The 144,179-nt window shown below is 38.4% G+C and overlaps 1 protein-coding gene and 1 long non-coding RNA gene across 2 annotated transcripts; both read left to right on the top strand.

Moving 5' to 3' along the window:
- The first annotated feature begins 29,854 nt into the window (after positions 1 to 29,854).
- On the top strand, positions 29,855 to 32,949 carry LOC134578514 (uncharacterized). Its single transcript, XR_010086107.1, has 3 exons — positions 29,855 to 29,956; positions 30,605 to 30,694; positions 32,884 to 32,949. It is a non-coding gene; the product is annotated as an uncharacterized LOC134578514 (long non-coding RNA).
- A 435-nt stretch (positions 32,950 to 33,384) lies between these two features.
- Positions 33,385 to 96,199, top strand: LOC134578526 (mucin-5AC-like). The gene is made up of 41 exons (XM_063437509.1): positions 33,385 to 33,442; positions 33,972 to 34,025; positions 34,751 to 34,804; positions 39,088 to 39,150; positions 40,273 to 40,534; positions 41,298 to 41,412; positions 42,834 to 42,924; positions 43,004 to 43,110; positions 45,752 to 45,968; positions 46,175 to 46,300; positions 46,432 to 46,549; positions 47,683 to 47,821; positions 48,102 to 48,212; positions 48,301 to 48,370; positions 49,281 to 49,418; positions 51,876 to 52,040; positions 53,327 to 53,421; positions 53,594 to 53,720; positions 53,927 to 54,182; positions 54,694 to 54,746; positions 55,667 to 55,767; positions 56,625 to 56,776; positions 56,912 to 57,050; positions 57,458 to 57,565; positions 57,681 to 57,860; positions 59,813 to 60,052; positions 63,232 to 63,388; positions 65,566 to 65,694; positions 67,774 to 67,927; positions 68,849 to 68,886; positions 70,296 to 70,508; positions 72,732 to 85,232; positions 89,432 to 89,662; positions 90,432 to 90,530; positions 90,866 to 90,906; positions 91,713 to 91,841; positions 93,072 to 93,170; positions 93,400 to 93,528; positions 93,669 to 93,723; positions 94,654 to 94,789; positions 95,539 to 96,199. The coding sequence occupies exons 1-41, from the start codon at positions 33,385 to 33,387 to the stop codon at positions 95,861 to 95,863; spliced, it is 17,775 nt and encodes a 5,924-aa protein (XP_063293579.1). The 3' UTR covers positions 95,864 to 96,199.
- The last annotated feature ends 47,980 nt before the right edge of the window (positions 96,200 to 144,179 follow it).

The following is a 144,179-nucleotide window of genomic DNA, read 5'->3' as shown; positions in this document are numbered from 1 at the left end:
TTATTTTTGGTGCTCAGATAGATACACAGATGCTTGCCTTGCCACAACAGCAAAAGCAAACGCAAGCACTGTAATGTGACAGGAGAATAGCATTTGAGGATCAGTACAATTTTGTGAAAATAGCCATGAACATGACATCTTAACTAACAATACGCACATTTTTATATACATTTATCAAGGGTTTAGCCCCAGAAGAAGAGGAGAGACAATGCATGTCAGCATAATTATTATTAGAAACTAACATTCATCTTCTAGGTCGAGTTTTGACAGTATACGTGAGGCCAACAGCGAGTGCTTGGATGGCGAGTATTATATACTGGGTGTCTGTGAATGAACAAACTAAGTATCATGTAGGCAGTAGTAATGTATGAATCTGTAGCTTAGTGAATTATGAAAATACAATATAAGAATAAGGCATGAGTAGTCAAGGCAGTAAAATGAAGGTTAACATGGGGGTGCCCTTGGCTCCCCGAGAAAGTAAGTACTCCTGACCAAGGGGGTGTTGGAAGGGTGTGGTTGCACACCTTGTGTAGGTGTGCCTAGTGTGTATGTGAAACTGGACTCAGACTGCACCTATCTGGACCAGGCAATAGGTGGTAAAAACAACAATAGAATAATGGTGGTATATTTCAGTGACAGAAAAAACAAAAACATAAAATTTGAGATTCATTGTGGTATGCATTCAATTGTGTGGCAGTTTCGCCCTTTTCGATGTCAGTCAGGTAGCTGGTGGGGTCTCCGGTGGAACTCTTGGCACAAATGAAATAGCTGATGCTAGATCCCATACTTTGGCAGAGAGTGGAGTAGAGCTGGCAGGTGTGGGGTCAACAAGACCAAGAGTGAAGAGTAGTGTAGGTGCCTCAGTGACAGAAGAGTGCTTGTGGACAGTTCCATTGTGGGTGATGATGTTGGTTTTCCCCATCTGTAGGCCACCCCTCCAGAGCGTAGGCTAAAAGTGAGCGTGTTTAATTATTTTCCCCACTGAAGTGTGGCCTTGGTAGAAAGACAATTGTGATTACTTAAATAACAAGGGGGTCTTACCCCTCATATCTCCAGTAATTGGAACAGGAGACGTGGTTATTGTAGGGAGGCAATACAGCCCAGCATGGGTGATTTTTTTTGTCCAGAGCTGGTGGTAAAAGAGAAGTAATGAGTGTCTGTATGTAGTCAGTAATTCCTCCATAGTGATCGCGGGGGGAGGGGGAGTACACCGCTGATTTTAAGGTGGTTGTGGCGGTACCTGTCCTCCTGTGCGACCATTTGCAGTGTCATAGTCTGCTGGGTGGCTTGGAGTCAGAGTATTGTTTCTTTCATATTGGACATTTTACAGTGGATTTTCCATATATACTCTTCAGTGGGGTGCTGGGGTAGCTGGCCTGTCCGCAGCCACCATTTTGGGTTGTACTTGCCTCTGAAGTAGAGTCCTGTTGGTCAGCTGTAGTAACGGGCTGTGGTCGCTGGGTTTGGCCCCCCATTGTTGATATGAGACTGGAGAGGATCGTAGTGAGGGTATTTGGAGCATCATTGACTCTGTTTCTGCCCATCCTGCCAAAAAGCTCCTCAAGGTCAGGGGGTGCCGGTAGGTAGTAGGTCCCAGTCCTGCGTTTCAACTTAGCCGGCTTTGGGGTATATAAAAAAGGCATCTATCGATGCAGTGGGAAGTCGTCAACTGTGCCCAATGTTTTTAGGACTGGATAGTGCAGGTGAGTAGCGGGATTTCCTCTCGGATATTGGGAGAAACCAGGGATGCCCTCCAGTCCATCTCACTGTCCGGCGTGGACCCCAGGAATATACATCTCTTTATCCTGTAACTGGACACCTCCATCTTGGCTCATTGTCAGTTATTGTTATAAGTTCATAAGCTGTCAGCATTGAGAAAGCACACAGGGAACATGAGAAAAGAAACTCGGTTTCAATTTCTCCTTTTTTTTTAATTAAATAGTTTAATTATTTATTTAAGAGACCAGACATCTGAATTAATTAAAGACCATGTACAAGTAGAACTTGACTTAATTTTAACACAATTTTTGGATTGAACACAGGGAGCCAATGAACTTCTCATTGTTTGGACAAGACTGATATTGCAAAAACAGAGTGGGAGCATACAGTTTGACTCCATACTGTGGGATAACACATTGGAACTGTATTGGGTGTATTTTAACATGCTGTAGTGGTTATGCTGTTTAGAGTGCCCCTTTAGCAGTGGGGTTTGTTACTGAACCTGACTGTGGCTAGACATCTGCAATGATTGTATATTAATGCTTGCTGTGTACTGAAGTCATGTGCTATTAAAATATTAGTTGCCGCTTGAAAGCTATAAGATTGAAAAAATATTTATATAATTAGAATTTCATTATTTATTTATTTTAATTTATTTTCATTATTATTATTTTATGTTATGTTATGTTATGTTATTCTTCTTCACATTTAGTGCATCATAATAATGCATTATGAGCTAATATGACTGGTGTTTCTTAGTACAGAAAGTCTAGTGTGCCAATGTTTTATCATAACAATCACACATTTTCTATAGTAATATATAGAAACATCTTCTGATATTCAAACAAAAATAATAAACTGAAAAGTGGATAAATTAGCATACCACTGGTAAAGATGAAAAAAATGAATCATCATGTATAATTAATAGTAACTTTATTAACAATAACAAATACCCAACAAGCAGAACTTAAGTTAACAAAAAATATTACTTGAATACTAAGGTTTATTACCAGATCTTAGAATGAATGGATGTGACACTAATAATATAGAACAGTACAGAACAAGCCAAGGTCAGGAAGATCTTAAATAGTAAGAAAAAACAGAATCTAGGGATGCCGAATGAAGATTAGTCAAGGTACAATATGGGTCAAAATACAATAGAATTAATCAATACTACCTGCTCTCCGATAACCACAAGGGAAACCATGACAGGGCACTGAGAAAATATTCAAGTGAGCTTAAATAGCTCTAAGAGGGATTTATTCTTGACTGCCATGTGTCATGCGTAACGTCGGCATGATGACGCATACATGTTTATGTCAAGAATCAGAGCAGAGACATTGGAGCCATAAGAGGGGACATGACACTAACAACTTGAAATGCAAAATGCAAAAGAAAAACCACAAACGTTGACATAAACTGGTGGAAAATATGACACATTACGGCACAATATACACCATGTGAGATACCTGGAAGCATCACAAATGGTAGGCCATTTCACAAATGGCAAGCCTTTGCTGGGTAAATTGAACAGTTAAACTGCTACAATGTGTTTAAGATATAGGCCAAACAAATACATCTATATGAATTCTTACTGTAAATACTGAAATGATAAGGTCTCTAATAGTGATGTACCGAACTGTCCGCCGGCGAACAGTTCCCGGCGAAATTAGCGTGTTCGCGTTCGCCGCGGCGGGCGGACACATGCGCAGTTCGATCCGCCCCCTATTCGTCATCATTGGGCAAACTTTGACCCTGTGCCTCTCGGTCAGCAGACACATTCCAGCCAATCAGCAGCACTCCCTCCCTTCCACACCCTCCAACCTCCCTCCCAGCATCCATTTTCGATTCATTCGGAAGATGCATGCTTAGTGAGAGGAGGTAAAGTTTAGCTGCTGCTGATTAGATAGGGAAATTGATAGCTAGGCTAGGGTATTCAGTGTCCACTACAATCCTGAAGGACTCATCTGATCACTGCTGTAAGGACAGCACCCCAAAAAGCCCTTTTTAGGGCTATAACATCAGGCTGCTTTTTTTTTTTTCCCTGTGTAATGTAATTGCAGGTGCCTGCCTGCCAGCTTCTGTGTGAGGTTCACATTGGATACTGTGCCTATTTGCCCAGTGCCACCACTCATATCTGTTTTAACAATAGGTTAAGCTTTACATTTAAAATAAATATTTTTTTTTCACTGTAATAGAAGAGCGGTTGCCTGCCTGCCAGCTTCTGTGTGAGGTTGGATGCCTTGCCCATTTGCACAGTCAGTGCCACCACTCATATCTGTTTTAACAATTGGTTAAGCTTTAGATTTAAAATAAATATTTTTTTTTTCACTGTAATAGAAGAGCAGTGGCCTGCCTGCCAGCTTCTGTGTGAGGTTGGATGCCTTGCCCATTTGCACAGTCAGTGCCACCACTCATATCTGTTTTAACAATTGGTTAAGCTTTAGATTTAAAATAAATAATTTGTTTTCACTGTAATAGAAGAGCAGTTCCCTGCCTGCCAGCTTCTGTGTGAGGTTGGATGCCTTGCCCATTTGCACAGTCAGTGCCACCACTCATATCTGTTTTAACAATTGGTTAAGCTTTAGATTTTAAATAAATCATTTTTTTCACTGTAATAGAAGAACAGTTGCCTGCCTGCCAGCTTCTGTGTGAGGTTGGATGCCTTGCCCATTTGCACAGTCAGTCCCACCACTCATATCTGTTTTAACAATTGGTTAAGCTTTAGATTTTAAATAAATCATTTTTTTCACCGTAATAGAAGAGCAGTTGCCTGCCTGCCAGCTTCTGTGTGAGGTTGGATGCCTTGCCCATTTGCACAGTCAGTGCCACCACTCATATCTGTTTTAACAATTGGTTAAGCTTTAGATTTTAAATAAATAATTTTTTTCACTGTAATAGAAGAGCAGTTGCCTGCCTGCCAGCTTCTGTGTGAGGTTCACATTGGATACTGTGCCCACTAGCCCAGTGCCACCACTCATATCTGTTTTAACAATTGGTTAAGCTTTAGATTTAAAATAAATAATTTTTTTTTCACTGTAATAGAAGAGCAGTTGCCTGCCTGCCAGCTTCTGTGTCAGGTTGGATGCCTTGCCCATTTGCACAGTCAGTGCCACCACTCATATCTGTTTTAACAATAGCTTAAGCTTTAGATTTTAAAGAATTTTTTTTTTTCACCGTAATAGAAGATCAGTTAGTTGTCTGCAAGCGTCTGGGTGTCAGGCCTACTTCAGCGTGTGCTCTGCAGACCTGTGCCAGCGTGCTTTGACAGTTGCCAATCATATCTGGTGTCTCTTTAGCGTGCTTTTACAAAGAAAAAAGGTTTCCAGTGTAAGCTAATAGCAGACAGTCAGTGTCCTTCAAGCGGCTCTGTCAGGCCTTCCTTCAGCGTGTGCCCTGCACAACCCTGCCAGCGTGCTTTGACAGTTGCCACTCATATCTTGTGTCTCTATAGCGTGCTTTTACAACCAAAATTTAGTTTCCACTGTAATAGAAGAGCAGTTGCCTGCCTGCCTGCCAGCTTCTGTGTGAGGTTCACATTGGATACAGTGCCCACTAGCCCAGTGCCACCACTCATATCTGTTTTAACAATTGGTTAAGCTTTAGATTTAAAATAAATATTTTTTTTTCACTGTAATAGAAGAGCAGTTAGTTGTCTGCAAGCGTCTGTGTTTCAGGCCTACTTCAGCGTGTGCTCTGCAGACCTGTGCCAGCGTGCTTTGACAGTTGCCACTCATATCTTGTGTCTCTATAGCGTGCTTTTACAACCAAAATTTTGTTTCCACTGTAATAGAAGAGCAGTTGCCTGCCTGCCAGCTTCTGTGTGAGGTTCACATTGGATACTGTGCCCACTAGCCCAGTGCCACCACTCATATCTGTTTTAACAATTGGTTAAGCTTTAGATTTAAAATAAATATTTTTTTCACTGTAATAGAAGAGCAGTTAGTTGTCTGCAAGCGTCTGTGTTTCAGGCCTACTTCAGTGTGTGCTCTGCAGACCTGTGCCAGCGTGCTTTGACAGTTGCCACTCATATCTTGTGTCTCTATAGCGTGCTTTTACAACCAAAATTTTCTTTCCACTGTAATAGAAGAGCAGTTGCCTGCCTGCCAGCTTCTGTGTGAGGTTCACATTGGATACTGTGCCTACTTGCCCAGTGCCACCACTCATATCTGTTTTAACAATTGGTTAAGCTTTACATTTAAAATAAATAATTTGTTTTCACTGTAATAGAAGAGCAGTTGCCTGCCTGCCAGCTTCTGTGTCAGGTTGGATGCCTTGCCCATTTGCACAGTCAGTGCCACCACTCATATCTGTTTTAACAATAGCTTAAGCTTTAGATTTTAAAGAAATCATTTTTTTTCACTGTAATAGAAGATCAGTTAGTTGTCTGCAAGCAAGCATCTGGGTGTCAGGCCTACTTCAGCGTGTGCTCTGTAGACCTGTTCCAGCGTGCTTTGACAGTTGCCAATCATATTTGGTGTCTCTATAGCGTGCTTTTAAAACCAAAATTTGTTTTTCACTGTTATAGATTGAATAGCAGTTACTTGTCTTCAAGCGGGTGTCTCAGGCCTACAGTGTGTGCTCTGCAGAACTGTTCCAGTGCACATTGCCAATCATATCTGGTGTCTCTATAGCGTGCTTTTAAAACCAAAATTTGTTTTTCACTGTTATAGATTGAATAGCAGTTACTTGTCTTCAAGCGGGTGTCTCAGGCCTACAGTGTGTGCTCTGCAGAACTGTTCCAGTGCACATTGCCAATCATATCTGGTGTCTCTATAGCGTGCTTTTAAAACCAAAATTTATTTTTCACTGTTATAGATTGAATAGCAGTTACTTGTCTTCAAGCGGGTGTCTCAGGCCTACAGTGTGTGCTCTGCAGAACTGTTACAGTTCACATTGCCAATCATATCTGGTCTCACAGTAGCTTGCACGCATAGTACCACTAATCCCCAAAAAAATGACAGGCAGAGGCAGGCCACCCCGCAGGGTCCGTCGTGGTCGTGGTGCTGTGATTCCCTTTTGTCCTAGAATAATGCCCAGTTTTCAGAAGCCACGTACCCTGAACTTGAAAAGTTCTGAGGACTTAGTTGACTGGCTAACACAGGACACCCAATCTTGTACAGCCTCCGCTCGGAACCTTGACGCACCATCCTCCTCCAGCTTAGCTTCAGGCACCTCTCAAGATAGCACTCACCCGCCTGCCGCCACCACCAAAACTAGCACCACAGCCACTTTACTTGGTATGTCAGAGGAGTTATTCACACACCCGTTTGAAGAAATGAGTGATGCGCAACCATTATTGCTAGAGGATGTAGATAACAGGGATATGTCTCAGGCAGGCAGCATTAAACACATGGAGGTACGGTGTGATGATGATGATGTTATACCCGCTGCTGCTTCCTTTTCTGAGTTGTCAGATACAAGCGAATCGGTTGATGATGACGATGCGTCCATGGATGTCACGTGGGTGCCCGCTCGGCAAGACGAAGAACAGGGCGAAAGTTCAGATGGGGAGACAGAGAGGAGGAGGAGGAGACGAGTTGGAAGCAGGGGGGGTCGTCGCAAGGAGCTAGTGGCACAGTCAGACAGCATGCATCGGCACCCGGGGTCAGCCCGACAGCACGCCAATCAACGCATGCTGTGTCCACCACCAGAATGCCGTCATTGCAGAGCTCAGCAGTGTGGCTTTTTTTTTGTGTGTCTGCCTCGGACAACAGCGATGCCATTTGCAACCTGTGCCAAAGGAAACTGAGTCGTGGGAGGTCCAACACCCACCTAGGTACAACTGCTTTGCGTAGGCACATGATCTCACATCACAAACGCCTATGGGATCAACACATGAGTACAAGCAGCACGCCTACTTTAAGCCGCCATCCTCCTCCTGGTCCAGCATCTTCAGCCACGTCAACCGCTGCTGTCCTTCTTGCCCCCTCTCAACCATCCGCCACTCCGTCTCCCGCATTGAGCAGTTCCCGCTCATCTGCCCACAGTCATGTGTCTGTCAAGGACATGTTTGAGCGTAAGAAGCCAATGTCACCAAGTCACCCCCTTGCCCAGCGTCTGACAGCTGGCTTGTCCGAACTATTAGCCCGCCAGCTTTTACCATACAATCTGGTTGAGTGTGAGGCGTTCAAAAAATTTGTAGCTATTGGGACACCGCAGTGGAAGGTACCCGGACGGAATTTCCTTTCACAAAAGGCAATCCCCAACTTGTACTCGATTGTGCAAAAGGAAGTCATGGCATGTCTGGCACACAGTGTTGGGGCAAGGGTCCATCTGACCACTGATACCTGGTCTGCAAAGCATGGTCAGGGCAGGTATATCACCTACACTGCTCATTGGGTAAACCTGCTGACGGCTGACAAGCAAGGAATGCGTGGCATTGCAGAGGAGTTGTTGACACCGCCACGAATTGCAGGCAGTCCTGCTGCCACCTCCTCTACTCCTCCTACTCCATCCTCTTCCATAACCTCCTCGGCTGAGTCCTCTTGTGCCGCTGCTTCTTGCTCCACATCAACGGCATCCCCCCAGCTCCCCAGGTACTATTCCACATCCCGGATACGGCAGTGTCACGCCGTCTTGGGTTTGACTTGCTTGAAAGCAGAGAGTCACACCGGACAAGCACTCCTGTCCGCCCTGAACGCACAGGTGGAAAAGTGGCTGACTCCGCAGCAACTGGATATCGGCAAAGTGGTGTGTGACAACGGAAAAATTTGATAGCGGCATTGAAGTTGGGCAAGTTGACACATGTGCCGTGCATGGCACATGTGTGTAATCTGATCGTACAACGCTTTGTGCATAAGTACACAGGCTTACAGGATGTCCTGAAGCAGGCCAGGAAGGTGTGTGGCCATTTCAGGCGTTCCTACACGGCCATGGCTCACTTTGCCGATATCCAGCGGCGAAACAACATGCCAGTGAGGCGCTTGATTTGCGACAGCCCTACACGTTGGAATTCAACACTCCTAATGTTCGACCGCCTGCTCCAACAAGAAAAAGCTGTTAATGAATAATTGTATGACTGAGGTGCTAGGACAGCCTCTGGGGAGCTGGGAATTTTTTTGCCACGTTACTGGACGCTCATGCGCAATGCCTGTAGGCTCATGCGTCCTTTTGAGGAGGTGACAAACCTAGTCAGTCGCAACGAAGGCACCATCAGCGACATCATACCATTTGTTTTCTTCATGGAGCGTGCCCTGCGAAGAGTGCTGGATCAGGCTGTAGATGAGCGTGAAAAGGAAGAGGAAGAGTTGTGGTCACCATCACCACCAGAAACAGCCTTATCAGCATCGCTTGCTGGACCTGCGGCAACGCTGGAAGAGGATTGTGAGGAAGAGGAGTCAGAGGAGGATTGTAGCTTTGAGGAGGAGGAGGAGGAGCAAGACCAAACACAACAGGCATCCCAGGGTGCTCGTTGTCACCTATCTGGTACCCGTGGTGTTGTACGTGGCTGGGGGGAAGAACATACCTTCAATGACATCAGTGAGGAGGAGGAACGGGAAATGAGTAGCTCGGCATCCAACCTTGTGCAAATGGGGTCTTTCATGCTGTCCTGCCTGTTGAGGGACCCTCGTATAAAAAGGCTGAAGGAGAACGACCTGTACTGGGTGTCCACGCTACTAGACCCCCGGTATAAGCAGAAAGTGGCGGAAATGTTACCGAATTACAACAAGTCGGAAAGGATGCAGCATTTGCAAAATAAATTAAAAAGTATGCTTTACACAGCGTATAAGGGTGATGTCACAGCACAACGGGAATCTAACAGGGGGAGAGGTGGAAGTCATCCTCCTCCTCCTCCTCCCACGACCACGCCGGCAAGGACAGGACACTTTAAAGACGTGTTGTTGATGGAGGACATGCGTGTTACATTCCACTAAAAAAGGCCTGATGAGATGAGCTGCCTTGGGCTAAAAATGGTCCACACGCTGCTGTATTTCAGCTCTGAATGACGTTTGACTTGGTTGACTTATCCGCCACCAACTAGGGTTCAAGCCGCCATGTTTTAGGGCACTTTCTGCCTGTGAAACAAACATCAATTTTTCTGGCCGCTGCTACAGCAGCGGCTGCAACAATACCAAATTTTTCAGGCATGTGTACATGCCTAATTTTTAGGCCCACTGGTGCAGCACTGTGGCTTCAAAAACCAAACCAAAAATTAAAATCCTCCAAGATGGCACCAATATACCAGTGGTCTAAGCATCTTCCCACCTTGGCCTAAAAAGGGGAGGTGATTCAACAATTAAAAATCTCTGCCATTTACACATCCACTGATAGGAGACGCGGAAGGTATTAAACTGATATGAACAATACTCCACTCCTATCAGTAGGTCCGTCCCATTGTGATTTATGCCCCCCACCCACCGCGCAGGGATGGGGGCCGGGGGGGAGGAAAGTAGGCCCCCCATTGTGATTTATGCCCCCCACCCACCGCGCAGGGGTGGGGGCCGAGGGGGGAGGACAGTAGGTCACCCCATTGTGATTTATGGCCCCCACCCACCGCGCAGGGGTTGGGGAGGACAGTAGCTCCCCCCAGTGTGTATCAGGGGCTTTGAGGACAGGTGTCAATCCATACCTGCCAAGTGACCCTATGTAGGGGGAACAGTCTCTATTCTGCTCTGTGTCAGTGTGTATCATGGTCTCTGTGGACGGTGAACAGTCTCTATTCTGCTCTGTGTCAGTGTGTATCATGTTCTCTGTGGACAGGGAACAGTCTCTATTCTGCTCTGTGTCAGTGTGTATCAGGGGTTTTGAGGACAGGTGTCAATCCATATCTGCCAAGTGACCCTATGTAGGAGGAACAGTCCCTATTCTGCTCTGTGTCAGTGTGTATCAGGGATCATTAGGATAGGTGTCAATCCATATCTGCCAAGTGACCCTATGTAGGGGGAACAGTCTCTATTCTGCTCTGTGTCAGTGTGTATCAGGGGTTTTGTCATGCCTTAAGTCTGGTATCCTCTTACTTCCGGGTTCCACAGAGCTTAGCCACACCCCCTTATGACACGGTCTCCTTACTTAATGCGACCGCACCAGCTGATAGACGCTGGATTATTGAACTACGTACCGCACTCACGAACCGGCTACAAACTTCTCTGTGAAAGCCATCTGTTACCGGACCGGACTGGAAGACTACACACGTCCCCTGCACCTCTCCTCATCCTCGACTAAAGCCTGAACTCTCTACACACATATCATTGGATATAACCGCCTCTGAGGAGAACTAGGGAACCTGTTTTCTCTTTACCGGAAGCTAAGTAACATTAAACCTCTGTGATAAGAGTTACATATCTAAAGCCTTTATTTCCTGTTACCAAAGTCTTATTTTCAATCAACCCAGCTACAGCTATCTTCAACCTAACCACTATTCAAGTTAGCTGCACCTGTCTTGCTTCAGAACAAACTATTGTAATTGCTTATCACCTAACTTGTTAACTCAACAAACAGACTCTAAAGGATTCAGAACCTGCTAATTGCAACCGTTTATTATTTAAAGCTACAGTGCCTGTAATTCTGGACTTAAGAAACCGTTTATTATTTAAAGCTACAGTGCCTGTAATTCTGGACTTAAGAAACCGTTTATTATTTAAAGCTACAGTGCCTGTAATTCTGGACTTAAAGTCACAATATCTTATAATTGTCCTAATAAATATTCAAGCTCTAAGAAATCTGCAGTTGTGTTCCTTCATAACAAATGTTAAACGTGACAGAATAATCCAGCCTTTGTAATGGATCCAGCAGATTTCGATTCTACGATAACTATGCTGAATCAACGAGTCGATACACTAGCCCAAGGTGTGCAAGACCTTCAAGTTACTAATGAAAGAATTCTCACTTATGTCAAAGACTTACAGACACATCCTCCTCATACTGTTCTGCACTCACTTAGCGATCCTGCTGTATGTAACCCTGAAAAATTCTATGGTGATCGTTCCAAATATAAGGAGTTTTTTTATTCCTGCAAATTATTGATTGCTTTAAAACCTAGATCTTATCCCACAGAAAGATCTAAGGTTTTTTCAGTTATCTCATTTCTGAGAGGTGAACCTATGTCCTGGGCCCATTCCTTTTTGGACAATGATGACCCCATCTTAGATTCACTGGAGGAATTCCTTAAAGCCATGTCTCTTCTCTATGAAGATCCATACAAACAAAATACTGCTGAATTAACAATTAGAATCTTGCTACAAAACCATAGACCCGTTGAAGATTATATTGCTGAATTTAAAAGATGGGCAGTAGAAACGCAATGGAATGACATCGCATTGCGCAACCAGTTTCGAATCGGCTTATCTGAAGCTGTAAAAGATGAACTATCCAGAATAGAACTCCCTACTACTTTGAATGCTCTGATTCATCTATCGATCAGCATTGACAGAAGGCTTAGAGAAAGAAAGGCCGAAAAGGCTCTCTCAACTTCAACTGGGAAAAAATCATTTCATCCTCCAAAGCCTCCTGACAACTCATCCATACCAATTGAACCTATGGAAATAGGGGTAATAAGAAGTCCCCTCACTCCTGAAGAGAAAAATCGAAGACGTATATTAAACCTCTGCATGTATTGTGCCTCTCAAGTTCATTTAGTCTCTGATTGTCCTTTATTGAAACGGATAAAAGGCAGTAGGCAGACTCATGCCTCTTCCATCCTAAGTGTACTTCCCTCTACAGCAAATACTCAAATGTCCCCTATCATTCCTGTATTACAGTGGGACAATAAAAGAATTATGACCAAGGCTGTTATCGATTCCGGTGCAAATGGAGTATTCATCGACTCAGCCTTTGTAACAAAGAATAAAATTCCTTGTGTTCGTAAAATAACTTCTGTGCCTGTTAGAGTGATTGACGGGTCCCTCATTTCATCGGGACCAATACTTCATGAATCCATCCCTCTAAAAGTAACCATCAATCATACTCATACTGAAAATCTTATATTTGATGTTATCTCATCACCATTTTTTCCTATTATATTAGGGATCAACTGGTTAAGGAACCACAACCCTCAAATCTCATGGTTTCCCTTTTCTCTTGCCTTTAATTCCGATTATTGCAAGAAAACATGCTTGCAACATATTCCAATTCTTCAGTCTACTAAAGAACCAGCTAAAACCTCGTGTTGTTCTGACACCGAACTGGAGTTTCCTCCTCCTACAGTCGTTGGGACTTTATCTTCCCTTCTCGACAACATAAAAGGACTCAGTAAAGATACTCTTAATCTTCCTAAATCAGTTAAACTATCGAAGAAAGACGGTCTCTACTATTTCAAAGACCGAATTTATGTACCTCCCGCTTTCAGAACTAAAATACTCGAAATTATTCATGATTCTCCTCTGGCAGGTCATCCAGGTATAAAAAAGACCCTTGAATTGTCTGAAAGATACTATTGGTGGCCTCACCAAGACAAAACCATTGAATCTTATGTTAAATGTTGTTCTACCTGCCAAAGATCCAAACATGAACATCATCACCCATTCGGTCAATTATTGAATCTACCGATTCCTGAAAGGCCTTGGCAATCCATTTCTATGGACTTCTTGGTGGAACTACCCCCTTCTCAACATCATACCACCATTTTAGTGGTAGTGGACCGCTTCACGAAAATGTCTCATTATATTCCTTTAAAGAAGTTACTCTCATCCTCTGAACTCTCAAAAATATTCCTCGACAATATAGTGAAACTTCATGGACTGCCAGACGAAATCATTTCAGACCGAGGAACTCAGTTTATCTCCAAATTTTGGAACGCATTATGTGCTTCTCTTCATATCCAACGTAAACTGTCATCCGCATATCATCCTCAAACTGATGGACAAACTGAAAGAGTCAACCAATGCTTAGAGCAATATCTACGATGTTATTGTTCTCACTTACAAGATGATTGGATAACATGGTTACCCATGGCAGAAATTGCATACAACAACTCTTTTCATACCAGTAGCAAAATGACTCAATTTCTCTCCAATTATGGATTTCATCCCTCCTCATTTCCTGCTCAGACAGTTTCTTCATCTAACCCCTCCGTTTCGAATCAAATCTCTCACATGTCCTCTTTACTCAAGAAATTACATGAAAATCTGGAATTGGCGTCATCCAATCAAAAGAAGTTTTTTGATACAAAAAGACAACCTCCTCCCGCTTATGTAATTGGTGATCTTGTCTGGCTTTCCTCAAAAAACTTCTCCACAATCCGTCCATCAAAGAAGTTAAGTTCCCTTTTTCTTGGTCCTTTTCCAATAATATCGATTATCAACCGTAATGTTGTTAAATTGAAGCTTCCATCTACTTTGAACCTCCATCCTGTTTTCCATGTGTCCTTGCTTAAACCTCATCATCCTGACCCTTTCCATAGAGATGTCACTACTTCTCCTGATCCTGTATTAGTCCAGCGTGAAGAAGAATACGAAATTCAAAAAATTCTGGATTCAAGGATTCATCGTGGCTCTTTACAATACCTCATTAGATGGAAAAGATATGGAATTGATGAAGATACTTGGGAAAACTCCTCTGTCATTAATGCTGACAAATTGATTTCCGCTTTCCACAAACGCTACCCTTCTAAACCATGTTAATAGCACCCAGAGGTTGCTCATTACGGAGAGGGTACTGTCATGCCTTAAGTCTGGTATCCTCGTACTTCCGGGTTCCACGGAGCTTAGCCACACCCCCTTATGACACGGTCTCCTTACTTAATGCGACCGCACCAGCTGATAGACGCTGGATTATTGAACTACGTACCGCACTCACGAACCGGCTACAAACTTCTCTGTGAAAGCCATCTGTTACCGGACCGGACTGGAAGACTACACACGTCCCCTGCACCTCTCCTCATCCTCGACTAAAGCCTGAACTCTCTACACACATATCATTGGATATAACCGCCTCTGAGGAGAACTAGGGAACCTGTTTTCTCTTTACCGGAAGCTAAGTAACATTAAACCTCTGTGATAAGAGTTACATATCTAAAGCCTTTATTTCCTGTTACCAAAGTCTTATTTTCAATCAACCCAGCTACAGCTATCTTTAACCTAACCACTATTCAAGTTAGCTGCACCTGTCTTGCTTCAGAACAAACTATTGTAATTGCTTATCACCTAACTTGTTAACTCAACAAACAGACTCTAAAGGATTCAGAACCTGCTAATTGCAACCGTTTATTATTTAAAGCTACAGTGCCTGTAATTCTGGACTTAAGAAACCGTTTATTATTTAAAGCTACAGTGCCTGTAATTCTGGACTTAAAGTCACAATATCTTATAATTGTCCTAATAAATATTCAAGCTCTAAGAAATCTGCAGTTGTGTTCCTTCATAACAAATGTTAAACGTGACAGGTTTTGAGGACAGGTGTCAATCCATATCTGCCAAGTGACCCTATGTAGGGGGAACAGTCTCTATTCTGCTCTGTGTCAGTGTGTATCAGGGATCATTAGGATAGGTGTCAATCCATATCTGCCAAGTGACCCTATGTAGGGGGAACAGTCCCTATTCTGCTCTGTGTCAGTGTGTATCAGGGGTTTTGAGGACAGGTGTCAATCCATATCTGCCAAGTGACCCTATGTAGGGGGAACAGTCTCTATTCTGCTCTGTGTCAGTGTGTATCAGGGATCATTAGGATAGGTGTCAATCCATATCTGCCAAGTGACCCTATGTAGGGGGAACAGTCCCTATTCTGCTCTGTGTCAGTGTGTATCAGGGGTTTTGAGGACAGGTGTCAATCCATATCTGCCAAGTGACCCTATGTAGGGGGAACAGTCTCTATTCTGCTCTGTGTCAGTGTGTATCAGGGCTGGGCTTTGAGGACAGGTGTCAATGTTAGGTGATTTCTGCGCTTCATGGATTAAAAGCAGACTCTGCATCAACTGTGCAATTTTCCATGGGAGTTTTGCCATGGATCCCCCTCTGGCATGCCACAGTCCAGGTGTTAGTCCCCTTGAAACAACTTTTCCATCACTATTGTGGCCAGAAAGAGTCCCTGTTGTTTTTAAAATTCGCCTGCCCATTGAAGTCAATGGCGGTTCGCGCGGTTCGCCGGTTCGCGAACATTTGCGGAAGTTCGCGTTCGCCGTTCGCGAACCGAAAATTTAACGTTCGCGACAACACTAGTTTCTAATATGGCACTGCAACTTCTTTACATGATAGTGGCAAAGACATACATTGTGGGTACTGTTGTACTCAGAAGACATAGCTGAACATAATTTGGGATTTTGTACAGAAGTAGCTTACATCAATTTTAAGAAATACATGTTATATGTGCTTTTTACAGAGATTTGCAGGAAAATTGACAAAAATATCCTTCGGTAAATTCTCTGTGATGCTTATGTTTGAGTGACAATTTTGTTATTAAAATTAGAAGACAAGCATACCAAATTCTAAAATTGTTACATATTGAAATTATATTTAACTTTTTTTGTATTTTATGACCTTTAATTAGCAAAAATAAACTAAAATCCTATATATATGATGTAATTTGTAAATCAAGACAATTAATATAATTTATTTAAAGGGGGAAAGGCTAGCAAGCCAACCTGACCAGACACCATTTTTGGCAGCTCCTCAAAAAGCTATTAAATGTCATCAAATACCACAATTTATGTGCCCCCCCCCCCCCCCCCCCATCTCCATAAACCCATCAGCCTGCCTCTCCAAACTAGGCCTCATTCATCAATATATGCCTTTCTTTCAAATGCCAATTATTGGTGAAAAGCTACCATACTACATTAGGAGACTGCTGGCGTTTATCTTACCCTGTATGGCTGTAAAAAAAGAGAATACCACCTACCACCCAATGTGCTGCTAAATCATCACCTGATTTCCACTGCATGTCCTCCCATGACAAAAACCAAGTCATGATGGCATTGAGAGAGAAAATAGCCCTTATTCATCCTTATCCTTTTTGCAAGACCTCACGAAGGCCTCTCTCCTCTGGTGCTAAACCCTCGGAACTGTCACTTCTCGAGTGAGAACCACAGGCATGGGGTGCACTTGGAGCCTTGCATGTGACTCATGGCACCACACACATACTTACCTCAGGGATGGAAGCACCTACCTTCCTAGAGGCACTGGGAATGGCAGACCAGAACACAGGCTTGACCACAGGCACCCCCATGGAACCCTGGGACCCAGCTAATACTACTACCTTTATCCCAAGAGCTTGAGGCTTGCAGACCACTAACATCTGACTACGCTGGGTGCCACAATCACCCTTCCAGATTCTTTGGTATATATTCTCAAAGCGACAAAGAGGAATAATAGGAGATATTGCTCCTAGTGTAATACAGTTAAATCCCAGGTAGCTTGCATATACAATGAATGACTGCTCACCTTTGCTAGAGCATAAGGAACCTGGCTAAGGTATAATCACTTTTGTTGTAGGGAAGTGATACTATAAATATAGCAGCAAAGAATCCAGGAGCAAATCCAATATAAATAAGATGAGTAAAATAAATCAGTGTATTACAATGCAACTGCAATGTTGAATCAATTCTTAGATACAGTGTTACTAAAATGTTAAGTTGTTACTTGTTACTATTTTAAGTTGTTACTTGTTACTATTTTGTAAAAATAAAATAAAATAAAATTTCAGTACTGGTGTGGAAAACTCAGGCCTCTAGGTATGTGCAGATATCTGTATGGCATGGATAACTTCAACCTAGGGAATGAAAAAATCCCAAGGTCAGGATATCTTTATACCAAATGTTATACTTTCATATGGTTTTATTAAATGAAAGATGCAATAATCTTATTGGTAAAAATATTGATGATAGTAGATATATTTATATTTCTATATATGTTATATATAAATATTAACTAATGAACAACTGAGGGTATATAAGCACTGTTATACACAGAATACCATACACGTCTCTGAAGAAGTAAGGCAATTCCTTACGAAACGCGTCAGGTGGCAAATAGAACGTTCACACAGAAGCAGTAGACCGAGTTATCAGCACAGGAGCACAACAGCCATTCCGGAGTCCAGGCGTCTGAAGATCAGCATTCGACGAGCAGTGCAGTCCCCCCAAGTGAGGCTGGAGATGGAACGCACTGTGGCACGCAAGCCGTCCTCACCGGCGATCAAAATAGAGACATTGGAGTGAATAGTAATCCACATCCATCCGAGCCTGTGAACAAGGTTTTTCTGTGTGATTTTTACCCGAACGTTTATTGCTGCTATTGTGATTTTATTCTTTAATATATTTTTATCTTTAATAAATATTTTTTCTATGTTATAACCCCAGTTGTTTTGGGCGATAATTCATACTGCTTTGGGCAGCCAGTTTTTTGGACTGGTTTCTGCCACAATATATAATATAATATATATATATATATATAAATATAAATATATCTACTATCATCAATATTTTTACCAATAAGATTATTGCATCTTTCATTTAATAAAACCATATGAAAGTATAACATTTGGTATAAAGATATCCTGACCTTGGGATTTTTTCGTTCCCTAGGTTGAAGTTAACCATGCCATACAGATATCTGCACATACCTAGAGGCCTGAGTTTTCCACACCAGTACTGAAATTTTATTTAATTTTATTTTTACAAAATAGTAACAAGTAACAACTTATAATAGTAACAAGTAACAACTTAACATTTTAGTAACACTGTATCTAAGAATTGATTCAACATTGCAGTTGCATTGTAATACACTGATTTATTTTACTCATCTTATTTATATTGGATTTGCTCCTGTATTCTTTGCTGCTATATTAATAGTATCACTTCCCTCCAGCTAACTATTCTTATAGGTTTGGTGGATCCCTATATTATTCCAGTTTCAGAGCTCCAAATGAAGGTATTTTTCCCTCTTTCATTCCTCTATACTTTCTACGTATAAGGTTTATTTTATAATCACTTTTGTGCCTGTTGAGGTGGCACAATCCTTTTTTATGCAAGCAGACGTTGGGAAGCTCGCAAGACCTTAATAGTAATTTTATGTAATTAAACATTAAAACATATGTAAAATAACAAAGTAATAAAACCAGCAAAGTGCTTCAGTGTCCACAGGCTCTCCCTCTTCCGAGAAGCTTTCAATTACTCACTGGGCTTTATCGATCATGTTGTGCTGCTTCTTCCTCATGGTTTAAAATCCTCCTCCTTTGTTCCTATTGGTTACTGTTCCATCCTTATGTCCTTTCATCCCTATCTTCCTGGGGGCGTGTATATGTGATCATCTGTTCACTATGATTACCTAACTACATAGTCAGAGTGCGTGAGTGATGTGCCTGCTCATGTCATTTCCTTGTCCCATTCCGCCATTTTGGATGAGGGCAAATTCCAGGTTTCTATTTCGGTATCGACATCATGCAAATTTTTGTGTACGTCTTACCGAGTTCTTCCCTAAAAAGGAGGAAGTTAGCCCACTATGGGCAAATCAAATCTGAGTAGTCTCGGCTATATTGCGAGGATGGATATTACATAGGGATTGCAGTCACCCCACCATAGTTGCCATATTTGCGTAAATACAAAAAGAGGGAATACGACAAGAAAAAAAGAGAAAAAGGATTTATATAAGTATACAATCTGTTTGTCCAATTTAATAATATAATACAAGAAGGAATATATAAAAAAATATACATAAAACATTACATATAAAAATCACATTTAAATATATTGCCATACAAATGTTTGGAGAAAATTTGAAATACTAAAAATATATTATAATTTATCATATCTTCCTTCTTATATAAAAATGCATATGATAACACATCAAATTTACAAAAAATGTAAAATTTTGAAATCATTATTCAGGCTAAATGGTAATAATGAATTTAATCTGAATATCCATCTCATTTCTTGTTGGTCTATGTTTTTAATTAGATATTCCCCTCTCCAGTTTGTTTCAACATTTTGGAACCCCATACATTTTAGTTGTTTTAAATTACATTCATGTTTTTGTTAAAAATGGAGTGAGAGGCTGTGTTTCCCAAATCCTTCTTAATATTGCATATGTGTTCTTGTATCCTAACATTCAATTTTATTGTTGTTCTTCCCACATATGCTAAACCACAAGCACAGAAAATTAAATAAATCCCTTTTTTAGTGTGAAAAGTTATTAGTTGATTTATTTTAAAATGTTCTTGTTCATTTTGAGGATGGTTAAAATCCTTTACATGTCTTTTTGTCATACCCGAATTTTTGCAAGCACCACAATGACCGCATCCAAAAAAAAACCCCTTCTGTTCATGGAAGAGGTTCCCAGGTGCTGTATGTGGTTTAATATGATTATGTATGAGACTCATTTTTTAAGTTAGGTAACCCTCTGTACGTGAATACCGGTTGTTCCGGAAGTATTTGATTTAATAAAACATCGTCCTTAAGAAGAGGGCAATATTTTTTTTTAATTCTCCTAAGTTGATGACCCTTTCAGTTGAAATTGCGTGTGAATGCAATCCTGTTTATCTCTATTATATCCTGTTTTTGTTTATATTTTAGTAGATATGTTATATTTTTAATATTGACCTCCTCGAATGCTTTGTTTTAAAGTATATCCTTATAATTTTTCGGTCTAAAAGCATTCTTAATTTTAAGTGCCTGTGTGTTAAAAACTTCATTATCTGAACAGTTTCTTTTTATCCTCAACATTTGGGCTTTAGGGGCATTTAACAGTCACAGAGAGATGTGTCAGCTACTTTCCTCTATGTAGCTGTTTACATCAACTTGTTTAAAGTAAGTTTTAGTGTGTATTGCACCACCCTCAATATAAATCAGTGGTAGTCAACCTTTTTACACCTATCTCCAACTAATGCATCTTTCTTGATGGTAAAATTCCCTTACTGCTCACCAGTGCACTGCTGCAGCAACTCAAACTTTTTAGTGCAAGTGTCTTCAGATACTCTGGTAAATAGCCATGAGAATATTCCTTTTTTTCAGACATGGGTTCTAAATTTGTTGCACAATTTAACAACTACTTTTACTCTTACCACGTTTTGATCTGCACTCCACACAGTGCTTTCCCCCCCTCTTTTCCCTTTTATTACAAACACCAAAAACAACGTTGTATTAGGTGCCAATTATTATTACGTGTCACCATAAAAATAAATTCCCCTTTTTTTCCTTCTACTTTTCCTGCCTTCTTCTTCTTTACCTTCCTTATATTACATCAATTTATCAGGGGTCTCTCTTTCACTGTCTCTTTATCCTCTCCCTCTCCTTCCTTTACTTATTATCTTTCTTTCTTTCTTTCTTTCATTTTATAAGATAACAAAACTTAACTTGCCAAAACATGAGCCACTCTAAACACTGCTTTCTCTCCTCCTTTATTTTATCCCTTTTTTTCGATTTTTCTTCCCTTTTTTTATTTTATTTTTTTGATCTTTCCTTAAAGGGAAACTCCAGTGCCAGGAAAACAATCCGTTTTCCTGGCACTGGAGGGTCCCTCTCCCTCCCGCCCACCAATCCCCAGTTACTGAAGGGGTGAAAACCCCTTCAGTCACTTACCTGAGGCAGCGGCGATGTCCCTTGCTGCTGTCTCCTCCTCTGTGCCGCTCCTCCCTGTTCTTCCGTTGGCTGGTGGGCGAGACTGATCCCGCCCACTGGCCGAGGAGACCTAATGCGCATGCGTGGCAATGCCACGCATGTGCATTAGCGCTCCCCATAGGAAAGCATTGAAAATTAATTTCAATGCTTTCCTATGGGGAAAACGAAAGCATTGAAAACGAATTTCAATGCTTTCCTATGGGGATTTTGAGCGACGCTTGAGGTCCTGTGCTATAGAGCAGGAAGTTCCCTCTAGTGGCTGTCTAGTAGACAGCCACTAGAGGTGGAGTTAACCCTGCAATGTAATTATTGCAGTTTATAAAAACTGCAATAATTACACTTGCAGGGTTAGGAGTAGTGGGAGTTGGCACCCAGACCACTCCAATGAGCAGAAGTGGTCTGGGTGCCTGGAGTGTCTCTTTAATGCTTTTCTTTTATCTTCCTTATGGCAATGTCCAAAAGTAAGGCTGAGCTAGTTAGCCTACTTATTATTATCAGCCAACAACAATTCTCTCCTTCTTCTGCTTAAAACTTTTCTTTCTCCTATTTTACAAGTGCTGTGCTCTGCTTCTGCCCTTTTCCTGCATCAGCTCCCACTACTCCCCTTCCCACGTTTTACACTCGCTGGCGTTGGCACGTTCTCGCGTGCATGCTCACGTTCTATTGTTCACACAAGTTCATGCTTTCATGTGCGTTTTTGCACTCCCGCCTACTCTCTCGATGGAAGGAGGATTCAGCTTAATGTGCCGCAGAATCCGCTACCGCCCACCTAGAATCCTGAAACGTCACTAGTGGGCGGTAGGGACCAGGTTGACGACCCATGATATAAATGTTCAGATCCCAAAAATTTTACTGAGTATACTTTCCAGTTTGATGCCCCAATCATTATCATTTAAATACGGTAAAAAATAAGTAAGGAAAGATTCATTGCCATTCCAGATAAAAAACATGTTGTCTATGTAACCTTTATAGAGCACCCAAGTGTCATAGATGTACTCATGCTCCCATAGGGGCATGAATAAGTTGGCATAACTCGGAGCGAATATGGTGCCCATCTCTGTCCCACAGATCTGTAAATAGAATTCCTCCCCAAACCAGTAGTTATTTGTCAGGTTCCATTGGATACCCTACAATAAAATCTATCTGTACCTCTGGGAATGCATTGAAGAACTCTAGAAAATATTTTACAGCTTTGCATTCTTGTTCATGAGCTATTATCGTGATAGTGAATTGACATCAGCACTTACCAAGTAGTACCCCATATCCCATACTTGGTCTTGTAAATCATTTAGTATACTCAATGTGTCTTTCAGATGACTTGGACATTTTTGTACTATAGACTGTAGGGATCTATCTATTTATTGGGACAATCAACTGGATATAGAGCCGAAGCCAGACACTAAGGGTCTCTCTGGTGGTTTTTCCCTGTTCTTGTGAATTTTAGGTAAAACAGGGATCTTTGGATGCATTACATTTAAGAAAACTTAAATTCTTTATCATTTAAAATACCTAATTTTTTACCTTTATTAATCAGTTTGTTATATAATATTTTAATTTCTCCAGTTGGATCTTTTGTCAATTTGTCAATTTCCTATTATTTATATATTCATGTCTTTCCATTAAGACAATCCCTACCCCTTTATCCGCTGGTTTAATCACTAATGTTTAATCTTTTTTCAAAAGCGAAATCATTTATATGCTGTGCCTTCTCTGCCTCTTAGACCTAGTTCCACAAGCATATTTAATATTTCACTCCTGGAGACACCTGAAAATTTTATATTTTTTTCTGAGTCTTTAACACGTTACCTCCCTCTCAGTTATACCCAGTTTGGAGATGTCTTTTATTATATATTAAAAAAAAACTCTGCAATATTGCTAGGCATCCTCTTGCATAACTATTGAATGTCAAGTAAGTCTGCACTGCACTGCAAAAATAAACTCTGTAACTCTGCACTGCAAAAATAAAGAATTATAAAAACCCAAAAATATATTCAATTACTTTTCTTAAACTGCACTAATATTGTGCACAGGGCTGTCTTTCAGCATGGGCATGGTGGGAAGTTACCTGTGGGTCCCATGAGCATAGGAGTCCCACCATGATGTCCATGGACCAAGGCCAACAGGAGAGGTAATTTCAGCTCCCCTACAGCCCATGTAGAGCCAGCCTTGCTATCTGCCTCTGGCCAGTTGGGGAGATCAGAGAGATCAAAAGCTGGATGTTCCTCCCATGAGCAGGCGGTTTGGAGCATTGCCCTGTGTTACTATGGCAACACCCCGACACAGTGCTATGGGGTGGTGGGGACATAAGGCTTTTATAATTTATTTAAATAAAAAGAATAAGAAAATATAAATGTTTCCCTTATCAAGCTCTCACACACACTGCACCCCTCACACACACTGCACCCCTTACACACACTGCATCCCTTACACACACTGCACAGCTCACAAACACACTGCACCCCTCAGACAGATTGACAGCAGTATGTGTGTGTATTTAGAAGACTGTGTTATTCAGTAGTCTGTGTGTGTGTGTTCAGCAATCTCTGTGTGTGTGTGTATTCAGTAGTCTGTGTGTGCATTTTGTGTGCACCATTTGTATGTGTGCATTCAGCAGTCTGTGTGTATTCAGCAGTCAGTGTATATGTATTCAGCAGTCTTTGTGTGTGTGTGTTCAGCAGTCTGTGTGTATTCAGTAGTCTGTGTATGTCTTCAGTAGTCTGTGTGTATTCAGCCATCTGGGGTTATATATTCAGGAGTCTGTGTGTGTTCAGAAGTATGTGTGTGTTAAGCAGTCTGTGTGTGTGCTTATTCAGCAGTCTGTGTGTCTCTGTGTGTGTATTTAGCAGTCAGTATGTGTGCTCAGCAGTCTGTGTGTGTCTTTAGCAGTCTGTGTGTGTATTCAGCAGTCTGTGTTTATTCAGCGGTCTGTCTGTGTATTCAGCAGTCTGTATGTATTCAACAGTATGTGTGTATTCAGCAGTCTGTGTGTGTGTATTTAGTAGTCTGCGTGTATGTATTCAGCAGTCTGACTGTGTGTATTCAGTAGTCTCCATGTGTATATTTAGCAGTATGTGTGTGTGTATTCAGCAGTCTGTATGTGTGTATTCAGCAGTATGTGTGTACTCAGCAGTCTGTCTATGTGTATTCAGTAGTCTGTAGGTGTGTGTATTCAACAGTCTGTGTGTATGTATTGCATGTTTGTATTGCATTTGTTAAACTTAATTTTATCGATAATTAAAAATTTTATTCCTGTAAGTGGTTGTGTAGGCAGGGCTCCAAAGCACTGCTTTGCCTGGGAGCCTATAATGCTGTTTTGATGACCCTGCTTGCACACATTATTATTGCCAAGATCAATAATACTATCTTGACTTTCCAGACAATATTTTGATTTAATAACAATACAAGACAGTAGGGTGCACCAGGGGGTTAAGGGTGAATAATACTCAATAATACAACTGAAGTAAAACAGATTATACATGCTCAATATGGAAAAAAAAGGGGTAATAGGTACTCACTCCAATATACAGTAAAAGGTGGGCTGCAGGTACCTAATACAAGGATTCCCAACCATGTAACAGAAGGATACACAAAAAAGAAGGAAAGGAACCGCGCCCCAGATAGTGATTAATATATAAAATATACGTCCATAAATATATTAGACAAGTTCTTGTTTATCCTCAGAAATAAAAACAGAGAAAAAATATCATTGTGTAGTATATTTAAAATAGAAAATAAATGGAGTGAATTGAAGTAATTTACACTCACATTTAGTAGAGCTTTCCAGGAGCTCTACCGTAATATAGCTTGGATGGAATTATCCCCGTCTAAGGATCTGTATCTCAGCAGGTGTTTCCAAATTCTCAATAGTAGTGGTGTTTGTAAAAGAAATAAAACAGAGAACTCCAATGGTGCAGTATATACTGATAAGGTGTGTAAAAATACAAATGGTGGTTATGGTACTCATATTTTCTAGAGCAGAAACTTGCTCTAGTATAATCAGCTTGGGTGGTATAATCCCCACCGTTGGATATGATGACCAGGAAGTAAAATATAAAAAGGATAATATAGCTTTAAAATATATAATTTAATAACAAGATATAAAGTAAAAAAGGCTATATATAAAACAAAAGAGTCCCACTTATATCTTGTTATTAAATTATATATTTTAAAGCTATATTATCCTTTTTATATTTTACTTCCTATTTTACCACTCATGGGTTTTTTCAAGTGGTAATATATTTTAAACGTATTGCACTATTGGAATTCTTCTCTTCTCTTTTATGTCCCTGGACCTCAACTATCTGGAACATACCCACCTGGAGATAAAGGCAAACTCTTATATACTTACCTATACCTTTATACGTATTTTTGGACTATTTTGGCTTGTTTGCTTTTATGCATATATGATTTTATATCATTTTATTGAGCATGTATAATCTGTTTTACTTCAGTTGTATTATTGAGTATTATTCACCCCTAAGCCCCTGGCACACCCTACTGTCTTGTATTGTTATTTGTTCTTATTGGGTTTTTAGGAGAGACTTACCCATTTAGGTGTGCTGCCTCCCCTTCCTCCAACTTAGCGCTATTCCACTCTTTTTTTTTGTCTACTTAATATGTTGATTTAAGCTTTGAAGCCATCCAGGATCATATGAAATTGTAGCTTGTGACAAACATTTGACTGATATTCATTCAGTGATGTTCATTCCTGACATTACATTGATGCAATATTATGAATTATATGCTTGTACTGTGTTAATATATTTGCAGATAAAACAGGTTGGATCTTAAAATCACCATAGGCTTTCCCATAAGTCCCTATAACTATTTGAAGATAAGGTCAGCGTAAGTATGTGGTTGCTTTGTTGTCAGGGTGACAATTTCATATTTTCGGCAATTCTGCTTATCTATGTGTATGTTGCCACAATGTATCCTGTGAAACTGGTTACCACCTTTTATTTGTGTCCTGCTTAGTCAATTTGATTTTAATGTTTGACATAATTTGTATTATTTAAAGTATTTTTATCTTTGAATGTAGTTTCTGATGTTGTTGGCCTCATTTTCCTACTTATAATTAGTAGTTGCCACAATTTCCACGGTTCATCCCAATATTCTTTCACTACTATCTGAATAATGAGCTCCTTCTTGCCTTTGCCTAGTAATTTACACTGTAATTAAGCATTACTACAATAAACAATACATTTAAAGTGATTGTTGCGTTACTTGCCCGTAACCCGATGTTGTTCTGTTTGGGCCACACACACCGCATGCCAGAACATTTATGCATTCTGAGCAGTGAAAGAACATCTAAAGAGGCCACTCGTGTCGAATGTTGCAATCATTCATGTGGTCTGAATTATAAAGTTAAGAATGCTACTTGCAGCCCGAAGGGAAATGGGTTTGTCACTTGCGGTTCTAATTGGTACACTAGAGTCCGGCACCCCCAGTTATGTACATTTTGGGGCTATAGACATGAAATAAACCAGTCACAAAACACCATATGGTATTTAAACTTTTCTGGCAATATTTGTTATGCCCTATCATGGTTTCTGTTGCTATTGTATTTCTGATGATATTTGCAGTATGTATTCGTTGTTGCAGTGTTTTAATAACAAACTCTCATATTTCTCCACTAGATTCAGCCTTTTCTTACAGGCAGGTCTTGTTTTGTGGCAAGATAAAGGGGTGATAATTAGGTCATTATATTAGAAAACACATATTTCCAGATTTTCAGTTTAATTTCTTCGCCCTGTTTGATAGCAGGGTAAGTTTTTATTCAGCCTTTTCTTACAGGCAGGTCTTGTTTTGTGGCAAGATAAAGGGGTGATAATTAGGTCATTATATTAGAAAACACATATTTCCAGATTTTCAGTTTAATTTCTTCGCCCTGTTTGATAGCAGGGTAAGTTTTTATTCAGCAGTATCTGAAAATCCAGGGCTTGTTCTAGCCTGGTGTCTCAAACTTGCCTTTGACAATCCACTGGTTATTTATTCTATATTAGATAAGGACATTAACTTCTGTCTTAGCCAAAATATGTTTATAATGTATAAACTATGCCTTTTTAAGGAGGTTCTTCTCTAATCTATTTATTACTTTCCATAGCAAGACAGATGAAAGACAGGTATCTCATTGTTTATAGGAGTTTGTCTTGTATTAGTATAGACATGTTAATATCAATCATGAAGACTTGTTTCTTTTATCAGTTTGTTTATTATGGCCATCAATTCTATCTGGCACGATAGTTCGCTAGGATATTTACTATATTTGAATACCAGGGGGTTGCTAGCTTGCAGTCTCTGGGGTACAATAACTTGTCTGAGCAGATATTATGACAATATCCCATTGATTAATTGTTTTATACACATTTTATTATACAGTGTGCAGAATGTGAAAAAAACTATGATAGATAGCAGAGACCATGTAGAAAATATGAATGTATAAATTGGTATACAATATAAACAAGCAACCTTAGTAAAACTAAAAGAAGATTACAAACAATACAAAAAGAAGATATATATATATATATATATATATACACCAAATCATTGTTTATATTGATTCAAAATTATAATAATTGTTGTACAATAGTTATATTTTATATTTTGGCTATTCGATAAAATAAATGTATTCATAAATATTATAACTGCCAACACTCGGACTAACAATATTTACAAAATAAAATATTTTGATTCTCAACATTACACAAAAATTCAGGTTTGCAGTGAACACATTTCAGGGGGAAAAATCTGTTCAGAATAATATACTCTTGTCACTCATTGAGGTAAGATTGTTCTGTCATTAGCTCCTCATCACCTTCATGAAAAATCTAGCACACAGTAAATCCCCTTCATCTACCAGAACACAAACATCCTGGTTCCATAGCAGAATAGGCTTGGTATTTCAAAGTGACGTCAATACAATCCCACCAAAGCCTCACTGCCACTCAGTATTGACTCAAGGCAGGGTTTCCCTATAAAACGGGTGAGCTAGAACACAGCATCAGCACCTGCTCAGCATCTTTCCTCAGTTCAGGACCTGAACTGTAGGAAACATGGGGCTCTGTAGGGGAATGTGGATACCTACAGCAGGCTTGGTAATAGTTCTGACATGTCTACAAGTGCAAGGTAAGTCCCTGGGGACATTCTCTTATTCAGATTTATAAATAGTCAATATGCCATTTGTCACAAGTAACCATGTAGAATGATTGAATTGTCTCCCAGCAAAATCTTTCCCGTAATGTATGACCAATTCAAACTATCAGTAATATAATATCAATAATGAATTCATTAATATTAATATTATTAATGCTTCCTTTTAACATAAAGACGACATATGCTTGTCTCATTAATCAAATTAATATATATGATATTTCATATACTAATATTTAATATTTTGCATAGCTATATGGATTGTGTTTTTTAATTCATATATCTTTATCTGTATATTTATAGCTTTTGGTCAACAGTAGACCACTGTAGACTTTACCGTGGTCTTAATTTATTGCTTAAACCATGTACATCTGTAAGATAAAGAGTAGAGTAAACTACTGGGGCTGACTGCACATATGTGCATTGTTCACATTGTCCTCATTCCTACTTTCCTGGCTGCTGGTCTGTGTCTATGTATTTTTGAACATTGTATATTCTAGGACAGTGAATAAAGGATAGGGGAGGTGGGCTTTTAGGCTATGTCTACAATGACATTGAGAGAGAAATGTTTAATTTATACTGTTTGTAAATGCATTTACACTTTTTTTTATTTATTTTTTATTTTAATGCAGCTGCAAATAATATTTTGAAACCACTGAAAAATACAAACAAAGTTTCATATGAGAATTCGGCATCAGGTTCAAATGAGAATTCTGCATCAGGTAAAAAATTATTTTACTCAGAAACAGTGAACTGTGAGTTTATTGTGTGCCACTAAAAACTAAATTACAAATAATATCTTATTTATTTATTTATTTATTTGCTTGGTTTAAAAAAACCTGCATGTATGATAGATAGCAGAGACCATGTAGAAAATATGAATGTATAAATTGGCATACAATGTAAACATGCAACCTTAGTAAAAGCAAAAGAAGATTAAAACAATAAAAAAGAAGATATATATATATATATATATATATATATATATATATATATATATATATATATATATATATATATACACCAAATCATTGTTTATTTTGATTCAAAATTATAATATTTGTTGTACAATAGTTATATTTTATATTTGGCTATTCGATAAAATAAATGTATTCATAAATATTATAACTGCCAACACTCGGACTAACAGTATTTACAAAATAAAATATTTTGATTCTCAACATTACACAAAGATTCAGGTTTGCAGTAAAAACATTTCAGGGGGAAAAAAATCTGTTCAGAATAATATACTCTTGTCACTCATTGAGGTAAGATTGTTCTGTCATTAGCTCCTCATCACCTTCATGAAAAATCTAGCACACAGTAAGTCCCCTTCATTTACCAGAACACAAACATCCTGGTTCCATAGCAGAATAGCTTGGTATTTCAAAGTGACGTCAATACAATCCCACCAAAGCCTCACTGCCACTCAGTATTGACTCAAGGCAGGGTTTTCCTATAAAACGGGTGAGCTAGAACACAGCATCAGCACCTGCTCAGCATCTTTCCTCAGTTCAGGAACTGTAGGAAACATGGGGCTCTGTAGGGGAATGTGGATACCTACAGCAGGCTTGGTAATAGTTCTGACATGTCTACAAGTGCAAGGTAAGTCCCTGGGGACATTCTCTTATTCAGATTTATAAATAGTCATTATGCCATTTGTCACAAGTAACAATGTAGAATGATTGAATTGTCTCCCAGCAAAATCTTACCCGTAATGTATGACCAATTCAAACTATCAGTAATATAATATCAATAATGAATTCATTAATATTAATATTATTAATGCTTCCTTTTAACATAAAGACGATATGCTTGTCTCATTAATCAAAATTAATATATATGATATTTCATATACTAATATTTAATATTTCGCATAGCTATATGGATTGTGTTTTTTAATTAATATATCTTTATCTGTATATTTATAGCTTTTGGTCAACAGTAGACCACTGTAGACTTTACCGTGGTCTTAATTTATTGCTTAAACCATGTACATCTGTAAGATAAAGAGTAGAGTAAACTACTGTGGCTGACTGCACATATGTGAATTGTTTACATTGTCCTCATACCTACTTTCCTGGCTGCTGGTCTGTGTCTATGTATTTTTGAACATTGTATATTCTAGGACAGTGAATAAAGGATAGGGGAGGTGGGCTTTTAGGCTATGTCTACAATGACATTGAGAGATAAATGTTTAATTTATACTGTTTGTAAATGCATATACACTTTTTTTTTTTTATTGTCATGCAGCTGCAAATAATATTTTGAAGCCACTGAAAAATACCATTGACGTTTCAAATGAGAATTCGGCATCAGGTTCAAATGAGAATTCGGCATCAGGTAAAAAATAATTTTACTCAGAAACAGTGAACTGTGAGTTTAATTGTGTGCCACTAAAAACAAAATTACACATAATTTCTTATTTATTTATTTGCTTGGTTTAAAAAAGCTGCATGTATAAGCGTTAGCAAGTTCTTTGTCCACAAATGCAGAGCAGAAATAGCTACAACTGATTTTCATGTTTAAGTTCCATGCAGAAGTATCATAGATATTGCTCAGTTCTTAAAATGACCAATGTCAAATACATGGAAATCAGTTATTTGTTGTTTTACACTGTATTCTGAGCAATATGCCTATCTAAACTTTGATGCAGTTGGGATTACTTTGTCTCATGTACTTGCCAATCTGAAGTTTCCATTACGGCTAATGGGAACGAATTATGGGAACAGTCACAAAAGTTTATGGAGACAGGCGTGACAGCTCATGGGAACAGGTATTAGCAAGCACTATGCACAAATATCTAGAACCGTTTTGCACATGTGCAAGCTCATCCATGGAAGATCCAACGGCCTCACAGGACTTAATTTTGTCCTTTCATGTGAGATAACATGCATAATAGTATAATAGTGAGTATGTCTCCAGGAGCCAAAGAAGAATGGAGCCAAGGAAATGTTGGCTTCATTTAAGTATATCTGCTCTGCTCTCAGCCACATCCACACTAATTGGCATGCCACCATGTGTGGTCTTTGTCAATAATGCAAAGATCCTAAATGTATCTTAAAAGATACTAACCTTTCACAGTTATATGCAAAGTCTATATATTACGAAGGGTGACCCCTTCCCCCCCACCTCCGATTTAAAAAAAAATGCCCTACTTCACTAGAAGAAAACTACTTCACCCAGTAGCTAGGGGAGTGTCTTTCCCTATACACTTACTCTGAATGTACATGTCATAAACAGTAATAGACAATACTTAAAATAGAAACACTCATACTTACACTTAGAGTCATAAGCTGCTAATAAAAAGGTGACCGATATAGCCACACCATCTTAAGAAATAAAGGACTAAAAGATGCATATAAAGGTCAACTATTGGTTCTTCATAGTAGAAATGCTAAACCCTTGAGGTACCAATGATTCAAGCATATATTATTTATTTTAAAAAAACATTGTATATGTATATATGAGCACATAGTCACTAGTTCGCCAATCCCATGTATGCGACCCTAGACCTTTTTGATCTATGAAGCACTGGTGTTCGAAAACTCCAGTCTATAGGAATTTAAGTGCGTGACATCAAACTGCCTTATACGTCTACGCATCCTCTGCATGTCGTTTACATGAAGGACTTTATCAAGACTAATAAAGAATTGTAAGGTTTTTAGTGTCTTTTTGTCATAAATATGGACATTTGAAAATGTTAACTCCTCCTGAGATGATTGTGTAGGCGTCAGTCCACAAACCCAGCTCACAGCAATACTCATACTCTTCATATTACCTCTGTCTGTAACATTTTAAAATGTTAACTCCTCCTGAGAATGATTGTATAGGCCTCAATTCACAAACCCAGCTCACAACAATATTCCGACTCTTTTGTTTTTTCTTAGCACTTTCATACTTCTGTCTTTACATGCTTTAATTCATGTATTAAAAATGATAAACTTTAAAATAATTAATGGATAATTAAACTCATAGTTACATAGTTACATAGCTGAAAAGAGACTTGCGTCCATTAAGTTCAGCCTTCCTCACATATGTTTTTGCTGTTGATCCAAGAGAACTGTTGCTGTTCCTGCTAACATCTTGCATCGGGCTACTAGGTGCTGGACTGTCTCAGAGGCCTCTTTACACAGTCTGCAGCTTAGGTCTTGCCTGGTGTGGTAGACTCCAGATTCTATTGATCTGGTGCTGAGTGCCTGCTCCTGTGCTGCTAGGATTAGTGCCTGAGTGCTGTATTTCAGTCCTGCCTTTTCCAACCACTGGTAGGATTTTGTCATGTGAGCCACATCCACTATCTGCCGGTGGTAAACCCCATGGAGAGGTTTGTCTTGCAAATGAACCTCCTCTTTTTCTACATCCTCAATCTTTTGCTCTTTTCTAGGACAACATAATCAGATTTTTGTTGTTGTTGTTGTTGTTCATGCTGGTTGTGAAGTAAAATAGGTTACATGTATCAAGTAAATATGAAAAAAACAATATGTAAACTCCATGTGATGAGTATTTAGTATCCAATTTTTCTGTTCTTGCAGGTGCAAATAATTTCTTGAAGTCACTCAAAAATTCTGTTGAGGATTCAAATGGCAAGCCTGTAGCAGGTATGATTTTCTCAGCAATATTGACAGGGTTATTCAGTAAAGAGTGAATATACAGGAATTCACATATTTACATTACAAATATTAGGCCAGAATAGCCACATTGGAAAAGCAATGTTTTCAGTTTTTGCTATTTTGGTTTGAAATATGTCATTCATTTTTAATTCACTTTGAATTCCCAATAATTTACACTTTAGTAAATAACCATGTGAGTGTGATACTGATAAAAAAAAAAATAATCTCAAATTCTCAAAAAATCAGCTATGTTTTTGGGTTGGCTTCTTTTGCCTAAAATAGAAATTTGACTTTGAATTAATTTAAAATTTTTGGAAATTCATACTTTAATACATAACTCTCAGAAACATTGAGTGTGCAAATGAAATACCATTTACAAGCATAAACAGGACAATACACACTAATTAGCTTTCTAGGATACTTATGCTTGACAAAAATGTGGCTTGTGTTACAAAGGCAATTGCTGTACCTGGTTCTGATTGTATTTTGGGAGTTTAACCGCTCCATTCTGTTGGAATTTGCATCATATTCAATAATTTTAAATAAATTCATAGAAAATTTTAATTTGGGGGCAAAAACAGCTAAACTGGAAAGATTATTAAAAATTACTTTCATGCTCAAAAATTTTACATGTAATGAACGTTCAAATATACAAATGGAATAAGATAAGAAGGGGAAAAAAACATATTTCTCTGGGTAAAATCGCTTCTGGCAATTGCGTTCCAACAAACTTATTCCAAATAGAGATAATACCACACTTGATGATACTACCAGGAAAATCATCATAAACTATTTATTGTATATTTTCTTTTATTCAGCAAAAACAGATACACAAAAACAGTGTGAATCATATGCATGTGTTAGCAAAAGATATAAATATATTTGCTAGGTGAATTCCAATGCTTATATGATAACAATAAAAAATCCTTAGTGTTTCCACCTTTTAATAAGCGCTTTGAAACAATTGTGGTTATTTCGTGTTTTACACATTTTGATTTTTTTTTACATAGGTGCAAAGAATAACTTAAAGTCATCTGAAGATTCAAGTGGGCAAGATAAATCAGGTGAGGAAATGTAACGTTATATGGGGCAAGGCAAGGGAAGGACTTTTGGGTACATAAGCGTAGATGCATTTTGCTCCTCACCTGCAAAAAAATGCAAAAAAAAAACAACAAATTTCTTGATTCAGATTTGTCCTTGTATCAACAAATTGTGAGCTTATTGTGCGCATAGTAATATTTTGTTTTCCCAGAGGCCAAGAAAAAGCAGCTCTGAAATGGAATGAGCTATCAGTAGTTGAAAGTTCCTTCTTGAACAAAATGTAACTTACCTAAACAGCTATTGGGACACCCAGAAACCTTCATAATGACTTACACTTGGTCTCTTTGTTAAATTAGTTTTGTAGGGGTACAAATAATCCCTTAGTAAGTAGAATAAATAATAAAAACAGAATTAGCTTCTATTAAATATGACTAGGCATGACATTTACAAATCTTTCACTATGTACATTAAAGGAACATTCCCGTCTGCATTACAAGTTCAGCTCACTGAAGTTGTTATTTGGACAGAGATTTTGGGGAATCATCATATCTTCAGGGGTTAAACCATTTTATTGAATTACAGTGTAATTCCAAAATTGATCTTCAGGCACTCAACACAGAGAGATACATTATACATTCAATTCAGACTGTTCATCAGACCTTTGAAATAATGCTGAGAAATGTATTGGACAATAGTGGTCTGAAACTACGGTAGTTACATCATGTTTTTATTAAACATTTTTATGCAGGTGCAAAGAAAAACTTAAAGTCATCAAAAGACTCAAGTGGGCAAGATACATCAGGTGAGGAAATATAATATACCATTATAGCGGTTACCCTCCACTGTTTTGGCAACCTCTATCATTTCTTTCTATCTAGCTTACAATTTATTATTAAAAATTACTTTCATGCTCAAAAATGTAAGAAACCTTCAAATATACAAATGGAGTAAGATAAGAAGAAGGTGAAAAAAACCCATATTTTTCTCTGGGTAAAATCGCTTCTGGCAATTGCGTTCCAACAAACTTATTCCAAATAGAGATACTCCCAGGAAAATCATCAGGAATTATTTATTGTATATGTTCTTTTATTCAGCAAAAACAGATACACAACGCAGGTAAAGAAAAAAATGTGGGCACCAAAAAAACAAAACTCTGAAAAATACTGGACGTGTTTCACATCTAATAAACAATGCTTCTTCAGAAGGAAAAAGAAAACAAAACACTGTACTTTAAAAAGCATTAGGAAGAAGAGGGGAACTAGAGTAAATATACTCCCCTCCTTCTATATAACCTTATTGCCCACCACACTTATAGTTGTAGTTGTAGTAGTTCACTACTCTTGAAGTAAACCACATGCTTGATTGAATCTAGCACACAGTAAAAGCCACGAAAGAAAATGTGGACAAAATCTATCCACATTTAAAGAGCCAAAATTATGTGTTAGGATATGAACCTAACTAATCACATTTCTTTGAGCATTCGAGCTAAGGAAATCTCAAGGAACCGTTCTATAAGAAATTATCCCTTTCAGTTACATATGTCAAATGAAAAGTTCTGAAATACATGTGACAAAGGGCTAATGATAACAAATAGCGCAGATGTATTTTGCCCCTCACCTGCAAAAAAAAGGAAAATAAAACCCCCAAACTTCTTGATTCAGATTTGTCCTTGTATAAACAAATTGTTACGATAGACATTAACCATATTATTATTGTATTTTCAAACCTTAACATTTTTTGTTAACCTGATAAAACCATCACTTTAGGCAAATAATTCCAAATCTTTACATATTCTTGTCTTAACAATCCATTCTGCTGTTGTAGGTGGAATTTGATTTTCTTCTAATAATTGAAGTTTATGCCCTTTAGTCATTTGTACTGTTCTGTTAACCCTTTTACTACCAAGCAGTTTGGAAAAAAAAAGCTATAGAATCCGAGTAATTTGGTGTCCTGTGAAGTAATGTTTAAATGTATTTTGTATTTTTAATGTACATAGATATAACATTAAATGAAAAAAAAATAAAAAAAACCTGGTTTAAAAAAAAAAAATGATAAAATACTTTATCATATAATCAAGTTACAGGCAAGGAAACAGTGTTGTAAACAAAAAAATACACATTATATGATTATAATATATGCATCAGACACACATAGCCAGACACATACACACATATACATACTGGCAGACACACACAAACACACACACACACACAGTCAGACACACACACATATACATGCTGACAGACACTCCACATACACTGTTAGCAATACACACACATTTACCCTGCTGGTGTAGTGGTAATAGTGACAGCAGCCATCAGATAGGCAGTACATGCTACTTCACTGCTGCTTTATGATGTGATTTGAAGTTTGATGGACAGGGAAGAGTGTGCTAACTAGTGGCTGCTGACAGAATCTATATAAATCTGTGATGCCCCCTATCATTCTCAGCCACCCTCCAATTACCTGCATCTCCTGGTGGGTGGCTGTCCTTTCATGTGTACAGCAGCTCCCCTACCCCCCGTGAAAACAGGGATAGGATAAAATGAGCTGCTTCCCATTCCCAGCTTTATGAGCCAGACAACAGGCAGCTCTCTCTCTTTGCAATAAACAAATGTATTTTGGAATTATGCAAATCATGAATACATAATTGTTGAGGTGAAGGGGTTGATGAACAGGCTGCCATGGAGCTGACTGTACTAGCCTTGTATGTATTGCTTCAATGCAATCACATCTCCTCCAAGAGTAAAATATATATATATATATATATATATATATATATATAAATAAAAAATGTTCAAAGTCTGGCACTCTACCTTAAAGTTGATTCAAATGCAAAAAAGCCTCGGTGCTGCAGAGCGTAGGTATATATGCAGGACGTAGAAAGAGCACTCCAGAGGTCTTATTCAAAGATATTTATTCGGTGAGAAAATCAATCGACGTTTCGACCCTAAGGTCAGGAGGAAGACCCTAAGGGGTCGAAACGTCGATCGGACAATGTGTACCCTGTTTGGAGAATAAAATACCGATTTTTTTATTTATCAAGACCTGTGAGTGCATCTCTTATTCATCCATATGTATACTACAACGTGGGATAGCACCTAGGCATCTTAACTATTTGTTTTGGAAAGGGTGAGTGCCAAGGTACATACTTTTATATATATATATATATATATATATATATATATATAAATGTATAACTAGATACTGTAATATCGCATGATTTATGTATCTGATGGGGCACAATGTAATTAAAGTAAACATTTTAAACACATATTTATAAATGTGACAGACTGAAAAAAGGAAAAAAGGGTGTGGATATAGAAAAACGTAATAGAAGAGCATAAACCAGTTTTGGTGTTGAAAGAGATGGCATCTGTTAATTTAGTGATGAATGAATAGCACTGGACTGAAAACGTATGTCAAACTTAAAGTAACGCTAGTCTTTTAAAAGTACCTTAGATTAGAATAGTCAGCTGAAAAAAATGGTGAATTGTATATTTTTTCCACCATTTTTTCCTAATATTTCCAATCCCTTTTTTGTGATTCACCTCAGTTTGTTGTTTAGTAAATACATGCCTCCATGCTGCGTAGCTACTATTACTATTTAGAGAGTTGTGCTTGATTTGCCATCTGTAGTTTTAAAAATATGTGTTATCTCTATTTTGTATTTTTGCAGCTGCAAAGTTTAAAGTTGATTTCTTTAAAAGAGAATCAAGTAATGAAATTCAGAAAAACCAAGTTATTCCAAGTGAGAAGTTGAATGTACTCAAATAACGTTGCATGAGTTACGCAAAAAACTACACATTGTTGGAGTACATGAAACCTAGAGGCCAGTCTTTAAAAATATCAATTAAAAAAACTTACTTTTTCTAGAATCCTGCATGGATTCTGAACGTATCACAGTTTTCAGCAACACTCACTTGACAGAGTATACGTTTATTCACTAACACTCTCATTTGGTGATTTAAAATAAAATCACATCCTTAGCTGCGCATGATATGAAATCAATATTATCAAATCAAGATATCAAAATTTAATTCTACAAAAAATATTTTTTAATTGTATAAAATCTAAATATATTCCATGTATTTATGAGACTAATAGGACATGTAAATATAAATAGTTTGCATTAGTTGTTGCTTTGTGTACATCAATTTGCAACCAGCTGAATTCAGGCCAAATTAACTACATTGGAAGAAAAATCAATGTTATTGTTGATTAATTCATGATTTTATTCAACTGACTCGTTTTTATCTAAAGTTCAAGTACAGTACTCATAACTCATTAATAAACGTTAGCTTATAGCTAGCTTATAGTAAGCATATATATGTTACCCTTTACAAGCTGTGTCTGTATACTACCGCACGGTAAAAATGCTAAATGTATGGCCAGTGGAACATGCACTGTATGCATGCACTGTATACCTTCTGCATGCTTGGTACCTAACCTCTGCTGTAATGTAAATAAAAATGTGCTAAGTGTACCTTTAGTACTATATATAAAAATAAAAAAGTAATTTTAACATTTTAGCCTTAGACAATAATGAATTGGTATTATTTCCTAATTCTTTAATACTAAAGAATTTGCTATTTGATGTATAAATTACAAGTGCTAAAGAGTAGTGAATTTTTTTATTAGGTTTTTTTTTCCACATTGATCCATGCCTCCCATACAGAGTTATTCACTAAAGTAGAATGAAGTTTAAATTCAAGGTAAAAAAAAATTCTGATTTGGAAACACTCTTTAAGACAGCAACGCATCCAGTTTGGTTACTTTGGCTTTACATTTTAGATTCACTTTAAATTCTCACCTTAGTGAATAACCCTGTATGGGAGGCATGGATCGATGTGAAAAAAAAAAAAAAACCTAAATGAAGAAAAATATAATTCATTACTTTTTAGCACTTGGCACTGGTTGTAAATTATAAATCAAATAGCAAATTCTTTAGTCTGGAAAAAGTATCTAGATAATAGTATCTAAAAAATAAATGTTTTACAGTATATCACATCAACTATTTAATCTTCCATTTTTAAATTTGTATTAATTAATTTTTAATGATCTTCATTTGCTCTCCTATTACAGATCAGAATTCAAAATCATCAAAGCTGATCTTTATTTCACCAACGACTCCCCCTGTGTTCAGAAGTGAGTGAACTTAGGACACTTTTGACGAGTGCGGTATTTGTTGTTGAATCATGCAATATTAAAACAACAAACGTAGGGAACTAGTCAGTAAATAGCCAACTATTGGACTACAATTGTACTGGATTAAGTGCATATGTATACCAATCCTTATATGACATACAATATCCAGCGCACACACTCACTCACTAAACACCAACTTCAAAGCTCAAAATATGTAATAGTTTTTTTTTTTTTAATTAATTACTTAATTAATTTATTTCAACACCCAACGTGGGCAAAAATAATGAGGATTTAGCTACATTATATGATCACACATTTCATAAGTCTTCCACAACATCATGTTCCTCGGTTTTGGCAGGCCCTATCCTAGCAGCCTAAAGAATAAGTAACCTATCAAGGAGTATCTGCCACTACATTTAAGCCACTTTCAGGGAGTTAAGTATATGTTTTTATCTTTTGTGATATACTACTTTTTACACTAGTTTCAAACAGTGTAGAAGATCAGTAGAATTAAGATATTTTCAGTGCTTTTCTTGAAATTTTCAAAGTGGCACTCCACTATTTGATTACATAAATACATGTAAATGACTGTTTAGTAGATAAACCCCCAATGAAAATTTGCATACATTTAATTATGCTTTTTTTATTTTTATTTGGAGTATATTCAATTACAACTTGCAAAAGCTGCAGATCTCTTGTCTGAAGTCCTTAAATCCTTCTACTTCTAATCCAGCCGAGACATTCTGTGGCTCTCCAATCAGACTTCTGAATTTAACTCATTGAGTAGTTGTTGCATGGCAAGTACTCTGTACAATTTTCTGCCTTTTCAGTTTCGCACCACTGATTTAAACAGCCAGGAAGTATAGGGCCAGTTGTCTGACAGATACGGGTGTAACAAGGTTAATTTATGAAAGTGCTAATTTCTATTCAAATCTGCACTTTTTGTAAAATAAAAAGAATATACACACTTCAAACATAAAGCACTTCGGCAAGAATGTCCCTTAAAGTGGTAATTTAAGCAAAAGTTTCTTTAGTAAAATGAAAAATCATTTCATTGTTTTCATAAAGATGAGTTGCTATTCATCTCAAAATCAAATGTAATAATGGTTTGATAACTTACAGGTCTTTCTTCGGCTCACAATAGCCAAGTCTGCAGTACATGGGGTAATTACCACTTTAAAACCTTTGATGGAGACATATTCTACTATCCCGGAACCTGCAATTACTTGTATGCTTCTAACTGCCATAGTAACTTTGAAGAATTTAACATCCAAATCAGACGTTCTGTTGTGGAGGGCCTTCCCACTATTAGTGGCATCAGTATGAAGATAGATGGTGTATTTATTGAACTGAAAAGTGGAAGTATTACATTCAATGGTGACATGTAAGTTTATTCAACCTATTATAATATTATTAAGATTTATCAATAATAATGAATAACTTAAATAAAGGGACACTATAGGCACCAGACTACTTCAGCTCATTGAAGTGGTCTAGGTGCAATGTCCATGTTGCACTTAGTGCTGCAAAAATGTTTATATTGCAGCTCTAAGTCTGCCTTCAGTGGTTGTCTACCAGAGAACATACAGTGACATATTTTTCCTATGGGGTCATCTAATGCGCTTGCTGCACATGCACATTAGCGCCTGCTTGTTGTGGGACGCTGGAGGGGGCATAGCGTCAACTTAGAGCCGAGGTCCCTCGGCGCTGGGATCAGGTAAGTATATAAAGGTTTCTTAACCCTTTATTTCTCGGGAAGGGTGGGGTGTGAGAGAGGGGGAGGCAGGGGAGCGATAGTACCATGAATACAGCTTTGTATTCCTGGCACTTGAGTATCCTTTTATCAATTTGGGAATTAAGGGTATGTACAATTATGTGATGGGTGAGAGAGATTATAAACAAACCACAATACTATCATTGTCAAATAATACCTACACAACTTTTGGAGGAAAAATGCACTTGATTTTCTATACACAAATTCAATTTACCACTAAATAGAATTAACTAAAAAAAAATCAGCTATGCTTTAAATGCAGGTATTCCTCCAGTTTTTCCTTTGGGTAAAATATTTTACCTATCCTTTCGAAAGATTTATTGATAACATAAAATTGTTTCATTTGATTATACATAAAGAAATATTTTTACAGAGTTGAAATGCCATATGCTTATTCGGGGATCCAGATTGACAGAAGAGGAATGTATATTAGAGTCAATGCTAAATTGGGACTTGAATTCATGTGGAATGAAGATGATGCTGTTCTGGTAATTTTTTTAATTTTACTTTTTTGGCAAAAAGGACTCTTTTGACATTTACTATACCCACTTCAAATCTTAATTTTGTATTTCACTCAACACTCAACAAAGACTGAAATACAAAATTAAGATTTGAAGTGGGAATAGTATATATCATATAAAAAAACGATTCATGAAACTCAAGAAAGCAAAACAAAATAAAACATGGAAAGTCCCAGTTTCAAAAAGTAAACAATGTTCTTTTCCAAACCTAAACACAAAGATAATCCTTACTTGAATTATAATTCACATCTGACAATGTTAACCCATAAGGTGGATATACATTATAAACTCATTTTAACTCTGTCTGTCCAACAATTTTTTCTAATGTCTTGCTATTATTGTGTAACTTTTGTGACTATTTAACTTTAAGGATTTTCTCCTTAAAAGTAAACTGTAAAAGTCTAAACAAGTTATCTGGATTTGATAGAAGTACCTGGCTTACATGCAAATTTTGATTAGCCTTCTTTTTCAAATTTCTGATTTCTGTTATCCACCACTTTCTTTTTCCAATGCTTTACTGTTGTGCTTTTTTTTTTTCTTGATTGCCCCTTTTTCTTTCTCTTTAATTTCCCTTTCTTTTCTCATTCTCTCTGATCGCTTCTGCCTACTTTTTCTTGTCCACGCACTAGATATGACACGTTTAACCCCTTAAGGACACATGACATGTGTGACATGTCATGATTCCCTTTTATTCCAGAAGTTTGGTCCTTAAGGAATTAAGCTGTGGTGAGGCCACATTAAAGACTCCTTGCAGACATCCATATGTCTCATATGTTACAGTATTTGCATTTATGGCAGTGACCAGCCAGCACTTAATTGTGCCTTTTCTTTTCTCACAACAAAAATTGTGTCATTTGAGTGTTGGTTAACCTTGATATTTGGTCAAAATCAACAGGAGGGGAAGCCTGTTGATATTTTGTATTTAGGATGAAAAACTCACAAAATTTAACAATATAACATAGTTCCAACTTTTTAATATATAATATAAAAATAACACAAATTAGTAATCCCCTCAAGCAAAACAATACAAGAATTAAATCCAAGAATTAGATTTTTTTTTTAATTCGAATTACCACAAACACCATTACCAAAACACAACATGCCTGACTGTATATTTTTACTGATTAAACCTCCTGTATAATTTTATCATGCATCACAATGGTTAATGAAACATATATAAATGATTTGACATGTTTTATTGTAGAAAGACTCATCACCAGATATATAAATATATACATTTTATTAGACAGAGCTGGTGGGTTGATTTAATATTTGTACATTTGTTAAACTATCTTAAAATAAATTTGAATTAATCAGTATGTTATAGATACTGTTTCTATAAAAATTAATTCAACATTATCCATTGTATTATTTCTATTTATTTTTAGTTGGAACTGGATACTAAATTTGCCAATCAAACATGTGGTCTTTGTGGAGATTTCAATGGGATTCCAATTTACAATGAATTCATTTCAAACAGTAAGACAGCAATTTAATATATATTTTTTTGAATTTTTATAAGTCATAACTTGCACTCAAGGCACATTCCTTCTTCTAGATGTACAACTCACTGGTATCCAGTATGGAAACTTGCAGAAGTACAATGGTCCAACAGAAACATGCCTAGATCTGACCATGACTGTCAAGGATGGCTGCACAGATCTTGTAAGCAGTAAATTATATTAATAAACTATAGAAAGTCTGTGTCGGGGACAGCTTTATCTCCATTGTCCATTCTCAATGATATAAGTTAGCTCAATGGCCTATCCTCAGTTGTAATATTGTATAATCTTTATATAAATATGTTACAGTTACATAATTAGCATAGTTAGATAGTTGTCTAGGTTGAAAAAGACTAAAATCCATCAAGTTTAACCTTGAAACCCATTATTTTATGCTGTTGATCCAAAAGAAGGCAAAGATAACAACAAAACTAAAACAATTGTAGCCATTTCAAATAATGCCATAAAAATAAAAAATAAACTCCTTCTTTACTTCATGCAATCAAATTCCTCACTGGATCAATAGCCTGTTCCCATACATACTAAGTATACATTGAATATTCTGTTTTGCAAAAAAAATAAAAAGCATCCACGCCTTTTTTTAAATATCTGTAATTTCTGATAGGACAACCTTTGAGGTAGTGAATTCCACATCTTCATTGTTTTTACTGTAAAGAACCCTTTTCTCTGCTGTGAGGGAAAACTCCTTGATTCAAGTCTCAATGGGTGACTTATTTTCTTTTTGATATTCCTGCTAATGAACACGTTAGCACATAGTGGCTTATATATATTTACATAGTGCTATCACTATGAGGCACCTTTTTTCTAAAGAAAACAAATTTAGTTTGTCTAGACCTTCTTCATAACTAAGGTTTTTAATTATCCTTAATAATTTTGAAGCTTGTCTCTGCATTTTGTCTAGTTTTGCAATACCCTTCTTTAAAACTGGTGCACAATATTGCACCACATATTCAAGGTGGGGTCAAACGTTAAAAAATAATACAGAGGCAAAATTATATTTTGGTCTTTAGTAATGATAGCTAGTTTGTTATCTATAATTATTCCCAACATTTAATGTTATCTCTAACTGAAACCTATTTAACGTATACATGGCTTGTGGATTCCTTATTCCAAATTGAATGACTTTGCATTTATCTGTATTGAATCTCATTTGCCACTGAATCTCATTTGCCTAGTTGCTCCCCAATTAATCCCAATCCCTTTCTAAAGAAGTTATATCATGCTCACGGTCATTTAAAATCAGTTAAAATACAAGATTGCTCTGGAATATAAAAAGTGACCTTGTGTAAATGCAAACACACTGCTTGTACTCACCCCTTGAAGCAATGTATAGAATTACATGCTGATGTTATAGTGTTTAGTACCATCTTTGTTGTAGTATAGGGGAAGTTATCATGTTCTAGCTTAAGGGTTATATCTAGTTGACTGCATTAATTTTTGTACTTCTGTAAGAACCAGAAGACCAATGCAAATCCATATATGAATATAGAAATTCCCTTACTTAAATTGTATGGTTAAATTGTATGGTTATTGTTTTATATATATATACTGATCAGTCACAATATTAAAATCCCTACTGTCAGATACATATGCCACACACACAGACTCACACAACACAAAACAGGCACGCAGTTGGACATGTACACACAGTCACATTGTCAGTCACACACAGATAGCCAGAGACTCATATACACTTTTTCAAACAGACACAAAGTCAGACATTCACATTCACACACATTGTTAGATACGCACACATCCAATGTCAAAAAGACACACAGTTGAGATACACATCCAATGTCAAATACACACAACCAGACCTACGCACTCATACACAAAAGATACACATACACATAGATACGCATACACTGTCAAACTGACATACAGCAAGAGATACACACACAGTCAGACACTTACAAGTACAAATCCCCAACCTCCTACACAGTAAAAAAAAACATAATTTTACCCTGCCCCTATACTTTTCTCTCAACAGACAGTCCTAACATGAAGGCCATGAATTGAAGCTTGCTTGGCAGCACAGTGTGAGAGATGGAGGGAGATGGTATAATATGCCACATCCCTGCCCTCTCTACACACTGCATGTGTCTGAAGCTCAACTGCCAGTTAGAGCAGCTCTATGGTAATGCTAGGAGGAAGTGATATCTATGATATCACATCCTCCAGTGCTGCTTCCTGTGTGGAAGCTAAGCAGGCTCTGCAGTCCGGGGAAGAAGAAATATGTATCTGACCAAATGGACTACTAAGTACTACAGAGCTTACTGCATATCCCTGAGTTGGACCGGGCCCCTTACAAGTTTACTGCCTGTACCCCGCTGATGGTTAGCGTGTGTAACAACGAGACAGATATAACAACAAAAAGTGCATATATTGTAATTCTGTTTAAAACACTGACTATTTGTATAAAAACAAAGGACACTCACACTTTGAAAAACATTTATAAACAAAATTTAAAAATTAACATTTAGAATAAAGTTCAAATGACCAATCCAAAGAGACATAGTTGGTACACCTTCGTCTTTATGATGGAATTCTTCGATGTGTGACTTACATGTAGTCATCACGGTTCCATATTGTGGGCTGTACTATATTGTGATATGAGCATATATCTACTCTTAAGGATACAAAGCCAGACCATGTACAGTCTTGTGAGGCCAATAGGTTTTTGACAGCCATTGTGACACAACATGCTCTGCAACAAATTGATTTTTATTTAAATTATTAATCAAGATTTTAATTGTGTGAATTTGATATCAATTCCTTCACAGAGTAGAATATGTGAAGTCACATTGACCAGCTCAGCTTTCTCATCCTGCAACAAGCTTGTAGATCCTATGCAATACATTAACGCCTGTGTGCAAGATCTATGTCGTTGTGCAAAAAATGCAACTGGTTTCTGCCTATGTAACACTTTCACTGAGTATTCCAGACAGTGCGCCCATGCCGGAGGTGTACCTGGAAATTGGAGGACAGACAGCATGTGCCGTAAGTCTCCTTTTTTCACATATTCAGCAATTTAGCTCCTTACTTTTGACTAGAGGCTAACAGATGGCTAAGCAGTGCATGTTCTTCAGCACAGCAATACACTTATTTTATTTTTATTTTTTTAGTTTAATTCTAACTAATTTGAAATGATTACCACCCTATTGCACATCTCATCAATTATATCAGATTCCTTTTTAATATTACAGCATTGAAATGTAACCAGAATCTACAGTACAAGGAATGTGGAAACCCATGTCCAAACACTTGCACCAACCTGGAACACTCATCAGTCTGTGACAGCCACTGTATTGATGGATGCTTTTGTCCAGAAGGTAAAAACTTTGTCTATGAAGGGATAAATAGGAAATGGTTTCAAGCTATGCAGTTGGGAATATTTATGTATTTGGTTCATTGCATTATTTTAACATTTGAATGACATGTTTTAATTCTATTCATGTGATAGGAACCGTTTATGATGACATCAAAAACGTAGGTTGTATTCCAAGGCAGCAGTGCTCCTGTTCCTATAATGGACATGTCTACGCAGCAGGCACTGGGTTTTCTGAGAAATGTCAATCTTGGTAAACTCACTTTTTCTATGCATCTGACATTATGACACAGTTTAAAAAATAATGTTACTTGATAGTTTTCTCTAAAATATGTAAATTAAACCTGTGTCATCTAAAGGAATTAAAGAAACTATCTATCTATCTATCTATCTATCTATCTATCTATCTATCTATCTATCTATCTATCTATCTGCCTGCCTGTCTGTCTGTCTGTCTGTATTCAATCACATTCATTCCTTTTATGACTTTATAATCTTTTATTCATACATTGTTTTTATTTTGCTTTATTTATCATCATGGACGTCACGGACATCATATCAAATGTGAAAGTTAATAAATCATGTCAGGGGTAATCAACAGTACATATCTTTTTTATTAACCACCAAATGCCATGGATATAGGGTGCTAAATGATATATACCTATAACCTCAACAGGTCCACATTAGAATATATAAACAAACACCCTAGCCCACTTAATTTATCATAATAACTCTGTGTTCATACAAAAATAGACATACAACATTTATCCACCAATTTATAAAAAAATATGTAGAAATAGATCAGTTCACTGTATTAATAAATATGTTACATATAGTTATAAATATATTTGAAAATCTACCAGAACAATTACCCACTAGCTCATAAGTGTTACCTTTAGGATTATGCCAAGTTAATCAACAACAACAGCTGTGGTCTCCGCTCTCTTCTCCATTTAACACAAATTTGGGACAATTCCCAGAAGCACCTAGTTGTTCAGAGAACACATATTCAAAAAATATTCTACTCATATTATGTGTTGATCATTGCAGCTACTTTCTTCTAGTTTTTTGTCCCTATAGATATGTTGAGAGTGCCTCTTCTTTTAAGTGTGAAAACCTAAAATTAATTCCAATATTATCTTTCACTATCAACAATCTAAACAATTAAAAATATGAAGAAATGTATAATATATATGTAATGTTAGTCCAATAAAAAAGGTATCATTGCATACTGCAATACTCTGGTACTTTGGCATATATATAATAATAAAATAATAAAAAATAATAATAAAAAAAAAAAATATATATATATATATATTATTTTTTTTTTTTTTAATATATATATTTATAATATATATATATATTATTTGTAATTATACCTTTCAGCACCTGTGCTGATGGCAAGTGGAAATGTGCCGAAGATGCTTGCTTAGGATCCTGCTCTGTTGTGGGAGGCTCTCATATAACCTCTTTTGATGCCACGCAATACACATTTCATGGAGACTGCAGTTATGTCTTGGCCAAGGTAAGCAGATATAAAAATCGTGGTGTTCTTGTACATAGTAAAAAAAAAATGTAATCTAAAACATAGTAACTACATAATTCAGTGAGATAGTTTAATGGAAAGTACCCTTGCACAGTGCTTCAATGTCAAAGTATCAATTCCCGGCAAGGTAAGTTTTGCCTATCAACCTTCCAAGATTGATAAGATGAATAACATTGACCTAAGTAATACAAATTTCTATACCTCAGGATGCATGTGAAACCTACAGCATCATTCATGTTGCTTCATTTCTTTAATTTAGACGTGTAACAGGCCCACCTTTAGTATCCTTGGAGAAATTCTTCAGTGTGGTCTGACTAATACAGAGACTTGCCTAAAAAGTATCACCCTTATTTTAGATGGTGGAAATGAGGTAAGTTTTGTAGCATCAAATATATTTTTGAATTGCTGTTTTGTGTTTGCTCTTTAAATGACAATTTTCTTTTGTGCTCACCCAACAGCTAATTTATATTAAACCTTGTGGAAGTGTTTATGTGAACTCTGTCTTTACACAACTTCCAGTGTCAACAGGTATGCTATTTCTGTTCATACATCTCCTTGGGTCCTTAAGACTTACTTTAAGTAAATACAATACCATTGCCTTTTAGCTTGATATTGCTCATCTGTAACAGAAAAGACAACCAACTTTTCTTCTTATGTAGAATTTTAGTTTATTCCCAAAGGGACACTATGGTCACCAGAACAACTACAGCTTAATGTAGTTGTTCTGGTGACTATAATCATTATATGCAGGCATTTTCATGCAAACACTATCTTTTCAGAGAAAAGGCAGTGTTTACATTGCCCCGAGGGAAACCTCCAAGTGGCCACTCCTCAGATGGCCACTGGAGGTGCATCCTGGCTCAGTGCTGCACAGTAGGCAGAACTGCCTTTCATCATCTCCATGCTGTCCATGGGGACGGTGGATTTTCCTCATAGAGATGCATTGATTCAATGCATCTCTATGAGGAGGTTCTGATTGGCCAAAACGGTGTTTGGCCCCGTCCCCTTGCTGATTTTATCCAATCCAATGCTTTCCCCATGGGAAAACATTCGATTGGCTAAAAATCGGCAATTCTGATTATGTTACCAAAGGGGCAGGCGGAGCCAGCGCCCACGGACCCGAGCAGCACTGGAAATTAAGTGAGTTTTAATTGCTTTTAAGGGGCTAAGGGGGGAGCAAGTCACCTAAATGGTGGGTTTAGCACTATAGGATCAGGAATACATGGTTGTGTTCTTGACCCTATAGTGTTCCTTTAAATGAGGCCTGATGGTATTTGTTACAGTTAATAGATAAGAAATATTTATTTCAATGTGGTTTGGCAGACTAGAAATTGAACAAAAATTGTAACAAATTCAGAATTTGAGAAGTTGAAATTCACTTAAAATAATAATCAACTATGCAAAATAAATACAAAATCATTTTTGTTTTGTTCCACAGCAAGTGTTACAATCTTCAAGCCTTCCACCTTTTTCATAATCGTGCAGACTGCAATCGGAGTCCAGATTCAAGTTCAACTTGTTCCTATGATGCAAGTGTATCTCAATGTTGACCCATCCTATTCAAGTAAACTCTGCGGTAAGACATTTGCAAATAGTTTTTTTTTTCAGGCTAATAAGAAAACACAGGGGTTTCACTAAAATAAGAATTGCCAAGAATTCAAAATAAATTCAAAATGAAATTCAAATTTAGGGCTAAACTAGTCAAACTTAAAATAAAATGCGGTTGAAGATATTCTCTAATTCAGCTATTTTGGCATAAATTTTTAAATTTGCTTTGAATTAGCTTTGAATTTCCACCAATTCATTGAATTGAATGAAAAGAAATGTACAAATCATTGGTGGTAAGAAATGGTTCATATTCTTTATGAACTATATTGTTTTTCCCTTCATTGGTAGATTAGATACCAATTTAATTACTTGGCCACCTTTCAAATGGATACTTTTAATTCCCAGAATAACACTATCGAGTTAGCATACACATCTATACTTTTATCAATAAGGAAAAATTATCATAATATCGGAACACACCCAACAATTTAGAGCACTAAGAAAGCATCTAAAAACGCATTATTCACAGTAGCAACAAAGAAAACCCTGTGAGAAAACATCTAGATTCTCAACAAAATATTTATTACTGCACTCCCCCCAAAAGAACACCTAAAATGATGTACCACTATCAGGTATATGCATTAAAGTGAGAATTCAAAGTGAACGGAAAGTAGATTTCAAATTCAAGGTCAAAATAATCAAATTGGAAAAATTCTCAAAGTCAGCAACTCTTCCAGTTCAGATACTTTGGTCTTACATGTACAAAAATAGAATGAGGCAAAAATGTGATTCTTTGTTGAACTAAATTGCATGTGCCCACCCAGAATCCTTTGCAGTAGTAACAACACTGCAAATGTCTCATTTCTGTGTGAAAAGCAAGTCTTATGGTTTGACTGGTGTGCAAATATTTGTTTAACATTGTATTACATATATATATAAATATAGCTATAATATCTAAACCCCACAGAAAAAAAATGTGATAACATTAAGCTTAACTCATTTCAATTCAAATGCACAAGTATGGACTCTTTAATTTTAGGGGTGTGGGTGGGGGTGGGGATAGGGGCAGGGCTGTTCTAAGAAATTAAGGTGATTTACTAATGACAATGTATAACACTAAAATGCAATTTAGAACATTATTAGACTGATGTGTAACACATTTGTTGTAATTTAAAGACACATTACAGTGAGTATTATTTCTTTGGCGCTTTTTGTATACACTTAGACACACCAAAAATATGGAGCTCTTAAAAAGGGGGGGCACTATAAAAGAAAAGAGGGACAGAGGTATTTAGGCCAAAAATGGGAATTAATTAATTATTAGTAATTAATTAACTACTAACTTGTTTCTCGACAACCAATAATAAAGAGAATCTACATATTCAACTGAAATATACAACTAGTATATATAAAAGTGAGAAAACAGAACAGTACAACAGGCATGTGATAATATTTGTATCCCTAATTAAAAATGTTTATGGAGATTTCACATAGCTTGCTTAATAAACTACAATACGCTTGTAGTTAAAATATGAACATTACAGACAAGCAGTCATCCTTTGTACTGAGGCAAAACTAAACTGAATAACAACTCACCCCGTTAAAGGACCACTATAGGCACCCAGACCACTTCAGCTTAATGAAGTGGTCTGGGTGCCAGGTCCAGCTAGGGTTAACCCATTTTTTTATAAACATAGCAGTTTCAGAGAAACTGCTATGTTTATAAATGGGTTAATCCAGCCCTCAAATCCTCTAGTGGCTGTCTCACTGACAGCCGCTAGAGGCGCTTGCGTGATTCTCACTGTGAAAATCACAGTGAGAGCACGCAAGCATCCATAGGAAAGCATTGATAATGCTTTCCTATGTGACCGGCTGAATGCGCGAGCAGCTCTTGCCGCGCGTGCGCATTCAGCCGAATGGGAGGATCGGAGGAGGATCGGAGGAGGAGAGCTCCCCGCCCGGCGCGGGAGAAAGGTAAGTTTTAACCCCTTTCCTCTCCCCAGAGCCCGGCGGGAGGGGGTCCCTGAGGGTGGGGGCACCCTCAGGGCACTATAGTGCCAGGAAAACGAGTATGTTTTCCCGGCACTATAGTGGCCCTTTAACTGTATTACATTTGTATGGCCAGCAGCCCACAGTGTAAACTTATTGACACGCAGCTATGATATGATTGAGAGCAGAGAGAGACTGAACAGAAACAGATTGTAAGCCTGGGGAGACATGGTTAATATTCAAACTGAGGCTGGTCAGATATGTGTGCTTCAATACACAGAATGGGTTGACAGCATTGTTATGAGAACGCATATTACCTAACTCTCCTTTACCCCTCTGTCTCCATCCATCCATCCATCTATATTCTTGTTTAGTGATATAGTATTGTACACATGCATACTCAATTGAACAGTTATGTTGCTCATGGTTTCAGTTTGCTACAACCTTAAAATAAACTCTTATCAAAGAACATAACACAATATATTTTGTCTAACAGGACTCTGTGGCAACTTCAACAAAATTCAAGCTGATGACTTCACAGTGCTCAGTGGAGTGGTTGAAGGGACAGGATCCTCTTTTGCCAACACATGGAAGACCCAAGCTGACTGCCCTAATGTCAAGAACAGTTTTGAAAACCCATGTTCACTTAGCATTGAAAATGGTATGTCATGCATATTTATTTACATTATTTCATCACAGGAACTAGACACGATGCTTAACTCCTGTAGTATCACAGGCCTCCCAACCATCACAAATTTGGTGGGGCAGTCACGTTTTTTCAGTTCCTGTCCTGTCATCCCAACTTTGTTCCCTGTGTTCTGCTTTTGGGGATACCAGGGAACTATCTCTCTAAAACTATGCAAAGGCCACTAGGACCCTGCAGAGATTGCTGAAACATTGCTCTTTGCATAATCCACCCTTGGTGTTGGGGAGTGTGGTAACATGGTTGGGCAAATCACATGTTAGTGTGATACTCCTTACTTATCTGGTCTTAAAGAGGTTAAAGATCATTAGCGTGCCAGATAATCATCTACTTTACTATACTATCAGGTAGTACACTATCAATATCAGGTACAGATTTTATATTGATTATGACAGCAGATTAGACACCATCAGTGCTAACGTGATTCTGCAATTTATGTGCAATATGTATTATGTACTGGCATGCCTTTAGCAACACTCTGAAAATGCTGGGTGACTGACCAGTATGCTAGCTTTGCACACAAAGCATTAAGCTGTTACACTTTACATGCACTTAATGCCTCAAATTAGTAACACGCCATACAGTTGTTTGTTTGGATGAAGATGGTTTGGCACTGTTAATTGCGATTTTGGTGTGTAGTTTCTAGACTCTTTTTATAACTCCAATCTTTCAACAGATTTTCTAAATTGGTTGCCTGTTAACTGTTTTGGTGATTTATTACCTTGTAATCATTGCTAATAATTAATGCACTATAAAGAAAATTATAAGAATGTGAGAAAAAAAATATGTACATAATTTAAATGCACATATGGAATAGAAAATATAGTTATTCTTTGTAAAAAACATTAAGGGTACAAAGAAGAGGTTGTAAGAAAAAATGTGTATTGACTTGTAGGTGTGGTACATCCCAGTTAGCAAATCAAGTAGTTTATCTTTCATGCAAAGAATATTGAGGTGCAATGTGAATTTAGAATGATTGCATTTAACTTCAGATAATGTCTTTAACCCCTTAAGGACCAAACTTCTGGAATAAAAGGGAATCATGACATGTCACACATTTGAATGTAATATATGTGTTATGCAATATATATAATGCACTACAAGAGAATGGCTTAACTCATGCCTGGAGTGTCACTTTATGTAGAAAGTCAGCTTGTAGGATAGAGAAGGTAATTGATATGTTTCTTTGTAGAACTTGTTTTGACCAGATTGTGCTCTAAATCATGTTTAACTGTTTTACATAGAGCAATATGCAGAACACTGGTGCGCTCTGATCACAGACCCTAATGGACCATTCGCAGCCTGTCATCTGAAAGTGAATCCAACCACTTATCAATCAGTAAGTAATGTCATTTTAAATAGTTATTTTCAAATACAGATGCCCAGAATTATTAAATCACAACTCCTCATTGTTATTTAGCATGGATTTGAAATTTGAATCTGTGCGGTATACTAAATCATTTCGATAAGACCTTTCTAAGTTGTTTTATAAAGTGTTTTGATTCTTACAGAACTGTATGTTTGACACATGCAATTGTGAAAACACAGAGGACTGCATGTGTGCTGCACTTTCGTCATACGCCCATGCATGCTCTTCAGCAGGAATTGTTCTCAAGGGATGGAGAAAAAATATCTGCAGTAAGTACGAAAGCTAATGATTTCACTAATATAGTGACAAGCATAGATTTCTACGGTGGTTTAATATGCATGTAGCCCAGCTTTAAAGTATGTGTAATATCTGTAGACCGCTTAATAAAACTTGCTAATATAGCAGAGCACCAAGTAGAATATAATAATGTATTCTCTATATTCTCTTGCAATGTAAAATGTTCTTTAATCTTCAGATACCTATACCTCCACCTGCCCCAAAACTTTGATGTACAGCTATCATGTTAGAACATGTCAGTCCACCTGCCGTTCCCTCAGTGAACATGACATCACTTGCGACATCTCATTTGTACCTGTTGATGGCTGCATATGTCAGAATGGAACCTATCTAGATGACTCCGGCGTATGTGTTCTCCCTACTTCCTGTCCCTGTTATTACAAGGGCACGGCAGTACCTCCAGGGGAAGTGGTCCATGACAATGGGGCTTTGTGGTATGTATGTTTTATTCTACGTACAGATTACAGGAAATAAAACAAACCCCACTAGAACAAAATTAACTGTAATTAACTGAAGTCCAATGTATTTATAAAAAAATATTGATAATTTACTTATCTTATTATTTAACTCCCTGAATCCAGTACAATATTTTTTTTTTCAATTTTACAGGGTAAGTTAGAAAACTGTGACTTATCTCAGATTCAAAGTGAATTTAAAATGCTATGCCAAAATAACCAAACTGAAAACATTGGTAATTTGAGGGTTTATTTTCCAGTTTGGCTACGGAGACCTCAAGTTTGAAATTAACTTTGAATACCTGACACTTCACACAATAACTCTCTGTGTAACTTTACATCATAATGTAATTTATTTTAATATATGACTGTGCTCTATTGTTTTCCAATAGCTAAATAGTATATAAAATAAATATCCATACCTTTTTATTATATATAAACATTTTATTGCAAAACCTCTTACTATTTAACTTTTTTTTCTGCATTACAGCACTTGTACCAAAGGAAAACTGGACTGTATGGGAGAAAAACCTCAAGTTACCTGTAAGATAATATGTTCTTCATTATTTATTCATTTATTTATTTATATATTTTACTAAATCTGCCCTCCTTTAGCTCTCTTATATTTTGTGATATTACATCCTATCTTATTCTGATCTGAGGCAGGGGACACCTTCAGGGTTATTCAGTAAAGTGAGAATTTTTGGGAATTCAAAGTGAATCTCAAGTTTAAGGTCAAAAAAGCTGAATTGGGAAAATTCTCCATGTCCACTATGTTTCCAGTTAATTTACGTTGACCTTATATTTGAAATTCACTTTCAATTAATTTTAAATTCCCAACAATTCTCACTTTAGTAAATAACCCTGATGGTTTTATATTGCACTCTGACCTTTTCTCGCTCTCACTATTTGGTCTAGCTTTGAGATGTCATGGGTGTTGCAAGTTGTTTAACCCCTTAAGGACACATGACATGTGTGACATGTCATGATTCCCTTTTATTCCAGAAGTTTGGTCCTTAAGGGGTTAAAGAATATTTATCTACATTTATGTTACAGCATGTACTGAATGGCCAAATCAGTCCTCATCTTGATTCTTTTAACATTTAGAGAGTAGAAGATTACTTTGGATAGCAAGCTGAAATCCTAAATCCAAAAGATCCTGTAGTGAATATTATGCCATTCTTGAACACTGCTATCGACAATGCTTCATAAATAGGCAACTTAAAGGGATGCAATGGGTGCAGTCCTCTCACTTTATGCAATTTGCCCGGATGCATAGCCTTTTTGGATTTATGTAAAAAAATTATTTAGCTTTTTATTTTGAAAAATATCATTATAACCAAGTTGCTTTCACTTCTGAAATGATATTCTAATATTTTCTACAACTTACAAAATCCTTGCAGATGTATATGTTTGTAAATATGGTATTGTTCTTTAATAAATGCTTGAAACATATTTTTCAGCATGTAGCGCCCCCATGTTCTATTTTGATTGCACCAACAAAACTGCTGGCACGAAGGGATCTGAATGCCAGAAGAGCTGTCAAACCCTGGATATGAATTGTGTAAGTAATCTGAAAACATCCAAATTCCTTTTTATCAACTTCTTATGGATCAGCCTGCTATCGACAATGCTTCATAAATAGGCAACTTAAAGGGATGCAATGTGTGCAGTCCTCTCACTTTATGCAATTTGCCCGGATCAGGATGTAGCTTTAAAAATGTTCATCCCATTTTATTCAATGTGAGGGCAGAGCATATCCCATTAACCATTTACCAGCAGGGATTATGTAATGTTATGATGTATGTTAACACTAGCAGTTTCATTCATAAAGAGTAAAAAACTAAAACGAGCACCCAAGCTAATAGAAACAGAGGGACATGTCAATGGCAATGGCCCGATATAAAATGCAACAGAGGAGCTACGTACAGGATATGGTGACACGCATGGCATGCACTGCATAATGGACGCACACATACTATTACTTAGTTAGGAGTATAATGTGTTTGTGTGATCATTTAGGCTTATTACTGAAGTGACTTTTCGAATAGAAAGGTGAAAGTTAAAGGGTTCCTCCATGCCCAATAACCCATACAAGAGGCATCAGTTTTTTTCTGTTGGCAATGTCCTATATTTTGATATTTTTAGGCGGGAGTAGTGCTCGGCCGACCCTAGACAAAACGTTAAAAAAACAGTTTGACTAGTTACAATGGCAGGCGTTTCTGGCATCATAATAAATTCAGTGAGCTGTAGTGGTTACAGTGCTTGGAGTTTTATTGTAAACCTTACATATTGTGTTTTTATTTAATGTTCATGGAGGTAACTCACCTTCTGAGGTCACAAGATGGCCTGGAATATGTGAAGACATGTTGTTGTTGGTTTTGTAGGTGTAATATTTTCTTTATGTATTCCCCTATGCAGTACAGTACACAGTGTGTGTCCGGCTGCATGTGTCCTGCAGGATATATCACTGATGGAAAAGGAGGCTGTGTCACGGAGGATCAATGCCCATGTCTACACAACAATGAAGTCTACCTGCCAGGTGCCAAGATCAATATGAAATGCAATACTTGGTGAGTTCCCCATACATCTAAAACAAGACTTTAGACATTGATGAATTATTGAAGTACAACTTCACTTGCTTACTTGATATGTGCCAGTTCTCGATGCTGAATGTGGAATTTTCTAAATGATTTTGTTTGTCACAGTGTATGTCGGAAAAGAAATTGGGACTGCACCACTGAATCATGCATGTCAACATGCTCTGTGTACGGAGATGGACACTATGTTACCTTTGACAGCAAGAGATACAGTTTCAATGGAGACTGTGAATACACATTGGCTCAAGTAAATTAATTTTTCTAATTTTGGCATATAAGGCATGTTAAGAGAACAATAAACATAATAATGGTTATATTTCAGAGTTAAACTTTATTCATTATTTGTTAATAATCAAAAATGTTAGTGTACAGAAGACAGGCCTATACATTGTATGGTGATTATGTAGCAGCAGTAATTGTACTTATGAAATTGGACTTACTGGGTAATTTAAAAAGAGTAATTCTGGGACATTAGCAGTAGCATGGTGCTTGTTTCTAATCACATTGCTCCGCGTATAGAAGAGTGTCTGATTGAACTCACTTGATCTTTACAAATAAAATCTGTAGCATTGGGTTCTGCAATTGTGGATAATTATTTTTATATCATTGTCTGGTACACTGAAAGTTAAATAACATCATCATTTTTCTTCACAGGATTACTGTGGTGATAGTGCTGGAGGTTCATTCCGCATCATCACAGAAAATATCCCTTGTGGTACTACAGGAACTACATGCTCTAAATCCATCAAAGTCTATCTTGGAGTAAGTTCCGTATGTGAACAAATTACATAGAAAGGAAATGGTTCGTAACAGCTAAAACTGAAAATTAGATGTCTAATGCTATATATTTTTTTGTGTTTATTCATTACATTTGCAGAACACTGAACTGATACTTGCTGAGGATAATTTGCAAGTTGTACAAAGAAATGCTGGTCAAAATGTTCCATACAAAGTGCACCAAATGGGAATATATATGGTGATTGAAGCAGTGAATGGGTTGGTTTTGACGTGGGATCAGAAAACTAGCATATATATTAAGCTGGAGTCCAATTTCAAGGTAAGTTCATCCAGCCTGTGTATATAATTTAACAAGTAACAATTTATGGGTCTGCTCAAATCTTGAGCTCAAGATTTCCTTATATATGGTTTGGGTGATGATTTACGTGCAATAAAACATCTGACTTCGGTGGCGCAGACATATTAACTGTATGTAATGATTACTCAAGGCACCCATTTCAAAGTAAAAATGTGCTTTGAACAAGGGCAGAGGCTAGATGGGGACACTGGGGATTATACAGAATAATCTTGTGTAGCTGCAGTACCTGATTATAGGCATATCTAGGTTTGAGTTTAATGATGCTTTGGCCATTCCATTTAAGAAATATTTTTCAAATCTTTATAGGGAACTCTATAGCATACATGCTTAGTGTTGAATTAGTGATATCAGTCATATATAATGAGTGTATCTGTCATAATTCAAAAGTAGGCAGTGCTATTACAAGTGTATATTATTGAATAGAATGTACAGTTTATCCCGTAACATCCATATTAGAAGGAAGTAAATGATGCTGCTTCAACCTCCAAAGAGTTTTTAATTTGCTTACAAACTGATATACTTAAGGAGAAAAAAATGAAAAGTGGGGCAGATATAAAATTTAACTTTTCAAATCTGTATGATGGAAACTGTAAGTTGAAACGGAAATTCAAAGTAGAAATATTCTCTTCATAAGATAATTCATTAGCTGTATTAGCATAACTAACACATACAATGTAAATACAGCTCACAGAGTGGTATACATTGGTCAAGACTAAGGTGAAGCAATAAAATTTAACCCCTTAAGGACCAAACTTCTGGAATAAAAGGGAATCATGGCATGTCACACATGTCATGTGTCCTTAAGGGGTTAAAGCACACAAAATAAAAAAAGAAACCATTAGCAGTAACTACAAGTACTTGCCTAGACCGTGCTGCCAAAAAGATAATAAATAAAAATATTCTATAAAAACAAAATTGAAATGATGTATGTGGTGTAATTGGCTTTTCTGGGATTCACTTTACATTACTTAGAAAATATATACACGTGTTTACTAGAAGGTATTGTAACTCAAACATCAAAGGACAAATACACCAACTATTGAAAATATTTTTATAAAACACTTATAATAAACGTAAATATTACAATGTCTATAAAACAACAAAATAATAGCAGGATAATAAATGTCCAAAATAGCCTTTTAGGCCTAACTATCTGTTGCTGTTTTTAACCCCTTAAGGACCAAGCTTCTGGAATAAAAGGGAATCATGACATGTCACACATGCCATGTGTCCTTAAGGGGTTAAAGAAGAAAAGACCTTCAACAATCCTTAGTAAACAATGTAATAAATGGACGTGCCACAGGCAGGCTCCTATATTAAAATATATTTATTAAAACATTATAGATTCAAAATTCGATTTTTTTTTTGCCTAAAGAGGTTATTTTATCTGATTTTGAAGAGATTTTTTTTCACTAAAGCAAGAATTTAAAGTGAATTTAAAGTTTATGGCCAAAGAATTACAGGAGCATTTTTCCATTTCCGCAACTGTTAAATTTTAAATTCAATTTGTATTCTCTCTTTTGTGAATGGCCCAGCATGCATTTTTTTAGGAACACAGAATATTCAAGGATATAGTATTTATTATGCAAAGAAGACTTATACATTAGTTGAGCAGCAGGCAACAGGCAAGGCTCTTAAGCAGTCCCTACATTTTTTGAACAACTTCAAAATGCCCAAAAATTGTGAAAGTGGCACATTAAGAGTCTTAGTTTTTAGCAAACCTCCTGATAACGGTTTCAGATTAACCATAGGGTGGGGTTGGATAGCATGGAGAGATGTGTCACCCTTATTCAGTTTACCCCAAAACTACTTCAATAAGCTTATAATAAAAATATTGTTAAGAACACATTATTATTTTGACCTTTGATTAACATTGTTTTGGTGATTTAATGAGTTACATCTTTTTTTAATAGGGTAAAGTATGTGGGCTTTGCGGTAACTATGATGGCAATTCAGTCAACGATTTTACCACCAGAAGTTTCTCAGTGGTTGGAGATGTTATTGAATTTGGCAACAGCTGGAAACTTTCCCCGAGCTGCTTAGATTCTGTGGCAATTGGAGATCCTTGCTCTTCCAATTTATACAGAAAAGCATGGTCACAGAGACAGTGTAGTGTTATTACCAGTGAAACCTTCGCAGCATGTCATCCTCTGGTGAGTATTGTACAAGTCCTGTATTGAAGTTGTAAATAACAAAAAATATATGCAAACATATGATTGATATTTATAAACCATACTGACTTCAACAAAGCTATTAGAATTTTTAAATGGTGATAAATGACTTCTTAATTTCTTGTCCATGACCTAATTTGGGATTATTATTTTCAATGCATTCCTTTTTATTGGGGTTCGTCATGTGCTGCAAGGTAGTCAAATTACTTCTTCCCTGGGCAAAATGTTATCTAACAAGGGATATTAAAGGTGGATTAATTTAAATCAGGCTTTATACATGCAGATAATACTAAGCTTTGTGTATAATCCGAAACATTCTATATAACCAACTTCCATGTACAGAAAAACCTGTTAAGATGTCAATCTTTAAGCAGCATATTCAAATCCAATTCATTCTCGAATTGGCAGTTTGTTCCAGCAAATGTATGACTTTTCTAAAAAAAACATATACATATTAACCTGTTAACACCGTTAGGGCGTTCTATGCCGTCCCCATTATAATGGGCTTTAAAGCCGGCTTTGAGCACCAGAAGCTAGGTGGTACTCACCTCCACCATGATCAGCTTCTGGAGGACTGCCTGGAGGGGGGGCCATGTGATCGCTCTGAAAGAGGTCAGCATAGCTGGCTGAGGATTTGCCAGCAAGGGGACTGCCCCCCCACCCCCCCACCCGCTGGTGAAATAAGATTTAAAATATGTTAATACAGCAGTCAGGGAAAAAAATAAAATTATATATATATATATATATATATATATATATATATATATGATTTTCATATACAATCCATAATAAGTGTTTTTATATTGATAGTTGTATATACACCATATATGTGTATATATTTAAATTCTATGTGTATATTTATGTAGTCTTTTAATATAATTAAGTCATTTTATTAATTATAATTTGAGGGACCAGCCTGACAACCCAGGGAGTAAGTCCAGAGAATTTAATTTGCACGTCCTATGTTTATTTCTGTAAGTTTCCAAAACACCATAAAACCTGGACATGGGGGTACTATTGTACTTGGGAGACTTCGCTAAACACAAATATCAGTGTTTTAAAACCATAAAACGTATCACGATGATGATATCACCAGGAAAAGTGCAGTTTTTGTGTAAAAAATAAAAAAATATGAATGCCAGCGTCTGTGACTAAGTGGCTAGTAAAAAAAAAAATGGACATACCCCATTTTAAATACCCTGGGTTGTCTACTTTTTCAAATTTGATGCCACAGTGGGTTTCATTTTCATTTCTGGGCTGCCATACTGTCTCAAAGGCAACAAAGCCAACCTGGCAAATTTCAATTTGCAAAAGCCGAAATTGGCAAATCGTATATTTGACCCTGTAACTTTCCAAAACACCATAAACCCTGTACATGAGTGGTACTGTTGTACTCATGAGATATTACTCTACACAAATATGAATGTTTTAGAGCAGTAAAATGTATAATACTGATGATATCATTGGTGGAAGGGCAGTTTATTTGGGAAAAATGCAAAAATGTAAAGATATAAACGCTAACTTTGGCCAGTATTTGTGACTAAATTTTTACTAAAAAAGACTGGACATACCCCATTTTGAATACCCTGGGTTATCTACTTTTACAAATGGTATGTCAAAAATTTTCATTCCTGGGCTACCATACGGTCTCAAATGCAACATAGGCCCAGCAAACCAATCTGGCAAATTTCAATGGAAAAGTGGAAAGCCCTATATTTGACCCCTGTAAGTTTCTAAAAACTTCTAAAACCTGTACATGGGGGGTACTGTGGTACTTATGAGACATTGCTGAATACAAATATGTGTATTTTATTACAGTAAAATCTAACAGTATTATGACATTCACAGTTACAATGTCATGCATAACACATTTTCTTAATTTCTCACAATTTTTTTTATTTTATTCACATTCAATTATGTTTCATATATAAATATGTGATATAAAATAAAAGCCCAGTTTCTCCTGAACAAAATGATAAATAATAAGTGTAGGTGCACTTATATGAAAGAGCTGAATTATGGTTGAACAGACAAATAGCACAAATTCCAGGTTTTGTTTACGTTTTGTTTTATTGACAATCTTTATTTACAGTTTTATTTTTTACACAGAAAAGATAGATATACAGTAGAGTGAAGCATTGCAAGAGTAGATCAGATCAAGATACATGGGTTGTGTAGGCATAGACAAACGATCAACATTAGGCAACTAGATCTTTATAGATGAAAATATTAGGAGATATTAGGCAGCCATATCAAGTAGGCGGCATGCACCATTGATGTCGGGGGAGACAAGTCCAGTGTGTCCACTTTTGTATATACGTCGCCCAGACCAATTATGCCTCTCTTACTCTTCAGTTAACCTGGAGGCCATTTCTGGCTATTGTTGTAAGAGTTGCCTTGTTCCCACCTCAGAGTACTAGCCTGAGTATAAAGTTAGGGACAGGGATTGGCGGGAGAGTAGGGGAGAGGGGAGGCAACAGAGGGGAAATATATGAAGAGGAAGATGAAATAGGGAAGAGAGAGATAAAAAAAGGGGAGGTGAAGATGGTGGCAGCCGACCCGAGACCCCCAGACCCAGTACGGTCAGAAAGAGCGCCCTCCGCACCCTCACCAGGCACGAAGAAGCATAATGTAATGTAACCCGCCCACCTGTCTCGCCAGTGGGCTTGAAGTTAGTTCCATCTCAGTCGTTCCACCAAAGTGCCGCAATGGTTTAGGTTTTCTAAGTCGGTCGTCGGAACAGGTAGTCAATCCACAGAGTCCATCTCTGCAGGCAGTGTTCCATGGTACCATTCAGGGAATGCGTTTTGTTTTGATCACAACTTGTACAATTGGCACCGCCCTTAAGGGGTTAAAGTGGTTGGCTTTGTCTATAATTACCATTAAGACATTTAAAATGTGTTTTACTTGTTAATGTCTCCCTTTCAGTTGTATACATGTATGTATATATTGTACTACACTACTAGACAGGTCTATAAGTTACTTGCCACTGTAAGCATGGAGGGTCCATGGCACATTCACCAAGGGTGAATTTCTACTCACCAGAACTACATTTTTACTTGTCAATGGCTAGTGGAAATGTTCATATATATTATATAATATTCAACTCACTAACAATTATTCCTTCTATGTTAAAAAATGTCCATGTGTTCAACTTCTAGGTCAACCCCATTAATTATTATGATGCTTGTGTTAATGATGCCTGTGCTTGTGACACTGGTGGAGATTGTGAGTGCTTCTGTACAGCTGTAGCAGCATATGCCCAAGCTTGCAGTGAAGCTGGAGCCTGCGTGACTTGGAGAAGTCCAACAATGTGCCGTGAGTAAACTTCAAGAGATCTTATTATAGCCACAATTTAATTTATTTGAATCAACATTAGAATGATTCCAAATGTTCTAATTATTTATCTACAAAAATTCCCTTAGACTTAAATGGTGACTTCTGTTGACAAATCATTTGAAAATATTTCTTCTAACAGATATCAATCTAACTGTAATTCAAGTGAATTAAATCAAGGGCTATTACTTATTTATTTCATAGTAACTTCATTGATAATAATGACTTAATTGCTTAATTGAGTTAAACAAGTTTTTTTCCTGCTATAAATAAAACATGCAAAATAAACACACTAATTTTCCATGATATAGATTTGTAAAGCATCCATTTATTGAATCACTTTTTTTACTTATGATGTTTCTCTCCCACCATCTCCAAAAACAAAATGTCTGCTTATGTTCACAAAAATTAAAATATGGACTTTTCCTTGTGTAGGACAATTAATATTGCAACACAAGGCAAAAGGCAGGTCTTTAATGACATCCACTTTCCTCCTATCAGATGTCACTCATGTTTATACATTTACATTGTACATGCTCAAGAACATCTGTGAGGGACCCTTCCTATGAGGATTATTTGTGCTGTGGTCTTTCAATTTTTGAGATGATTGCAAGATACAGACATAAATAAACTTGTACCAGGATATATCAGCATAGTTAGCAAGAGTGATACTTTACATGTCACATATATGTTTGGTTAATAGAAACATCTCATGTTTACATATTACTTATTTGGGCAATTAACTGGAAGCATAACTACTCTTATTATTAGTGCAATTGGGCCATACAGAATTCTTATGTATTAGCAAATAGAGCGTGACACTGACTAGCAAGCAGACATTTTAATATTTTCTAATAAGTCTAATAAGTCAATGGCAAAAATATCATAAAAATAAAGATAAAATCTTGTAAAATAAAAATTCTTAACACCAAAAATGAACTGTGTGCATAGGAAGTACCCTGGAGGTGGAGTGCTGTTAGTAACCCATTGTCTTAGTGTCACAGGGCTCTCCAGCCAGAAAGCATTAGGCATTCTGAGTTGTCCCAATGCCTGTGCAGAGTACAATTCTTCTATGTAAAGTAACATATCTGCTTCTGGGCCTTCGTGTGTGGAAGCTGTGCCAGTGTCAAATGACCCTAATTGCCCGCTGCCTGAAGAAAGTCTGCCAGCACCATTTTGCCCTGTAACTGCAGACAATGGGAACATTGTAACCATCCACAGCCTCCAGCTCTTCTAGGTCAGAACGTGGCAATGAAGAGTGTGCTGTGATACATTAGGTGATGATTTGGTAGCCAACTTCTGCTAAAAAGAGTTGCACAATCGGTCAAATGCCTTTAGTAAGTCCTACTAGAAACAATCACGTACGTCAACCATTTTGGAACCTTTAGGTAAGTTCAGTACAGTAACAAACATTCTGTAGCTGGCTTTGTGAGTTTCTGAGTTGGTCAGTGTAGGCCGGGATCACCCCCACCAACCTGGGGAGCATGTGGGGAGGGAGGCAACGGAGCCCAGGAAAATGCAGGAACATCACCAAGCAAGGTTTTGTTCTGTAGTTTTAAACATGCACACGAGTATATAAATGACACTGATCAAGGTAGCTTAGAATTTGAACATAGGGAATTTATTGAACCAAAATCGGAGAGCTTACAGTAAGCTCTTCTCCTACCATGGTGCCATCATGCAGTGGACATGACATCTGGGGAGGTTATAATTAAAAAAAAAAAAAAAAAAAACACATTAGAAGACCTTCATTAAAACCTTTAAAATACAAACCATGCTGGTCCTGGTGTTCTTGGACCAAACTGAGTGTAATTGGTATTAGTGTGTGTGGGTTGGATTAAACTTTACTTCTCAACTACGCCCCCATTAATGAAGAACTCCATAGGAATTATCACAACACATCATCTGTTTAATAAGTTCTGCAGCCACAGAATAATAACCAATTAAATCTATCAGCAGATATTGGCAGAAGGTTTTTTTTTTATATATAAAATAGGGATTGCTAACATTTCATCTATTTTTCAAATTAATTGAGATAAGTTATTGTTACAAATATTTAGCATGAGATCTATTGTACATATTAGTGATATTTTACAAGTGAATATAAAAAAAAAAACATATTTTAGAAAATCCTTAAAATTTCACTTTCTTACCCACAGCTGTGTTCTGTGATTACTACAATTCTGAAGGACACTGTGAATGGCACTACAAATCATGTGGAGCACCATGTATGAAGACCTGTAGAAACCGAGCTGGAACCTGCTATCATAAATTATCAGGGTTAGAAGGTATGACTTCCAATACATGAACAATGTTGTCATATAGGTTTCTATTTTGTAAGTTGTATAGCCCACCAATTCTTTGTCATTGAATAATAAGACCTTTTTATCTAATGATTCTGTAGATCTCCTTTTTCCATTACTGCATGATGTTCCATTCATTTAATTATTCTACCTGTGCATAAAGACTTTAGCCACAGCTAATGAAAGAACCTCATCTTATCTTTATAGATGAGATAAATGACTATATTGATTTAATGGCTGCCATAACTAAATCACAAACAATTAGATTAAGATTAAGAAACTGGATTAAGATTAAAGAAGCACGATTTTCTTTGTTCACTTTAGATGCTTATTCTCACATCTATATTTCTTTGTCTTGTGGAACTAGAAGATAAGAGAGTGAGGCCCTAGGCTCCATTTCTTGTGAACTAATTAGTGAAGTAGAGAATCTTAAAAGAGCATGCATTTCTTTGAGACAATTGTCTCATTCAAAAGCTTTAGCTTTAAATAAGACAGTTGCCTCACTCTGCAGGATGAAGAAAAGGACACTGATCTAACCAATTGCATAGAAATGCTGGAAAATTGCATTGGGCATGCCTGACAGAGTCAGGCATGTGCAGGTAGAAGATTGTTTCACCTTGAAACATTTTGACAGGGGAAGAAGAGAGAGAGTCTGATACGTGTGATTCATGACGCATTTTTCTCTCCCTGCTGTGTTAGTCAGTATGGGAGAATGAGAATTTACTGTCATTAGTGGACTGGTCTGGACTGGATTAGTGGGTAAGAGGGTGGGGGAGGCTGTAGAAATTCCCTGAAAGGAGTGCCCAACAATGCAATCTGACCATCTTTATAGCTATATGAAGGCTAGCCCCAGATGAAGGTGCATTATTTTTAGCGCTTTTGTTTGACTTTTGTTTATTTGTAGCCAGCACTATGATTTAAATTAGTTTTATTTTTAGGTGATTATAACGGTATTTATATTACCTAGTATCTAGCTACTCCTGGGACTTTACCTTATTGCTTAGTAGCAATTTTTGTAACTTTTTTGTAGTTTCAAGGGGGCTCATGTTACTTAGGTTTCAACTCAATTGAAGACCTCCTATACTCTAATCACATTGTTACTCTTTATATAGCAATTTAAGGTGACAAGCTTCTCCTTTCCTTTTCTTGCAAGCAATCACATATTATTCATGTGAAGGGCTTTTTTACCCTACCCTGCAATATAGTAGTCTCTCTCTCTCTCTCTCTCTCTCTCTCTCTCGTGATTTAGTAAATAGACCACTTGTCTAAGCCCTAGCTTAATAAAGGAAATATCCATAATTATAGAGGCACAATTCAAGTGGTATTTTTAATGTAGTTTTTCACTAATAGTTGTAACTTGGGTTTTCTGTCCAGCAAATAGTAATTTTATCTACCATGGGAATTTCCAAACTTTAGTTTCTGATTTTATGCATTTAGGGACTGAAGTTATTTTTTTTTCTCTTTCAGTTATAATATATAGAGGGTTATGCCCTAATTTGGAAATTTATCCTAGGAGAGACCTCTTTCTCTTTTTTTCTTTTCATATGTTAAAGACAAAGAATGTCTAGAAATCGATGTCCTGAAAATGTAGGGAATGAACATATTCACTTCTAGGGAATAAGATCTCCTGCTTTTATCCCTTCACCAAAAAGTATATATGGTGCTAATAACTGGTGCTGTTGGTGTAGAAATGACAGGACCCAGGATCTTGTGGATTTCAGGGATGGTCACTAATGCTTCACATAAGATCCGTATTGTTACATAGTGTATTATAAAAGTGTTGTTTTCATGATTTGATATTTCCCAATGCTATGATCACATTTCTATTTTTCTGTTGAAAGAATTCATTAACTTTTTCCGCTTTGTAAGGATAAATATAATGTTTCTCCTTGCAAAGCAAAAAATGTTAATTAATTATTTGACCAACAGAAATGTGATTATTGCATTGAAAAATATCAAATCATGAAAACAACCCTTTTATAACACATATAACGTTACCACTGTATGCTATAAATGTATGATTGCATGAATTATTACTAAACAATGTTTGTTCTCTGTTCACAGGATGTTACCCTAGCTGCCCAGAAGATAGACCTTACTTTGATGAGGAAACTATGAAGTGTGTGCCAGCTTGCAACTGTTATGATAAAAATGGAACAATATATAATATCGGCGATTTCATGCCTAGAGAAGATGAAAAAGAAAATTGCACAACCTGGTAAGACCAGATTCTGCATTTCACATGAGCACTGCACACCAATTTAAACGTTAAAGTGACAGTAATGCCTTATCATAAATAGATCAAATATGTAAAAAGGCACATTGATAGACAGCTGGAAATGTTAATTTAATTATTTTTTTTATAACTCATCTATTTTTTAGAGGTAACTAGTGAAACAGATTCAGGTCACAAAGCAATATTAAAATCTGTTCTTCAGTACTAAATGCTTCAGTTATTTAATAATAATGCCGGGTGATATTTAAAGTTAGCCACAGGGTCTACAATGCACTTTCAGGGTTTCAGGAAGAGATGGCGGAGGCTTGGAATATGTCACAAATAAAATGCCAGTTTTTGTTTTGGCGTTTTACTTTGAAGAATTTTGTACACATTTTTATTAAGGATTAATTTTCTGGATGTTAATAGTAAATTTATATTTGGGCTAGAAGTTATATGACCTTCGAGCCTTTAGGTTAAATAATCAATTTAATGTTTACAGAATGTTAACTTAAACACAGAATGCATTAGAATTAAAACCAAACACACTACATACAGACAGAAGTTGAAAAATAATGTAATTTTTTATAATAAAACCATAATACACAAACATGATTTCATAAAGCATTTAATATACATAGTGGACAACATATATGCTTTATCGGATAATATTTTAATATGATTAATGTCCGCTTATTTTGTATTGTTTCATATATTAGAATAACAATACATATTTTACCAACAGAAGAGTTAACCAGTAATCAGAATAATAATAAAGTACAAAATGCAAATCACAATTTACAACACAGCATAGGGACACTTTATTATTTGGTTGTGATTTTCTTTTTAATGTAGCTGTGAAATAAGATTCTATACAATATACTTAAATACTAAGACCATTTGCCAATTGTCTTTGTTTTTCAGGACATGCACGAAAGAGGGTAAACAATGTACAGACCATGGTAAGAATATGTATAAGCCCTTTCTACCTAAATTCCTGAAAATTGCTTTCTTTCATTTTTAGAGAGCTTCAAATGATCGTAAGTCTGTGCATGTGTGAGATCAGGTTGCTGGCCGTAGACCTTGCAAACAGTGACTTCATTCACAGAATTCACAATATATGCTTAGGAGGAACTATCCCACACAGATGTGCCAAACGATAAGCAACAATTACCAGTAAACGTGCATATTCAGATACCTAACTTGGCTTATTTAATGATTTATTTACCTATGGCAATGTTCAGAGTACACTTGCCACTAGGCCAGGAGTAAGCAACATATAACATTCCAGATGTTGTGGACTACATCCCCCTTGATGCTTTGCCAGCATTTTGGGAGATGTAGTTCACAATATCCAGAGTGCCGAAGGTTGCCTACCCTGATCTTGGCTTACAAATGACACTGCCTAGTGTGGATTATGATATACACAAGTTCAGAGTGAACTTGGTAACATGTCTATTACCAAACTTCCTTACAATGAGAACTTTTTCCTTTCACATTAAAACTGCAATCTTGTGCAATCCTGGCTGAAAAGGTAGCAGGCAACTTCTCTCTTTTGCTGAATTCATTTTTTCCCCCTGCCCATTAGATATAAATGTTAATTATTTATACTTGTTTAGATAAACCACAGGCTCCACTCAAGGAGATCAAATATTGTGTGGTTTATTTTCTGAAATTTATCTATATTAACAATGTAAAAAACAACAACATGTTCTTTAATGATTATATTCCAAATAGAATGATGAACACAGTGTATGACCTCTTTAGAAACCACTTTCCAAAGACAGCAAATTGTAACATTTATGTGGTTATTCACTAAAGTGAGAATTGCCAGGAATTCAAAGTCAATTTCAAAATCTAGGGCAAAAGGCCAATTTAGAAAAAAAATTAAAGTTAATTCTGTTTTCAGTTTGGGTATTTTGGCATTAAATTTGAATTTACTTTGAATTAATTTTGAATTCCTAACAATTCTCACTTTAGTGCATAATCCTGTCAGTCAGGATGATTTGGATCAAAATAATAAAGTTGGGGAAAAAAAGTCCTTCGCCAAACTGTAGATTCTTTAATTCTATTTATTTTTTCCTAAATTTTGTCAGATGTCAAAACACCACTACCCACTATTTAATAACCAAAACTCTGATTAAAAAACCAAGGGTTATTGGGGCATTTTCACGCTTGAAGTAGTAACAGAAAGTTTGAATATGAATGTTATAATAATGATTATGAGACTGAAAAGTAATTGTGTTACTGATATTAGTAGGAGAGTTAAATTTAATTGAAATTATTTTGAATCTCTATTATCTTTTTCATCATATAGACTGATGAGTTTAGGTTTTCAGTAGGCTCACCAACATGTTTTATATTTCTGCAGGATGTATTTATGAAAAGCGAATGTATAAGGACGGAGACATAATTTATAACACAACTGATGGCATTGGAGGTTGTATTATAGCCATATGTGTTAATAGCACAATCAATAGAACTAATAGTGATTGCTATCAAAGTACTACAACTGTGTCAACTACAACATTTGTCTTCTCCACTACCAGCCCTATTACAACAACCAGTTCCCCTGTCATCACAGGTAAGTTATTGTTCTACAATAAAACAGATAAAACAAAGTGCACATGCATGTATACATATATATTTGGCCTATTACATTTAGAGCCGTTCAAAAATCTGAAAGAGTAAAAAAAAAATCTGCAACATCAATTGAAAGTTATGCAAAAGTTGTAGTTGTCTGTAAGAATCTGTTTACATGCATGCACGTGATGGTTGCCATGTACATGACACCATAGCAATACTCCATAGGCATGATAACGATATCATTAAAAAAAGAAAATAATAAGTAACAGACTATAACAGACTATAATTTACAGGATTAAATGGAAATACTGGTGGCCTGGCAATTGTTCTGTACATCCCTTTTCATTACTATTAAAATATCTTATACCAGTATCTTGAAAGTAGGGCCATAGCTTAAAGGATTACAATGAGCCATTTTAGGCTATTAAAAGCTGCTGGAGATAGGGTTACATCTCCGGCAGCAACATGAAATATCTAACTATGTGCAGGATATCATACTGAATTGCACATACCGGGTCCTTGAATAATGATCACTTCAAAAGAGAGAAAAAGTCAGGTTGGCATGAATAAATTCAATTTTCCAGATGTACCTCAATTAGTGCTGCATAACACATGGCAATATAGATATATTTTAATAGCATATTGTTTTAGTTAGCAGGCTGCAGGAATTCAATTCTCTACTAGCTGAGTTAGTCACACTGAGTGTCAGTAGCACTGTCAGGATCGGGACAGGGATCCAACACGCAGAGTACAAACAGGTACAGGGTACGTATACCGGACCTTAGAATGGCCGGACTAACGTAAGTAGTAGTAAAGAATGGTCTAGAGACAAGCCGAGGTCGAGGGAACGAGAGAGCAGGTAAACGAGAGACAAGCCGAGTCAAAGGGTAATAGAGGTAAACGAGGTAGAACAGACAAGCCGGGTCAAAACCAAAGAAACTAACAGAATACAAGAGCACTGAGTGACTAGACAAGCTAGAACCACGACAGGGCAATGAACAAACGTAGAAAGCCCTCTTTTATACCCTGATTCTAAACAGGTAATCACGCCCCCGACGAATCCTCATTCGTGCTTGGGGCTTGATTGACAGATCGGGTTGGGTTGTCGTCATGACGTCGGCTACTGAACGCCGCGTCATAAAAGGAAGTGGATCCCTCGCGGCCGGCGTGTAAACGACCGAGGGAACCGCGAGGAACGAGTGATTCAACCCTTTTGCGAGGAAGAACGTCCAAGTGTCTCACCTCCACAGAGGTAGAGACAGCAGGTACCCTGACAAGCACAAACTGAATTAAATGAACAGGGTGTTACGAAAATATACCCCAACTCACAAGATTCAACTCAACAAAAGACAACACAGAGAAGAGGTACGTCTACCGGACCTTAGAATGGCCGGACTCGACGTATATGAGAGGAGACAGAGCCAGGAACGATCCGAGGTCAAGGGCACAAAGAGACAGCGTAAACTAGGACTAGCCGGGGTCTGGTACACAGTAAACAGCAAGCAAACAGAACAGATAAGGATAAAGAGATAACGTAGTCAGAAACAAAGCCAAGGTCAATATGAAGGAACACAATTGAACACAACAAGCGCTAAAGGGAACTGTAACAGAAACCACGATAGGGCAAGGACTTAAGGGAAAAAGGTGAGTATAAGTACCTTCTAAATTAATGTGATTGGCTCCTGTCATATCCACACCCCCAAAAGGTAAGTGTATGGGGAGTGTGGCATGACAGGGGCCAATGGGAGCCTTTTGCCAATTTAGGCTCCCACTGTTTCTTTAAGAGCGCGCCCGAGACCCGCTTCTCGCGGTCACTGCCCGCCTTCCTGTTGCAGCCGTCGGATGAGCCGCGCGCGGCTCGTGCAGCAGCAGGACAGCGCGCGGCTCGAAGAGAGGACCGCGGCCGGCTCCTGGATAAGGTAAGTAACGCTACACAGGGCCAATAAAAAAATGCAAAATTGTATAAAAATAAAAACTTTTTTTAAAAAAACAAATTAAAATGATTCCAGTGAAATGAATTTTGTTAAAGTCAAATTTTGCCCATCCATCCATACACCCATCCATCATTCGATCCATCTTTTTTACATTTGTATCACTTTCCACTAAACTCTAGATTCTGATAAATCCATGATTTTTTTGTTTGCCTTGCATTACATCAATACATTATGACATATATTAGCATAGATAATGTTTTAATTTTTTAATTTTTCTCTTTTTCCAGTGTGTTCTGTGGATGTTTCTACAGTTTCATGCAATTGGACAGACTGGTATGATGTGACCTATCCAAAGTATGGAAACGACAAAGGAGATTTTGAAACTTTTGAAAATATTAGAAAATTTGGATATAATATATGTGATGCTCCACAAAATATAGAATGCAGAGCAAAGGAATTTCCCGATGAAAAACTAGAAGATTTAAATCAAGATCTAATATGCAACAAGGATGTTGGACTTCTGTGTCTCAATAGCAAGAATTTCCCACTGTGCTACAATTATGAAATAAGGGTTCAATGCTGTGTTGCAAACAATAAATGTCACACAACAGAAACAGAAACTACAGAAAGTATACCAACAGTATCAACAAAAGTGACATCTCCACCATCAACCTATTCTTCTGTTCCAACTTCAGCTTATTCTTCAACTACCTCAACAAAAACAACACCAGTAATATCTACCTCTACCCCATCATTTACCATTTCATCAACTAAAGTAACATTATCATCATCTACACCATCAACAACTTCTACATCATCACCATCTACACCTTCAACCCCTCAGTCTGTTTCAACTTCAACTTCTTATTCAACATCATCATCAACATCATCACTGACAACCTCTAAACCCACATCCACAAAAACAGTGGTCATATCCTCTACACCATCTTCCTCCTCAACAACTTCAACTTCTACTCTTGTTACTACTTCAACAACATGCCCATATACAATGAACTGTCGTTACACAAACTGGATTGATGAAAACAAACCTACAAAAGGCAGATCAGGTGGAGAATATGAAAATCTGCTAACATTAAAATCCAGAGGAGAGCAAGTTTGTTCAGAAAGTGAAATGATGAACTCCATCCAGTGTGATGCAGTAGAGACTTCAGGATCGAGTGGTGAAAGGGCACATTCAAGTGGTGAAAAGGCACATTCAAGCAGTGAGAGAGCACGCTCAAGCAGTGAAGAAGCAAAAGAAGTATACAGTTGTGACCTTCAAAATGGCCTGGTGTGTCTCAATTCAAAACAGAAGGGTTTCTTAAATAATCAGTGTTCAAATTACAGGATCAGGATTTTATGTTGTGCCAAATATTGTGGACCAGCAACAACACCACCCCCAACCAAGTCGACTTACGTAGTATCATCGACAACTTCTACATCAACTAAAGTAACATCTTCATCATCCACACCATCAACAACTTCTACATCAACTAAAGTAACATCCTCATATACACCATCAACTACTTCTACATCAACTAAAGTAACATCATCATCATCTACACCATCAACCCCTCACTCTGTTTCAACATCAACTCCTTCTTCAACTACTTCTTCAACAACAACTTCAACACTAACAACTCCAATCGTTTCATCATCATCATCATCATCATCAATATCATCACTAACAACCTCTAAACCCACTTCCACAACAACAGTGGTCACATCCTCTACACCATCTTCCTCCTCAACAACTTCAACTTCTACTCTTGTTACTACTTCAACAACATGCCCATATACAATGAACTGTCGTTACACAAACTGGATTGATGAAAACAAACCTACAAAAGGCAGATCAGGTGGAGAATATGAAAATCTGCTAACATTAAAATCTAGAGGAAATCAAATTTGTTCAGAAAGTGAAATGATGAACTCCATCCAATGTGATGCAGTAGAGATTTCAGGAACAAGTGGTGAAAGGGCACGTTCAAGCGATGAAAGGTCACGTTCAAGCAATGAAAGGCAACGCTCAAGCAGTGAGAGGGCACACTCAAGCAGTGAAGAAGCAAAACAAGTATACAGTTGTGACCTTCAAAATGGCCTGGTTTGTCTCAATTCAAAACAGAAGGGTTTCTTAAATAATCAGTGTTCAAATTACAGGATCAGGATTTTATGTTGTGCCAAATATTGTGGACCAGCAACAACACCACCCCCAACCAAGTCGACTTACGTAGTATCATCGACAACTTCTACATCAACTAAAGTAACATCTTCATCATCCACACCATCAACAACTTCTACATCAACTAAAGTAACATCCTCATATACACCATCAACTACTTCTACATCAACTAAAGTAACATCATCATCATCTACACCATCAACCCCTCACTCTGTTTCAACATCAACTCCTTCTTCAACTCCTTCTTCAACAACAACTTCAACACTAACAACTCCAATCGTTTCATCATCATCATCATCATCAATATCATCACTAACAACCTCTAAACCCACTTCCACAACAACAGTGGTCACATCCTCTACACCATCTTCCTCCTCAACAACTTCAACTTCTACTCTTGTTACTACTTCAACAACATGCCCATATACAATGAACTGTCGTTACACAAACTGGATTGATGAAAACAAACCTACAAAAGGCAGATCAGGTGGAGAATATGAAAATCTGCTAACATTAAAATCTAGAGGAAATCAAATTTGTTCAGAAAGTGAAATGATGAACTCCATCCAATGTGATGCAGTAGAGATTTCAGGAACAAGTGGTGAAAGGGCACGTTCAAGCGATGAAAGGTCACGTTCAAGCAATGAAAGGCAACGCTCAAGCAGTGAGAGGGCACACTCAAGCAGTGAAGAAGCAAAACAAGTATACAGTTGTGACCTTCAAAATGGCCTGGTTTGTCTCAATTCAAAACAGAAGGGTTTCTTAAATAATCAGTGTTCAAATTACAGGATCAGGATTTTATGTTGTGCCAAATATTGTGGACCAGCAACAACACCACCCCCAACCAAGTCGACTTACGTAGTATCATCGACAACTTCTACATCAACTAAAGTAACATCTTCATCATCCACACCATCAACAACTTCTACATCAACTAAAGTAACATCCTCATATACACCATCAACTACTTCTACATCAACTAAAGTAACATCATCATCATCTACACCATCAACCCCTCACTCTGTTTCAACCTCAACTCCTTCTTCAACTCCTTCTTCAACAACAACTTCAACACTAACAACTCCAATCGTTTCATCATCATCATTAACATCATCACTAACAACCTCTAAACCCACTTCCACAACAACAGTGGTCACATCCTCTACACCATCTTCCTCCTCAACAACGTCAACTTCTACTCTTGTTACTACTTCAACAACATGTCCATATACAATGAACTGTCGTTACACAAACTGGATTGATGAAAACAAACCTACAAAAGGCAGATCAGGTGGAGAATATGAAAATCTGCTAACATTAAAATCTAGAGGAAATCAAATTTGTTCAGAAAGTGAAATGATGAACTCCATCCAATGTGATGCAGTAGAGATTTCAGGAACAAGTGGTGAAAGGGCACGTTCAAGCGATGAAAGGTCACGTTCAAGCAATGAAAGGCAACGCTCAAGCAGTGAGAGGGCACACTCAAGCAGTGAAGAAGCAAAACAAGTATACAGTTGTGACCTTCAAAATGGCCTGGTTTGTCTCAATTCAAAACAGAAGGGTTTCTTAAATAATCAGTGTTCAAATTACAGGATCAGGATTTTATGTTGTGCCAAATATTGTGGACCAGCAACAACACCACCCCCAACCAAGTCGACTTACGTAGTATCATCGACAACTTCTACATCAACTAAAGTAACATCTTCATCATCCACACCATCAACAACTTCTACATCAACTAAAGTAACATCCTCATATACACCATCAACTACTTCTACATCAACTAAAGTAACATCATCATCATCTACACCATCAACCCCTCACTCTGTTTCAACCTCAACTCCTTCTTCAACTCCTTCTTCAACAACAACTTCAACACTAACAACTCCAATCGTTTCATCATCATCATCATCATCATCAATATCATCACTAACAACCTCTAAACCCACTTCCACAACAACAGTGGTCACATCCTCTACACCATCTTCCTCCTCAACAACTTCAACTTCTACTCTTGTTACTACTTCAACAACATGCCCATATACAATGAACTGTCGTTACACAAACTGGATTGATGAAAACAAACCTACAAAAGGCAGATCAGGTGGAGAATATGAAAATCTGCTAACATTAAAATCTAGAGGAAATCAAATTTGTTCAGAAAGTGAAATGATGAACTCCATCCAATGTGATGCAGTAGAGATTTCAGGAACAAGTGGTGAAAGGGCACGTTCAAGCGATGAAAGGTCACGTTCAAGCAATGAAAGGCAACGCTCAAGCAGTGAGAGGGCACACTCAAGCAGTGAAGAAGCAAAACAAGTATACAGTTGTGACCTTCAAAATGGCCTGGTTTGTCTCAATTCAAAACAGAAGGGTTTCTTAAATAATCAGTGTTCAAATTACAGGATCAGGATTTTATGTTGTGCCAAATATTGTGGACCAGCAACAACACCACCCCCAACCAAGTCGACTTACGTAGTATCATCGACAACTTCTACATCAACTAAAGTAACATCTTCATCATCCACACCATCAACAACTTCTACATCAACTAAAGTAACATCCTCATATACACCATCAACTACTTCTACATCAACTAAAGTAACATCATCATCATCTACACCATCAACCCCTCACTCTGTTTCAACATCAACTCCTTCTTCAACTCCTTCTTCAACAACAACTTCAACACTAACAACTCCAATCGTTTCATCATCATCATCATCATCAATATCATCACTAACAACCTCTAAACCCACTTCCACAACAACAGTGGTCACATCCTCTACACCATCTTCCTCCTCAACAACTTCAACTTCTACTCTTGTTACTACTTCAACAACATGCCCATATACAATGAACTGTCGTTACACAAACTGGATTGATGAAAACAAACCTACAAAAGGCAGATCAGGTGGAGAATATGAAAATCTGCTAACATTAAAATCTAGAGGAAATCAAATTTGTTCAGAAAGTGAAATGATGAACTCCATCCAATGTGATGCAGTAGAGATTTCAGGAACAAGTGGTGAAAGGGCACGTTCAAGCGATGAAAGGTCACGTTCAAGCAATGAAAGGCAACGCTCAAGCAGTGAGAGGGCACACTCAAGCAGTGAAGAAGCAAAACAAGTATACAGTTGTGACCTTCAAAATGGCCTGGTTTGTCTCAATTCAAAACAGAAGGGTTTCTTAAATAATCAGTGTTCAAATTACAGGATCAGGATTTTATGTTGTGCCAAATATTGTGGACCAGCAACAACACCACCCCCAACCAAGTCGACTTACGTAGTATCATCGACAACTTCTACATCAACTAAAGTAACATCTTCATCATCCACACCATCAACAACTTCTACATCAACTAAAGTAACATCCTCATATACACCATCAACTACTTCTACATCAACTAAAGTAACATCATCATCATCTACACCATCAACCCCTCACTCTGTTTCAACCTCAACTCCTTCTTCAACTCCTTCTTCAACAACAACTTCAACACTAACAACTCCAATCGTTTCATCATCATCATTAACATCATCACTAACAACCTCTAAACCCACTTCCACAACAACAGTGGTCACATCCTCTACACCATCTTCCTCCTCAACAACGTCAACTTCTACTCTTGTTACTACTTCAACAACATGTCCATATACAATGAACTGTCGTTACACAAACTGGATTGATGAAAACAAACCTACAAAAGGCAGATCAGGTGGAGAATATGAAAATCTGCTAACATTAAAATCTAGAGGAAATCAAATTTGTTCAGAAAGTGAAATGATGAACTCCATCCAATGTGATGCAGTAGAGATTTCAGGAACAAGTGGTGAAAGGGCACGTTCAAGCGATGAAAGGTCACGTTCAAGCAATGAAAGGCAACGCTCAAGCAGTGAGAGGGCACACTCAAGCAGTGAAGAAGCAAAACAAGTATACAGTTGTGACCTTCAAAATGGCCTGGTTTGTCTCAATTCAAAACAGAAGGGTTTCTTAAATAATCAGTGTTCAAATTACAGGATCAGGATTTTATGTTGTGCCAAATATTGTGGACCAGCAACAACACCACCCCCAACCAAGTCGACTTACGTAGTATCATCGACAACTTCTACATCAACTAAAGTAACATCTTCATCATCCACACCATCAACAACTTCTACATCAACTAAAGTAACATCCTCATATACACCATCAACTACTTCTACATCAACTAAAGTAACATCATCATCATCTACACCATCAACCCCTCACTCTGTTTCAACATCAACTCCTTCTTCAACAACAACTTCAACACTAACAACTCCAATCGTTTCATCATCATCATCATCATCAATATCATCACTAACAACCTCTAAACCCACTTCCACAACAACAGTGGTCACATCCTCTACACCATCTTCCTCCTCAACAACTTCAACTTCTACTCTTGTTACTACTTCAACAACATGCCCATATACAATGAACTGTCGTTACACAAACTGGATTGATGAAAACAAACCTACAAAAGGCAGATCAGGTGGAGAATATGAAAATCTGCTAACATTAAAATCTAGAGGAAATCAAATTTGTTCAGAAAGTGAAATGATGAACTCCATCCAATGTGATGCAGTAGAGATTTCAGGAACAAGTGGTGAAAGGGCACGTTCAAGCGATGAAAGGTCACGTTCAAGCAATGAAAGGCAACGCTCAAGCAGTGAGAGGGCACACTCAAGCAGTGAAGAAGCAAAACAAGTATACAGTTGTGACCTTCAAAATGGCCTGGTTTGTCTCAATTCAAAACAGAAGGGTTTCTTAAATAATCAGTGTTCAAATTACAGGATCAGGATTTTATGTTGTGCCAAATATTGTGGACCAGCAACAACACCACCCCCAACCAAGTCGACTTACGTAGTATCATCGACAACTTCTACATCAACTAAAGTAACATCTTCATCATCCACACCATCAACAACTTCTACATCAACTAAAGTAACATCCTCATATACACCATCAACTACTTCTACATCAACTAAAGTAACATCATCATCATCTACACCATCAACCCCTCACTCTGTTTCAACCTCAACTCCTTCTTCAACTCCTTCTTCAACAACAACTTCAACACTAACAACTCCAATCGTTTCATCATCATCATTAACATCATCACTAACAACCTCTAAACCCACTTCCACAACAACAGTGGTCACATCCTCTACACCATCTTCCTCCTCAACAACGTCAACTTCTACTCTTGTTACTACTTCAACAACATGCCCATATACAATGAACTGTCGTTACACAAACTGGATTGATGAAAACAAACCTACAAAAGGCAGATCAGGTGGAGAATATGAAAATCTGCTAACATTAAAATCTAGAGGAAATCAAATTTGTTCAGAAAGTGAAATGATGAACTCCATCCAATGTGATGCAGTAGAGATTTCAGGAACAAGTGGTGAAAGGGCACGTTCAAGCGATGAAAGGTCACGTTCAAGCAATGAAAGGCAACGCTCAAGCAGTGAGAGGGCACACTCAAGCAGTGAAGAAGCAAAACAAGTATACAGTTGTGACCTTCAAAATGGCCTGGTTTGTCTCAATTCAAAACAGAAGGGTTTCTTAAATAATCAGTGTTCAAATTACAGGATCAGGATTTTATGTTGTGCCAAATATTGTGGACCAGCAACAACACCACCCCCAACCAAGTCGACTTACGTAGTATCATCGACAACTTCTACATCAACTAAAGTAACATCTTCATCATCCACACCATCAACAACTTCTACATCAACTAAAGTAACATCCTCATATACACCATCAACTACTTCTACATCAACTAAAGTAACATCATCATCATCTACACCATCAACCCCTCACTCTGTTTCAACATCAACTCCTTCTTCAACAACAACTTCAACACTAACAACTCCAATCGTTTCATCATCATCATCATCATCAATATCATCACTAACAACCTCTAAACCCACTTCCACAACAACAGTGGTCACATCCTCTACACCATCTTCCTCCTCAACAACTTCAACTTCTACTCTTGTTACTACTTCAACAACATGCCCATATACAATGAACTGTCGTTACACAAACTGGATTGATGAAAACAAACCTACAAAAGGCAGATCAGGTGGAGAATATGAAAATCTGCTAACATTAAAATCTAGAGGAAATCAAATTTGTTCAGAAAGTGAAATGATGAACTCCATCCAATGTGATGCAGTAGAGATTTCAGGAACAAGTGGTGAAAAGGCACGTTCAAGCGATGAAAGGTCACGTTCAAGCAATGAAAGGCAACGCTCAAGCAGTGAGAGGGCACACTCAAGCAGTGAAGAAGCAAAACAAGTATACAGTTGTGACCTTCAAAATGGCCTGGTTTGTCTCAATTCAAAACAGAAGGGTTTCTTAAATAATCAGTGTTCAAATTACAGGATCAGGATTTTATGTTGTGCCAAATATTGTGGACCAGCAACAACACCACCCCCAACCAAGTCGACTTACGTAGTATCATCGACAACTTCTACATCAACTAAAGTAACATCTTCATCATCCACACCATCAACAACTTCTACATCAACTAAAGTAACATCCTCATATACACCATCAACTACTTCTACATCAACTAAAGTAACATCATCATCATCTACACCATCAACCCCTCACTCTGTTTCAACATCAACTCCTTCTTCAACTCCTTCTTCAACAACAACTTCAACACTAACAACTCCAATCGTTTCATCATCATCATCATCATCAATATCATCACTAACAACCTCTAAACCCACTTCCACAACAACAGTGGTCACATCCTCTACACCATCTTCCTCCTCAACAACTTCAACTTCTACTCTTGTTACTACTTCAACAACATGCCCATATACAATGAACTGTCGTTACACAAACTGGATTGATGAAAACAAACCTACAAAAGGCAGATCAGGTGGAGAATATGAAAATCTGCTAACATTAAAATCTAGAGGAAATCAAATTTGTTCAGAAAGGGAAATGATGAACTCCATCCAATGTGATGCAGTAGAGATTTCAGGAACAAGTGGTGAAAGGGCACGTTCAAGCGATGAAAGGTCACGTTCAAGCAATGAAAGGCAACGCTCAAGCAGTGAGAGGGCACACTCAAGCAGTGAAGAAGCAAAACAAGTATACAGTTGTGACCTTCAAAATGGCCTGGTTTGTCTCAATTCAAAACAGAAGGGTTTCTTAAATAATCAGTGTTCAAATTACAGGATCAGGATTTTATGTTGTGCCAAATATTGTGGACCAGCAACAACACCACCCCCAACCAAGTCGACTTACGTAGTATCATCGACAACTTCTACATCAACTAAAGTAACATCTTCATCATCCACACCATCAACAACTTCTACATCAACTAAAGTAACATCCTCATATACACCATCAACTACTTCTACATCAACTAAAGTAACATCATCATCATCTACACCATCAACCCCTCACTCTGTTTCAACATCAACTCCTTCTTCAACTCCTTCTTCAACAACAACTTCAACACTAACAACTCCAATCGTTTCATCATCATCATTAACATCATCACTAACAACCTCTAAACCCACTTCCACAACAACAGTGGTCACATCCTCTACACCATCTTCCTCCTCAACAACGTCAACTTCTACTCTTGTTACTACTTCAACAACATGTCCATATACAATGAACTGTCGTTACACAAACTGGATTGATGAAAACAAACCTACAAAAGGCAGATCAGGTGGAGAATATGAAAATCTGCTAACATTAAAATCTAGAGGAAATCAAATTTGTTCAGAAAGTGAAATGATGAACTCCATCCAATGTGATGCAGTAGAGATTTCAGGAACAAGTGGTGAAAGGGCACGTTCAAGCGATGAAAGGTCACGTTCAAGCAATGAAAGGCAACGCTCAAGCAGTGAGAGGGCACACTCAAGCAGTGAAGAAGCAAAACAAGTATACAGTTGTGACCTTCAAAATGGCCTAGTTTGTCTCAATTCAAAACAGAAGGGTTTCTTAAATAATCAGTGTTCAAATTACAGGATCAGGATTTTATGTTGTGCCAAATATTGTGGACCAGCAACAACACCACCCCCAACCAAGTCGACTTACGTAGTATCATCGACAACTTCTACATCAACTAAAGTAACATCTTCATCATCCACACCATCAACTACTTCTACATCAACTAAAGTATCATCATCATCATCTACACCATCAACCCCTCACTCTGTTTCAACATCAACTCCTTATTCAACTCCTTCTTCAACAACAACTTCAACAATAACAACTCCAATCATTTCAACATCATCATCAACATCTTCACTAACAACCTCTAAACCCACTTCCACGACAACAGTGGTCACATCCTCTACACCATCTTCCTCTTCAACAACTTCAACATCTACTCTTGTTACTACTCTTGCTACATCATCATCATATACACCATCGACTACTTCTACATCAACTGAAGTAACATCATCATTATCTACACCATCAACCCCTCACTCTGTTTCAACCTCAACTCCTTCTTCAACTCCTTCTTCAACAACAACTTCAACACTAACAACTCCATTCGTTTCATCATCATCATTAACATCATCACTAACAACCTCTAAACCCACTTCCACAACAACAGTGGTCACATCCTCTACACCATCTTCCTCCTCAACAACGTCAACTTCTACTCTTGTTACTACTTCAACAACATGTCCATATACAATGAACTGTCGTTACACAAACTGGATTGATGAAAACAAACCTACAAAAGGCAGATCAGGTGGAGAATATGAAAATCTGCTAACATTAAAATCTAGAGGAAATCAAATTTGTTCAGAAAGTGAAATGATGAACTCCATCCAATGTGATGCAGTAGAGATTTCAGGAACAAGTGGTGAAAGGGCACGTTCAAGCGATGAAAGGTCACGTTCAAGCAATGAAAGGCAACGCTCAAGCAGTGAGAGGGCACACTCAAGCAGTGAAGAAGCAAAACAAGTATACAGTTGTGACCTTCAAAATGGCCTAGTTTGTCTCAATTCAAAACAGAAGGGTTTCTTAAATAATCAGTGTTCAAATTACAGGATCAGGATTTTATGTTGTGCCAAATATTGTGGACCAGCAACAACACCACCCCCAACCAAGTCGACTTACGTAGTATCATCGACAACTTCTACATCAACTAAAGTAACATCTTCATCATCCACACCATCAACTACTTCTACATCAACTAAAGTAACATCATCATCATCTACACCATCAACCCCTCACTCTGTTTCAACATCAACTCCTTCTTCAACTCCTTCTTCAACAACAACTTCAACACTAACAACTCCAATCGTTTCATCATCATCATTAACATCATCACTAACAACCTCTAAACCCACTTCCACGACAACAGTGGTCACATCCTCTACACCATCTTCCTCTTCAACAACTTCAACATCTACTCTTGTTACTACTCTTGCTACATCATCATCATATACACCATCGACTACTTCTACATCAACTGAAGTAACATCATCATTATCTACACCATCAACCCCTCACTCTGTTTCAACCTCAACTCCTTCTTCAACTCCTTCTTCAACAACAACTTCAACACTAACAACTCCAATCGTTTCATCATCATCATTAACATCATCACTAACAACCTCTAAACCCACTTCCACAACAACAGTGGTCACATCCTCTACACCATCTTCCTCCTCAACAACTTCAACTTCTACTCTTGTTACTACTTCAACAACATGCCCATATACAATGAACTGTCGTTACACAAACTGGATTGATGAAAACAAACCTACAAAAGGCAGATCAGGTGGAGAATATGAAAATCTGCTAACATTAAAATCTAGAGGAAATCAAATTTGTTCAGAAAGTGAAATGATGAACTCCATCCAATGTGATGCAGTAGAGATTTCAGGAACAAGTGGTGAAAGGGCACGTTCAAGCGATGAAAGGTCACGTTCAAGCAATGAAAGGCAACGCTCAAGCAGTGAGAGGGCACACTCAAGCAGTGAAGAAGCAAAACAAGTATACAGTTGTGACCTTCAAAATGGCCTGGTTTGTCTCAATTCAAAACAGAAGGGTTTCTTAAATAATCAGTGTTCAAATTACAGGATCAGGATTGAATGCTGTACCAAATTTTGTGGACCACCAACGACACCACCACCAACCAAGTCTACTTACATAATATCATCAACAACTTCTACATCAACTGTCTCAACCAAAGTGACATTATCCTCTACACCATCAACTAAATACTCTGTTTCAACCTCACCACCTTATTCAACAACTACTTCAACAAAAACAACTACCTCTGTTTCAACATCATCATTAAGTACTGCAATGTCATCATCATTTGTAACCATTACTTCCACTTCTGGAACAACTTCATCTCCTGTATCTACATCGCTATTTTCTACTTCTTCTACATCGTCTACTTCAAATTCAACTCCATTGTCAACAACTGTATCACAACCATTTAGTTCATCTAAACTAACCACATTGCCAGTTTCATCTGAAACTACACCACCAACATTGAGTACTATATATTCAACCGTCAGCACGTCAACTTCTTGTTTCTGCCAAGTCAATCAGTCTTTATTTTCACCTGGTAAGTAAATTGCATAAAAGTATTTCTTTTTCTTGGATTAATATCTGTCAAGTATGTACATTTAGTACTCCTGCAAATATTAGATTACTTCTCTTACATTTAATCTGTAGATTTTGTTCATGAATTGTTTTTGGTGACCATGGCAACTATTTGGTATTTAAAGGAACACATGTTACTTTAGGCAACTGTCTCATTCAAAAACTTTAATTTTGAATGATATAGTTGACTCACTCTGCAGTCTGAAAAAACAGGTATATACGATTTTTTTCATATTTACCTTCTTCTTTCTTATGCTTTCCACACCACTCCAGGGGACTAACTGATCCTAACAATCAGTGTCCTGAGGAATGCTGGAAATTTGCATCTTGAGGAATGCTGGAAATTTGCATTGGGCATAGAATCACACATTCACTGACAGATTCACATATGTGCAATTGGAACATTTCTTCAACTTGTAACATCCTAGCAGGTGGGAGAATAGAGGGAGTCTAATACGGGTGGTTAATGTAGAGCATGGTCTCCCTCTTGCTGCAGCACAATGATGCACTGTTTCTGTAATGAGTTGACTCATCTGAAATTGAGATGGGTGGGTAAGAGGAAGGGTGGGGGACTGGAGAAACTTCCCTAGTTGAGAGGCATGCCCAACAATGCATTCTGGCCAAGTTTATAGTAAGTTTATGAGCTTTTATTACATACTTGCCTATTTTTTTTTTTTACTTTATAATGATTTCTACATTTGTTTAAAAATGTTTGCTTGCTGGTTTAAAAAAATGAATTATCAAGATATGCATGTTCCTTTAAACAGCAACATATATCCAAAACAAATATTTACTGGTACTTATTTTAACCCCTTAACAACCAGTGACGGTTCAGGACCATCATTGGAAAAATCCCCTTGAGGACCGATAACGGTCCTGAACCGTCATAATGGTATTTTTTACTAACCTGATCACCGTCGTTCCCCCGGCGGCAATCGGTGTAGCTCCTGGTGTGGGGAGACTGCCTGACAGCCCAGGCAGGCTTCCCTCAGCGAATTAGGACCCAGCGGCCATGTGATCGCTCAACAGAGCGGTCACATGGCCGCAATAGGTGTCCAAGTATCTGCCTGCAGGGGGACTTCCTGTGCTGACAGGTAGTCTCCCTGCATGTGTAAAGTTTAAAAAAAAATAGTTAATTAATACAAATATAATTTATAAATGTATATATATATATATATATATATATATATATATATATATATATGATATATAGACATATATTATACTTACATAATATATGTCTATATGTCTTATATATAATGTCATACTAAGTGTATTTTTATATTAATATATACATTATTAATATAAAAATATACTTATAAATAAATTACACACGTGTATATATAATATATATATATAATAACTATAAAATACTATAAACTATAAAATGCAAATAATAAGTAAATTAAATAAATAAAAAAGTAAAAATAGTTTAATACATTTTAAAATTATATATATATGACATTTTATTCTAAGTGTATTTTGATATTAATATATATATATATATTAAAATACACTTAGAATGAAATTATATATATATCTATGTATATATAAATAAATCACAATAATGTGAAATATATATCCATATACAAAATTACATAAATAATTTCATAAATATACATATAGACTTCAAATATATGAATATGTATATATATTTAACTTCTATGTGTGTATTTATGTAATATTTTTACATAATTAAGTAATTTTATTGATTTCAATTTGAGGGACCTGCCTGACAACCTAGGCCGAAAGTCCAGAGAATTTAATTTGCTAGCACTATATTTAACCCTGTAACTTTCTATGACACCCTAAAACCTGTTCATGGCGGGTACTGTTTTACTACACAAATATTAGTGTTTCAAAACAGTTAAACATATCACAGTGATGATATTTTCAGTGAAAGCGAGTTTTTTTGCATATTTCACACACAAACAGCACTTTCACTGATGATATCATTGATGTAATACATTTTACTGTTTTGAAACACTAATATTTGTGTTCAGCAAAGTCTTCCGAGTATAACAGTACCCCCGATGTACAGGTTTTCTAGTGTTTTTGAAAGTTACAGGGTCAAATGTAAGTGTCAAATTTTTTTACATTGAGAAATGCCAGGTTGGTTATGTTGCCTATGTTGCCGTTGACAGCGTATTTTGAATAGCACTTTTTTTCATTAGCTTTTGTAGATAAGTAAAAGATTTTTTCAAGAAAAATTCAATTTTTCACCATATTTTATAATTTTTATTAAAGTAAATTATATGACATGATACAAATAATGGTATGTAGAGAAAGCCCTTTTTGTCCTGAAAAAACCAATATATAACTTGTATGGGAACAGTAAATGAGAGAGAGGAACATTACAGCTAAACACAAACACCACAAAAGTGTTGAAACAGCCCTGGTCCTTAACGTACAACATGGCCAAAACAGTCTGGTCTCTTCAATCTCTTACAATTACTCTAAATTTAATTTAGCCCTGTTTTTCTTTCATGCCCAATGTCTTTTTATAAAACTGGCTCACCTCCTTTAGCCCCCTCCCACTGGCTTCCCACTTCTCACAATTTCAATCTTTGAAGTACTGAACACTTCAGGTAGTGACCCAATTCTTTTATACCTTAATCCTATATAATTATCTTTATTTTTTGCAAATTCTTCATATAGCTTTTGCAGAAAAAAAAAAAAAAAGTTTGCATCATCTTAAAATGGTAGAATCTGTATGAAAGCTATTTTTGACTGATCTCTGATCCAAACGATTTAATACTGTAAGAAAGCCTTTCTAAGTTAATCAGACAGAAGACACCATTCAAGGTCATGGGCATTTTGTACTTAATTGATATAGAAAGAGTATCAGATAGTTTGGAAAGCTTATTAAATCAAGGCATATGTTTGAAAATCCAATGCATTCAAAAGATATACAAGATACAAAAGTCGTTTGCCTTATGTAGATGGCTCAGATTTTTTGAAAAAAGGCAGAGTTTCCACCAACATTACCCATAAGTCAGAGTTCACCATGGGTAATAGGAGCAAGCCACATTTCACACGATATGGGAAGTGTTATTATTGATAGATTCTCCCACAAAAATTTACTCCACCCTCTATTTCAAGAAACACCACATAACCAAATATAGGGCTCATCTGAAATATTAAAACAGCTGTCTAAAAACGTTATTTCATTGGTTTAACCCTTTGACTGCCAGCGATATGACCAACACATTGCAAAGAAATGTGAGTGGCAGAACCTTGGCCCTGAAAGGTTTTAAACATATAATTATATATGACATGTTAATAAGTTAAACTATTCCTGCTCTGCTACAAAAATTATGCTAAAATATGAAATTATTATAACTGTCAGCACAAAAAAAAAAATCCAATTTAAAAAAGAAGAATGCAGGGCAACACAAAATGGAACTGTACTTGGGAATCTGGGATAGTCTGGCAGAATGGGAGGCTGATAAATGTGGGGAGTTCATTTGCATGTTTTTTTTATTTTTTTTTATAAATTGTTATAAATACATTTTCAATATAAAGCATACAAATTGGATTGCCCATTAAGTATGCTCATGACCACATGCATTCTTTTAAAGCATGTGTACCCCATATGGGATGATTCCATCTTGGCTTTGAGATTTGTTTTCCAGGAAGACATATACTCTGACTCATTTTTATAACTGCATTAAATATTATATACTTATTGCATTTTTTTTTATATCTGTTTTATTTTCAATATAACACCCTACACATTATCGGTTTTGTACTGAGCTCTTTTCACTGGCATAACCTACAATTGCATATCTTAAAATGCTATTGGGAACTTTGTACAGTATTAATTTATTAAAGCTATCTCATTGTTCTAATATTCCGATAGTAATATATTATTCATGATTTTTTTTTTTTTAAATGCTACATATTGAAATAAGAATGGGTTTAATCAATACAGTATACATTTCCTTTAAAACAGTAGAGCAACATTTGTGGTGTCCTTGCTACAAAATATTAAACACATATTGGAACAAAGTAAGACATTTTTTTCTGAATGAACTATGTCTGAGATTCAGTTTGTGACAATAGATCTAGCAAAGACCAAACTTGAAGGTAGTATTATTGACTCATAACTAAATATTTAACGATTTATTTAACCAAATATGTTTGTCTTGATTTCCCAAGGTGACATCATTTACAGAACTGTGGACAACGCTGGGTGTGAATATTATGCAAAATGCAGCAGCCAGTGTCAACCAGAAAGATATGTTGGTGACTGTATATCTACATCTGCACCAACTACTATTTCTGTGCCTACAATAAGTGGTTTTACAACTCCTAATGTTTCAACAAACACTACTTCAGTAATATCAACCACAACAACTTCTTCAACTATTCCTGTAACTAGTGTTCCAGGTGAGCACTACTTTACCGAAAGTGCAATCATGTAGCTTAAAATATTCCCCTTTTACGCAAATATTTCAGAACTAATATGAAATAAGCAGGAGTAGGAATAGGATGCATTCTTTTAAACTCTTCAACCCTGCAATGGATAGAAATGGAAAATTAAAATAGTTTAAATTTACACAAAACTATGTATCTCTGAAAATAAGTCAATACTTAAAACTAATGTTTTATCCCACGTCAGGGTGCTAGCTGTGCATTCTATGTGCCCTATAACTAGATTAATGCCAAAAAGCTACTGTTATTTTTCCAAGAAAAATGTAATAGAAGAGCATGCCAAAATGCTAAAATACAAACGTGCCAAAATACAAACGTTTTGGGACTCCTGTCCCTTTATCAATGCAACAAGGAATAAGGGGTCCCGAAATGTTTGTAGTTTGACATGCTCTTTTAATAAATTTAGATTTCAACAGTGGGCTTGATTAACAAAGCTGCACATTGTACCTTTTCTTTTTCGCATGTTGATTTTTTGTTAATCCAGCCATAGCAATCTATGTACTTATGCTGTGTTAGGTAACAATCTTTTTTTTTTTCTGCTATATTTTAGTGTGCACCCTCCTACATATTCCCATTTAAGATAAATGTAATGTAGTTCCAGATATTTAATGTTTGATTGACTGATTTAGTATTTTTCCCTATTTCACACATGATCTTTCAATGTGCCATAAATATTTTAACAGTGTATTGAAAATCTAATCCCTTTATTTATTTATTTTTATAGAGTGTGGTGAATGTGTATGCCAAATGCCAAAATGTGGAAGTGGCTACAGAGTGGTCTCTTTCCTACCTCCTGGGGCCTGCTGCGTTAACATCACATGTGGTAAGTGCAGTTTTAGCTTGACAGTTTCTTCTTATAATAGACATACTACTAGTTGTAGCTGTTAGAACAAACTTTGTTCAATAGTTAGTATTATCCTCTTCACTGACAAAAGTTAGACCAGTCACTATATACAACAACAAAAAAAACCATCAGGAAGGGCTTTCAAGATACTAAATGTATAATATAATGTAATAATTACAAACTTATAGTGTCATCTGCTATATCTTTCAATTGTTAAAACTATGTATTCTGATTATCTGTCTAGTTATCTTGATTAACAAATGTCTTTCTATTAAAATACTTTATCACTAAAAATATCTTTCTTTTATCTGCAGTACCTGATTCTGTATGTGTTGTTGGAACTGATGTATATCAGGTAAAAAAAAATCTAAAACAATGATTCTTGATTTAATAGAGGACGATCTATAATTACTTTTGAATTTCCAAACCCTGCCTATAAATATATATATTTTTTAATTTGAAATTTTTCTTTAATTTCTTCTCAGTTCTCCCGAAATATGTTTTTCCTTGTTCATATTAATTCTAGCTTTTAGCTACACTATATCAGTATGTAGTGTTTTGTTCGCTAGTCTCTGAATTATAGCGAATTGACATCTCAATGGCAAAATTAAATTTAATAGTCTTCATTTTCCAGTTTGGATCTTGATTCACCAGGGTTTAGTGTTTAAACCCAAAACAGGTAACACTAATATATTAAAAATGTTGGCACAGCAAAAGAAATGCGATGTTACTTGTTTCCTTGGATACATAAGTATAGGCTAACACATAAATAATAGATGTTCAAGTTTTCCTAATTTAACAGTGCATAGTTACCAGTAATGTCTTGGTGAAGCAATTTATTTATGCAAATTACATTTTTAATTGCATTTTCCCTGGAAACTGGAAATTATAATTACTGATAGCTTTCTTTATGTTATTATATTAATTATTGAAAGTTTTACATTTTGAATAGTCTACATGATCTCACAAAGCAGTTATCTAAAACTGTATTGTATGAGCGGTTTTCTGCGTAAGTATTATTTTTTATTACCTGGTAAATTGTTAGTCTGCTTGGGTTGCAATTTCATATATATCAGAAATTTTATCAATTTATCAATTTACTTGAATATAAACAATGGCTAAAATATAGGGCTTTCATAAATTTTTACTTTTTCTTCCTAGCGTGGATCAGTCATCCCACAGCCAAAAGATGCCTGCCAGACATGTTTATGCTCTTCTGAGATGGATATGAATGCTGAATTTTATGCTGTAAAGTGCACCCCTAATGTATGTCAGAAGACCTGCAGCCAGGTGAGTGTTATATTTTAATCTCTCTGCTTAAAGGAACACTCCAAGCATCATAACTACTACAGAGATCTAAGGCATCTTGGGCACCGCTCCCTGGCTCCACTACTTCAAACCGAGAGACAGGATCACACTTGCTGAGAACAATTCGCTGTTGGGCTTAGCTCGGGAGAACTAGTGAAAACTCCTGCTTAGGAGCTTAGTATTGAAAATAGGGAACGGAACAGACCCAAGGGATGAAGTCTAAAAATGTTTGACTACTTACAATGCCAAGGGTGCCAGGTACAGTGTTGTCAGCATAACCATTACAGCATACTGTAGTGGTTATGGTGCTTGGAGTGTTCCTTTTACACTGATGGGCCTCATTTTTTTAACTTTATTATGGAAGATTAGAATGTATTTTAACTCTAAAGGCGATTAGTCACTAAACTTTAGAGTGCTGTAAATTGAAAACCATATTGAAAAATTAAAGAAAAAGATGTGATGATCTAAAGTAGAAGCCATTAAAAAGTCAATAAAAATGTAAAATGCTTTCTACTCCTCCTCATTCATATATATTTTACATTTTTGCCTTTAGCGTTATATATTCACTGTACATCGTTAATACACTGTACACCATGGTACAATATGAGCAGTTTGATGTCAGTATTTGATGTCATTAAATTAATTTCAAATATGGAGTGAGCTATAAGGAACAATTCCTTATATTCGACTAATCCGTGCCTTAGAAGCACCTTGGTAGTAATATCATGCACAGATACTGCAACCAATCCAAACACAGTATGGGAAGAACCTATGGCCTGTAGGAATTACCCCAAACCCACTATTTATTTCCATGCTAAAACTAATCAACACATTCTGCCTATGTAAGACTATCTGCATAGCAGAATCTGGAGTACCAAAATATTGTACAGTCTTAAGCAGTCAGTTGGGTAAAAAAAATGTCATCAAAAATATCTACATGCACTATAAAGAGATTATAACTTTCAAAGCGATAAAATAAGAGTGCTTAATCATCCATTGAAACAAGAATATGTAAAACATTATCTTGAAATTGCCCTTAATAAGAAAAAGACAGGCCACCATTCCTAGATATAAGAGCGGTATCATGCTTGTAATTGGGCTTCAAACGTTGGTTTCATGGTAAACTTTTTTCAATTTTACATATTTCTATTATTCAGACTTTTTTAAATAGCCCTATATGTTCTGATCATTAGTCTCTTATTTTTACTACAGGGTTATCAATATAGAGAAAAGTCTGGACAGTGTTGTGGAGAATGTGTGCCTATCCAATGTACTATGAAGAAAGACAACAATACATCAGTAGACATTAAGGTAACAAATGGCAATACATGTGCAACAAACATAATTTCATAAACTCTGGTAAGGTCTTGGTAACAAAAATGAAAAAACCTTAATGTTGGTGAGTCTGGCTCATTTTAAGATGATAATTTGAGTGTAATCTTAAAATGCAATCCACATTGCAGATAGTCTATGACCTGCCAATGGATCATTTTCAGCAAGTGTAATGAATCCCTGTATTATCTGTGTCTATGTTTTACAGATTGGAGAAACATACAGAACAAATATTAGCGCTTGTAGTTACTATGAATGTGAAGAAGAAAATGGTGTACCTGTTCTCACAAAGGTGAAGAAGGTCTGCCAGACTCTCGACCTCACTAAATGTGACCTGGTATGTTATACATATATATATATATTTTAATGTAAAAGTTTGTGTCATTGTCATTTAATTGTTAATGTCTCATTTGTTGATTTAGCCTTTTTTACAATGTCGCACAAGTTTCTGAAGCTATAATTTCATTTGCTTTTCAGAGCACACTCGCATATGATGAAGAGGGCTGCTGTAGAACATGTAAACCTATAACTGGTAAGTATTTTCTATTGGATGGAAGGTCTTGTCCTAAATTTACTTGAAAAAGGCATTCTACGTGGACTAACCCGTTAAATAACTAAGAATATAGTAAGCCTTAAAAAGTCCGAGTTGTTGTACCTGGGAATCATAAGCAGGTAACAACATTGAGATAACTTAAATTAATAGGTGAGTAAATTCAAAACATGAATGCCCATGACATTACACACTTACACGCATTTGGGATTTGTATACCATGCATTTCAATGCTACTAAGAAGATCAACATTTTAGAGGAACATTTTCAGAGATAAAAGAGACAATTTCTAATTCAATCACTATTACAATATGCCTGTTGGGTCATCATTCACTTTACTCGGAGCAATTACATAAAAGCAAAGAAATACCTGTATGTGATTGCTCAGTGTGAGTGAAGCTATGAGGTTGGATTTGATATGTATTTATATTCTGATTTATATACTAATGGTATTAGATTGGTTTTTCTTTCTTTTTTGGTGAATAGACATTGGGATGAATTGAGATAAACTGAAAGAGAAAATATAAGTACACCTTGTTTTTAAAGTTCACTTCACCTGTGTGGATATGGGTGATTGCAATTTCTTAAACACATTATTATTTGAACTTGCATATTCTTTGTGCTTTCACCTAATCAGAATCCAGCTGATATTAAAATCATGGTCAGTGACCATAACAAAAACTCAGATACGACTAAATGATGTGCATACTCTTGTATGTTGTAAAGTTCAGATGATCTGTACATTGGTACTAAAAACAAGCATGCTCCATTACTTTCATATATGTTTTTGAATTTACCAAAATTCTTTATTTTACATAAGGCAAACTTAACTACTTATCAGCATTTCTAGACACTGGCTATTATTATTCAATTAAAAAAATTCTAATGAAAACATGCCATGTGTTTTTCCAGTGATTTCTGCAACAGAACAACCCAAGGTAATAGAAGACTGCAGTGTGCGTAAGAATGTAACTGTTCTCAAACAAGATGACTGTGTGGCTCAGGTGGAACTCACATACTGCGGTGGACCCTGCATGGGATCATCCATGTAAGTCAAATAATAACTGGAATTATAGTTTCTTAGCAAGGATCTATAAGGAAAGTATTTAATTTAGATTTAATGTGGATGTATAGTACACCTAGATCTGCCCACTTAAAAATATGGTAAAATATATTTTATATGGCAGTGGAAGAAAATAATTTAAAAAAAAACTTTTCATACAACCATTTTATTTTACTAGTTCAACTACTGCCTATGTAGTTATATTCAATAAAACAGCAAAATTATATAATATATACTTTTGTTAAATCATATATTAAGACTTTATATAATTATGCTTTTATGTTGTAAACCAACATTTTAACTATGTCTGCTCACCTATTTTATAATACAATGCATGTTAAGATATACTGTGTTTTTTTTAGGTATTCTATGACAAAAACACGAGGTAACACAATGCGCAGCTTAGTAGATAAGGCCTACTTGTGGAATCACACTTTTATTTGAAGAGCATACGCCATACGTCAAAATTATTTTAAGGGCATTTGAACACAGAGGAAGGGACGGGGTCCTGAAACGTCTGTTTCATATGAAAAGCTATTCGAATAGAAGTGTGGTTCCACGAGTGGGCCTTATCTACTAATATGCACATTGTGTTAACTCCTGGTTTGTTTGTTACATTTTGCTGCTGATGAACCACAGCCGATTTCTACACTTTTGCTGCACTAGGTGAAATGTATATATATTGTTTTGGCACTGCAGTAACCACACTCCTTTTTCTCTGTTCTTTGCTACAGGTATTCTATCGCCACAAAGTCGATAGACCACAAGTGTACTTGCTGTACACAGCGTGAAGTAGGCCAGAAGACTGTCCAACTACTTTGCGCCAATGGAAGACGTCTCAGTTACACATACACCGATGTGATCAGCTGTGGCTGTGCAGGAGCCACCTGCACACCTGAAGCCGGTCTTTCTGAGAAACAGAAATACTCCAAAGAAAGTCAGAGTCACTCCCAGGAAAGCCAGAGTCACTCCCAGGAAAGCCAGAATCACTCCAGAGAAAGTCAGAGTCAGTCCAAAGGACGACAGAGTGCTCAGATCAGCAATCAATTTAAAAGCTAAAATACTGCATAGTTTGTAAATTGACCATTTTCATTATGAAAGATCAGAATTATTTTTGTTTAAGAAACACCCTCAAACAAATAAAGACTAAAAAATACATAAATTGAACATTCAGGCAATTTCTGGATATTAGCTGTAAAATTTTAACCTTGTCCAAACTATCAACTATATGCTCAAAATGATAGTTCCAATGTCCAGTAAGAAAAGGTTTCAACTTATGTGATTGTTTCAATCTTTCAATGTTTGTAATTATGAATCATCTGGCTTATTTTTTTCTTTCCCTCTTGTCTTTATTGTTTAAATGTAGCTTATAATAAATTTCAAAGCAAAAACAAATTCCAAGTTTGCGTTTTTGTTTAAGATTTAAATAAACAATCTAGATCTTACTATTTAGAAGGACTCACATCAACTTAAAGGTGCAAGCATAATCAGAGGCGTAACTAGAAACCATGGGACCCCGGTGCCAAAATTGCCCTGCCCCCCCATACGTCTACCCCTGCCTCTCCCCCTTATGTCTAACCTCCCTCTTCCATACATTGTCCCCCCACACATGCAGACCCACACATACACACACACATACATACATGCATACACACATACATGCATACAAACACACACACAAACATACACACACACATACATACAGACGCATACATACAAACACAGACAGAGACACACATACATACAAACACATACGTACACAGACAGACACACATACATACATACATACACAAACACATACAGACACACATACATACAAACACACACACACATACAGACACACAGAAAGACACACACAGATACAGACACACACATACAAACACACACACATACATACAAACACACACACACACACACACACACAGACAGACATACACACATGTATACAAAATATTTGAGTCACTTCCCTAGGCTTCAGTGGTAGCTCAGCCTGATGAGAGTCACTGGGCACTGGGCACTTTTTTTGTTTAGCACATTTTATTTTAGTATGATGCTATAATATATTTCTATTCCTATCTATTCTTTTTGCTCCTATGTCTAGCTAGTTTACAAGGGAGAGAGGCTTTTAATTTAAATTGCCAGCTTGTTCTATTAGCTGACTTTTGATTTCTTACTGCCTACCCTCTACTCTAACTAACACCCTGACAGCATATATTCTCTGAAGATTTACTAGAATAAATTATGATATTGGATCCAGATCCATATACTTTTTTGCTTAGTCCCATTAGTCACTATTAAATTATCAATCTTTTTTCATGGTATCCCAAAGGTATATTACAGACTTGTACACTCAATACTCTCTGAGGGGACACCAGTTTATGTAAGAGGATCTGTACTCTAATAGTGATACGGGATATACCTTATAAAGAGAATTGACACAGTATATAACAGGAATTAGATAAATAGGTGATGATTCTTTTTTACTCAAAGCCAGGTTTAATAAAGCTCATTTATACTACACCTACACGTGATACCCTGACCTGTTTTATAACCTCGATATATAGAGCTTATTAGGCAACAATTTATTATTTATTTGGTCACCAGATCCTGCGATATATATCTACCTGTCTATAGCTATCTGGTATTCAATTTTTGTAATGTGACTATACACAGCACTACATGTACTTCCAGGAGATACATGGAGTCTTAAACTCTTTAGGTGTTGTGATTACTTGTAACCTTTTCTGTTTTTGTCAATGAAATTGGGGTTAAGCCCCTAGAGACTCCTGGAGTCTCATCTCGGTACTTAAGATAGGTGGACACTCCTGGAGCTGTCCCCTTGAGTATAGGGTTACTGGTGGTGTCCACTATCTTATATCTGCTTGCTCAACCTATGTGAGGGAATAAGCCAGAGTCAGTTAGAAAATGCCTTTGTGTGATGTGAAGAGCATCTGGGAGAGAGAAGCTAGATAGAAACTTGCCAGAAGAATGTAGATACAAGTTAGTGTCAATAGTGAGGAACAGTTACACTGCTTAAAGGACTGTTGCATCGCAACAGTCCTGGTTTCTGCACCACAGTCCCCATTTTAACGTTTGTTCTGAAACAAAATGCAAATTTCACAAAACACTACTGTGGAAAACTGGGTGTGATTTATTAAGCTTAACACTCAACTGTAGTTAATAATAGATGAAACAATATCTCAAGAAAACAGAAAAAAATACAAATAGTGCAACACTGTGCTGTAAGTAATATGGTGAATTATTTTTTTTTTAAAATTACAAGTCACATAAGCAGAGCCTATGAGGTCTGCTCTGAATACAGGAACTTTTGTACCCTTATGGCAGTACACTACCTATATAGGTACTTTTAGTGGATCCTGAATAATATGAAGAAAGCAGAAACAATATAGTGTAGTACCTTAGGTTAAAGATATGATGTATGCTACTCAATGGTACTGCTCACCTTTAAGAGAGCCTGTTGAACCGGCTAAGGGTATCACAGGTGTTCAGTATCACTTAACACATTTTCTGCTCCCAGGTAGACAATTAAAAAAAATGGCCAACTCAAAATGTATTTAAGAGAAACAAACATAAAAAAGTCACCATAACGCGTTTGGCCATGCTTGTTGGCTTCCTCATTTGGGCACGAAAATATATCTAGATCATCGCAGTCTGAAATATCGATTATATTTTGGAGGTTTATCTCACTAGCTGTTGAACTGTGGATAACTGACAATGGCCAAAATAGCAGAATTGTAATCATTTTGTTTTATTTGGGAAGAAAAGTGGTAATCAAAAATCAAAAAGTGTCTAGTTTAAAAAAAAAAAAAAAAAGGTACAAACACATAAAGCTTAACTTTTATACTCCCTGCTTAAGGGCCCAATTTAATATGTTTGGGTAAGCTTTTCAAATGTTTTAATGTCTTTGGATAAACTTTTAAAATTATTATTATTATTATTACTAGCATTGTATAAAGTGCCAACATATTCCACAGTGCTGTACAATTGGAGGCAGTACAAAAAGGTGGTACAATATACACAGGCCAATACATACGGTAAAGATTGCCCTACCAGTGAGTTGACATCTAGCCAGTAAAACTCTTTAATGCAAAGTATTTAGCAAGACAGCTTTTGAAATAATTGAAAATGTTGAAAAATATCTTGTTTATAATGTTTTGATGCTTTTGCTCAGTTGAGCTCACAATAGACCAAAATGTTGATATTGCATGAATTGTAGTCCTTAAACTTCTAAAGCCAAAGGAAACTAACGTTTCCTACACCGAAATCTAAAAAAAAATAGTTTACAGCAGAATAGTAGGTGTAATACCACCCTCTAGTGTATTTATTGAGGAATACAATTTCAAAAAATCTTAACTTTGTATTGTTCTATATTTACTGAAAGGTGTGCATGAATCACAGAAGTTGTAATTCAAAAACAGATGGAGAGATAGCTTAACCATTTGGGTACTCCAGTGCTAAGGTGTGATATCATAAATTAAAGAGAGACTAAGCACCACAACAATTTAATGCTCTGGTTTTAGTGCCAAGATACTGTCCCAGGATACTGGCAAATGTAAACGCTGTAATTTGTTAGAACCAGTATACTTTACACTTGTCAGTAATTATGTCTTTAGTGGCTGTTAATCAATAACTAAAAAAACCTTCACATTCAGCATTACAATACTTCGTATAGACAAGCATTATGTTCAGAGCTTCTCTATAAGATGCATTTGATTGGCTTAATTGGTTATTGTCGTGTATGCACCATAGGGCCGTTCTCTGTTTCATGCATTGGAATGCCCCAAGAGCCTCCATCACTAAGGTCACATGTAGAGTGTCTGCTGCAGCAGAACTTAAGGTTGAGTTTATCTTCTTTTTAATTTTCCTTTAACAGGCGCACATTTATCTAGATGAACAGAGGAATACTCTAGTGTTATATAAATATAAATATATATATATATATATATATATATATATATATGTATTTGTAATGCTAGAGTGTTCATGTATCTTTATCCTCTGTGTATGCATGGTTGCATATTAGAGATTGAGGTTGAACAACAGAAAAGACATACAGCATTAAAGGATTATACTCCTGTACATAGTATGCAGAAGTTAAAAGGACACTATGGTTACCAAAACAACGTTATCTTAATGAAGCAGTAGATCATACCCCTGCATTCTCATTGCTCAATTATCTGTCATTTAGGAGTTAAATCACTTTTTTATGCTTGCCTAGGCACTCCTCCTTGCATGTAACTTACACAGCCTTTCTAAACACTTCCTCTAAAGAGAGTCATCTAATGTTTACACTTCCATACTGCAAATTTTATAACATGACAGGAGGCTTCGTATTTGCTTAAGTCTCTCTTTACTAGAACTCCACAGCAGCACAGAAAAAACAACCAATCAGAAAAAAGTTAGGTACTATTAAACTCCCCTTCCCATGCATCATTTCCTCTTTCTTTGCTGCTCCGCATCAGTACAGGTCAGAGTACCACTGCCTCCTGCTTTTAGTAGGTGGCTTTGGGATTTTATTATGATATATTTATGATTTATATTTATTATATTTAGTTGTCATATTATTTTTTTATATTATCCATATTATATATAGATATATATATTATTTAGTTATATTTAGTTGTCATATTATGTTTATCTATTTATTTTTTATATTATATAGTTATATCTTATTTTTATCTATTTGTTTCAGTTTGGTATAACTTTCCTATTGCCTCCTCTTTGCTTCCCTCTTTGTTTCCCTCTTTGTTTCTTTGGGGTGTGTGCCTTTCAGGGTGGTGGTTTATGGGGGTTCCCTTGCAGTCAGCTTCCCGCTTTGTATTTTACCCTTCCTCCACCCTCAAGCGCCTGCCTGTTAGCCCTCCGCGGGCTATGGGCGCTCCGCTCTGACTCCCCGAGCTGCAGTGTGAGCCTGCCGGCGCCCGGGGTAACTCGCGGTCGGCCGCGAGTACCGGGCGGCCGGATCCACTCACACACGTGGCCGCCTAGCCGCGGCCGGCTTTTCCGCGGACCGCATGTCCGCCGGGGGAGTAGGGAGCACTAACGCTGCCCCACCTCCTGTGGTTCCTTCTCCTCCGGTCACGGGTGCTACGATACCGCCGACCGGAGGCTCGACACGTGGCTGCCTTTCGCGGACCGCATGTGTCCGCCGGGGGAGGTGAGAACAATCACCTGCTCGCCCCCCCCAAACCCCCTCCTCACCTCACTCCACTGTCAGAGGTGCACCGGGAAGCCGTTAAAGGCAGAGGCAGGCTTCCCCTCCAGGGTGCTGGCAAGTACCTTTGATTTCCACCAGTGACAGGTCTGTCTAGTTTAACAGTCACATAGTTTAGATTCTGCAGTATTTTTATATGTTGTGTCTATTAGAGATAGTTTACATGGCTTGATTTTTGGTAATTTATAATATACTGTGTTTATACTGTACCCTATTTATCTCTGCATCAGCTTTATTTTATTTTCCAAATGACACCACTGGCATTTTTATTTTGTGATTTGTTTAGGATCAAGTCACATGTTAAATGAGGTATCCATGCTGGTGCTGGTTAAACGACATTATGTCATACATTTTGCTCTTTAAGTCATATGGAGAAGCTTTGTTCCCACTTCCTTTAGTACTTCTCTGGTGTGAAGGCATACTTACTTACATATAAGTAGTGTTTCATAATTTTAAAGGACGTGGGCTGTGAATATACTGTTCCTGCCTTCAGATTAACTGTTGGTTTCTACATGTGGTTGTGCAGGGGTGGACAGTTGTAGTTGTCCCACACAGGGTGCTACACCGTACTTCATGCACTTGCTTCCAGTGGGAGCCTGTAACCTGCATGCACCGTAACTACTGTATCAGAGACCTACATCTGCCCCATTTGCGCATGGTGCCCAGGACCTATTATGACACAGATTTGGAGCACTTCCTTAACAAGGACCCTTGCCGCTGAATGATACACCACCGATAGGTGGCTTGGCCAGCTCTGTCTGTGCCATTTTTGCTAGCCTGCTATGTCTGTGCCCATTGAAACGGCCTGCTATGTCTGTGCCCATTGAAACGGCCTGCTATGTCTGTGCCCATTGAAACGGCCTGCTATGTCTGTGCCCATTGAAACGGCCTGCTATGTCTGTGCCCATTGAAACGGCCTGCTATGTCTGTGCCCATAAGATTGGCCTGCTGTGTCTGTGCCCATAAGATTGGCCTGCTGTGTCTGTGCCCATAAGATTGGCCTGCTGTGTCTGTGCCCATAAGATTGGCCTGCTGTGTCTGTGCCCATAAGATTGGCCTGCTATGTCTGTGCCCATAAGATTGGCCTGCTGTGCCTGTGCTGTAAGATTGGCCTGCTGTGCCTGTGCCCATAAGATTGGCCTGCTATGTCTGTGCCCATAAGATTGGCCTGCTATGTCTGTGCCCATAAGATTGGCCTGCTAGGTCTGGCCCATAAGATTGGCCTGCAATGCCTGTGTCCATAAGAACGGCCTGCAATGCCTGTGTCCATAAGAACGGCCTGCTATGCCTGTGCCCATTAAAACGGCCTGCTATGCCTGTGCCCATCAAAACGGCCTGCTATGCCTGTGCCCAATAAAATGGCCTGCTATGTCTGTGTCCCATTGGATAGCCTGCTATGTCGGTGCCTACTTGAATGGCTGACTATGCCTGTGACTATTTGCTTGGCTAACCTTTCTGTGTCCATTCGTTTGACCTGCTGAGCCTATGCCCTAATGACGGGCCTACGCTACTGGTACCGAACCCCTTTTGGTCGCAGGCCTGGGGTAATATCACTGAGGAAAACCCAGTGCACACCAGTGACATGGAGATAGGACACCAGTATACGGCCATCTGAATATGGCGGGAAGGGTGAAGGCCCTAAACCTCATGCCTGAAGGGCAAAGTTTCTTATGAAGACCCCGGACACATCCACGGTTTACTCCAAACCGACGACGGCACGTCTCCAAGGAGAACTTCGCACCGGCAGGGACCGGTATTCAGACTCCTTCAGGAGAAAGCTGTGTTTTTTCCTTGTCTTTACCATTTACTCTGTATATGCCTCCCGGAGTCCTTATAGTTTCGGTAGTTTTTTCCTGCGTTAGGTTAGCTCCTGGCCCTGTCCAGTGGGATTTACCTTTCTTACCTTCCGGCCTGCTGTTTACATTCTATCCGAGATAGAATGGGAGTATCTTCTCTTATCTTCGTTTATTGTTGCTTTTTTGTTTTTTCATGACTTCCTTTTCCTATTCGCTCGGGTCGTCGTGAGGCCTGACTTGGCCTCCTCCGACCTCCCGGGCACTTGTGGATTGCGGAGAACGTCTCCAGCTTTCCTCGGACTACCAACAGCCTACCAGGACCCCGTGCGCGCGCGCACACGCTCGGGATCCGGATAGTCGGTTGATAGTTTTCCATTCCTTGTTTCCCAGATTGCCCTCAGCCTTCTGCTGACATTAGTAATTGGTGCGCCCTACGGTTTTGGTCACCCTGAATCTCTAGGGACTCTAGTTTGCACCACAGGAGGGTGCGGCCCTCCATCACCTCCATATTTATTTTCAGGAGCAGTGGGCGAATCCTCTCATACGGAACCGGATACTGATTTGTTATTAGAGGGCGCAGCCCCTCACTCGTCCTCAACCAGATACTGGGCTGTATACAGAGGACAAGTTGGGTGGACCCATTCTCATGGAGAGAACCGGTCTCGGATGTAGACTCTGCTGTTGGTTACTAACGGGTGCGGCCCGCTCAGGCTAGCACCCGGACGCTCTCACGGTATGCGATCACAGTAGTAGAGAGCGCGGCTCTTTCATACACTCGATGCTCTACAGTACCGGCCATTTGTTCATCACACAGGCTTGTGCCTGTGCAAGACATTGATGACTACATAGAGGGGCGTCCCTCCGGAATTCAATTAGAGCTGCCATCCACGCTACTGGCTTCGTCCTAGAGGACTGCCTGGTCATGCCAGTATTACATGTTTGGACTAGATCCCTCTATTCTATCTCCCGTGAGGGATCTACTGGATCCGGGCTGCTGTAAAACACGCAAGAAATACTCAGAGGTATAACGGGAGGAGTCTCCCATTTATTTACACACACTCCTGGAGATGGTACACTAACGGATGGTCCTCCGGTATTTTGAGAGTGCAGGCTTTTGGCATATTCTGCACCATATAATACAGAGTTTGCTTTCTGTTTTAGATATCCAGACCATTACTAGCAAACTGAGCAGAAAGTTTCCCCCATGTCAAGATGTCGGGAGATACAGAGACCTTCATGGAACAGGCACCCCCTTGCTCGGGTAACAACATTAAGGAAGGACTATTGTCCGGTCTGAAGGTAAGACCGTACATATGGGTCATATGGTAAATCAGGAATCCTCGTTTGTCTTGACTTCTCCGGTCTTTACGATCTTGGGATAAGATCGGAGCGCATACCTGGTGAACATGGTTCGGAGATGGAGGACCCTTCGTCTATACTCTATTCATCCCTCACGGGAGCCGTCTGTTTTTGGATTCGCGCTACCCACTTTTTTTCAACTACCGTCGAGGAGATCTACGAGACTTTACGGAGGTACCTGGTGTACCCCGACTCCTACAGACATCTTTCACTCTTTGACGAGGGCATTGCTGGATGGAAATCTGCGTTCCGGTTGGCATTTCCCTTCCTTTGAAGGTTTCCAGGATTCACTATTCCCAGTATAGTCGACCACCGTCCTTCCACACAAGTTCAGTTCGGAACCCTGAATGGACGTCCTTTGGAGTCTTTCTCTACTGCGTCCAAGGTTTACACAGTCCATTGGGAATCTTGGAATCACTTAGAATACGGCTAGTTTGGCCACACTCTTGCCAGCATTATGAAATTATTCTTGGATGAGACATATCACCGGGTAGGACAGGAAGGAACGAAAGTTCCTCCTCGGTTTCTAATGCGATTTTGGTAGTGGACTTGGGCGCATTCCTTGAAATTGGAGATCTACCTGCAAGACCACATCGCCGAATATCTCTGGCACGATCGGAGGAACCGCCTTACGGATCATGAGTTGAGACAGGGTGACAGTTTCTTCTCGCGTCCCCAAGTCCGAACTTGACCTTTGATATTACAACTACAGGAATGCGGCTGATAGGTCATCTTGCAAGCTCATGGACCGGCTGCTAGGAAACAAGTCGCAACCACATAAAATGGATTTACCAGCGGATGGTACTTTTTTCCGTAATTGAGATGCTTCGTCGGCTGGCATTTTCTTTGATCCGTCTACTGTCAATTATCGTACTTGGAATGTCCAATTAGGATTACTCTGATATTTCCTGGAATAGATACCAGAGACACAAACAGCGTTGGATTGGTGAATTGAGCGTTGAAACAGCAAATACGAAGCCTCCTGTCATGTTATAAAATTGTACATTATGCTAGCTTTAGTGTACCTATAATCTTAATTTTATTAATGACAGGAGGCGAGTATTTCCCACCCATTCTTGTCCCTCCCTTGTTTAATGTTATAGTTTAGATTATCAGGTACGTATGCAACTCTGTTTGTTGTCTCTGATACCTGTCGCTTGTTCATTATGTCTGTATTTCTTTCATAAGTAGGGTTGGGATATCTACATATTAAGGTTAAATTTGGTTGCTACATTGGGTACCTACATGTTTATTCTGAGTACATTTCATTGGATAACCTGTTCGATTCTGTTTTTCTCTCGTTTCAGTTTACAGTCCATCAACACTATCTAGTTTGACGGTTACTCTCGGATGGTGGACATCGTTATATTCATCGTATCTAGGACTTTGTTTCTTCCCCATGATGTTCTCTGCCTTTTATTCTGTTTTGTCGCAGCTTGAAAGAGGAAATGATGCATGGGGAGGGGAGTTTTATAGTACCTAACTTTTTTCTGATTGGTTGTTTTTTCTGTGCTGCTGTGGAGTTCTAGTAAAGAGAGACTTAAGCAAATACTCGCCTCCTGTCATTAATAAAATTAAGATTATAGGTACACTAAAACTAGCATAATCTACAATTTTATAACATGACAGGAGGCTTCGTATTTGCTTAAGTCTCTCTTTACTAGAACTCCACAGCAGCACAGAAAAAACAACCAATCAGAAAAAAGTTAGGTACTATAAAACTCCACTCCCCATGCATCATTTCCTCTTTCTTTGCTGCTCCGCATCAGTACAGGTCAGAGTACCTCTGCCTCCTGCTTATAGTGGGTGGCTTTGGGTTTTGTTCTTATTTTCAGTATTTTATTTTCTATATTATAGATTGCCCTTGTGGGATTTAATCTATGTTCAGTTATTTATTTTACCCTTGTTAGATGTATTCTTGTTTTCTATATTGTTTATTCCCTTGTGGGATTTTATTCCAATATACTGTGTTATATATCTTTGTGGGATTTTATTCCAATATACTGTGTTATATATCTTTGTAGGATTTTATTCCAATATACTGTGTTATTATCTTTGTGGGATTTTTTCTTAGTGCCTGTACTTCAGGCTTTCACTGTATTTTCCTTTATTTGTGTATGTTTGTGGGGGCTTTGGGGTCCTTGCTGTCTTTTCCTTAGACTTGTGCCCACCCCCCTGTCCGTTTCCCATTTCTTTGTATGCCTGCTTTTCTCGGTTCTGTGCCCTTGCCTGGCGATGTGCGTGCCGCTTGGGGGCTTCAGGAGTACTCCTGCCTCCTTCGACCCCCGAGCTACGGGACCGCGGAGTTCATCTCCGGTGGTCCCATGTGGTTTTCCGGTCGCGGGGGCACTCGCGTGCGCACACGAGTACCCAGCGGCAAATCTTCTTCCCCACGTGGCCGCGTCCGCCTCCGCCCGCGGACCGCGTGTGTCTGACCGGGCGGGGGAGAGTCAGACCGGGAGAGAGTGCGACCGCTCACGGCCCCTCCCCCGTCGGTGCATTACTTGTTGGAGGTCAGCCTCCACCAGCTCAGTGTTTTAACCGCTGCATGTCGGTTTTTTTCATTAGGTGACCTGATACAGCTATGAGCTGGCACCTTCTACATGGGACATTATGTGACATTTTTACCATGAGTTTGCTATATCCAGGTGTATGTATGTGTGGGTGTATGTATTTGTATATATATATGTAAATATGTGTGTGTGTGTGTATAGATGTTGAGAGGTGTGTATATATGATATCTTTTTCTGGATTGGAGTACAGCCTATAGACAGTATACCATATACTACTCTGTCTGTGACACAGACCTTATTTTACCACTGGCTCCGTACTTCATCCGCTTACTTCCACTGGGAACCTGTACCCTGCATACACCATATGTACTGTATCAGGGGCCTACGTCTGACCCCTTTTCGCATGGTACACCAGGCCCTATTATGGCAAACAGATTGCTGTGCGTTTTTGCTGCCAGGGTATATCACAGATTGCTGGGTGTTTTACTGACAGTTATATCATATGATATAATATACAACCCAGGATTGGCCTGCTATGTCTGTGCCCCATTGTTTGGCCTGCTATGTCTGTGCCCATAAGAACGGCCTGCTATGTCTGTGCTCATAAGAACAGCCTGCTATGTCTGTGCCCATAAGAACAGCCTGCTTTGTCTGTGCCCATAAGAACAGCCTGCTATGTCTGTGCCCATAAGAACAGCCTGCTATGTCTGTGCCCATAAGAACAGCCTGCTATGTCTGTGCCCATAAGAACAGCCTGCTATGTCTGTGCCCACAAGAATGGCCTGCTATGTCTGTGCCCATAAGAATGGCCTGCTATGTCTGTGCCCATAAGAATGGCCTGCTATGTCTGTGCCCATAAGAATGGCCTGCTATGTCGGTGTCTACTTGAATGGCCTGCTATGTCTGTGCCTACTTGAATGGCCTGCTATGTCTGTGCCTATTTGCTTGGCTAACCATTCTGTGTCCATTCGTTTGGCCTGCTGGGCCTGTGCCCTACTGACGGGCTTGCACTATTGGTACTGAACCCCTTTTGGCCGCAGGCCTGGGGGAATATCGCTGAGGATAACCCAGTGCCCACCAGTGACATGGAGATAGGCAGGTGCCCAGACAAATACAGAAAATGATTGGCTATAGGGTTAGAACGACCTACCCACAAGTCAAAAAAAGTGGGCGGACTAAATGGGCAACAAGCAAAGGGGATATCCCAGATAATTGATTTAATAGAAAGGATACCCACAGGTCAGGGCTTAAAACAGGGAGAGCAGCAAGCTCACCTCCAAAGACCGATAACCGAGGGTGTGCCCATATATCATAGTATATAATATATGTCCCTAATATGAATCCCTTTGAGTAACGGGATAAAAAGAACAATAAATCTTTAATAAAGTAATGTATAATAAAAAGTCAGTGGTGACTAACCAAAAAGAAATACGTACACCTAAATGAAATGAAAAAAATGAAAAAAATGAAAAAGACCGTGCAAAAAACTGTGTGACACAAGTGCTATTTACACTGGGTATGAGTCTTGAGCTGAAGTCTAGTTTGTAAAACTAGATAGGTTTAATAATAGTATTATGGTCAGTGAGACTAGTATTGAATTACTAAAGAGAAGGTCATAGACAGGTAGGCATAGAGGAGATATAGGTAAAGAAGTACCTGCAAAAGTGAATCAAGACTACTATGAAGGAAAAAACGCTAAGCAAGCCCAGTGTTTTCCCTGTAGTCTGAAACAGGACTTAAACCTATAAAGGTAATTGCCTAAACAGGGTACAAACTGCTCTTAACAGTACATAGGTAGGTGAGCACAGTAGTGGAAAGTGTTAAATGGGGAGATGGATCCCTAAAAAGGCGGATCTGATATCTTCCCTATGTATGAACTACTTAGGTGCCACAACTTACAAAATAAATTTAGAGCAGTGCAGGCCCTGTATAACGAGTGTAAAGAGGAAAAAACACAAATAGAAAGTGTATATATACATATGTATCTTTCCCCTTAAGTAACACTCCTTTCAAAATCCCTCTATGAGCTCCTCTGAGTGTGGATACATAGTTGCATCTGTCAATAGCCATATAGATATCTAGGGAACCTGTAACATAGTTGCTTGTTCGTATTAGGTTTCTACCCTGACAGTAAAGTCAATGAATTTACACATATCTGTCTATGAGCTTAGTATAATGGTCTGTAGAGCCTATAATCAACCTTAATCGGTAATGCACATCACAGACCGCTAGATATCCACAAGGAGACTACCCATAACGGTATACAGATAGCTTTGAGGGGCACCTCATTGAAAGCCTGCTCATTATCTATCCACTAGTCTGTTGGTGTCTATCGCCATAAGATTATTAAACTAAATTGCAAGATCAAAGATACCCATAGTGTTTAAAAGTAAAGCCTAAGCCTAGCGTCCTACTCGACGCGCGTTTCGGCGCTATGTGGCGCCTTTATCAAGAGTGGAGAAGGGGCTCTGAAACCGCCCGGACTTTTCAAGGGTAAAGAGCCCGCCCCTTAAGTGGCGTGTGGCCAATCCTGTATCGTCGCGTCTCGTCTCGCATCTGAGACGTCACGCGACCATTCACCTGTCGCCACGTCACAGGGGGAGGGGCTAGGCACTTGCTCCGCCGAGCGAAAATATGCCAGCCGGGGGGAGATAGAGAAAAAGAAGAAGCCTGTATTGAATACATAGGCGTCCAAAGGCATTCATAATTTAACACAGGTGGAGGTTAAATAAACGGTATAATGAGTCAAATAGATAAAAAATAATAAATACAAATGAAGAATATGAGCCTTTGGTTGCTGTAATTGTAAATCCGAAAGTACAGGTATGTCTACAAATAGGGTGACAGTACTTAGGTAAGTATGGTTATAAATCAGAAAAGTCAAGTCTGCTTAAAGCAGTAGGGAGTCTAGGTAAATCAGAGAATACCAAATGTAAAAAAATCATAATAAAAAACGTCTATACATACATACACTAGAGATAAGAATCTTACTGTGTAGGTGCATGGTGTGTTGTGATCTTTTGGAACAAACAATAAAGGTAAGTAACTTGCTACAAAAGATCATAATGGATTCAGGTCAGGGGTAATCATAAGAAAGAGGAGAAGGAAAATCCTTCGTTAAGACCATTTGGACTCAGAGTTTTGAGTCGATAAATCCCAAAACATTCTCTTTGTCTAAGGAACTTATCGTAGTCACCTCGTCTCGGGTCCCTTTTGACCAGTTCCAGACCACAAAAGCGTAGCCCTTTAGGGTCACTATTATGGCATTCACGTATGTGTCTGGAAATCGGGGTCTCAGTCGAATATTTTACTGACCTAATGTGTTCCTGTATGCGTTTCTTAAAAGGGCGGAACGTTTTGCCCACATATTTTTTATTGCATACACACGTCAGTAAATAGACGACCCCTGCTGTATTGCAGTTGAAAAAGGAGGTTATAGCAAAATCCTCCTTTTCAAAACTGTCCTTTATTACTTTAGAATCTCTTTTGATAAATTTGCATGAGATGCATCTCCCACATCCATAGGTGCCCACTACGGGTGACTGTAGCCAAGTTGTGGGGGGAGGTCTGCATTTCAAGTGACTAGGGGCAAGGAGGTCTCGTAGATTTTTGCCTCTACGAGCTGTAATTGAGACATTTGGAGGTAGTACTTCCTGGAGGTGTGGATCACCTGTTAACAGTGGCCAAAACCGTCTGAGAGAACCTTTAACATTCTCCCAGCCTGCATCATAGGTAGCGATTAGGTGTATGTTGTTCTTGGTATTGTCAGATGATGTTTGAGTATCACCACTAATCAAGCTGTTGCGATCAGAGTCAAGTGCTCGCTTATATGCCCGTTTAAGGCATCTGTTGGGATACCCTTTTGCCTTAAAAGAGTCTCTTAGTTCCCTGGCCTTGATCTTAAATTCATCGATAGAGCTACAGTTGCGTCTAACCCTGAGGTATTGGCCAGTGGGGATGCCCATTTTGAGGGGTGCAGGATGGAAGCTGTCCCATCTTAGTAGATTATTTGTTGCAGAGGGTTTACGGTAGAGGGTAGTTCGTATTTTATTCTCAACCATAATAGAGATAGTTAGATCCAAGAAATTTAAATGGGAACCTCCAAATTCGTTGGTAAATCTTAGGTTTTCATTGTTGATGTTTAGGATTTGGACGAACTCATTGAAATCTTCGAGGCTACCTAGCCATACAATGAGGACGTCGTCTATATAGCGACGCCACAAATAGATGAGAGGGAGATATTGTGAAATCCCCATATCTTTTGAGAGTTTTTCCTCCCACCACCCTAAATGAAGGTTGGCATACGATGGGGCACAAGCTGCCCCCATCACAGTCCCCCTAATCTGGTGGTAGTATCTGTTTCTGAATATGAAATAATTGTGTGTAAGTATATATTCAAGAAGTTCCAGACAAAAGGTGGTGTGTGCCATAGCTGACTCACCTCGTTGTTCTAAAAAATGGCCTATGTGACTCAAGCCGTTTGAATGGGGGATTGACGAATATAGAGCCTCTATGTCTAGGCTACAAAGTTTGGCTAGGGATAGTACCTCGAGATTATCTAGAAGGGCCAGGGTCTGCTTTGTATCCTGGAGGTAGGAGGGGAGTCTTTCGACAAATGGTCTAAGAATTTTGTCCAGGTAGATGCTCCCATTTTGTGTCAAGTTCTCTATACAAGAGACAGTAGGGCGACCAGGGGGAGAAGTCATGCTTTTATGTACTTTGGGCAGGCAGTAGAAGGTTGCTATCTTCGGGTGGCAATTAAGGATGAATGCATATTCATCTCCTGATAGCACCCCTCTACTGCGGCCCCTATCCAAGATCTCCTTATATTGTATGAGGAAATCATTGGTTGGATCTGACCCTAGAGTCTTATATGTATTTTCATCTTCCAAAACATTAAGAACCATTTTCACATAATCTGTGAGGTTCATTATAACGATATTGCCGCCTTTGTCCGCGGGTTTTATGATAACATCAGTGTTGTTTTTGAGAGACTTTAGAGCTAGTTGTTCTCTTCTGGATAGATTCATGTTAGGATAAAAATTTAGAGACCTCGTATCCATTTTATCGATTTCATTTTTCATGGTTTCTAAAAATAAATTGATGTTCCTGTAATTTCCCAAGTAGGGGGTGAATTTACTTTTTAGTTTAAGGTTAGTGTATTTTGGCTGGTTTGTCTCATTATTTTCTTCCCATAAATCCATGAGGGCCATGAGGCATTCATATTCCCTATTGGACATTCCATGGGATTTTGCCTTGTTTTCTTTATTAATCTCATGGAATTTGTGTAAAGCAAGTTTCCGTACGAACAGATGTAAATCCTTAACCCACAAAAATTTATTAAGAGGAGGTACGGGTACAAAGGAGAGGCCTTTTTCCAATAGTTAAAGATGGTCACTATTTAAGGTTTGTTTAGAGAGGTTAATGACTCTTAGGTCCAAATTCGAGCTGTTTTTATATGTCAGAACCTTCTCCTGCCATAACCCCTTCCTCTGTTTCCCTCTCTGTTTCTTGTGGGGTATCTGTTTTTCCGGGTTTGCATACCCTCCATGTGATTCAAGTCTAAAAAATCCACCCCTTTTTTAAGGATTCCCTTGGGGTTAGTGTGTGTGAGGGCAGTTGAGGTCTGTGGTCTATGGTCAGTTTGTGGTCCACCTGTTGTATCTGTATCTGTGTCAGAGGATTCATAGTCAGATGTTAAGTAATTGTCAGAGTTGGTTCTTACTCTGCGATTAAAATGTTGGTAAACTCTATTTGTTTGATAGTCTTTTGAGTCCCTCACAAATTTTTGGTGCTTACGAATCTTGATATTATTTTGGAATCTATCCAGATTGTTTTTTAACCTTGTCTCAAACTGAATAAATTCTGGATTAGACTGGTATTGCTGTGCTGTAGCAATCTCTTTCTCGAGGTTCAGATTGACTTCCGATACCCTCTCTTTTTCAAATTTTATTAGGATCTCCATAAAACGTTTGGAACAAGTTCCAGCTGCAGACTCCCATTCTTTCATTAATTCGCTGTTGTCAGTGTATGATGATGGTAAGTTCCGGACCCTTAGGCCACGTGGAATCATTTCCTTCTTAATGTAATTTTCAAGGGATGAGACCTCCCAGCTAGATTTAATTTGTTTTTTATATAAATTTTGTAAAGTATTAAATGACTGGTTAATTTCAGAGGTCGTGTTTGTATCGTCTAAATGTTCAACTGAAAAGACGTTGTCTGAGTCACTGCACCAGAGGTTACTGTCCGGTTTATTGGACAGGAACCCTGCCATAATGTATGTATACTACTAGACGTATTAAGTAGATGTTATTAAATGGTAAGGTCTGTTAGTCCTGGTATTGAAACCGAAAAATCAGAAATATACAGAAAATAATTGGCTATAGGGTTAGAACGACCTAACCCACAAGTCAAAAAAAGTGGGCGGACTAAATGGGCAACAAGCAAAGGGGATAACCCAGATAATTGATTTAATAGAAAGGATACCCACAGGTCAGGGCTTAAAAGAGGGAGAGCAGCAAGCTCACCTCCAAAGACCGATAACCGAGGGTGTGCCCATATATCATAGTATATAATATATGTCCCTAATATGAAGCCCTTTGAGTAACGGGATAAAAAGAACAATAAATCTTTAATAAAGTAATGTATAATAAAAAGTCAGTGGTGACTAACCAAAAAGAAATACGTACACCTAAATGAAATGAAAACAATGAAAAAAATGAAAAAGACCGTGCAAAAAACTGTGTGACACAAGTGCTATTTACACTGGGTATGAGTCTTGAGCTGAAGTCTAGTTTGTAAAACTAGATAGGTTTAATAATAGTATTATGGTCAGTGAGACTAGTATTGAATTACTAAAGAGAAGGTCATAGACAGCTAGGCATAGAGGAGATATAGGTAAAGAAGTACCTGCAAAAGTGAATCAAGACTACTATGAAGGAAAAAACGCTAAGCAAGCCCAGTGTTTTCCCTGTAGTCTGAAACAGGACTTAAACCTATAAAGGTAATTGCCTAAACAGGGTACAAACTGCTCTTAACAGTACATAGGTAGGTGAGCACAGTAGTGGAAAGGGTTAAATGGGGAGATGGATCCCTAAAAAGGCGGATCTGATATCCTCCCTATGTATGAACTACTTAGGTGCCACAACTTACAAAATAAATTTAGAGCAGTGCAGGCCCTGTATAACGAGTGTAAAGAGGAAAAAACACAAATAGAAAGTGTATATATACATATGTATCTTTCCCCTTAAGTAACACTCCTTTCAAAATCCCTCTATGAGCTCCTCTGAGTGTGGATACATAGTTGCATCTGTCAAGAGCCATACAGATATCTAGGGAACCTGTAACATAGTTGCTTGTTCGTATTAGGTTTCTACCCTGACAGTAAAGTCAATGAATTTACACATATCTGTCTATGAGCTTAGTATAATGGTCTGTAGAGCCTATAATCAACCTTAATCGGTAGTGCACATCCCAGACCGCTAGATATCCACAAGGAGACTACCCATAACGGTATACAGATAGCTTGTGAGGGGCACCTCATTGAAAGCCTGCTCATTATCTATCCACTAGTCTGTTGGTGTCTATCGACATAAGATTATTAAACTAAATTGCAAGATCAAAGATACCCATAGTGTTTAAAAGTAAAGCCTAAGCCTAGCGTCCTACTCGACGCGCGTTTCGGCGCTATGTGGCGCCTTTATCAAGAGTGGAGAAGGGGCTCTGAAACCGCCCGGACTTTTCAAGGGTAAAGAGCCCGCCCCTTAAGTGGCGTGTGGCCAATCCTGTATCGTCGCGTCTCGTCTCGCATCTGAGACGTCACGCGACCAATCACCTGTCGCCACGTCACAGGGGGAGGGGCTAGGCACTTGCTCCGCCGAGCGAAAATATGCCAGCCGGGGGGAGATAGAGAAAAAGAAGAAGCCTGTATTGAATACATAGGCGTCCAAAGGCATTCATAATTTAACACAGGTGGAGGTTAAATAAACGGTATAATGAGTCAAATAGATAAAAAATAATAAATACAAATGAAGAATATGAGCCTTTGGTTGCTGTAATTGTAAATCCGAAAGTACAGGTATGTCTACAAATAGGGTGACAGTACTTAGGTAAGTATGGTTATAAATAAGAAAAGTCAAGTCTGCTTAAAGCAGTAGGGAGTCTAGGTAAATCAGAGAATACCAAATGTAAAAAAATCATAATAAAAAACGTCTATACATACATACACTAGAGATAAGAATCTTACTGTGTAGGTGCATGGTGTGTTGTGATCTTTTGGAACAAACAATAAAGGTAAGTAACTTGCTACAAAAGATCATAATGGATTCAGGTCAGGGGTAATCATAAGAAAGAGGAGAAGGAAAATCCTTCGTTAAGACCATTTGGACTCAGAGTCTTGAGTCGATAAATCCCAAAACATTCTCTTTGTCTAAGGAACTTATCGTAGTCACCTCGTCTCGGGTCCCTTGGTCCAGGTGATTGGTTGCGTGACGTCTCAGATGCGAGACGAGACGCGACGATACAGGATTGGCCACACGCCACTTAAGGGGCAGGCTCTTTACCCTTGAAAAGTCCGGGCAGTTTCAGAGCCCCTTCTCCACTCTTGATAAAGGCGCCACATAGCGCCGAAACGCGCGTCGAGTAGGACGCTAGGCTTAGGCTTTACTTTTAAACACTATGGGTATCTTTGATCTTGCAATTTAGTTTAATAATCTTATGTCGATAGACACCAACAGACTAGTGGATAGATAATGAGCAGGCTTTCAATGAGGTGCCCCTCACAACCTATCTATATACCGTTATGGGTAGTCTCCTTGTGGATATCTAGCGGTCTGTGATGTGCACTACCGATTAAGGTTGATTATAGGCTCTACAGACCATTATACTAAGCTCATAGACAGATATGTGTAAATTCATTGACTTTACTGTCAGGGTAGAAACCTAATACGAACAAGCAACTATGTTACAGGTTCCCTAGATATCTGTATGGCTATTGACAGATGCAACTATGTATCCACACTCAGAGGAGCTCATAGAGGGATTTTGAAAGGAGTGTTACTTAAGGGGAAAGATACATATGTATATATACACTTTCTATTTGTGTTTTTTCCTCTTTACACTCGTTATACAGGGCCTGCACTGCTCTAAATTTATTTTGTAAGTTGTGGCACCTAAGTAGTTCATACATAGGGAGGATATCAGATCCGCCTTTTTAGGGATCCATCTCCCCATTTAACCCTTTCCACTACTGTGCTCACCTACCTATGTACTGTTAAGAGCAGTTTGTACCCTGTTTAGGCAATTACCTTTATAGGTTTAAGTCCTGTTTCAGACTACAGGGAAAACACTGGGCTTGCTTAGCATTTTTTCCTTCATAGTAGTCTTGATTCACTTTTGCAGGTACTTCTTTACCTATATCTCCTCTATGCCTACCTGTCTATGACCTTCTCTTTAGTAATTCAATACTAGTCTCACTGACCATAATACTATTATTAAACCTATCTAGTTTTACAAACTAGACTTCAGCTCAAGACTCATACCCAGTGTAAATAGCACTTGTGTCACACAGTTTTTTGCACGGTCTTTTTCATTTTTTTCATTGTTTTCATTTCATTTAGGTGTACGTATTTCTTTTTGGTTAGTCACCACTGACTTTTTATTATACATTACTTTATTAAAGATTTATTGTTCTTTTTATCCCGTTACTCAAAGGGCTTCATATTAGGGACATATATTATATACTATGATATATGGGCACACCCTCGGTTATCGGTCTTTGGAGGTGAGCTTGCTGCTCTCCCTCTTTTAAGCCCTGACCTGTGGGTATCCTTTCTATTAAATCAATTATCTGGGTTATCCCCTTTGCTTGTTGCCCATTTAGTCCGCCCACTTTTTTTGACTTGTGGGTTAGGTCGTTCTAACCCTATAGCCAATTATTTTCTGTATATTTCTGATTTTTCGGTTTCAATACCAGGACTAACAGACCTTACCATTTAATAACATCTACTTAATACGTCTAGTAGTATACATACATTATGGCAGGGTTCCTGTCCAATAAACCGGACAGTAACCTCTGGTGCAGTGACTCAGACAACGTCTTTTCAGTTGAACATTTAGACGATACAAACACGACCTCTGAAATTAACCAGTCATTTAATACTTTACAAAATTTATATAAAAAACAAATTAAATCTAGCTGGGAGGTCTCATCCCTTGAAAATTACATTAAGAAGGAAATGATTCCACGTGGCCTAAGGGTCCGGAACTTACCATCATCATACACTGACAACAGCGAATTAATGAAAGAATGGGAGTCTGCAGCTGGAACTTGTTCCAAACGTTTTATGGAGATCCTAATAAAATTTGAAAAAGAGAGGGTATCGGAAGTCAATCTGAACCTCGAGAAAGAGATTGCTACAGCACAGCAATACCAGTCTAATCCAGAATTTATTCAGTTTGAGACAAGGTTAAAAAACAATCTGGATAGATTCCAAAATAATATCAAGATTCGTAAGCACCAAAAATTTGTGAGGGACTCAAAAGACTATCAAACAAATAGAGTTTACCAACATTTTAATCGCAGAGTAAGAACCAACTCTGACAATTACTTAACATCTGACTATGAATCCTCTGACACAGATACAGATACAACAGGTGGACCACAAACTGACCATAGACCACTGACCTCAACTGCCCTCACACACACTAACCCCAAGGGAATCCTTAAAAAAGGGGTGGATTTTTTAGACTTGAATCACATGGAGGGTATGCAAACCCGGAAAAACAGATACTCCACAAGAAACAGAGAGGGAAACAGAGGAAGGGGTTATGGCAGGAGAAGGTTCTGACATATAAAAACAGCTCGAATTTGGACCTAAGAGTCATTAACCTCTCTAAACAAACCTTAAATAGTGACCATCTTTAACTATTGGAAAAAGGCTTCTCCTTTGTACCCGTACCTCCTCTTAATAAATTTTTGTGGGTTAAGGATTTACATCTGTTCGTACGGAAACTTGCTTTACACAAATTCCATGAGATTAATAAAGAAAAGAAGGCAAAATCCCATGGAATGTCCAATAGGGAATATGAATGCCTCATGGCCCTCATGGATTTATGGGAAGAAAATAATGAGACAAACCAGCCAAAATACACTAACCTTAAACTAAAAAGTAAATTCACCCCCTACTTGGGAAATTACAGGAACATCAATTTATTTTTAGAAACCATGAAAAATGAAATCGATAAAATGGATACGAGGTCTCTAAATTTTTATCCTAACATGAATCTATCCAGAAGAGAACAACTAGCTCTAAAGTCTCTCAAAAACAACACTGATATTATCATAAAACCCGCGGACAAAGGCGGCAATATCGTTATAATGAACCTCACAGATTATGTGAAAATGGTTCTTAATGTTTTGGAAGATGAAAATACATATAAGACTCTAGGGTCAGATCCAACCAATGATTTCCTCATACAATATAAGGAGATCTTGGATAGGGGCCGCAGTAGAGGGGTGCTATCAGGAGATGAATATGCATTCATCCTTAATTGCCACCCGAAGATAGCAACCTTCTACTGCCTGCCCAAAGTACATAAAAGCATGACTTCTCCCCCTGGTCGCCCTATTGTCTCTTGTATAGAGAACTTGACACAAAATGGGAGCATCTACCTGGACAAAATTCTTAGACCATTTGTCGAAATACTCCCCTCCTACCTCCAGGATACAAAGCAGACCCTGGCCCTTCTAGATAATCTCGAGGTACTATCCCTAGCCAAACTTTGTAGCCTAGACATAGAGGCTCTATATTCATCAATCCCCCATTCAAACGGCTTGAGTCACATATTCTTGAATATATACTTACACACAATTATTTCATATTCAGAAACAGATACTACCACCAGATTAGGGGGACTGTGATGGGGCAGCTTGTGCCCCATCGTATGCCAACCTTCATTTAGGGTGGTGGGAGGAAAAACTCTCCAAAGATATGGGGATTTCACAATATCTTCCTCTCATCTATTTGTGGCGTCGCTATATAGACGACGTCCTCATTGTATGGCTAGGTAGCCTTGAAGATTTCAATGAGTTCGTCCAAATCCTAAACATCAACAATGAAAACCTAAGATTTACCAACGAATTTGGAGGTTCCCATTTAAATTTCTTGGATCTAACTATCTCTATTACGGTTGAGAATAAAATACAAACTACCCTCTACCGTAAACCCTCTGCAACAAATAATCTACTAAGATGGGACAGCTTCCATCCTGCACCCCTCAAAATGGGCATCCCCACTGGCCAATACCTCAGGGTTAGACGCAACTGTAGCTCTATCGATGAATTTAAGATCAAGGCCAGGGAACTAAGAGACTCTTTTAAGGCAAAAGGGTATCCCAACAGATGCCTTAAACGGGCATATAAGCGAGCACTTGACTCTGATCGCAACAGCTTGATTAGTGGTGATACTCAAACATCATCTGACAATACCAAGAACAACATACGCCTAATCGCTACCTATGATGCAGGCTGGGAGAATGTTAAAGGTTCTCTCAGATGGTTTTGGCCACTGTTAACAGGTGATCCACACCTCCAGGAAGTACTACCTCCAAATGTCTCAATTACAGCTCGTAGAGGCAAAAATCTACGAGACCTCCTTGCCCCTAGTCACTTGAAATGCAGACCTCCCCCCACAACTTGGCTACAGTCACCCGTAGTGGGCACCTATGGATGTGGGAGATGCATCTCATGCAAATTTATCAAAAGAGATTCTAAAGTAATAAAGGACAGTTTTGAAAAGGAGGATTTTGCTATAACCTCCTTTTTCAACTGCAATACAGCAGGGGTCGTCTATTTACTGACGTGTGTATGCAATAAAAAATATGTGGGCAAAACGTTCCGCCCTTTTAAGAAACGCATACAGGAACACATTAGGTCAGTAAAATATTCGACTGAGACCCCGATTTCCAGACACATACGTGAATGCCATAATAGTGACCCTAAAGGGCTACGCTTTTGTGGTCTGGAACTGGTCAAAAGGGACCCGAGACGAGGTGACTACGATAAGTTCCTTAGACAAAGAGAATGTTTTTGGATTTATCGACTCAAAACTCTGAGTCCAAATGGTTTTAACGAAGGATTTTCCTTCTCCTCTTTCTTATGATTACCCCTGACCTGAATCCATTATGATCTTTTGTAGCAAGTTACTTACCTTTATTGTTTGTTCCAAAAGATCACAACACACCATGCACCTACACAGTAAGATTCTTATCTCTAGTGTATGTATGTATAGACGTTTTTTATTATGATTTTTTTACATTTGGTATTCTCTGATTTACCTAGACTCCCTACTGCTTTAAGCAGACTTGACTTTTCTGATTTATAACCATACTTACCTAAGTACTGTCACCTTATTTGTAGACATACCTGTACTTTCGGATTTACAATTACAGCAACCAAAGGCTCATATTCTTCATTTGTATTTATTATTTTTTATCTATTTGACTCATTATACCGTTTATTTAACCTCCACCTGTGTTAAATTATGAATGCCTTTGGACGCCTATGTATTCAATACAGGCTTCTTCTTTTTCCTCTATCTCCCCCCGGCTGGCATATTTTCGCTCGGCGGAGCAAGTGCCTAGCCCCTCCCCCTGTGACGTGGCGACAGGTGAATGGTCGCGTGACGTCTCAGATGCGAGACGAGACGTGACGATACAGGATTGGCCACACGCCACTTAAGGGGCGGGCTCTTTACCCTTGAAAAGTCCGGGCGGTTTCAGAGCCCCTTCTCCACTCTTGATAAAGGCGCCACATAGCGCCGAAACGCACGTCGAGTAGGACGCTAGGCTTAGGCTTTACTTTTAAACACTATGGGTATCTTTGATCTTGCAATTTAGTTTAATAATCTTATGGCGATAGACACCAACAGACTAGTGGATAGATAATGAGCAGGCTTTCAATGAGGTGCCCCTCACAACCTATCTATATACCGTTATGGGTAGTCTCCTTGTGGATATCTAGCGGTCTGTGATGTGCACTACCGATTAAGGTTGATTATAGGCTCTACAGACCATTATACTAAGCTCATAGACAGATATGTGTAAATTCATTGACTTTACTGTCAGGGTAGAAACCTAATACGAACAAGCAACTATGTTACAGGTTCCCTAGATATCTGTATGGCTATTGACAGATGCAACTATGTATCCACACTCAGAGGAGCTCATAGAGGGATTTTGAAAGGAGTGTTACTTAAGGGGAAAGATACATATGTATATATACACTTTCTATTTGTGTTTTTTCCTCTTTACACTCGTTATACAGGGCCTGCACTGCTCTAAATTTATTTTGTAAGTTGTGGCACCTAAGTAGTTCATACATAGGGAGGATATCAGATCCGCCTTTTTAGGGATCCATCTCCCCATTTAACCCTTTCCACTACAGTGCTCACCTACCTATGTACTGTTAAGAGCAGTTTGTACCCTGTTTAGGCAATTACCTTTATAGGTTTAAGTCCTGTTTCAGACTACAGGGAAAACACTGGGCTTGCTTAGCGTTTTTTCCTTCATAGTAGTCTTGATTCACTTTTGCAGGTACTTCTTTACCTATATCTCCTCTATGCCTACCTGTCTATGACCTTCTCTTTAGTAATTCAATACTAGTCTCACTGACCATAATACTATTATTAAACCTATCTAGTTTTACAAACTAGACTTCAGCTCAAGACTCATACCCAGTGTAAATAGCACTTGTGTCACACAGTTTTTTGCACGGTCTTTCATTTTTTTCATTTCATTTAGGTGTACGTATTTCTTTTTGGTTAGTCACCACTGACTTTTTATTATACATTACTTTATTAAAGATTTATTGTTCTTTTTATCCCGTTACTCAAAGGGATTCATATTAGGGACATATATTATATACTATGATATATGGGCACACCCTCGGTTATCGGTCTTTGGAGGTGAGCTTGCTGCTCTCCCTCTTTTAAGCCCTGACCTGTGGGTATCCTTTCTATAGGTGTCCAGACAAACACTTTTGCCATAGTGTCCAAGAGGACACCAGTATACGACCATCTGAATATGGTGCTAAGGGTGAAGGCCCTAAACCTCATGCCTGAAGGGCAAAGTTTCTCATGAATACCCGGACACATCCACGGTTTATTCCAAACCGGCGATGGCACATCGCCAAGGAGAACTTCGCACAGGCAATGACCGGTACTCAGACGCCTACAGAAGAAAGTGGTGTTTTTTCCTTGTCTTTACCAGCTACTCCGTATCTGCCTCCCGGAATCCCTATAGGTGTCGGTATTTTTTTCCAGCATTAGGTTAGCTCCTGGCCCTGTCCAGTGGGACTTGCTTTTATTACCTTCCGGCCGGCTATTTGCCTTCTATCCGAGATAGAATTGGTGTATTTACTCTTATCTACGTTTAATGTGTCCTTTTTGTTCTTTCTTGTCTTCCTTTCCCTTTTCGCTCGGGTCGTCGAGAGGCCTGACTTGACCTCCTCCGACTTCACGGGCACTCGTGGATTGCGGAGAACGTCTCCAGCTTTCCTCAGACTACCAACAGTCTTCCCGAAGATTGCCCTAAGCCTTATGCTGACATTTATAAGAGGTGTACCCTGCAGTTTGGTCACCCTGAGTCGCTAGGGACTCTAGTTTGCATCACAGGAGGGTGCGGCCCTCCATCACCTCGATCCGAGTATGTTTATTTTCAGAAACAGAGGGCGAACCCTCTTAGATACAGAACCGGATACTGATTTGTTATTAGAGGGCGCAGCCCTTTCCTCGACCTCTACCAGATACTGGGCTGGATACAGAGGACAGGTTTGGAGGACACATTCTCATAGAGAGAACCGGTCACGGATGTAGATGCTCTTGGTTATTAACGGGTGTGGCCCGATCAGGCTAGCAGCCAGACGCTATCACGGTATGCGATCACATTAGTAGAGAGCGTGGCTCTCTCATACACTCGACGCTATACAGCACCGGCCATTTGTTCATCACTCAGGCTTGTACCTGTGCAAGACATTGATGACTACATAGAGGGGCGTCCCTCCTGCATTCAATTAGAGATGACATCCATGCTACTGTCTTTGTTGTAGAGGACTGCCTGGTCATGCAAGATATAATTATTTAGACGGGATCCCTCTATTCTATCTCCTGTAATGGATCTACTGGATCCGGACCGCTGTAACACACGTGAGAAATACTCACAGAGGTATAACGGGGGGAGACCCCCACTTATTTACACACACTCCGGGAGATGGTTCGGCTAACAGATGGTCCTCCGGTATTACGGGAATGCAGATTTTTTGGTATATTCTGCACCATATAATACAGAGCATTGCTTTCTGTTTTGGATATCCAGACCATTACGAACAAACTGCGCAGACACTTTCTCCCATGTCAAGATGTCAGGAGATACGGAGACCTTCATGGAGCAAACGGGCACTGCCTTGCTCGGGTAACAAGATTAAGGAAGGCCTATTACCCGCTCTGAAGTTAAAACCGTACGTAAGGATCACATGGTAAGACCGGAAACCCCGGTTGTCTTGACCTCCCCGGTCATCAGATCTTGGGATAAGATGGCAGGACTGCCCCGTCTCCTCGGAGCGCATACCTGGTGATCATGGTTCGGAGATGGAGGACCCTCCGTCTATACCCTATTTATCCCTCACGGGAGCCGTTTTGTTGGATTCGCGCTACCCTACTTTCAACTATCGTCGAGGAGACCTACAAGACTTTATGGTGGTACCTGGTGTACCCCGACTTCTACACAGACATCTTTCACTCTTGGACGGGGGCATTTCTGGATGGAAATCTACATTCCTGTTTGCACTTCCCATTCCTTTGAAGATTTCTGGGATTCCCTATTCCCAGAATAGTCGACCACCGTTCTTCCACACAAGTTCAGTTCGGAACCCTGAATGGACATCCTTTGGAGCCTTTTCTCTGCGGCGTCCGAGGATTACACAGTCCATTTGGAATATTGGAATCACTTAGAATGCAGCTGGTTTGGCCACACTCTTGCCTGCATTATGAATTTATGCTCGGAGGAGACATCTCACCAGGTAGGACAGGAAGGTATGAAAGATCCTCCTCGGTTTCTATTGCGATTTTGATGGTGGACTTTGGCGCATTCCTTGAGATTAGAGATCTACCTACAAGGCCACATCGCCGAATGACCCTGGTACGGGCGGAGGAGCCGCCTTACGGATCATGAGTTGAGACATGGTGGCAGTTTCTTCTCGCGACCCTAAGTCCGAAATTGACCTTCGATATTATACAACTACAGGAATATGGCTGATAGGTCAGCTTGCCAGCTCATGGACCGACTGCTAGGAAACAGGTCGCAACACCACGTACAATGGATCTATCAGTGGATGGTGTTTTTTCCGTGTTTGAGATGCTTTGTCGGCTGACATCTTCATTGATCCGTCTATTGTCGTTTATTGCAGTTGGTAAGTACAATTAGGATTATTCTATTTCCTGGAATAGGTACCAGCGACACAAACAGCGTTGGATTGGTGATCTGAGCGTTGAAACAGCAAATACGAAGCCTCCTGTCATGTTATAAAATTGTAGATTATGCTAGCTTTAGTGTACCTATAATCTTAATTTTATTAATGACAGGAGGCGAGTATTTCCCACCCATTCTTATCCCTCCCTTGTTTAATTTATAGTTTGGATTAATCAGGTACGTATGCAACTCTGCTTGTTGTCTCTGCTACCTGTCGCTTGTTTCTTATCTCTGTTTTTCGCTTGTTTCTTATCTCTGTTTTCATAGTAGGGTTGGGATATCTACATGTTAAGATAAATTTGGTTGCTACATTGGGTACCTACATGTTTATTCAGAGTACATTTCATTGGATAATCAACCTGTTCGATTCTGTTTTTTCTTTCGTTTCAGTTTACAGTCCATCAATGTTATCTGGTTTGACAGCTCTTCTCGGAAGGTGGACATCCTTGTATTCGTGGTATCTAGGACTTCGCTTCTTCCCCAACATGTTTTCTGCCTTTTATTCTGTTTTTTGTCGCAGCTTGAAAGAGGAAATGATGCATGGGGAGGGGAATTTTATAGTACCTAACTTTTTTCTGATTGGTTGTTTTTTTTCTGTGCTGCTGTGGAGTTCTACTAAAGAGAGACTTAAGCAAATACTCGCCTCCTGTCATTAATAAAATTAAGATTATAGGTACACTAAAGATAGCATAATCTACAATTCTGTCTAATTTAGGATTTCCTATCTCCGACTCTGTAAATAGCTTTCTAAACACTGCAGGAGCCTCCTATGTGTAATTAAAGTATAACTATAGGGTCAGGAACACAAACATGTATTCCTGACCCTATAGTGTTAACACCACCATCTAGGCCCCCTGGGCCCCTCATGCCTCCATAAATATAGCAAAGTCATACTGTATTCAAGCCTGAAGCTGTAGCTCTGCATGCTGTTAGACTCAGAAAACCAAACAGTCTGCTGGCATCATCAGAAGTGGTAGCCTGATTAAATTACAATGCTTCTGCATAGGATAGGCTGAGACTGAAAAAGAGGCAGATCAGGGGCAGAACCAGCATGATTCAAACACAGCCCTGGCCAATCAGCATCTCCTCGTAGAGATGAATTGAATCAATGAATCTCTATGAGGAAAGTTCAGTGTCTGCATGCAGAGGGAGGAAATACTGAATGTTTGGATGCATTTTAGGCAGCCATGACCCAGGAAGGATCTCTAACAGCTATCTGTGGAGTGGCCAGTGAAGTTATCACTAGGCTGTAATGCAAACACTGCATTTTCTCTGAAAAGACAGTGTTTACAGCAAAAAGCCTGAAGGTAATGATTATACTCACCAGAACACATTCAATAAGCTGTAGTTGTTCTGGTGACTATAGTGTCCCTTTAATGTGTCCTTAAGGGGTTAAAGGGATACTCTAGGCAACCAGACCACTTAAGCTCATTGAAGTGGTCTGGGTGCTGTGTCCCTTTTGAACCTAGTGCGGCAATGTAAAACTTGAAGTAGGTCCAACTCCTATTACCCCTGTAAGTAATAGGAGTAATATGAGTTGGACCTCCTTCAAGTGTCCTACCACGCTTTCCATCAGAGCCATACGAGGTTAATGGCTCTCCATTTGTGAGTGACACTCCAGATTTTATTATTTAAAAATATTTGTACTGGCAATATTGCACAATTGTTTTGTTATATTGTATTTTTACAGATTCATACTATTCCAGCTCCACCTTATGTATGTATATTTTCTATATTTGTAGAGGTTGTTTAGGGGGTACCACTTGTGAAGAGACCAATCTCGCCACATTGCATTGGAGGAGCCTGGTTGCCTGCCTGCCTGCTGCCTTTGGATTATGGACCGGCAGTTAAACAGTTAATTTTACTGTGCAGAAAGGTTTATTCATGCCTTTCTGCACAGCCGTTCGGTAGATTTAGTCTACCGCACAAACTGCCTTCTATTAGCCTCCCCAGAGCCGTGGATGGCCGGCAGGCGCTGTTAATTGGCCGCCCAGAAGCTGGCGTGTGCAGTCAATTGACCACCTAGTAGCTGCGGTTAACCGCAGCTTAATTGACTATTACTGGGTGGCCGCGGTTACAGTTACCGGCCGCTAGGTGGCGGTGTTATGGACCTCCCCGGACGGCCAGCGATGCTCAGCCCAGAATCAGTGCACTATAAATGCTGCCCTGGATAAGGATCATACACTAATTTATTAAATAATTCCTCATTGAAGTCTGAGCTTCCAGTTAGCATGGGTCATTTGAAATTCTTCCATATTTAATTCTTCAAGTAATGGTGCCTCTATTTAAGAACTTTATTTATAGAGAAACCCAAGGACCTGAGATAATAAATTCATTTTTATTCACTAACCACAGGTCAGACAGAAAATGCAATTCTGTTAAAGAAAATAAAAGTTAAACATGCATTTTGTTACGTTCAAGCAGTTTGCATACATTGACTATATATATACATAGAAACAGAGAATGTGATGGCAGATAAAAAGCATTTGGCCCATTTTGTATGACAACTTTTCTAAATATGTTCATTAGTCCCTGACCTTATCTTATAGCTAGGATTGACTTATGCCTATCCCACGCATGCGTAAACTCCCTCACTGTGTTAACCTCCACCACGTCAGCTGGAATGCTATTCCATGCATCCACTACCCTCTCACTAGTAATACTTTCTGATATTATTTTTAAACATTTGCCCCTCTAATTTAATACTATATCATCTTGTTGTGGTAGTTTTTCCTCTTTTAACCCCTTAAGGACACAGCTTCTGGAATAAAAGGGAATCATGACGGAATATATCCGTCATGTGTCCTTAAGGGGTTAAATATACTCTCCTCCTTTACTCTGTAGATTCCCTATATGTTTATTTTTATCATATCCCCCTGGCTCGTCTTTCCTCCAAGCTATACATGTTAAGATCCTTTAACCTTTCCTGGTAAGTTTTACCCTGCAATTTATGAACCGATTTAGTAACCCTTCTCTGAACTCTCTCCAATGTATCAGTATCCTTCTGGAGATACGGTCTCCAGTATTGCGGTCTCCAGTACTGCGTACAATGCTCTGCTCCAAGTGAGGTCTCACCAGTGCTCTGTGCAATGGCATGTGCAGTTCCCTCTTTCTACTGCTAATACCTTTCCCTATACATTAAGTATTTTGATAGCATTTCCTGCTGTTTGATTACATTGTCTGCCTACCTTTTAGTCATCTGAAATAATTACCTTGAAATTTCTTTCCTCGTATGTTGAGTTTTGGACTGTATCAAATATGCTATACTCTTCCCTTTTTTTTACACCCAAGATGCATTATCTTGCACTTATACACATTAAATGTCAGTTCCCAAAGCTCTGACCATTTTACGAGTTTACCTAAATCATTTGCCATTTGGCTTATCCCTTCTGGAAAATCAACCATGTTGCAAATATTTGTATCATCAGCAAAAAGACATACTTTACCATCAAGACCTTCTGCAATATCACTAATAAAAATATTGAAGCAAATTTGACCAAGTACAGATCCTGGAAATACCCCACTGAAAACAAGACCTTGCCACGAATACACTCCATTGATTACAACCCATTGTTGCCTGTCACTCAGCCACTGCCAAACCCATTCAACAATATTGGAATCCATAGAAAGCCTATGTGGGACAGTGACAAAAGCCTTACTGAAATCTAGGTAAGCAATGTCTACTGCACCAGCCTCAAATTAAATTTCACCAACCTAGAACTCAACGTTTAGGTGATGTGACCCAACCTTGAAACACCAAATATGAGTGCAACACTCACTAAGATATATATGCTAAGATACTTACCCCTCAATATTGATTGGGGTTGACACATAACGATAATAAAATAGAAAGTAAAATAGTGTGACGTACAAAAAAATAAAGTGAAATGTGTGCAGATAAGTAAAATCAAACTCATTTTTTTATTTTTTTTTTTGTATTTTAATGTTGTCATTATTTTTTCCTATTGGAAAGTTAATAAATCTTCTTGATACTCACCTTTCTCCATCTGCACATTGTATCCTGGCTCCAGAAGGGGTAGTGTCACTCTATAACAGACACAGGGTCTGCATACCTGGAGCCAGTTACCAACAGGCTCCAAACAAGGTGAGCACTCACTTTTGTAATTTGGATTGTTTTTACTTTACAGTTTCATAACTGCTACACCTAGAAGGTTCATTTTGTCTTGTTTTTCCCTTAATGTATGTACACTATTGGGAGAAATATCATGAATATCTATTCAAGAATACCAGCATTTCTCAAACCAGTACTTAAGACCCACCAACAGTCCAGGTTTTGTTAGTATCTCCATTGGAATAAAACAGGGAAATACATAAATCCTGGACTGTTGGTGGGCCATGAGGACTGGTTTGAGAACCACTGGTCTATACCCACATTAAGGCTCTATTAAATGTGAGTTTGATTTCACACACCTGCACAAGTTTCACTTTATATTTTGCGTACAATATCAAACAATTTTGATTTCTATTTTATCTTTTATGTATCAACCCCAACCAACATTGAGGGGTAAGTGTTACATGTGTAACTTTGTGAGTGCTGCAATCATACTTGTTGTTTAGAGGGTGGATCACCTAAACACTGATTTCTATTTTGGTGAAATAGAAAGTATTAGTGGCTTTTTTGAGTGCCCACAGACTGTCTTTAGCTGCTATAGACATAGTTACATAGTTGCATAGTTACATAGCTGAAAAGAGACTTGCGTCCATCAAGTTCAGCCTTCCTCACATATATTTTTTGCTGTTGATCCAAAAGAAGGCAAAAAACCCAGTTTGAAGAACTTCCAATTTTGCAACAAGCTAGGAAAAAAATCCTTCTTGACCTCAGAATGGCAGTCAGATTTATCCTTGGATCAAGCAGTTATTACCCTACATTGAAAGATTATATCCTTGAATATTCTGTTTTTGCAAGTATGCATCTAGTAGCTGTTTGAACATCTGTATGGACTCGGATAAAACCACTTCTTCAGGCAGAGAATTCCACATCCTGATTGTTCTTACAGTAAAAAAAACTTTCCTTGGCCTTAGACAAAATCTTCTTTCTTCTAGTCTAAACGCATGACCTCGTGTCCTATGTAAAGTCCGCTTTGTGAATAGATTTCCACACAATGGTTTGTTTTGGCCTCGAATATATTTGTATAATGTTATCATATCCCCTCTCAGGCGACGTTTTTCTAAACTAAATAGGTTTAAATTTGTTAACCTTTCTTCATAGCTGATATGTTCCATTCCTTTTATTAATTTTGTAGCCCGCCTCTGCACTTTTTCTATAGAACAGGTGCCCAAAATTGCACAGCATATTCAATGTGTGGTCTTACCAGTGATTTATAAAGAGGCAAAATGATATTCTCGTCCCGAGAATAAATGCCCTTTTTCATGCATGACAATACCCTACTGGCCTTGGCCACTGCTGATTGACATTGCACACTATTGCATAGTTTGTTGTCTATAACAATTCCCAAGTCCTTTTCGTGTGTTGTTATCCCTAATTCGCTTCCATTAAGGGTATACGTTGCTTGTGTATTCTTTACGCCGAAGTGCATAACTTTGCATTTTTCAACATTAAATTTCATCTGCCATTTGAGTGCCCAGTCCTCCAGTCTATCTAAATCCCTCTGCAGCAAGACATAATTTATAAAGAAATATTTAAAAGAGCCATTTTATTCACATTCTCTTGTTTTACACTTCTAGATAAGCAATATCTACAGCACCATCCTGATCTATTATTTTAGTTATCAAAACAAAAAATATCAGTAAGATTAGTTTGGCATGATCTCCCTGAAGTAAAACCATTTTGAAATGAATGTGATTTTAGGTGTTCAACAATCCTGTTCTTTAACATTCCTATCCGTCAACCTTTATCCTCTTCTACATACCTTCCTTCTTTTGTTTTTATTCTAACTAATTCTTGTTTTACTTTCCTTTTCTCATTTATGTATCTAAAACAATGTGTTATCCCCCTTTTTTAATGAATGGGCTATTTTGGAAGATCTTACTTGCTAAGCCTCTTTCTGCCTGATCTTATGGATCTGTCTATCTTCCTCACTCTGTTTTTTTTTTTCATCATTACTGAAGGCTAACCCTGGTTTACTTATTTTTTTTTTGCACTTACTGACAAGCCTATGCAATTTCCTGTTGCCTTCAGTAGTATTTTTAAGTTATCCCATTTCTTCCAGACTTAATTTAAACCCTTCCAGTCTCATAATGACTCCTTTAGGCATATTCTAATTTTAGAAAAGTCTGTTTTTCAAAAATCTAAAACGTTTCTTTTTGTGTGGTGTGACTCACTTTTCTTAAATTAAATTACACAACTAGTGATCACCTAACATTTCACCTACAGAACCATCTGATACCAAATCTCCATTAGTTAACACTAAAACTAGTATGACCTCAATATATAGTCGATGTATGCAAACTGCTTAAAAGTAGTTATATATATATATATATATATATATATATATACTTGTGTATGTATAAGTAAAGCTTAATAAGTAACCCAGTATGTAAGGCTTGGGCTACCTTAGTCCACACAAGTAGAAATATGCAAGTATAGTGGTGCTGCTTACATGCCTCACTGTGGCTCCAACAGTGAAAACACCAGTTTAAATGCAATAAAGCAAATAAGAAGGAGGGCAGCGCAACAATATTTATATGCACCAAAAAAAGTGCTACCACACATTTATTTAAGGAACAAGGCTAACAGATGGTGAACGTTCAATCTGGACAGAGATGGCAAGTGGTGCCCTTCAGGGTTCTGTTCTTGGACCGCTTCTATTTAACATGTTTATAAATACTCTTGAAAAAAGCATTGAAAGTCATGTTTCAGTGTTTGCAGATGACACAAAGCTCTGTAAAGTGATACAATGTGAGCAAGATATTACTTTGCTGCAGAGGGATTTAGATAGACTGGGGGTCTGGGCACTAAAATGGCAGATTAAATTTAATGTTGAAAAATGCAAAGTTATGCACTTCGGCGTAAAGAATGCACAAGCAACAAATACCCTTAATGGAAGTGAAATAAGGGATAACAACACACGAAAAGGACTTGGTAATTTTTATAGACAACAAACTGTGCAACAATGTGCAATGTCAATCAGCAGTGGCTAAGGCATGAAGAATATAATTTTGCCTCTTTATAAATCACTGGTATGCTGTCCAATTTTGGGTACCTGCTCTAAAGAAGGATATTATGGCACTAGAAAAAGTGCAGAGGCGGGCTACAAAATTAATAAAAGGAATGGAACATTTCAGCTATGAAGAAAGGTTAACAAATTTAAACCTTTTTAGTTTAGAAAAACGTCACCTGAGAGGGGATATGATTACATTATACAAATATATTCAGGGCCAATACAAACCATTGTGTGGAAATCTATTCACAAACCGGACTTTACACAAGGTCATGCATTTAGAATGGAAGAAAGAAGATTTTGACTTAGGCAAAGGAAAGGTTGAAACACCTTGAACTCTCTGTCATGTTCCTTGTCGAACCATGTATAAACAATTTTTGCAGTGTGGCAGGGTGCATTATCCTGCTGAAAGAGGCCACTGCCATTATGGAACACCATTGCCATGAAGGGTTTACGTTGTCTGCAATGATGTATAGGTTAATAGAAAGTGTTAAATTACCATCCTCATGAATGGTATGACCCAGCAGAACATTGCCCAGAGCAATACACTGCCTCCACCAGTCTGCCATCTTCACATAGTGCAACCTGCTGCCATCTGTTCCCCAGGTAAACAATGCACACACTCCCATCCAATTAACTGATTAAATAGAAAACATGATTCATCAGACCAGACAACTTTCTTCCATTGCTCCATGGTCCTGTTCTGACACTCACACCACCAAAGAGCTTTTGGCAGTGGACAAGGGTCATCATGGGCATTCTGACCAGTCTGCAGCTATGCAGCCTTAAATGCAGCAATTTTTTCTATCATGGCCAACATTAAAGTAACACTGTATGGTCAGGAATACAAAGTTGTAAAGCATTGGATTGGCTCAGATTGTCAATTCTAAAGATTTCAGCCAAGGAGGTGAGCCAGGGGTGGAGCCAAACACCGCCCTAGCCAATTAGCATATTCTCATAGAGATGCATTGAATCAATGCATCTCTATATGGAAACTTCTGCCTCTCCACGCAGAACATAAGTTGTGCAGCACTGACCCAAGAAGCACCTCTAGGGAGAAATGTAAACACTGTATTTTCTCTTCTATGTGATCAGACCTTCACTCCCCACGTGCATCAATGAGCTTTGGCACCTATGAACCTGATGCCGGTTGACCAGTTGCCTTCCTTGCATCACTTTTGTGCAAGGAAAGGCACCCCACAAGACTTGCTGTTTTGGAGATGCTCTAAACCAATAGTCTAGCCAATCGTTATTTGGGAATAAATAGAAAATCTGATATCTACGTATAGAGTATACAGAGAGAAGAGGGTATGAGGGTATGTTTATAGAAAGCTCTGAAACTGGAAAGATATAGGGATTCACCAGAAACCTATAGAGACAGTATACATAGAGTACTATACTATAAAGATAGCAACAGGTATCCAGGAGCTTTCTGGTAAAATGAATCTGTCGTAGGAATAAAACTTTGTCTAAGATGACACACTTTGATGTTTCAATGAATATAAAATACACATAGATGCCTTAGATGTCTGATATAAGAAATGGTTATAGGTATCCTTGACCCCGGTAAAATAAATACCCCAGGGCAAATGTAACCTCTTGCCAGATATTATACTTTCATAAGAATAAAACATGCAATAGCTAGAGAGCATGAAAATGCTTAAATTATATCATCAAGCGAGTCTGTTATTTCTTATTTTCAAGCAGAACCAGTACAGTGAACTGGTTGCTATAGGCAATATAAAATAATTGCTAAAAACAACTGAGAGTATAAAAACCAATTTATTCCAAAATAACTAAAAATATAGTTTAAAATGAGTCCACAATATATGTACCAGTCAATTCGGGGTAAAAAATACAAAACAACCTTATTCCCAGGCACGGATGGATGTAGATGTTGTGTGTGATCCTATCATCCAGATTCTGATAGCCGGTGAGGGCGTCGTGCATGCCGCAGTGCGTTCCACCTCGAGTCTCACTTCGGGGGATCAGCACTGCTCGCCAGATGATGTCGATAGGATGCCTGGGATCCGAGGTGATGTATAAGTTCTTATGATGATACCCTGGCTGACTGTAGCTATGTGGACGTTCTTTAGACTGTCTAATGCGTTTCATAGGGGGTAGCCCTACTTCCTCAGAGACGTATAAGTTAACCTCCATATGGGGATGTTTATATACCCCTCAGTTGTTTAATCAATTAATCAATGTCCATACAAAATGCATTTAATCAAATAGAATAAAATGAAACATCTTTTAAGGGACCAAAAATCAGTACATAAAAATGAACAAAATAAAAACAACAGAATAGCGGAAGATTGATGAATATGAATTAATACAATAAAAAAAGATACAATAAAAACTTTAATAGGATATTTGACTCTTGTCTTAATTTCTATAAAACTATTATTCACTGACAATGTATTATATATATATATATGTATATGTATATATATATATATATATATATATATATATTTATAATATAATGATAGTACATCATGACAATAAATGGTCTAGTCACAATGATGATTATATACGTGAATAGTAACTACTCTCACTTGCAGCCATCACATTGAAATATAATTAGTTACAATTGCATCAATGTTGCACCGTGATATTACATGATCTGTTTTCTACAAAGTTTTACATTGTGTACGTGTATCATTTTCCTCAAGCTCGGTCAGCCACATTATAGATCTCAGATAATGTAATGAAATATGGATGGAATTGTTAAGTATGAACAAAAAACATACTAAAGATTGTTATTATTAAAAATCCTCATTCTAAAATTATTATTACAAAATCCTTATCATTCGTATTAACAATTCATAAAAAATGAAAAAAAAAAAATATTACGACCAAAGATGCACTGGCTTTTCTGAAACGAGATATAACAAAACAAATATATGGCACCAGGGAGCAAAGCCCGAAGCAGGACAAATGAACAAGGCTACAGGGTCAGGATCACTGGTAATAAGGCAGAGGCAGGAACACTGAATCAGAACACAGGATCGGGAGGCACAGGAATGCAGGATCCGGAGGACACAGGAACACCGGACCAGGAGGACACGGAAACACAAGACCAAGAAGACACGCGAACAGAGGATCAGGAAACGCAGGACACAGGATCAAGGAGCGGACAGTCAGAATCTCAGGAAACAAGAACCACGGAACAAGAGACAATTATCTGACAAGGAGTGAGGGGAGAAACCAAACTATATAGGTGCTAAACAAGGACCAGGTGAAGTGCTTAACGAAAAGAAATTAGGAACAGTGCCAAACAAAGATAGTGGTGAATGTGGGTACTGCACGAGGGCAAATCAACTAAGGAGTGTCGTGACAACTGGTTCTGCTTGAAAATAAGAAATAACAGACTCGCTTGATGGCTATTGCATGTTTTATTCTTATGAAAGTATAATATCTGGAAAGAGGTTGCATTTGCCCCGGGGTTATTTCTTTTTCCGGGGTAAAGGATACTTGTGCCATACAGATATCTCTATAACCATTTCTTATATCAGACATCTAAGGCATCTATGTGTATTTTATATTCATTGAAACATCAAAGTGTGTCATCTTAGACAAAGTTTTATTCCTACGACATATTCATTTTACCAGAAAGCTCCTGGATGCCTGTTGCTATCTTCATTGTACACACACTCTATGTAATCGTTATTTTGGCCATGTCAAAGTCACTCAGGTCTTTTTTTCGCTTGCCCATTTTTATTTTGCTTCTAACACATGAAATTCAAAAACTGTCTGTTCACTTCCTGCCTAACATACCCCACCTTTTTACAGGTGCCATTGTACAATATAACCAATGTTATTCACTTCACCTGCCTGTAGTTTCATTTTGTGGCTGATTTAGTGTATACTGCTCTGAGGGAAGGGATTAGGGGACATCACTCCTTGATACAGAGATGGCCACTCAGATAAACTGGTAAACAGGCATTTCTAACAGATGGAACACCCTCTACTCTCCTTACATTTTGTTGCTTTATGCAGGATTCCTGACACTGTGAGTGGTGGTGATAGAGCTGCTGAAACGTGAACGTTTTTGGATTTTCACTTTGGACACCATGTTTCCACGAGGACTGAATAAAGAAAAAAAATCCCCTGCACTGCTACCTACCTATCTGTTAAATTTTGTGTGTTCCCTGTTCTGAAGTCTCCCTGATTTACCATGGAAACAGGAGTGTGGTGGATCGTCTGGTACCCCGACTGGGTACTTCCACCAAGCATGCTCCCTAGCTATCGCCGGGACACCATTAGCGTTCCAGCCCCTACCCGCCACAACTTGGTCGAAGTCTTGCCATCGCTTCCCACACTGGTACAGGGTCCTGGATCCAGTTTCTAGTGATTAAAGCTCTCCTGCAGAGAGTATAGCTGTATAGCTGCCACACCCAAACACTAGTCGAGACTGAGTGTAGGGTGAAAAGGAACTGGTTTATTATGGCCAAGTTGCCTGCTTCTATACACAGCCCACAGCATGGGGTCTCCATTCAATACAAGAAAAGCTCCTCCCATAAAGCTCTGTGCTGGGGCGATATCTGCGTTAAAGACCGGTAAGCTAATTATCTCCCAGGAATAGAGTGGCAAACACAAAAATATTAAATGTAAAAATACCCCAAAACATCATAAAAATATATAATAACCCTACAAATAATACATCCACGAATAGCCCTGATCTGAGCGCTGAAGTTCTCCAAATAGCGCTCAGATCCATGCAGTGCAGAGAAAAAGTTGCCGTGTTAAAATTCTGACCGGCCACACATGTGGTCCTATGCCCAAACTAGTTCCAGGGTGTTTAGTGCTTTTTCTGGTCACCTTTGGGGAGCTAATGCATCCAAAATATGGTTTGCTCTGCCTGGCTCTTAGCTATCAATGCAGCCCTTTATTCTCAGGCACCTTCTCTCCAAAAAGTGCTCTACTGACGGGTTGCAAAGTCATTCAAAACCCATTGTTCTTTGTTTGGCGAGTTGTATCTTTATATACTTAGTCACTTTTTTTTTACCTTAATGTATAATCTACAGTTTCTCTTCTTGGATGTCTGTCTTCCATCTGATCAGGGTGTACAAATATGTGCATGTATCAGTGTGTGTATGTGTGTCCAAAGTGTATGTCCATAACTGCAATATGTGGGTGATATGGTATCAGGCTATACATATATATATATTATGGACTATGTCAGGAATTCATCAATGGTATTTATATACCACTATGTTTTCTGATATGTAACTTCATTATTTGGTACTTGATTTTATAAAAGTTTTCTGTCTAACCAAAATGTTTGTTTCCATGAAATAATGCGCTATCTATGCACACTGAAATAAAAAACATACTTTCCAGGATGCCCAAAATACTCTAGGTGGTTTTTTTTGTAAACCACTTTGCAGTGAAGGGGTTAATAAACGATAATTTGGATAGATAAAAAGCTGAGATAGAAAAGATAAATATCAATACAGCTAGTAGGACAGCCCAACTGATGCCTATTTTCTTTTCCACAAAGTGTGGCCAAACCCAAATGATCTAGAAAAAAAAATACCTTACCCTCTATCCAAACCCTAATATGCATGTCATGAACTCCTAGATGTGTATACTTGATACATACAGGACCTTACCTACAAATGTATTGTAATTAAAAGGCAAAAGTATACTTCCTACCAATTTGTGTGGTTTTCACAGTGGCATACCCAAAAAGAATAACATCAATGAAAAAAGCTATTGTCCTATAATAACACAACATTCTAAAAATATGAAGTCCAAAACATAGAGGGAGATGTAGCAAGTCGAAATAGGTGTAACTTTGAGTGCAAACTGCTAAACGTTGAGAAATGTAATGGATCCCCTATAGTCTGGCTGAGTATATCCATTATACGTCTCCCAGCTCCCAAGTAAACCAGTGATCAGAGCCCTTGGTTACCCAAACATTAGCCGAGACTTGATGAAGGGTACAACAGGAATGAATGCCGTTTATTTTTGTCACACACGGTTTACAGGTACAGACCCCCTGCATGGGGTCTCCCACACAATACAACAGGGGTTTCAATCCCAAGAAGCTGATGGGGGATGGAGGAGGTACAAAGCAGCTGGTTTAAACTGGGCTGGCAGTGACCCTCGGACACGCCCTGCTAGGACAGGAAAAGGAAGGGGAGAGGCACAGACAAGCACAACATGCAGAAAAGGAAGTGGGAGGGGAAGAGGCACAGACAAGCAATACATTTCAGTCTAAAGAGCTACTGCCCCCCCCTCCCCTTTGTTGACCCACAGCTGCATATACAGACACACACACTGCTCTATGTAGAATACAGGCACACAACACAGCGACATCTAGACACATGTAAAACAGTCACAAAAATGGCGCCGCAAGCTTGTGGCCCGTGCCAAACAAATTAGGCCATCCATCACATATCTCACCCCATAGAAATAGACAGGCCTGTGGCCAGACCCACGACAGGCCTGCAACAAGTCAGTTGGACCCCCCCCCCCGAGTCCACAGTCCAGGTCATAGGGGGCCATTGTGGGTGGGCACATGTGGGTGGGCACATGTGGTTATGGCACTCAGTGACGGCGTTTTGTCACAATACATATGCTATTGGTTTCATTGGTCCTTATTTTGCTATCTGCCACAGAAAAGCACCTGTTTTGCCTTAGTAAATCTCTCACCAACTGAGTTTTGTTGCTTCTTATCGCACCTGCTCAAACATAATGAGCAAACCCAAACAGAGAGTCGTCTCAGTGTTGGAGTTTGCGGGTAAAACTGTACCTTGCGGTAGTCAATAGTGTGTCCAAATTCATGATAAAATCTGCGTACGCTGAATTCTTCAGTAAGGGCCCCATTAACTAATATGTGTGCTGTGGGTTGCCTATATAATGCTTCGATCCAGCCCCTCATGTGTTTCCCATGCAAATTTATTTTCAAATTTGAGATTGCTCCAAATTCCCTGAAAGCTTTCAGTATATTTGAGAGGGAGATTTCTGGATTCGTGATAAAGTCTGCGTAAGCTGAATTCTTCAATTAACTAGTGCTGTGGGTTGCCTATATAACTCTTCAATCTAGCCCCTGATGTGTTTCCCATGCATGACCTTAAGTGCCCTGCTAGTGTTATCCCTGGCCTCATGACAAATCACAAACCCCACCTGGTCTGGATGTACCAGTGTGGGGGAGTGGGGGGGTGCATTTGCAGTCGCACTGCCAGGATCTTTGCCATCAACTTAATGTCGCAGTTGATGAGGGAGATGGGTCTCTAATCCCCACAGTGCTCTCTGGTCTTGCCTTCTTTCAGTAGGACACATGTCAGGATTGTCAAGGATTGTTTAGGTATGTGATGTCCGTCTCTTATAGCATTTTATGCGGCTAGCAGTGGTGGGTATAGTATGTCAGTGAAGCACTACTAATAAAGTGGCAGGCCATTTGGACCTGGGCTCTTGCCCAGTTTCAATTACTTTATTGCCTGTGCCAGTTCCGTTAGGGTGATTGGTTCATCCTGTGAGTCAGCTATGTCCTTATCTAGAGATGTTGAAGTGTGAGTTGTCAGGTAGGATTGTGTCATGTCCCGTAGGTGATGTTGAGTCACGGCAGTCTGGGGTTGTGGAAGTAAGTAAAGGTCTGAGTAATATGTTCTTATTGCCTCCTGAATTTAGGTTGTAGGCGGTGTAGGACTCCTGTTCTGTTGCAGATTTTGTCTGTTTATGTGGCTTATCGTTGTTTGGCCAACATTCTTGCCAGGTGTTTACCGCTCTTGTTTCCTTGTAGTGTAAAGAATGCTTTATGCCTTACTGCATCTTTATGATGTCTAGAGTGGAGTAGTGTTTTCAGGTCACGTCTCAGTTGTAAGAGCTTTGCCTGATGAGTCAAGCGCTGCTTGCACTTGTTGTCATCATCTACCCTTTGTATTTCTGCTATGATACAAGTAATGCGTGCTTCCCTTTGTTATTTTAGCTGCGCGTCTTTTTTTAGGAGATGGCCTCTCACTACGCTGTTATGGGCTTCCCATATTACCATGGGTGTCGTCTGGTCAGGTATGTTGATGGAGAAGTATTCCCTCAGTGCTGTCCCTGTGTCAGTGTGCGTGTTGGGCAAGGATAGTATGTATTTGTACAGTCTCAGGAGATGCGAGTGTGATCAACACGGGTGTGTGGTCTGACCATGTCGCAAATCTGCTTTCGGCTCGCTTGACCAGTAAAAGTTGGTGGTAGTTTATGAAGAAGTAGTCAAGCCGGGTGTAAGTGTTGTGGGGATATGATAGGAAGGTGTATTCCCTTTTATCTGGGTGATGACTCCAGCAGTCAATTAGTTGTGAGCGTTTGAGAAGGGTTTTAATTAAGGAGAGGTGTTGCGACACTACATTTGACACTTCCGTGGATGAGTCCCATGTTGGGTCTAAAGGCAAGTTAAAGTCTACCCCCAGTATCAGTATTCCTTCCGAGAAGCTCTTTAGCTTTCTGAACGTGTGGGTGAGGTATCTATAATGTCTCTGGTTGGGTGCGTATAGATTTACAAAAGTGTATGTTGTCCCAGCAATCGTATCTTTTAGGAACAGATACCTGCCCTCTGGGTCTGTCAGGGCTGCTCCCTTCTGGAATGGGACCCTCTTGTTTATTAGGATTGCTACACCCCTTTATTTGCACCCATGAAAGTCGCTGTAGTATCCTGTTGGGAAATGGTGGTCTGTCATTTTGGGCCTAGACCCATCTCTAAAGTGGGTCTCTTGTGTATACACTATGGATGCCCCAGCTGCATGAAGGTCCTGCAGGACCCTTGAGCATTTCTCAGGTTTATAAAGCCCTCAAGCATTGATAGTTAGAGGGTCCCTCTCCCTCCCACCCACCAATCCCCGGTTACTGAAGGGGTGAAAACCCCTTCAGTCACTTACCTGGGACAGCGGCGATGTCCCTCGCCGCTGTCTCCGCCTCCGCGACGCTCCTCCTTCTACTTACGTCGGCCGGTGGGCGAGACTGATCTCGCCCGCCGGCCGAGGAGCATTAGCGCACCCCATAGGAAAGCATTGAAAATGAATTTCAATGCTTCCCTATGGGGAATAGAGCGACGCTGGAGGTCCTCACACAGCGTGAGGACGTCCAGCGACGCTCTAGCACAGGAAACCTGTGCTAGGGACCAGGAAGTTCCCTCTAGTGGCTGTCTAATAGACAGCCACTAGGGAAGGACTTAACCCTGCAAGGTAATTATTGCAGTTTAAAAAAAACTGCAATAATTACACTGGCAGGGTTAAGGGTAGTGGGAGTTGGCAGAAGTGGTCTGGGTGCCTAGAGTGTCCCTTTAAGTTAGTGACATCTGCCTGAGTTTATGTCATGATCTGTAGTGGGGTATGTTGTAAGTCGTCTAAGCAGGGGAGTGGAAGTGGAAAATGAAGAAGAGGAAAAAGAAAAGAGAAAAGAGAGAAAAAAAAGGGTGGGGGGGATATAAGTAGGTAAAGGATTTAGGAATGAGGGAACAGGGATATGGGTAGAGAAGAACCTTCACCTTCATAGACACTGTCAAGGTTGAGCGTCAAGGGGCAGCAAACCTCCAGGATTCCTGCAAACCCAGATAAGAACGCTTAATCCTATGGGAAAGTCAAAGGAGACCCGGAGAATCTGAGTAAGTCAAGTCAGATAAGACGAGGTTGCTAGAGATCAGCATTCAAACTTAAAATTTCCCACTTAGTCAGAACCTCGAGTCATCCCTTAGTGGCTCATGTTTTTGGCAAGTATGATCCTCGCTATAGAGTCATGGCCCTGCAAGCATGGTGCATGTCAGGACGGTTATGCAACATTTAATTGAACATAAATACATTGGAACAGCCAACATAGAGTGTAAACCATAACAGAAGGCATTAATGCCAACATGTGAAGATACAATTGTGCTACCATCATCCACCCCTCCAGCCCACCTCCAGCGATACTCTTCGCGATTTGAAATTGTGGCCGATGAGAGATCCAGATAGAGTTGGAGTTCCACTCCATTCATCAGGACTCGTTCTGTCTCACGAGCTTTCTGCAGAGATTTCTCCTTGAGCTGGACAAAGGCAACAGACAATATCTTGTGGAGGGCTCTCCGATGGCCCTTTAGGACGTAGGGCTCTGTGTGCTCTGACAAATTCTCTTGGGGTCGACATGGGTCTGCCCAGCAGCTTATTGAATAGTTCCCTGAGGGTTCCCTGGATCGTCGCGGAGTTGTCCAATGCCTCATGGACATCCCATATTCTGATGTTTTGCCTCCAGTCCCTACTATCAAGGTCCTCCATGTTATGTGCCAACTGTCTGAGCTGGTCTGTGTGCATTTGGATAGAGTCAGTATTCGCAGCCTGCACCACAGACATGTGGTTACAGTCCCTCTCCAGTTGTGAGATTCTGTGGTGTAGACCTTGGATATCCTCTCACAGGGCATGTAGTTCGGCAGTGGTGGACTTGTGGAGGTCTGCGTTTGCCTCACTGAGGTCTGACTTAGTTGGTAGGTTTCACAGCAGAGTCACCCAGCCCGGTTGGGAAATCCGCAGGAGCACTGGTAGGTGAAGGTGATTGTGTGCGTCTCGTGGTCTCAGAGTCCTTAGAGCACTGAGAAGTTAGGACCGCCGGGGTTATCAGATATTGCCCCAGTGACAAAACCAGAGAACCCTTTGTAGCTTTAGTATTCTTAAGGGCTTGAGAACCCCATGAGTCTTGCCCATGTTTGTATCTGACACTTGTTATAGCGAGGAAAAGTGTGGAGCTGATGGGGAGCTCATGCAGTACGCCACCATCTTTCTTGGCCTCCAAGCCAAGGCCCCGCCACACCAGTTTTTATGTGGGCAAAAATGTATTTGCAGTACTCCAGAAACAGTTACATAGTTACAAAGCTAAAAAAAAAACATGCGTCCATCAAGTTTAGCGTTTTTCACAATTGTTTTTGCTGTTGATCCAAAATAAGGCAAAAAGCCCAGTCTGAAGCACTTCCAAAATTCCATCTTGACCCCAGAATGAGAGTCAGATATCTCCTTGGATAAAGAAGAAATTACCTCACTAATGAGAAAAATATAACCCTGTATATTATGTTTATGTTATAGTATGCATATTCATCCAATTACTGTTAAAACATTTGTATAGCCTGTATAAAACCACTTCTTTAGGCAGAGAATTAAACATCCTTATTGTTCTTACTGCAAAAAAACCCTTTGCTTTGCCTTAGACTAAATCTTCTTTCTTCCAGTCTAAACGCATGACCTTGTGTATAGTACTCATGTATAGTCCTGTTTATGAGCAACTGAAAAAATTCCACCTATGTAGGAGGGTCCTAGCGAATTAGGATCTGTCCTACTGGTGGAAGTACACCTGGATGGACACTCCAGTGGTACCCTGGGGCATAACCCCTGTTAGGAGTAGAATAAATATACTCAGAGAGTTGGGAGAACCAACCTCACTGAGTGAAAACTGGAATATAATGCAGATTGGTAATGCATATAGATAAATCAATGTACCCATAGACTGTATATATATAGAGATTGGCTAGAAATGTGAAAAAGAGACACTATGGTGAAGTGTAATCTTAGCCTTAGTGGCTTACCTCCAGATATCCCAGTGAAATATATACGAACTCACTAAGCTCCTACTTGGCGGCTGACTAGAGACTTTCATTAACTGTATGTGGTCAAGTCTAGTCGCTCTGAGCTTGTGAGGTCAGTCACTGGGAGACTGGTCACTACAAAAATGCCTGATTGCTGGAGAAAGCTGTGTGAGTAGTGGTGGCGTAATAAGGGCTTATTGCCTATAAATGCACATCAACTACCACTATGTTCAACAATATCCAAAGACCTGGCTTATTGGAACAGATAGCTGCATTGGACATTGAATTAATATAATAAAGGTATCTGTAAAGAGTGGGTAGTGCACCTTTAAATAATGGTGCAAGTGCTAATCCACTAAACAGTTGTAACCTCTAGATAATGTGCAGCTGGCAATGAGAATTTCTGTCCCAAACTTAGCAATGTCAGAGTATATCTAGACAGAGCAATAGTGACCAGTGAGGAGGCATAAAAGTAAAAAAAGGAAAAGTTAAAGTGACTCTATGTGCAGAACCATACTTAGGATGTTGGTTGCCTGCACATAGTGATAGATAGCCCTAGTGAGAAAGGAAAGGGAGAGCTTAGAGCCCGACGCGCGTTTCGGTGCTTTCTATGGTGCACCTTCGTCAGGGGCTGACGGGAGACAGATTCCTAGTCTCCTTTTAAGTGTGTGTTGGTAACACCTTTTTTTGTTTTGGTCCTATCAGAGGCCAGGAGTTAAAATGCATTGGCGCCAAAATTCTGTGTGTGATACAAGTCTAATGAGCTGAAGAGTAGCCAATTACAGCAGTTTAAAGCTGACGTCATTTTCGGCTCCTATTAACCCTATCAGTGCCGTGGTTTGTCGTGCACTGTTCATTGCGGTTATGTTAGACTCTGTAGTAATTCATACAGTGACAGAGTATATGTAAAGGATACATTCACAGTGTAGATAAATGTATCAGTTATAGCCAGAAGTCGGGTTGTGCCGACGAAAGGATCACAATCGAGGGTCAGAACTTGCTGAAAGAGGGTTTGTATATACTTGGAGGAAGGATGTCTCCGTGAGGACAGCTCCCACAATAACCCGGTATACAGATAAGCCGAGCGATGTAGGGCTTGCAGATCAGGGATGAGCTGCTAACGTTATTATTAGCCTAATATTGTCCTCATTCATAACGGACAGTTTCGGAGTGATAGAGCCTAGTAGTGATGTGATCGGTTTATATAATGTTGGTTGATCACAGAAGCGCAGTCCATCTGGTGCTAGTAAGTTAACTTATCACATGTG

Source organism: Pelobates fuscus, chromosome 12 (genome assembly GCF_036172605.1).
Source record: "Pelobates fuscus isolate aPelFus1 chromosome 12, aPelFus1.pri, whole genome shotgun sequence".
NCBI classification, from domain to species: Eukaryota; Metazoa; Chordata; class Amphibia; order Anura; family Pelobatidae; genus Pelobates; species Pelobates fuscus.
The sequence above is the reverse complement of the archived record's forward strand: the minus strand, read 5'-3'. Positions and strand labels throughout refer to the sequence as shown.

Coding starts and splice junctions, on each gene's coding strand:
- LOC134578526 (XM_063437509.1), top strand. CDS start 33,385: ATGCTTGACAAAAATGTGGCTTGTGTTACAAAGGCAATTGCTGTACCT. Junction 67,928..68,848: donor AAAGAAAATTGCACAACCTG/GTAAGACCAGAT, acceptor TTTGTTTTTCAG/GACATGCACGAAAGAGGGTA. Junction 91,842..93,071: donor GTCAGAAGACCTGCAGCCAG/GTGAGTGTTATA, acceptor TTTTTACTACAG/GGTTATCAATATAGAGAAAA.